Source organism: Bombus huntii, chromosome 8 (genome assembly GCF_024542735.1).
Source record: "Bombus huntii isolate Logan2020A chromosome 8, iyBomHunt1.1, whole genome shotgun sequence".
NCBI classification, from domain to species: Eukaryota; Metazoa; Arthropoda; class Insecta; order Hymenoptera; family Apidae; genus Bombus; species Bombus huntii.
Window position 1 is genome coordinate 11,343,030 of NC_066245.1, and position 144,179 is coordinate 11,487,208.

General features: G+C 44.0%; 1 protein-coding gene and 1 long non-coding RNA gene across 3 annotated transcripts; both read right to left on the minus strand.

Annotated features, from left to right (window-relative positions):
- Window positions 1–31,658: 31,658 nt before the first annotated feature.
- On the minus strand, window positions 31,659–80,793 carry LOC126868961 (uncharacterized). Of its 2 annotated transcripts, XR_007690780.1 has the most exons (4): window positions 80,223–80,793; window positions 35,412–35,559; window positions 33,986–34,406; window positions 31,659–32,815 (listed from the first exon to the last, which is right to left on the minus strand). It is a non-coding gene; the product is annotated as an uncharacterized LOC126868961 (long non-coding RNA). The 2 variants fall into 2 exon arrangements; XR_007690779.1 differs by having other exon boundaries at window positions 31,659–34,406.
- Window positions 54,129–55,880, minus strand: LOC126868960 (SAGA-associated factor 29). Its single transcript, XM_050624988.1, has 2 exons — window positions 55,716–55,880; window positions 54,129–55,237 (listed from the first exon to the last, which is right to left on the minus strand). The coding sequence occupies exon 2, from the start codon at window positions 55,148–55,150 to the stop codon at window positions 54,275–54,277; it is 876 nt and encodes a 291-aa protein (XP_050480945.1). The 5' UTR covers window positions 55,151–55,237; window positions 55,716–55,880; the 3' UTR covers window positions 54,129–54,274.
- Window positions 80,794–144,179: the final 63,386 nt, after the last annotated feature.

Consider the following 144,179-nt stretch of genomic DNA (forward strand, 5'->3'; position numbering starts at 1 on the left):
ACAATGTCGTCATTCAAATATATACAGTACATTAACTAAAAGACGCGGAAACATCAAACGAAGCGTAGATTCGTTTTCAAAACGAATGCGCAGCTGTCGCTGGTCGTTCGAATGACGCGAAGTCGCGGGAATTCGAATTCATTAAAATTAAAACGTCATTAGTGGCCGTGGGGTTAGGGGCAGCATTAATGCTCTGCCGATGATGTTTCCCATGGAGCCAGGGAGCCAGGAAACCGCGCGCGATCGTTAATTAAAAATAATGATACGCGCGGTTCGACGCTCTGGAACGTTAACAATGCAGCTTCAAGATGCCCACTGTCTGCGAAATAATTTCGCGAGAAGGAAGACGGGACTTTGCGCGAGCGAGTCGCATGGTTACGGTTAGACTACGCGTGAATCCACGTGGCAGGGCGAGATAGGCAGTATCCTTTCGCCACGTGAGGACAAACCGTTGGGCAAAGGGGTGACTGCAACAAGGGAGGGGATCGAGTTGAACGGAGGGCGCAATTCTACTCATTAAAACTCCGGTAATTAACGGGCGCAACCCCACGATCTGGCACCCCACATGCTCGCTCGTTTGTCTCTTTTAAAGCAAGAGGGTTGCCGATGGAAACGGTCAAGGGTTAAGGCAGCGAAACGAGAAAAAAGTCAGGGTTCGGGAATCGTAAAAAGGAAATCAGAAGACTTTTGATTTCGTTATGACGTAAGATCGAAGTTTCGAGAAATTTGTACCCACGGAGTAGTCGAGGAATTCTCGGATCAATGTCGAGGATCGGGGAATTGAGAGATAAAAATCTTGATCAACTTTAAGCGTCGAATTTGCATCGGGCGTACCCTTTAATTGACCGATATTTAATGAACGCGATTGGATTATTAGATTGATTTCGGTCTGATTATTTATTGAATGGATAATGGCCCTATTAAATTTCGATTGCGATAGTCACGATGCCGCGGCGTGTAACGCGCAGACGCGCGTGCGCGAAACACGTTTACCGGTAATCACGTCATTTGCCGATGAGTTACTTATTAAAAACCGTCATCGGCATATTCCAGCGTAATCGCATTAAACGGTGATTAACATGGCGCGCAGTCGGCTCCGTGGCTGGAATGATTATTCGAACAACAGAGTTCAATTGCTTTCGTTGTACCGACGAAATAGAATTAAAATTCAGATCTACGTCAATCATAAAGACACGAATAAAATACAATATGTATCCCGATATAAACGAATCTTCACGAAGTAATCCTCCTTTCAATAATCCTTATAAAGTGAATGGAACTGAAATTGTATCTGTGTAATCAATGGTATCTGAAATAGTAAACGACTTTACGACGCCTAATGTGCAATTGTCACGGTAGTGGCAACGTTTCTCCAAACATGTGCTAATTACCATCGATTACGAAGGCGTAACCAGCTGCCGCTATCCTAAAGCCGGTTAATACGGAGGTCTAATTAAAAGAGAGGGAGAGCCGATGATGAAGCAATAATTAACACGATGATGAAGCAATAAACCAGGACCAGGCGAGCCCTCCAATCTCAAAGTTGCTTTTCCGTGCCAGGTCCGTTCAACCCCCTTATAATTCGTCGGACCAGGAGGGGTTGTGACTTGTAAGAAGCGATTTGCCGTCAAGAACAGATTCTCTAAACCGTTGCCAAGTTATTAATCGAGTCAAGCTGCCCTTGTTCAAAAAGTAACATTCGACCCCTCCCCCCTCCAATATTCCGAATGATGCAAAACGAACAGGATTACGCAGAATATAAATGGCAGTGGTACCCTGTTCTTGGACTTGCTTTTCATGCAACGTATAGTGGCGCGATTCGTTCAGGAGCAACCCCTCATTATTGGACCGGTACTCAACCAATGACTGGAACCAACGAGAGAAGTCTCGGACATGGTATCTATTAATCGACGCTCGGACTTCCCTTTAATTAGCGATCGGCCCCTAGATAGATAGTGTAACGACGCTCGTTGACTCGCATATTTGCCGTCCTTGGTTTCATTGGCAGAAGAGATTTCAGAATCGTCGGCCCAGAACGAAATGGGAAGAAAGGGAGGGACGTTGGAGGAGGTATATAACGATCTATGTTATCCACTGGTCGAACGACGTAAAATTAAAACCGTTTCAACCGCGTCCGAAGCGAAACCATCAATTTCACCGCTTGCAATTAACGCGTAACTAGCGGGAAACGCGTTTGCGGTACGAATAAGTAAAGAGGCCAGCGCCGGAACGGCGTGGCTAGTTACCGGAGCAGCCATTCCGCGCTTCCCTCGTCCATGCTGCTACTTGATAGTACGTTTTTTAGCGTGATCCTGGGTCGGTTATTATCATGCTATTCGCCTTGGTCCCGTATGCGATGAATCTCGTATATTCCGATCAACACGTGGAAATATTTGCCAGTCTTTATCGAAACATCTATTTGTTAATTGCTGCAGATATATCTTAGATTTATTCAGGGTCGGTCTTGAATTACGATCAAAGACAGGATTTTTGTATCTCGCATATTTCTCTCTTATTATCACGCACTCGCTTAATTCAGATGACTGTTAGTATCAGATATGAACGTTTCTTCGACTGAAGCACAGCGCGAACGAGCGTTTTCTTAATATCTGGAAAATATAACGCGACAAATAGAGGAACACGATTAGTCAGCACGATCTGTTCCCTTGGTTCTCTTTCAATTATTTGTATTAGCTTAGCTAACCGACTGTTTCTTTTCTATTTTCAGGTAAGTAGTTCGGCCAGAGGTTGGCTCTCAACTCCGTCCCAAGGTGGTCGTCCTGATGCTGCGTGCTATCACGATACTCTCGAACCACAGCATCGTGCCCTCCCCATCGGCTGGTTCACCCTCGTCGTCCTTTTTCGAACGTCTATATTCCCCTCTCGACTTCTTCCTTCGCCCCTAATGCTCCTCTCACTTATCCGACCGCCCGTTTTCCCTGCAGCTCCCTCGAAAGTCTGGCCATAGTCGACTGGTAAGTTTACCTTTCAATTAATCGGCCGCCATACCGAGGCCAGGCTAACTGCCAACTATCCAGCCATTATCCACTAGAAGAGTAATTGGGATTGGAAGCCGGTAGGCCTTACGCCGCGTACACAGTCGCGAATAAGGACGGAAAGCGGCGAATACACGCGATATTTCTGAGCTCCCTTGATCCAAGATTTATTTTCTACTCTCCAAAGCTGCTGTTCCGCTTCCCACTTTCTTCATGGTTTTATTTTTATGGCAGCAAGATGAAAGGCGACGGTGACAATGGTGGCGGTGCGGTGTAACAAAGTTAACAAGGTTAATGAGGATAGCGTAACGTTACGCGATTAACGCAGCCAGTTTTTAGTTGAAGTTCATTAAGGAAGTGGTAACGTTATCAGGATCATAGACGCCGGTGTCACGAAAAATTTTTCTTCCTCCCGACGGGACCAACTTCCCGCCAAGAAATATTAATTATTCCGTCGTTTAATATATAATGATAACGATACCACCGTGGGCGCGTGCTGTAGCTAGTTTTCATCTCGAGGAATTTTGGGAAAAAATTAATGGCGCAGCGTGTATCGCACATTTCAAGCTGTCTCGCGTGCCAACATGTTGATTAGGATTTGTCGCGTAGTGAAATGTGGACGTTTTCAATCAGACATTTCGGTTCCTAGGAACACACGCGCTCTTGACATATTGCGAAAAGTCGCAAACACAAATCGCGATAGTTCGAAATTCACGTAACCTTTCGTATATTCGATTATTAAAACTAATTGTGCTACCGATGAAAATGTTAACTGAAAGATACTTATCTCTTATTTTTCGATCGTTTCTCTCTAACGAGATAAAATACAGGTCATGTGTGTTAATACACCATAAACATTAACACACTTAATTCAATGCATTTCGTAGCTTTATAATGTGAAATATAATATCAAAGAAAATAAAATTTACTGCAGACGAATCCTAATACTCATGATCAACAGTGTAGCCACATAAAACACTAATTTGTTTATGATAGAGTTCTGACAAATGGATTTTGCCGGTATCATCGAAAATGACAATTTTAATTAGTAATCAAGCTACATCGATATTGTTCAAATACAAATAATTATTAATTACACCAACTAACTCTCACACTATGACGCCATCTTTCTCCCTCTCTTTCGTTTATTTCCCTCTATCCATCACTGTTTTCATTTTAACATAGTTCATGAACCAATCGATTGATTAAAAGAGCCGAGGGGTTAGTTTATTAACTAACCTCGTTTAATTATACCTAATTATGTTTCTGGCAAATCAGTGAAACACGCCGCGAACGCAACTGTCACAGAGATATTATCAAATCGGTAAGTAGATATAGTTGATAAATAAACAGCGGGAATTAATAGACACGAATGTTCGATGCAGTTTAATACATCTATATTACTTCGGCGAATTTCAAATGTAGATTTCAAGGATACTAATCGCTTCGCGACTGTCGCCTGCAGCTACGCGAAATGTTATACACTGTCCACGCTCGGAAATTGTGAAAAGAATCTTTGATAGACGTTGTGAGCATAATTTAATGATACTCGATACCCTGATGAAATGTGATTAACACAGATCTTTTATTTTCGCGATAAAAGTTTTTCGATAGTCGCGCGTTAACTTACGTCCACTGGGGCACTTATCGGAAACTCTATTTCTCGGGGAAATTGAAATTTCGCGATGATTAGAACCAGGTCGATTACGGTCGGAATTACCAACCAATTAAACGTACTTCCTCAGCCGTTCGCTGCACCAGGAAGTATTCGCCGCGGTTAATAACTCGTAATAGATTGTAAGGAGACTCATAAATATGAGATGCGGATCTTACAACTGCGAGCCGCGGACGTGACGGATCTTTTCTCTTTCCCTAACACTCGTTGGTATCCGAATAAAAAGCGGAACGCAAAAAAAATGGTGGAAGAAAAGGTGCTTCCAGGACGAAAGGGTCTAGGGAAGAATGAATCATTTATCTTCCTTTGATTTCTTCGACGTTTCTCGGTAAAGCTCGCAAACCCTCTCCTCGTTCCACTTTATTCTTTTTCCTTGCACGAACTTTGGTTCGCCTTTAGCAGCTCGAACTCGTTCGATTGTAAAAAAAAAGAGAAGCATCGAGAAGGGTGGAAAGTGGTTGAAACAAAATCAAGCCCATGAATGGGGGAGGAGAGAAGAGGTAGGAGAAGCCTGGCGGCCTTCATTATTATCATAATCTTATTCAGCAACGAAAATCAGTCGCGTGTCCCGTGAACTTGCCTGAGAGTAGATACACAATGGGGGTCGTTCTTCCATTGTGAGCCTACCCCTTTCGTTCTTTCGCGTTCTTTTCAGGCATTGGCCTGTCCGCCCATTATTCGTGGCCAGGCAGCGTCAAATTATTTTATCAGCGCCTCTGCGGGTGCCGATAAACGCCGAAGGATCGATCCCTTCAGTTTCGGTCGGCCGAGCACGTGTATCGCATTGTCCTCGCCAAAGTATCGTCAACTATTTCCTCCGCGATATTTTCCACGCTCGAACGAAAAATTCGACCGCGTCGAACGTTTTTCACGCTGTTTCCTATCTACAAGCAACCGAGTATTCTTATTGTATTGCGTTTTCCACAAGGATCGTGATCGAACTCTGTCGGAAGCTCGTCTCGTTTCTCGAGCATTTCCTTTTAAACCAACGCGATTGTCCGGAATAATACGAAAGAGTTTCTGTAAAGATTATATTTATTACTGGACGGAGAACGTACTTTATCGTCAATTCGTCCAAGTGTACGGCAGACGAGGACGGAATACGTATCTATATGCTCGGCTCGAACAAATATCGAGAACATTGTTGGTCGATAAGACGCAACAACGTCGACGAGGCAACTGTTTAATGGGGTCAATAAGATCTCCCGAGAGCGTACCAGTGATGTAAACGGATCTAGCGGATCCCCGGGCGAATTTCACGAGTAAAATGTAAATATGATCGGAGAAGGCGATGCCAGCTGAGAAAGTCGGAGGAAAGGACTATCCCGCTCGGGGCTGCACGTCAGTTCCTCTCGCTTCCTCGTTTTTCTCTCCGACGCGCACATGCACACGTTCGCCCCGCTATCTCGTTTCGATCCTCCGTTGGCCCCCAGGAATTCCTTCGTCGGTTCTTTCGTCTCGTAGTTTCTGCCTTAGCGGCCTGCCCGGAGCATTTACCGCCACTTGATTTCAACCCGATTTGCCTTTCTACTCCCACAAACCCCGCCGGATATTTGCTTGGTTCGCTTGCTGAAAATTTCCTTTCCGATCGGCTGCAGAGGTTCGGTTTTTTTAAAGGACGATTTCAGATACGCTTTCTCCTGTTCTAGCGTTAACTCGCTTTTTGTGTCTCTCGTACCGAACCTCTCTGCTATTCAAATTACGCGAGTGTTTATGCAAATTCATATTTTTATAAACATACATAGAGGTGTGGAATTTGAGTATGGATATGCCCTCTAAATATTACAACAAGTATTTTACTTTGGCTATTTTGTATAATTTTCCATATCGCATACGTTCTGTACATTTTTACACATTTAAATTCCCCATACATGCATAAAAATCCGTAGTACATTAATCACTTTTTACCACCTATGACCTAGCACCTACGTACACTCTTGCTGTTTGTACAGAATTTCACCTACACTGCCAGTATTTTTCGCGTGGAAGTTTCTTGACAGTCCACGACTGGGCTACACTAATGTGCGCAATAGATTTGCACTTCGTGTTGCAAGATATATTTCAGGCCGCTTTATCACGGCCGGTAATACGACGGATCGGACATTGAAAGCCTCGTGAACGTTCCTCTTCATCCCCTAGGGCTATCGTCCGGCCTGATATATCGAAGAAACGTAACCGTAGGAAGTCCTTGGTAGAGAATCCATCCTCTAACTTCCTCGCTAGCAGCCAGCTATCGCAACGAGACGGACAGGTGGGTGGACGTCGGTATAACCAGGCGTGAAGGGAGATTCTTGAGGCTTAACGTATCCGCGTAATCCTTTCATCCCTTTTCCCATTGCCACCGTCGTCCTTGGACGGCTCCTACGTGAATTGTACTCAACCGCACGAGGACTGATTTCGAAGCTGTTGCTCGATTCAAACGCCCTATTTCCATCTCTGACCAGAATAATATACCTACTCGCATCGGTCAACTAAAATCAAGCTAATGAAGCGACGATTAAATACAGTGCACTTCGAAACAATGGTCGTTCCTCTTCATCATTTTTTCGCGTGAAAGCGCCCGTCGCGGCCAAACACCGTCCAACCAACTGGACCTTCGATCAGCTCGTTATTAACAGCATATCGCCACATTTATCTTTCACACGCGTTTAAAAACTGTTGACACTGCGCTCGAACGCACCGCACGTTAACATTTCACATGCGCATATTGCACTGAATAATGCAACGACCACGTCTAGAGCACCGACCACCAACGATTCATAACAGCCGGCCGGTTATTTTTCTCTGCTTTTCGCTGCTTTTGCGTGTGTTCAACCACTTTTTCCTGCTCCTCGATGTCTCTTCCCCTGTCCCGCTCGGGGAAGATACCGGTTTGATTCATCCACGTCGATTATTTATTATTTCGTGGTTTGCTGTTATTTGTCGTTTCCCTCTCTCTCTCTCTCTCTCTCTCTCTCTTTAATTTATTTATGGCCTTCTCGGTATAATAATTTGACTTCCACGTCGAGTTATAAATGCAAATAGCTAATCCAATATTTCTATCAAATTTGACAGTATACGAAGATCGAAACACAACCGGAACTGTTTTCAATTTACTTGATCCATCATCGACAGTCCTCTGACTATCTCTAGGTAATAGTCCGTCGAATGAAAGGTGTCGCTATTACGGCTTGCAGCAGAGATACTCATCTATTATTTCATTAACGATGACAGAGACCGGCGCCGCTACGGTTCAAAAACAGTCATCACCTAGTCAGTGCGTTAGCATAATATAATACACGCTATATTGGACACGAGGAATGGCACGCGATTCATGTAATGGCGCGGCCATTGTGGGCTCGATCAATGCGCCAATTGATTAATATCGTGTTGGGTTACGCGAACGTATGCATACGCGTGCACGCGTGGAACTGTTCACGTTCACGAATTTCAGCTACATTGTCTTGCCGTCAAATCGCTCCATGCATTAAAGGAACAGAGAAGAAAAATATAGAACAGCAGAAATGCAGGGCAGAAGATAAGGTTTGAAGGGATGGTAGAAAAGAGAAGAGGAGAAATTTTGAAGAGTGCAAATTTGTTCATCGAGAAGAATGAAATATTTATTCGATGGAGATCTGATAGATTCGATATCAGCGTAATCGAAAAAGTATGTAGCTGTATACGTTGTTAATAAAACGGGTATACACGTTACAGATGAACGTACATCCTGCATACTTTTAAACAAACGATAGTAATACGATCAACGTTTAATTGGTCATTCAACATTGATTGAAACTTAATACTTGTGTATCTAATTGCGCTTGACCTTCAACCGTACGATGCTGCTAGGTTTTTATGATTGGAAAAGCGTACCTGTGTTTACTATACTTACACAGAGTGGAATTTAATTTTTATATTTTTCCGATAACTTTTGACCAGTACTGTATTTAACATTATTCCAAGTAATATTACTCGTGACTCGGGAACCAAGAAAGAACCTTAATCAAATAAATTTCTGGTTCGAGATTGTGAAACAACGAGAAATAAATTTCATTCGTTCACGTGCCGGTCAAAGGATCACGGAATGCTAGATATATCAAAGCTGAACTAGTCAGGACGGCGTTAAGACGTTGAAATGTTACGATTAAAATTCCAGCAAGGTTTCTATAACAATCGACTTCTTTTGTCGAGCTTCATGTCGGCTGGCATCGGCTTATTTTCTAGTCACGAACGTTCTATAACGAACAGCCTTATTCCAGAGTTCATTAAAAGCAGAGAATTGCCTAGTTCATACATATCCCTGGAAACTATTAAAACTATGAAAGCTATTAAAATCGCTGGAAGCGGAACAATATTCTTCTCTTTCTATTTTCAATATCAAAGAAACGAGACCGGGAGAAAATTGCTTGCGTTATATCTACTGTTATTCTGCCAATCGTACCTGGTAAACGAGCTCATTCACCAGAAATAAGTGAGATTTTTTCGTGGGAATGGAGATATCGTTTACGACTTACGGAGGCAGAAAAAGAACGTATATTAAGCTCTAACGATACTCTCTTCCTTGTCCTGACTACAGAATGGTCAAGTGTAATGACTGCCGAATATTTATTTCGTTTACTGTGCCGAATAACTAACGACAGAATCGAAAGTGCAATTGACAGGCGGCCTACTGTTAAGGGAGGTGCTTGCGAGGCCACCGGCAGGGTAACGAAAGCGACCGAAAACTTGGCCCATTCGCAACGGGTGGCACGTCGCACGTGCTTAAAATTCGTACACACTTCGTCGTTCACTCGCGTTCAAATAACAATTCACTTCCCCTCGATAATAACACGACGCACGTTGTCGTCTCTTCAGGCAGTATGATTTGATTTCTGACGCAGGATCAGGTCTCTATGGTGGGAAACATCGGACAAAATGGGTAGGAGATTAATCGTGATGAAACGACTCGAGACTATCGTGATGTTCTCGACTCGCCATGTCGCCATTTTATCTCTGGTTCCTTGATTTCCTCTTGTCGAGATCGTCTACCGGAAACGCGTATCAGAACCGACGACTTGTTACATGAGAATTCGATCGACGTTTATCACGGTCGGAAGTATCTCGATCTCGAGGTGAAAATCTAACGTCGCTGGATTCGTGGCACGTTTATCGAGTCTGCGAAACCTTCGTGTTTCCCTCGGCGCAGACAATGCAAACATTCTATTCACGCAAGTCACTCGATTCCGGCTGAACCCGGGGAGCTCGTAAATGTCTTCATTAAGGCGTCACTTTGTAATCAAGTTGTCTGCTCTGTAATTAAGATAAGCGTTGATGCCCTAGATGTTTGCTGAACGTTATTAAGTTCGGTAGCGAGTCTATCAGCGAGATGCCACACTTCGCGCCTCATAAATTTATTCAGGGACGTGAACGCAGTCATTGCGACGGAGGTTTGCATAATGCGACAGCTTCCCCCGAAAATAAAACGAACGAACTCGATGCGACGAGGACCGACCGAACCCTTGGGGATAATTGAATTGTTCGGTGTTCGTGATCGTCCAAATTCGTTTGCGATAGCGGAAATTTCCTCTTTTAATCTTTTTTTGATCAAATGTGATATACGCTTATTGGAGAATAATATGACGTACAATAAATACGATGCGCGTGACAAAAAAATTTTCCGCTCTGAAGGTTTGAAAACACATATAAATTCCAGTTTTTTGGTGAGCTAGAAACAAAGACCATTTTTATTATACAACTGCTTAACAATGATGTATTGTAATCTATTTAATCGTCAGACTCGAAAGTCATACTTTGAAAATCCATTCTTCTTTTTCCACGCTTTGCGAACATTACAATTAATAATAATTCTCCATTTCTCTAAGTTTATACTACATATAAAAACATTTGATCCAAAAACTTGAAGTGGATATTATTATTAAACGTGTCGGTTGGTTTATTAATGAGACGAGTGATAAAATTGTAATAGTCGATTATATTAAAATCACAAATACAGAAATAGGGTATGTGGTCGTAATCGTCGCTCGCTCAATGCTACCGTTCAACTCTACGCTCGTTATTCGACTGTATGTCTCGCTGTACGACGACTGTCCTAGAGAGCACGTTCGTCTATTTGTATCGACCGGTGTTATTACAAAAAGATCAAATGTAACTCCGGTTGACGATTACAAATAGCGACGATAATGTTTTGTCCGGCGTTCGTTTACCTTTGAACCTAGCAAACCAAAACAATGTTCCAAGGCACAATAATATGAGTTTCTACCGAATCAAGTCTTCTATTGACTCATGTGCCGCTACAAACTTCTATATAATTTAGTGTTATTGACAAATTGTAATAATTAGTAATTAGTATAATTTACTGATAAATTGGAATAATTTAATTATCCAATTACAAACATATTTCTACGATACTTTCTCGCTTACATCTTACATCCTCCTACATTTGTATCTGCTAAGGAACCAGCGACTAGGCAAACATTCACGTACGCGGTAAGACACAGGATATAAGACAACACACGGGAGGACCTGTTCCGCAGGTTAACCGGCAACAGGAAGCCGGTATTAACGACGTGCCCCGTGGAGCCATCGAATTAATATCATTATTTATGCTCGGAACATAAATGTGCTTCGTGACATTATCACTGGCGTCGTTAGTTCGATTCGGTTATCATTACGCGATCATTATGCCGACCGTGCTGTTTATCACGCGACGAGAACTCGTTATTTTCATAGGGTTCAACGGCCTACGGATTCTTCTTCTCGGATTACTCTGGATCTTGTTTCTGATCGAGATCGAGCAGCTGACGCGGTCGTCGTTCGCTCTTAATAAGCTGGAAAACGTTGATTTCGGAGAAGAGCGGGCAGAACGCATTAAAATGATTCTTCGCTGGTGTCGCAGCGTGTCATCGTGAAAGATGCGTCTGACCATTTTGGGGCGCTACAGAGCTTGCTTCTTGTTGCCGACTAGAGATACGAGATCGTTTAACGAGCCTGTTGTAAGAGACTCGCCGACTCCTTTTTGGGAAAATGCCTTCTTCCTTTGTGCTTGCTTTATGGAAATCGCGTTTTGCGTTAAAAAGTAAACGTGATGGTGTTTCTTGGCTGCAGTGATGTAATTTTGATATATATAGTATGTTCTATGTGACTCATAAAATATCCAGTGTTCAAGGAATTAAGTTGGTATTTGTATCGAATTAACTTGAATAGATTTGGAACATACATATTTCGACAGAGATAAACGTAACTCGAGTGTAACTTCGAAGTTTCGAATTATAATTTTTTTCTCTTAATATTTTCGGAAATCATTTGGTAAATACTAGAAAGCATTTATATTTCTATTTTGTATCTTTAATCGAACATTTCGAGAAGTATGGTATCTATTTTCAATCGATATCGGAATCCGCCTGTTCGTGATTCTTGTCGAGAAGCGTGCATCTCAAGCGTGTTTTTATTTTCCCGCCACGCGTTGTAATTTATGCATTGAATTTCAAATTGGCTTGTACTTCTTCGATAGAATCCAGCCGATGCTTCGACAGCCCGTTAGATTTCATGACTAACAAATGTTTTATTGGTTGGCTGTGCTGCATCTATGGATGCCAACGAACTTCCACGTAACGATTCACTGCTCAATAGCGTCTGAACTGTTCCGGGGAAATAAATGGTGCTCTCTCTCCTTACCTTGTAGACTTAATATCTTTATGATATTAATCGAAACTTTAATCCAGTCATCAAACGATATTTTAATATTAATTTCATGAGAGGAATATCTATTTTTCTCACTTGAACGAATATTCAAGATATTTTTTATTTCAAAGATATAGGTAGAGAAAAGAATATAATAAATAATAATAGAGAAAAGAAGAAAATTTCTAGAGTTACTTAAACCGTCGAAGGAAAAAATCCTGCGTATTATACACCGACACTGCGTTCGCAGACAATTTTCAAGTCTATCCAGAAATCCGTTTTCATATCAGCGCAACGGATCCGAGTCGGATGTTTCTCTCATGAATGGAGATAAGATAAAACGTCCGGAAAAAAGAAGGTTCGATCGAGGTTGGAATTCCCAGGGGACGTGTAAGGAACCGTGAAGCTTTGAGGTGAATAAAAAATCGGTGGTTGGTGGCCGACGTCGAACGTCTCGCTCAAATATGCACCCCACGATTCTTCACGGGTCGTCACTAGCGTGGGACCTCTTATAATTTTCAAACGAAGGATTAATCGACTGGCAGAAACATTAACTCTCTCCGAAACCGTCGGGTCGCCCTCGCATAAATAATAAATGTCTCTTTTCGTTCCAGGTCGCTTTTAAAAAAGCTATGAGAAAAACGCTCCTCGCGACTACAGCCCCCTCTTGTCCACCGTATCTAATGCATGAAAGAGTTATTACGCGAGTCTAACAAGCACGCAACCGAACTGACGCATTGCTGCTATATTTAAAGCAACGATATGTAATTTATTCTGTCGTTAATCTTCCTATTTTCGAACTATAACTTATGAATGAAACGTATTGATTTTCATCTAGTACGCGTATTTCACTTATTTAACAACCCTGTTTATTCTCCTATAAAATCCAGTCGATCCCTATACACGCAGCATGGGCTTTCTAGAAATTTCATACGCGTAATCTTGTATGTAATTTAGGCAAATGAACCCGTGGAATGAAGCTTTCATCGTTACCGGAGGACACGTAATGCGGCCCATTTCGACGGGATTTAGCTCGTCGCTTAACGAGGTATATTCTATTCCACGCGAATGAAATTACTCGTACTCCGTCTAATAAAACACCGCGTAACCCACAGCGCCTGTTTTAATCGCCACGTCAGACGGCACCGAAATTACCGTCGGCGAGCTAAGGATTGCCCTTGAATTGGATCAGCGACACGACACGCGCGCACCACCGCGTGGCTGCACGCTGGAAACGTAGCCAGAAGCTTGGAACGTATCAGTTTCGCGTATCTGTATTCATTTAATTTGAAATCCCCGCCGGAGAAGGTCAAATGCAAGAGAAAAGGGTGGGGTGCGAGCATAAGGGGTTGAAATCTGAATTGCAGATGGCCGGTTGCTCCGTCCTTTCTTCGGTTCGACTCTGTTTCCTTTTCTCTCTTTCCCACATTCACCACGCTATGCATCTTCGTTCCGCCCGTTTGACAACCCTCTTTGCTCGTTCGTTTCCCCCGCGCGTCTCGCTCCGTTTAAATCAGTTCCACTTCAAGTTAGAACCATCATTTACTCGTCGAGCCGTGGACTGACAGCCGGATGAATCTCTAGCAATAATCGATTCAATTTACGCATTTATTACGGCTACAGGGAACGTTAATGGTATATTCATAAGGCAATATTTTGCCAATGCTAATGACAAATAGGTAATGAACTCGTTCGGTATAATGGTGTAATAATTCTTTGACCACAGTCCGCGGCAGGGCTGGTTACATTGTGCCGTGAACGCAAACTTTCGATGCACCTCCGGGCTATCAGTTGATAAAGTAGCTCCGATATATCATGCGATTTTGTTCGAACCGCGAATTGACCAACGCGCCATGCGTGACGCGCTCTGTCCCACTCGTCTCGCCTGGGATTGATCCCTTCTTGCTAATTTAATTACATTCTCCGCTTCGACATCCGTGCCCTGTGACTTTCCATGAACTAAGAATAACATCACCAATTCGTGAAATTGAAGCTTTGTCTTCCTCGTGCCTTGTCCCTTGTGTAATTGCTAAATGCAACACGGAACAGTAAGAAAATAAACTGATAATTATAATTCTAGAATAAACTAGTTACATGTGCAGGAGACTGTTTGGTTATCCTCGCTCAAACGTATAAAGTTTGCATAATGGAAGATTATCCCGTTTCTAAAAGCTCCACTACGTTCTACGCTATTACACTTCCTACAATGGGCGATATTTCAGTGTCCGTTCATTCATCAAAGCTATTTTACACGGTGTTCTTGCAAATCAAATTTTTAGTATCGCAGAATAAGAGGTAGAAAGTCCTCTCAGCTGTGTTGGTCTTTTATTCAATGGTTCTACATCTACAGAGAACAGACCTTGTCTGAGGACACATTCATCGTCGCGAAACGAAAACTATTCCCCGTGGCTCGCGAGCCACTTTCGATCTCCGGCGCGTACGAGCGCGGGAAAAGCTCAAGGGAACGGAGATGAAGTCGAGCGGACGATCGTGCGAATCGTAGCACGTGCATTGCTCGTTTCGAATTTCCATAGACTGCGCTGATAGAGAGGTCTCGCCGCGGGACCCAAGTCTCGTGTGTCGTGAAAACGATTTCGCAAAAATGTCCGGATTAAAGTGGCCGGTCACGTGCGAATGGCCACGTAACGAGGATGGAGATCTCGAGCGGATCGCCTCGAGCTTTCATGATATTCTCAGGTTCGATTATTGAAACTGACCACTGTGTTTTTCATGTTAAACGATTTTCTGATTGCTGAGGTTGCTTTCTAAGATCTTTTAGCGACGGCTTTCATGTTGCATAATTTAGTAACCCTTGAAATTTTGCATCGTTTCTTCCTGTGTTTGAAAGAATTTATTGAAAAACATTCGAATAAAAAACTAACTATAAATATCGTAATATAACTTGCTCTGTTTTTCAAACTGAACAACAAAGATACAACACTCGTTGTCAAACAAATGATATAAAATATATCATTTATACAATATACTTATATAAAAATAAATCACTTGTATAAAAATAAATCACTCGCATGTGCAAGTAGAAATTTATCTAACATCTCGTGTTTTAGACGATTTTTTAGTTTCAATGTATATTTAATATCCAAATTAATAATCAATATTTCAAAGAAAAAATTATCTCATAAAAGAGAATTAAAAGAGAAGAATTATTAGATTTATATTCTCTTTAAAATTATTTTTACCAAATTTTCTTCTCTTCCATAACACGGATCCTATTTCCACGAAAAAAAGAAGTGGAACCTTTTTCCTATTTTTTCTGGCATCTTCGTAGAATGTTATACAACGCAGAGACGATAATTCGCATCAGATAGGCAGCCCTAGTCAAGGCGATAGGATCGACCGGGAATAAAAAGGAAAAGTCGAAATGACAAGAGACATATGCACCCATACAGATGGGACGTGTCCACAGGCGCGTTCGAGTGGCGGAAAGGAGCGGGATAAGGTCTCCGGAACGTAATCCAACTTCAGGGATATTTCCCTTATCTGTCGGAAGCCACTGTAAGGGTGAAGGAACTCGCCCACGGCCAGCTGCGAGAACGAGGAAAGGGTGAGACGGTACTCTGGGTATCGAGTAAATTTAAATTTTAAATAGCGATGTTTACTGGCGAGAGGGAGTGGGGGCAACCAATTCAACATTTACCAGCTACGGGATTAGCCTTTCCTTGAGCTTGTTCCGTAACGTTTTCGTCCCCTTCTATTCGTGAGAGAACGGGAATCTTGATAAGAGGGTGTCTTGTGTTTATAAAGTGGTGTCGTTGGGAAATTAGGATGGATCGTAGCAAGCTTCCATAGAATATATTTTTATGAGAAAGATTTGTAATCAAGAATTCGATAATTAAATTTCACGTTATCTAAGTTGTAGTTTTGTTCTTAAGTGACGTGGAGTTTAAAAAATGTAAACGCGAGTAGAGAATCCGAGGTGTTAACTCTGCATAAACATCATTAAAACTTTGAGAACCACTTTTGCTTAGCGCCTACTTACAATTAGCGAAGCTGAGTAAGTACGAATACACTTTCGTGTTGTTATCTGTCCTACAAGCGAACGCGTGACACGAAAAAAGCGATGTACTTATTATTTTCTAACGAATATAAATTTTATTTTACTTTATCTTTATTAATGGTAATTATCATTGTTATCGTATTAACTCGTGATATCGGAAAATAAACTACCCGTAGCAAAGCAGTATTCAGTTCCTTACCGTAATCTGATTTACACCGCATCGCTCTGGTCGGTTATCAATTACCCGAGAATCCGCTTAACCTAGAACCGAGGTAGCAGCTTGTGACGTAAATCAGTCATCGGATTTCCCGGCGATCCTCCCCTAAATGTACGATGCTTCGAGGAGTCGTGAAACCAGCAGCGTGTTCGCGTCGACTTGGACGGGCTAGAAAAACATTGGGTTGGTGAAGCAAATGGCAGAGGTGAATAGGCAACAGAGAGGAGCATTAATCCCATTGCATCCCCCTGTCGTGATTCGAATCCGCAGGAAGGAACACGTAATCGGTATCGATAGGTGGAACGAACCTGACCACAGGTTAGAAAACTGGCAAAGCCAGATATCGCGTCGGTTTTTGGATGCCAAGATTCACCGCACGTATTTCCCCCTGACGAATCCTCTCCGTTGGTCCACGTGTTGTCGTTGTCGTTGTCGTAGTTGTTGTCATTATTGTTGCCTCTCTCGTATAAACGCGCCTCTCGTCCGACAAAAATACGTGTGTATGCATCTATACGTACGTATACGCATCTTTTAACGTGTTCGTCTATCCATGGCATCCTACACCACCGTCGAACTGAACGTGTGTATCTAAAGGGGTGGAAAGAAAGGGTAGTGAGCATAGAGGTGAACAGGAATGGTCCGCAACTAGCTACAAATAGAATCCAGCCTCTCTCGAATGGAAGGATACACCATGCACCGTGATGCAGCGAAGTTTGACCGTGAGAGGAATCGGAGAAAAGTCGGCAGGATGGATACGCGTATTAGCCAATCGTCGAGTCATTCGATATCACAATGCGGTTCGCGTAATTTTATTAATCATCGAGTTGTCGTATTCAGACGCAGACGACAAGAAGAGACATTCGATCCACGTACGATCTATTTTTTCGTAATGAGAAACCGGTGAATTGAGTCGCGATGACATTTTTTAAATAGCTTGTTCATTTTAAAGTACATATCTGTGTACTAGAGATGTAACAAAGATATCTGCGTCTGTTTGCAGATAAATGTAGAGATGACATAGTCGCAAGATTTTGGTTTGCTATTCCCCTTGTAAGAGTTGGTAATACGCGGTGCTGCAAATATTAGTACGTACTCGAGCTTATCACGAAAAGTGGAATAGGCGGAGAATCATCATCGACAATCGACACACATCACCGGAACGATTATGTGTCAAATTTTCCACTTGACCTAGCTTTCGGAAACCAAGTGAATAGTCCACCGGCAAACTTGTTCGGACCCTTCATTATGACGATAACGAGGGATCGATACGGGGATAGTCATCGAAATTTGGGTCAGCCTAGTCACGCAGTCATCGACTCTCGCCCTGTCGCTTTTAACACTGACGCACACTGCGAGACACACTGTATAAATCTGCATCTGTTTGAAGGGTCGTTCAGTCAATAATTATCGGGATCGCGTAATTCTTTGAAATTTTATAGCCTGCCTGACATGCGAGTTAATATCGTCGCGCCTCCGTTTCTGCAAATATTTTCAACGTTTGATCATAAAACGCAATGACGCGTTCCTCCTCGATGTAATTAATGATCATTTTTCTCCTCTTTTTTATTTACTTTGCTTCTTGTTTCTTTTCTAATGAATGTTTACTAGCTTCGACACGATATAAAAATATCCAATGGCTGAACATTGGTTTTGTCAAACAATGAAAAATAGAAACGAACATCAAAGCACAATGAAGCGCAGAATTTTTTACTCTACCTTTATTCGATGCGCGTTGCATTCACGACGGGATCAGTAACCATCACGGTATATGTAAAATCATATCAAATTCGTTGCGACGTCAAATTAACTGTCCCACGCTCGAAACTCTATACATACACCAAAAATCCGTATTCGTTAATTTTCTATCAATTTTTGTTTCGAGATTAAATATGACAAGACGCGAACAAAAAGAGAATATATATATCTGAATACGCGGAAAAAATAGTTTGACAGAGAGAGGAAGAAAAAAGCAGTATGGAATAACAAAAGCTGAAAGAGGAAAGAATCGAGGCGAGTCTAGCGAAAAGATCGATGGAAATTTATTACTTTCCTGTTTATTGGCGGCGGCCGCTTCGCAAATCCACGTGTTTAGTCCTCGCAATAATTTTCAAAGGGAAACAAAGCCCGCCAGAGTCACTTTATTGTTAACGTAGTTGGTGCTTTTATCTAGGACCGTTATTGCGCGAACAATGAAAAAATAAAGAATGCGGGTTAATATTTGAACGAATATTACTCACATACGGTGGCCATTGTTGTCCGCGCCAAACTCATTTATTGTCCGGCGCTCGGTATTTTCCCTCCGGTGCCGCGGCGGGGACGCCATTATTAATATTTTTAATTAAAGCCTCAACAAAGAGAAAACGTACGCACGCAACCCAGGTGAAGGGTCGCAAAGCGGAATGAGATCTACGCGTGTTCTCGCTTCATATCTTCCTAAATACCGAATTTCATGCGTGGCCGGATGCGAATTTCATGGCGGAAACTCGGATCCATGCGCTACAAAAAGAGCGACCAATTTCGTGCAAACGGAGTTTAATCAACGAATATTGACCAAAGGACGAAGAGCGTACAAAAATCAACGCGGGCAATATCACCGGACGTTCCTTTGCTTTGCACCGACCTTCCGTTTTCACCGTACGACTTAATAATCCATTTCCTCAGACGAACTCCATCGGACTGACCGATACAATTTATAAACAATTTTTAATAATACATCGCTTTTCCTTTGTACTCGAATATAAGATTAGACAGATAACAGATCTTAATTAAAAATATCAAAGTAAAATTTCAGAATTCCCCTTTACGTTATCAATATTCTACTCGTAACACGAAATAAAGAATACCACGAGATGGTCCGTTACTGTTGATAAATAAGAAGATCGTTCATTGTCGTGAGATACCAATGCAGTTAACATACAAGCTCTGTACATAACAGGACCGGTCTCTTCGAGCTTAGAAGCGCTATTACTGGACGTTAATGGAATGTAGTTCCATATTAACGGGTCCCGATTTCGGATCTTCCGTATAGGCTAGGAAACAGCCGTTCCGTCGTTGAAACGAGATCGCGCGAAGGACCTGGCATTAATGGGACAGAGACCAAGAGAGATCTGCGAATGATACTGTAACGCGGCTGGGATTATAACGTGGCCTGTAGGTTATAATGAGGTGCGTGGTAGTCTCATGGCTGGCCACGAGAGATAGCGGCCTGCTGCCCACTTAATTGGCCTCGACCTTCCTACCCGTTCTCGCGTTTCCACCCCCGCCACCGACCCCTACTTGAGCACCGCGATAAATCCTGCGAGAGCTCGGTGACGTTTACTGAATTCTGAATTCTCCGTCGCTTCTAGCTTTCCCCTTCCCTTCTCTTGGCCTATTTAGTCCGAGATCGTCCGATACTCGAATACGAAAAGCTTCGAAGGTTTAAAATGGAGGAATCGTTTTTTGATCTTTCCATCTCGATCGTGGAAAATTATACAGATGCGAAAAGAGATCGTAGTGAATTATCATTGCAATAAATGCGCGTTCGGACGAATGTGCGCTCTGGATGAGATATTTGAAAAACAAAATGCATTCATTCATAAGAATCCATATACATATTTGGTTGCTTTGATATGCATCCACTGTAATCACTGTCTTAGCTTCATCTCAATCTCACAAATATTTTTGACCGAAATGCTAGTTGCATCTACCAATTGAGTCGTCCGACGAATGAAGCAATCTTCCTTGCTTCTATGTTTCTCTGCTAGTCTTCTTTCCAGCTATGCATAGCACAAGTTCGTTTGCATGAAATAAAAATCGAGTGCTCCTTCCAGAATTTCTAAAGGACAGAGAAATTGCTTTTCGTTCGATACGTGGTAACTGGAATCCAGTAAATGAATCGTTTGGTCAAAAACCGACGAGAAATTCCATTGGAAAACACAGCTCGTATCCGAAATAGAAATATCGCGCTGCGTTTTCGACTGGTTCGAACTATCGGTAATACAGGATGGAGTTTGTTCATTCTCTCTGTAAGGGCGTGCAGAGTTTTTCGAGGGTGTTTTAGGGAAGACTTTACATCCAGAATGAATATTCGAAGAAGTAAGTTGATAAGAGGGGATGCGGGTAGGGAAAAGAAGGGACAAGCAAGCGAGTTCGTGCTCCTGTCGACGACAACATCGGAATGCATGCATCTCCCGCTTTCTTTGCGGCTCTTGCCTCAGGAAAGAGGAGAAAACGCGAACAAAGCAACGAGCAAAAGGCCGAAACTGCGGGGTAAAAATAAAAATGTTCGTCGCCGGACGAAACCGCATTCCGGATTGCCGGGTCGCCGGACAAAGCGGCTCGCTGCTCGTCGTTCGCTTGGCTCACGACTCGAATTCTCATCCTCCAACGAGAAGTCCAGCTTCTATTCGATGCGCTCCTCATCGCCCCTTTCGTTCGTTCGCCGGCGTCTTTCTTCTTCGTCTCATTCGATTTCCTCCCCCTTCTTTAGTTCCGCTATGCTTTTCGTCGAGAATCTCTCTCTGTTATCAATCGTTAACGATCCTATTCTGTCTCGCTGTAATCGAATCGTTATTTTTCTTTGAATATATGCGAGGCTAAGAATCTCTCTCGCACACACATACAGCATAAGTCAATGAAATACTAGTTTTTTATAAAATAGCGTTCTACGTTTATTATTGTAAAAAGTTACATTTTTCCGTGAAAACGTTTCGTGGTAGAAAGTACCGATGATACATTCAAAAGTTAGAATATGTGATTATATTGAACTTCTTGAAACCTTGACATACACCACTATGATTTTCTGCCCGCCACTTGTCAATTTCGAAAAGATATGAAATACAGGTGAGATGATTTAAAATAGGAATACAAAGTAAATAGGAACGTTTCAAGACGCTCCCTTCTGCTTAAATTATTTTCTACGTATTCTACATTCTTTACATTTATACTCAAGGTTTATCATTTTCGTTTTACCGTTCCATTATACTTGCCGCACCGTAAAGCTGTTTCGCGCCTTTCAAGCGTAATACCAGCCCCGTTTCAACATTCAACACCGCGCTTATTAACATTTCAGCTACATTAATGTGGCCAAAGGTTGTTACACCCTTTATAACATAGAGTATCGCTTACAGCGTACACGTACCGTGTATAACATGCAAGTTTTACATTTTCGCGTGAAAATCTTCTCGCCGTAACCCTCGAGCGACCCGTATCCTCTCGATCGTCAAATGTTCTCGTTTCTTTCATTTACTCGCTGTCTGAACTACTCCCATCTTCGCACCAGCTTTTCCTCTCTCCTCTCTTCTTTCCTCTATATAATAAATTATCTATTTCGTTCTCGACGTCGATCGATCGCGAAATCGCGAGACGTTGTTCGCTGCATTCGAGCGTGGTCGATCGATACTCACGTTCGAGTACCAATCAGCTCGTTTCCGCACGAATCGGAGAATTATTCGAGCGACGAGCAGAACGTTCTTCGTAGGGTAACGATCGAGGCTCCGAGCGAAGCTTTCCACCGTTCGAGACGCGGAAACGGTCGAATCCGTCGGTCGTCGAGAATCAAGCGGGGATGGAAGACGAAGGAGTGGGAAGGAAATGACGTAGAAGGAAAAAAAGCGTGAAGGAAGTAAGCGAAACGAAAGGACGAACAGGAGCATACGGGCTCGAAGATTTTCGCTTCGCCGCCTCGTTGAATCAGCGACCGAGTCTTGATATTTATTCGTCGATAGCATGTTCGATCGTAGAATTTCGAGGTGAAAAACTCTCGAGGTACGTAGGCTTATCGTCGTCGTTTTCTCACCCCTGTAGGCTAGGCTTCTCCGGAGGATTGGAATCTTCTCCGGAATTAAATCTGTTCCCCCGATAATACAAACCATCTTCGGGTAGTTCCAATTGCGAACAGTTTACTTCGAGAGTACGTACAAACGTGGCTTCCTATTGCATCCGCTGATCGGGGTAATCCGTTCACTCGCGCGACTGAACGGTTATCGTATTTCCTTACAGGATCGAGTATTGGCAAGGATCGCGTATAAAACGATTTATATAACGTAACGACTGCGTTGTTATGGAATACTTTTTGCATAACTGGTAGAGGTATTTCTTAATTATCAGTACTTGTACCTTTAAATCTAGTTCAATCTTTTTTTTTTTTTAATATTAGTATTTTAAATACAAATCATTTAACACATTTGAGATTTAGTGATTTGGTCTTTTAACGATAGTTCTTTATAAAGCGAAAATCTATTTTTTATGAAATGTACGATATATACGTTATGTACATTAAACTTTCTGCGTTCTTCGGGTCATTTTTAAAATGAGAGATGTTTTAAAAATATTATGTGTTTTTGTTTGCGGAAACATTAAAGAGATTGGAACATAAAAATTAATGAGTTAAGGAATTAATATTTAATATAAGACTACAAGATTCTTGATTATATTTTACAAAAGCTATGTCATTAAGAACAAAGATACCCTGCAACAAAGTCAACTATCGTTCCTCACCGAACGCCATCGATTCGACGAATCCGTCGACCCATAAAAGTGATTTTTCACCCTCGTGTCCAACGGAGTCGGCGCTCCTAAAAAACGCACTCCGTAACCGCATCTCAAAGTTGCACAAAGCAAGGCGATATTTACGACGTCGTCGACTACGAGCCGTGAACGAGAAGCCGTTCTCCTCGGTACGCTTTCGCAACCCCCTTGCTCGCAATCTCGAGGGTTGTACCCTCGAACGAGCACAGCTCGGGTCCCGTCTGGCCGCGACAGAGTAACAGCTCCAATTAATCCTTCGAACTGGAGTTACGAGCCAACGAAATGAGTCGTTATATAATACGGAGGTTTTAGCCGTGGCGCACTTCGTGGGTAGAAGCGGCTTTCGCGGCGTGTTTGCGCTCGGCGAAGCCACGCATTAGGCCTCACGGCCGGCATTGTTCGCGCTTCTGCGCTCCCGTCGATCGTAAAATCTCGACGAGGCCTCGCCAGAGCTTGGGATATCTCTCGGGGGTGATTTAATGGAATTTGCCGAAAACGATTGCCGGGACGTAAGAAGGCTGACGCGAGGGCGAGCCGGTTAAACGGTCTCCCTCGTAAAATTTACCACCGCGCTGGGCATAAAGTGTATCGCGAGCGGTCGCAATTATTTGTCCAATAATTTATTTTCAGACAAAAAGGGGGTCGAGCGGTGCGGAGGCGAGAGCGACGTTTACACTGCCAGCAAAGTAATGCACGGTCGATGTAACGGTGATTTAGTGGTAAACGAGCAGGGTATAAAGAGAAGAAGTCGTCGTCGAAAAGGGAGAAGAGAACGGGAGAGGGAGAGGACACACGACGAGAACGGAGTTTTGGCCGGTGCTCAAAGCGCGTATCACGTTCACTCGGGAAAGCAGCCTTTCTCTTGGAAAGGCTCCCCGGTCTGGCTGGCAAAAGTGCAACGAGCGTGTAATGCACCTCCTGCGGTTTCTACGGGATTAAGTATCCAGATGATTCGGTTTGCTTCGCTTTCGTCCGGCTGACGCGCCTCATCTTCGCCGCTCGTCCAGCAGAATTTAGGCGCACGAGCACGAAGTTGTTCGCAGTCACCGGCTACGTTCCACTGGCTTCGTTTGTTCCTCTGGCCATGCCACCGTTACCTGACGCTGTGTCCAAAAGTTGCTAATCGAATATAGCACGGTCCTCCGAGATATGATAATTAACGCTTCGATGCGAAATTAATTCAGCTTCAAATAAATGTTTTGGCTGCGAACTATCCAACCAAATCCCTTTTCAAAGGAAACCCCGTTTTCAGGAACCTCTGACTCCGTTTTATTTGAAAATTCGCGAATATTTTGATTCTAATTGCCCTCCGTATTCGGAACGCCAGCATGAATACGAAATGCAGAGAAAGGATCCCTTAAGCCAAGTACGATTCGGAACAAACGAAACACGTGGCTATATCGCGTTCAAAATCGCGTGTACTATCGAGGGAAGAAAACCGGTAACGGGTATCAGGATTCGCGGACCAGGAACCTTGTAGACAAGCTGGTATTTCGACTCTCCTGGGTATGGACCACTCTATTGCATACTTTGAATTCAAACGTCTCGCCCATACATTCATGGATGCCGTATGCAAAACACCGATTCGACCGGCTAGGTCGGCTGCAAGGCGATGGAGGCAGGAAGTTTAAAGTAGGTACAGAGAGAGTCTCTGGTGCGGGATTTCGGGGGTTGGAGCGCGGCAGGGGGATGCATTTAGCGCTTAATTCAGGCCACGATGGTTGGTTTCCCGATGTGATTCGGTGGAACTGCGCCGCCCCTAGCCGACGCCTAATGAAGACACATGCTTCGAGCGGAGCAAGCCAAATGATACCTGCCCGTGCATACGTTCCGCATGTCGTTGCGTTCGGTTCCGTTCCATTGTACACGCTAATGGCGTTCCGCGTACAGCTCGGTTGCCTGAAAATTCAAGGGGTTTCGACGAACGAGTCGCTTTGGTGTACTACTAAGTGCACCGTAAGAAATGACAAAAAAATTGCACGAATTTCTCATTCCGGGGTAGAATATAATATCGCGTACGTTCCTTTCGTATATTTACCTGCGAGCGTGAATATCTCTGAGAATAATTTACTATATCGTTAAATCTGTTTACAATACGAGGACGTAGCGGAGAACGCTAATTTCCGGAAAGGAATACCTGAGTTCGAAGCTTTTTATGAATCTGTCTTTTTACGAAGCTGCTTCTCTATTCCTAAGGTGGCATTAAGGATTAATCAGTAGCAATTGCGGCTTTAAAGCAACGAAAGGTCTGTTTGGCTCCATTATACTTCTTAAGAGCGAATCTTTCGGTCGTGGTTCCAAGCAACCCCCGTGGAAGGATACGAACGACACGCAGTCAGACACACAATCGGAGGGTGGTTTAATTTACAGCGCGAGGGATCTGAGATTCTACGGGGGATTACCACCAGGGAATTTCGCACTCTCAGAATATACGAATCGAGAGTATTGGGTATTAGATAAACGTTTCGGGACAGACCACATCGAGATTCCAAGGGGTTCATTTAGTTCGGACACGCTCGAGTCTACTAAACGGTAAATCCTGATTGCCAAATGAGAGACGAAGATACGAGAAACCTATAAATACCAGGGGTGATGTCTGACAAATTTTCTGTGTCTCTAAATCCCCAAAGCTTATCGGCAGTATTTACATCATTTGACCAGAGACCTTTTATTCGACTTTGTCAGACTTAATCTACTTTAACAGCTTTAATTTCACGGAAGTTCCAGTTAAATTGGCTCGTCAGGAACTTTCAAAATATTATTTTCTATCTATTGTAGGGAAAAATATCTCGAACTTGGTTCCTCCTTGGTTCCGAACAACCAACCAAGTACATATTCTCTAGTACATTTTTTCCTCAATTATCAATAAATAATGAAAGGATGTATCTTAAAAGAACCTCGATTCTGGAACTGTTAAATTCATAATGAACTCTTCGATTCAATAATTGCCGTTATATCGCAATACCATGATCCATATTTTGAAATGATTACTACGTTCATATATATATGTATGTCCTGCAGTCTGTCATTGACCTCGCGTCTCGAAAGGTCACGCGAGATCGTCAACGACAAGGAAGGAACGTAAACGTGACACGGGGGACTGTCCAGCGAACTGGACGAAGTCGCGACGCAAAGAGTTAATCGGATGCAACGGTCAGTTTCAATTTGGCGCAAGTGGCACCCGTGGGAGGTAGTCGCGGAACAGGTCTGCGACTTCATCGAGCGTCCCTTTCGCGATACAAACAACAACCAAGGTTCGACGATATATCGAGAGTGGTAGTTGGAACGATAGCACCCGCGAGACTTCAGGCTTCTCAGGAAATCACAATATTCAGCGGTCGGTGGGCGCATCGTCGAACGCGGCACCGGAGGCAGCATAGTCGGAGCCCGCATCCGGTAATATCTCACGATACGGAAGCGCGATAAGGTATCACGAGGAGCGTGCTACTCGATGCACGATTCTCTCTTCCCGCAACGTTACGTGGCCTCCTCCGTCCTTCCGGATTTCCCGTATTTCTTTGTCGCCTGCTTTATAAAAATTTATAGGCCCGGTCAGATTCGCCTGGATTAAGCGATCGATTCGAGATCCAGGTCACCGAGTGACGTAAAGTTCCAGTAAATTATAATACACCAGAAGAACCATGGCTTATCTTCGAAGTTGAGAATTCGTGCATAAGGAGATTTCGATGGGAATTTTTTACTTTGTTATCGAGGTCGATCATTCTTGTCGAGCCAGTAAGGAATTATCATCTTGCGGGAAAGGAAATTGAACTTACGATCTTCCCGTTTTCAAAAAGAGATTCATTCTTTTGTAAGAATTTCCTATTTAGGTAATCCAACGATGCATAGTCTATAAATTATTTCACACTGTTCAATTTCCTTGTATGCACGTCGGAAATTCAAGAGGATTTATACATGCGCATTTGACGAAGTATATCCAGAAAAATGCCGTGCTCCTAAAGCTTGTCGAACACCGGTAAGCCGCACGAAGGATAGCATCGATCGTATTCCATAATGCGACACCCCGCTGCGCGTTATTTCGTCCATGACGTGCTGCCTTTCGCGCACCTTGACCTCTCATCCATCAAAGCACGTCTCCGTGCATCTACTTTTAACTTCATACATCACAATTACGTTGGCTTCCTTTCGGGTCGGCCATTTGCATGTCGAGTCGCCGCCCGTTCCACGGAATCGGCCCAACCGAGAAATTATTGCCCTCCGTTGGAAACGCGGAAACGTAATTGAGAATAGGTCGAGATTCATCCTGCGCTCCTAATGCACACCGCTCCGCATGCCAGTTATACGACGAGCTCGGTCAGTTGGATTTATTTATTGCCAGGAATAATTAAAATAATCTCTGCTAGCCAGGCGCCATTGATAAGGAACATTAATCGCGGTAGTGCGTTCTCGCGTGGTATGCCGAGCGAAGGTTCGCAAACGGCTGATGCACGGATTGCCCAGGTAGCCCCGTCCATTCGAATAAATCATGCTTGTCCGAAATCTGCGCGGGAGAAAGTGGAGGAGTCCATCTTGAAATACAGCTCCCTTGGGCGGCTCTGTCGGACCTCGGAGAGCTCCTTCGTACTGCACGTACATTTTTATTCGAGCGTGGCTAACTGCGAAACGCGACGGTGCACACAGGAGAGAAACTGCGAAAAAGAAAAGACGACTCTCATCGTCGACTGGTAAATGAGAAAGAAACAAAGAGGAACGGGAAACGAGGTTACGTCCAGCGTAAAGAGAGAGGCAGTGGCTGCCACCGTTCTTTCTTCGTTTCTTTCTGAAGCATCTCGCGCGTGACGGAAGCTTCAAACGAAATTTACTTAACCCGTCTGCTTCGCGTCTGCTACAAAGAGCACGAGGACACGATTTAATCGAATCGGGACACGGTGCTCGAGCAGAGCCAGCAACGCCGGACAACTCGTCAGCTCGAGTGCTCCGGTGCTCCCTTTTGCCTATCACTTGGGAGAACGCGAGCGTACTTCTATTCGGGAAAAAGGGCCTCCACTCCGTTTCGCGAGGGCTCCCCTTCTCTCTTTCTCCCGCTACGATAACGACGTAATCAATCTTATTCTCGGAGAGATATATTCCGGCTGATACATTAAGCGCTCAAACTTCAAGTAGCAGAAGAAAAATTCACGACGTGCATTCAGATTCTTCTCCGTCCCGATCGTTAAGGTTGCCCGATTCAAACCGGTTTAATAGGATTTCTGGCGAACGCTGAAAAGAACATTTTAATACGGCTACTCTCTTCTTCTTTTTCGTTTATTTTCTTTTTCGCCTTCCACCGCGGAGGAGTACATCGCTCGGGAGTACGGCAAACATCTTCCTTTTAAAAAGGGAACCGTACGCGTGGCATCCATTGAGCTTTGTACGTTCGAGAATGGAAATCTTGGCGCGTAATGTCGCCTTGTCCGGATATATATTGATATTCGATACTGTGTTTCTTACGGAAACGTTAAAAAACGTTACAAGCCGTTTTTTCCGGGTATCGAAGGCCAAGGATGAATACGCTTAACGAGAACATGAAACGAACGTTTCGTATTCAGAAGCCACGATCATCGTGAAGCACAGAGTCAAGAGGATTTCGACGTGAAGTGACACGACGGAAGTGCGAATCGAAAGCTAGGGATGAATACATTTAAGGACGTTATCGTGACGGTTATACCTTCGAGGGAAATTCCTTCTAGCTTGCCGAGAAGCCAGATATATACGCATCCTATGTACATACCGTATACATATGAGGAATACGTCGAAAGACGATGTATTATCGCTTTTCAGAGTTGATATATCGTGCATCGCGTGTCGAACGAACGTAGAGCGCAACCTTTGGCATTGTACTATGATTACGAACAATTTTCTGTTAATTAAAAATTGCGAAAAGATATTCGACTCTTACTTGGATATACACGGAGAAAATAAACTGTAAAGGGCGAGGAGGAAAATAATTAACCGCAGGGAAAATAGGTATTGTCTTAATTGTTCTCGATTACGAATATCGGGTAGATCTACGTAAATTCTAGGTTCACTGACGCGTACCGATCAACGTCTATCGATCATAGCGTAGATGGAAATTATGACGGAATACGTGTCTGCTTGAAACAGGTCAAAGGGACCTTTAATTGCACCTTATCCGATTCTCGATTCCTACCCAACCCTATTATTACGTAATACAGCCTTATTAGATAAGCTTTAGATCCATTACCAGCTAATATGTACAAGGACCTGCAGAGATCCCCTCCATCCGTTAGATTGAGGAGCCAGGAATGTCGATAATTGCGGTATGAACTGCCGATTACCGGCACTCGATGATGCCGCATGTCATGAATTTCACTTTGAAGTCCATTTGATCCGCCCTGTCTGTCAGTCTTTCGAGACCGAACGTCCGTCGACGTCTCTTCCCGTGGTCAACACCTAGGAATCTAAACACTCGATCTCCCGATGAAAATTCGTCTCGCACAAAAGAAAAGACCCTGTCACCCCGTGCATTGAATTAAATCGCTTTTAAACAGATCTGTCCATCACAGCATGATTGGCCGTTCGTTCGTTCGTTCGTTCGTTCGTGCATTACTGGAGCCTGGCTCTAGCTAACTCTATTGAAACCCCTTTAAAAGGAACCAAAGATTTCCGACAATCTGCAGGCGCGCCTCTCTTTCTCTTTCTCTTTCTCTTTCTCTCCCCTTCGTTCCTTTCCTCGTTTTCTGCTTCCGTTCTCTCGTCTTCCGGAATTTTTTTCTTTCGTTCCTTTGCCTTGCCTCACTACGGTTTTGCATTTGTAATTCTCTCTTTTATACCTAGCTATTAGCTTTTTAATCGCCTCGCAGTCGAACTTTATTCGGCGTCTTCTTCCTCGTTCTCTCTTTCTCCCCCGCCCCTCTCCTCATTTTTCACTCGCATTCCGTCTGTTTTTTCATTACCGCCCATCCCTTACGTCACTTCTCGTCTTTTTTAAATTCTACCCTCTACGGGTTAAAATTCTCCACTGACTTTTCCTCATTCACGTCCTTCGTTCCCTCTTTTCTCCTTCGTTCTTCGCTAGAAAAAAAAAAGAATTCCTTTCTTCTTCACGCTCCCATTCTCCCTTCCATTTGCATTCTAGCTCTTTAATCGTTCCACTGTCCAACTGGCTTCCTTCTCGATCAATCGGTACACCCTTCGCTCGTTCTTCGCTACGAAATTCATTCCACTGGTCGCTTCGTTCCTTTTCAACTCCCGCTCCCCTATTGCACTCAATTTTTATGCCCTCCGCCTCTCTCCTCCTTCCTTTATTCGCTTAGCCAATATTTATCGCTGTTTATTCTATTTTGCCCTTACGTATTAGCCCTTCGATCCTCTCGTTACCCATTTTGTACTTCCACCGTTTCTCGCTTGCACTTTACTTTAAATTCTATCCACCTTCCTCCACTCCTCCTCTCTTCTGGTCACCGCTTCTTTTGAACTCAACCCCATCTCGTCGAGTTCCTCTCTTGTCCTTCCCTTTTTCACATTCTCCCCCCCCCCTCCTCCCTGCTGTATCTGCTTCTGCTGCTGTCTCTGCGCCTCTTTGTCCACCTCTCCCACGTTCGTACCTATTCGGCCGGCTTTACTTACTTAGTTACTTACTTGTTCGCTTCTATCGAGACTCGGTTTGCCGTACGTGCCGCCCGGTCGGTGACTGGCCTCCAAGAGTGGCGGCTTGTCTCCACCAAAGGAGCACAAAACCGACCGACGACGGTCCGCCGCGCGACTAGTCGGTCCGGCTAATTGGAATTGCATTAATTCCTTTCTTCGCCGGTTGCTTGCGCGTTAGCCTAATAAGATTGTGCCTCTCAGTATGCGCGACAGGTATCCTTCGTGAAAATCTCTGTCGCTTCCGCGTCCCTGGCATTCCGCGGGTCTTTCATTTTCCCTTCGATTGGTGAGAGTCGATCCAGTCTCCTCCAGTTACTTGAAGATCTCGCGATCTCAAATTAAAGGCCAGCGATCAATTTGCGTTTATCGAAGCTGGAGAAATAATCAGGTAGCTTTTGCCGGTGAGTAGAGCGCGGTAGAGAAGAAACAAGGGTGAAACGGGTTCACGGAAATTGACGTCGTTAATAAAGTTACGCAGAAAATTGGCTTCACGCGATCTCGTGCTTAACCGACTGCTGAGCATGCTAATATTTGTTGCTCCCTCGATTGATTAGCGCTATCGATAAAGCATCCTTTTTGGTCTAGATCGTATCTATCGTTTCTCCGTTACGATTTTAATTGATTATCCAACGCAACGAAGATTTATAGCAAAAGATCGATATGTTAGATTTATTGAAAAATTATTTCGACGTTGAGGCAAGGATCAGAAAGTTCATCACACTGGCTTCCAACGAACGAAACTTCCGACGACTCTCGACGCTTGTGTATACACCGCGTCCCGTTTCAAAGGGACCGTATTCTCGGCCGCTTTATCCCGCAGAAACGTATTACGATTCCGAATGCTTTCGAAGAGGCTTTTGTCATCTCTTCAGGAACTTGCTCTTTCATTAAGATTTCTCGGAGCGTGTTTGCGATTCTCTTTCTTCCGATGAATTCTCTTCTCTCCCTTGAATACGTGCCATTTAACCGCCGCCTAAGAACGACGTACAATGTACATGGTGCCGTTCGTCCTTGTGTTTTTCCCTGTTACATCGTTCCGTTTCTCGTATGACCTGGTTTTAATGTTTCAATAAATTCTCCGAAATCTAAAGATAAGAATTTTCTTGGAGAATGGGCGTTTGCTTGAAAAGACAAACGTCGACGTTTCAAGGAACATATGCGAAATCTTTTTGTTAATCGTCGTGACCTGATTGCACGTCGGTTACAGAGATGTTACCTACTTTCCTCGTTCTGGAAAAGCAATATCAGAGAAACGTGATGGGCTTTGGCATTTTATTTAAACGAGACTTTGCAGCAATGCGTCGTCTTTTGCACGAACAATATCTTAAAGCGAATGAATTTTTTTAATTCCGTTAAAATTCCAATAATCCGTGCAGATAATGAAAGTGCAATTTATGCTTTGCTAGGTCACATTTTTGTATTATTTCTATCTCGTATCAGGTAACATTTTCGGTTAATTTACAGAAAGTCGGAAAATAAGGTTTGAATAATCTATAAGTCTTTTGGTAATGCCGCCTATAAATTATTTGAAATTCATATTGGAATATACTTCATTGTCATACAAAATCGAGTGTCATTAAATAATTATCAAATATACAACGCAATGATATATTTGAATAAAACAGCTTGTAGTAAAAAAATTGTTCGTTGCATATACCGTTTCGTTCCATCGCTACCTGTCCCACACTCAGCCAATTCAAATGGGCTTTGAGGCTTCCCTGTGTCTCGCTGTTCTATTTTCCTCTCCATTTTCTCTAAACGAAGAAACATCGCAGCTAGACCACGCACTTTAAAAATACAAGACCTCGATCACGGCAATTTAGCTTCTCGCCTCCACGACTATCCGTACACCTTTAAAAAATTTACAGGACGCTCAATTCGCTGATCTATCTACAAAACCGAATCTTCAAAACTAATCGAAAACCATTTTTAACACCTTCGAGAGGCTTACAATTATACGTATGGTACTTTAATTTAGCACAGATATAGCCCAAAGTAATACTTAAGAAGATTTATTCCCCGGGTGCTACTATCGGGCCGGTTGATCGGAGATTGTCATCCAAGTGCACCAGTTGCACGTACTGTAACACGATTTCCTTGCTCCTCGCACGGCATCCTCCTCGAATCGGCTGAAAATCGGTACCATTATCGCGATAAGATCGACCGCCTCAACGGACGATTTATTCGTCCCGCAATTGATTCACGCTCCGTACACCGTGAGGCGTAACCAAGTCCATTTTCATTGCGATTTAATCACTCGGTCAAACATAATAAATCCGCTCGGCCGGGTTAATAAATTCCCCGTCTAAAATCTCGCGCCTATAACCAATTATGCCGGCGTTTAATTATTTATCGCGCTCTCCGGAGCCGGAGATTCCCCGTAGGCTTTGCAAATATCGGCCGCGCACCAGATGCCCTGAACGCGAGACAGCCTCGCGGTATTTAATGCCTGGATCCATATTTAATTACGCGATATATTTGTACGAATTATTGCTACGGAATTAAAATTCCCACATCATTAGTACGAGTACATTAATCGATGGCCGGACATTTGTTCGGGGCGTTTGCATTTCCTGCACGTGCTCGCTCGTGTCGACACTTTGATTCTATCATCGCTATTCGCGGAAGAAAAATGATTTGGAAAAAAAGTGGACTGTACCGTTCGTTTATCGCAATTTATTATAGAAGAATGCGGTAGATTCCACGCGATAATTCTTCAATGGTGACTTGTTATATGTCGCTTCACTGATGTGAGCTTCATTCAGTTTGACGGCGCGATACAAACCTTGAATTGCTCGACGATTATAGGAAAGATCATATTATTAGACAACTATACAGGTTGTGATGCAAGATATAAATGTGTGTGTAGGTTCATAAGCAACTGACGTGAATGTTGGATTAACCAACATACACGTAGATCATAACTACGCTATTAATGTTATGTTTTTAATATTACGTTTATGATTAATATTATTTTAAATGCTGCTGCATCTATTGGTTTTATACACAGACTCACAAAAGAATTCGAACACTTATCGTAGAAAATTTGTCGTCTATATCGTATGCACTTCGTATAAGAAACAATATATTCACATATATTCATAAACGGTATGTACAAGTGTTCGAATACTTTCGTAAGCCAGTGTATAATTTCTTCAACTACGAAGATCGAACATGCTTCTACCTAGCAAATGCTTTTTCACTATTTTGGTACGGAAAATGAACATTGGCTAGAAGATCTTTCCTTACTATTGTGTCATTAGGCACGCATTCGCATTAATTGTATAGATAATACGTACTAGCAACCAGGTTGAGAGACAGCTCAGCTAATGGACCGTCTCTCTCCTCTTCTCTCTCATCAACGACGGCTATTGTTGACTTCACGCGTCAGCCACCGTGACGGCACCTACGCGAATCGTACCATGCACGTCGCCAGCTTGTGTCCTCGCATTTCCCCTAGAATCGTCGCAAACTCTTGTTGGAAATTCCTTTTATTAATGTGGCCGCATTGGCGCCGACCTGGCCGAGTCGATATGCTCGTGTAACGCTCTTCTGCTTGACTAGGGCGAGGAGAGTATGTTGAATGGAATTGCGTAGATTACGAGGCTGTATTACGAGGAATCAACCGATTGGAGAATTACACGTAAAGTGGGTTACGTTCCTGTAGACATTTCTGGTGCACACGAACCTTCTTCACTGTCTCCATGTCTAGGATCGTTCCTGTAACAGTATATTATTTAACAACCTATATAACAGATTAGTATAACGTTTGATCATTAAAACGAAATTCAATATCTGTCATAAACGATAACACTGACATATGAGCTGTTCAGAAGCCACATTGATCAACGTTATTGATAGTTTCATACTTGACAACCGTACCAAACAACCAAGATTCGTCTAATTATCGTCCAACTATACATCCATTTGCTCGGCAATAGCAACAATATCCTACAACAGCGAATCACTACGATGTAGTAGCTATCTTCTTGGACAAAGTCGAGTTTCTTGGTGCTGCTCTTCCACGACTGCTTCACAGAGCCCGCTAACACTCTAGATACGTTTGCATGGACAACAATGGTATGTCAATTTACTCAAGCGAGAGGTCATTCACCTTGCAGCGGAAAGCCGTCTGTTTCCCCTAAAATCCGACTAAAATTACAAGCCATTGAATCGCGTTGGTTCCCCGACTCGCGTAGCATCCTCGCCTTGCAATATCTCACTCCTCCGGTGACCTTTCCTCTTTTTCTCTCTACGTTTTGCTCTTCGCCTCTTCTTTCCGCCACGCCGGCAAACAGCAACGACGTTACGTGACGTGGCTACGTTTTAGAAAGGGAAAAAGATCGGTGTTGCAGCGTCGCGGCTGGAGATGCGTGAATATAATGATAGAGCGAGGGAGAGAGGGCTAGAGCCGTACGGATGGCGCTCGAGGGTCGTGGAGGAAGGACGAGGGTGGAGAACACGGTAGACGAGGGGAAAAGAGTCGGACAGGCGGAGAGGCGGACGCGAGCGAGGGTAATGTACTGTTCTCACCTCCGACAGGCCCTGCGGGCTTCCTCGGCTATCCTTCGCTGGCATACCGAACCGAGCTAGCGTGCACGCCCGTGTACTCTGCACCACCCTGTGTATGCATGCACTTGCACACATGCCCTAATCGACGACGTACGTGGATGCACGGACGCATGCAACGCGTAGAATCGCGGTACGTGCGATTGAAACGCTCACCTTGGTATCTGTTCATCGGTGTTCCTATCATATCCAGGCGATAGAGCGAGAGAGCCACTTGCCGCCGCTTCTACGAAACACCCTTTCTCCTTCTCGTTCGCGCAACTGGATTTTCTAATAGCTAGAAAACCCGTGGTTCGAGTCTGATCTAAAAAAAGAGACAGTGAAAATTCGTGGTTATTTCGCCTGTTTGACAGATGTTTAATTTTCCCTCTTTCGAGTCATATAGGTTTTAGAATTACAGCAGTTTTGTAATTATCGATGTATATTGATTTGATCGATCGATCGATCTGTATGACTATGTATATGTTCACTTATATCAAAGAATACAAGAAGTTAGATCGAAAAACGATTTTAGTAGCCCGGTTAACGTTCAGAGACACAGATACCGTGTCGTTAGTATGTTATATATATGGTTCGCAAATTGGAAGGTTATTTTCGACCCAGATTGCTGGCGTTTTTATTCCACGTACTGCTCTGTTTCCAAAATATCCGAAGGAACGGTAGCTGCAGTCAATTGGATCATACATGCAATCTAGAACGAGTCAGGCGAGACACTCTCCTGCTTGCTAACTATTCGAAAACGTTGAGATATCGGGGAAAATTCTCTCGATTCCTCGTCAAGATACGGGTTATGTGTGGAGAGTTCGCTCTTGAAGAATACATTAGTGCACTTCGGCGAATACAATTTGATGGCACGAGAGTTTCGAGTCGTTCCACTTAGACTTTATCTACGCCGAAGTAGAACAAGTCAGGTAATAACTACACACGGGCAAATTCATGGTCTCTTTCACTTTTATTAGATTATAAAAATACTAATGTCGGGTACTAAAACGTCATATTAAAATAATATTAAAATTGGTAGGTAACTACGTAACTTTCTAGATCCAATTTATTAACCCGCTGAAAGCGTAATCACCAGATTTAGTGGAGAGAAAAATTATGGATTATAAAATCAATCGGCATATTTTCAGGTTGCAAAATTCGCAGCATGATTCTTATACAAGACGTATAACACCGTATTACAATATTGTACGTAATACTATGTACGATAGATATACGATAACAATACATATAATTTAATTAATAAATTTAAATCCTTTAACAAATGTCTGCTTCGTATATGTTATATTGTGTGGCAATTTTGCGCGAATACAAAATTCTGATTGATTACTCGTTTCTTTGGTATTATTAAATTAATCGTCACGTTGATGTCCTAATGCTTATGAATGAGACGTATACATATATATGGATGTTCGTGAATTATAGCAATCAAAACGATACATTCACCAGACAAAGTTGATGCGAAGGCGGAAGACGGAAAGAAAGAGACGAGCAGATGCCAGTCGATCCAGAGCGGCAAACAAGGGGGATGAAGAAGAGAGAAAAGGGCTGCTGACAGACAGTGACGGGTACCACTTTATCCGCGACACGATTCTGCGCTTACCACAGCCCACCCATTCACCATCGGCGTCACCGATGCCACCCACGACCGATCTGATCTGATCTGAACCTACTCGATCCGATCCTTTACTCGCGCGCTCCGTATATCTGCCGCCTTCTTCTTCGATCTTCGTCCTCTCTTCTTTTCCCTCGTTACACAACACGAGTCTCTGTTTACGCAGCGCTCGTGTTGCTTATTTTTACCGAGAAGACAGACACGTTCACGTTCCAGCGAAAGAGAGGCACAACTACGATTTGGGAATAAAACACCGATCAGACCTCACTGTAGACCGATCGTACTTAAAAGATACACAACACCTATGGAAGTTTCCTGTAAATTCGGAGTTAATAGGAATCGATGGTACATCTATCGATGGGAGAAGTGTTTTACCACGAACGAGATAAACCGATATAACACGCGATGTACTTTTGCGTTACTTCGATTTATAGAAGAGTAAGATAGCTTGGAACTAATCGAATTAAAGTTAATGCAAATGTGACGGAAGAACGTCGCAATAGTTCCTTTGTATCTGAACAGTTAAATTATCGAAATAAATCATTTTTATCATTACCATTCGGACAGAAATAACAAGGCAAATAATACAAAAGCAGAAATTCAGAAACCTGTGAATTTTAATTAAGAATTCACATTTTACTGTATATATAATACAATAGAATAATTCGCATATTGTCTAAATTTTGCTTAAAACCAACGTCTCTAAACATTCAATAATGTATGATCCTCGACGAGAATGTCGAAAAATTGAAATATTTATTTCGTACCATATTTACGATCGATTCTCCACTCGATAGATTTAGATCTCTCATTTATGAATTTTACGATATACATTTTTGATCAATTATTTTCAGCAATATTTCGAAAAAGTTTTATCATTGTTATTTATTGTCATCGTTATTTATTATTATTATTTCCTTATTATCATTTCTAGCAGAAATAAGCACTGCAAATTCACGAGGGGTTCAATTTCGATTTTGCATATTTGTGTACGTTTCTCGCCGGTGGAAATGCGTTGCATGAATTTTTGCCAGCAACTTTCGAGTCAATTTCCGCGCAAGAAGTAATCCGATGCATGGTAACATGTATCACGCGTGCCGCTCTATATCCTTCCACGAGGATTATGGATTTCTGAATCTCTCGCAGCGAACACACGTGCAATGTGTACACTATATGGTCCCTTGCATCCGTAAATGGTATGTGCATCACTGCTCCTTCTTGACGCATCGACGTGAATGGATAATAAGTGAGATACGAGGGAATCTATTCTCCGTGAATTTTAACGAAAGAAACCCATATAATGTGGTCGATATCTGTAACTCTAAATATTTCCACCTTATGATTTTTAATGCTTCTTTGATCGAAGATTTACACAGATTATTGGATAATATACAAATTTGTATTCTTGTCAGAGATCGAGTCAAGATTCATAAATGCCGCGTTTCTCTTGTATTCTGAATAAGCTCGAGCTTCTAGATTCGATGGATACTTCAGCCAAGATTGATGGTACCAATCTGATTCATGCTCTTGATGAGTTGAAAAACTTTTTCTCGGCGTTCTTTCGCAATTGCGATTAACGTTGAGGCACTATCAGCAAAATGAAACGTCAAAGCTAATTCGAATCATGACGAGGTATTCGAGTGAAATCTACCGAGAGAAAAATGGTTTCGAGCTTACAGTCCAATATCTTGGCCCAGCCCGTCCGCCTGATTAAACTTCCTTGATTTTTACCTCTACAGCTTTTCATGTAGGCCGCCTCTTTCCATTTTATGATCCAACTTGAGAATTTGATTCACTGCATAATGTCCAGAACAGAGTATATTTTACTCATGTAAATGCGAACTATTCCATGAATCTTTGTCACCGATGGCAATTCACGGTGGAACTTTATAAATGTAACGATACTTTATAAAGAATCGTTTTACAATTTTTACTTAAAAATAGAGATAAATAGAAATAAAGCAACGTACCGCGATTTTACAGGAAAATACCGAAATGTTCGCGGGTCACAGATTGATACCTCGTTCAAATAAAACCAATATAACATAGGCAACACAGCGTTCGCGATAATGAACGCCGTAGCTATTCATATCTTGCATTTATTCAGGAACTTCGTACCGAATACCAAGCTCCGCACGAAGCATCTGGTGAACCGCGATCTTATCTCTCATAAAATATTATCGAGGCACCATCTGCCAGTTACGCAAAATCTGTTGGGGAAACGTTGCATTTATCCATTTCGCGATGTTGCAGCCACGCGGAAGTAACGCATTCGTAGATTAAAGAAAGTAATCGCTTAGGAGTATGTATCTTCGAGCCGTTCCACCGTGACTCCACCCATTCCTCCCCTTTCAACAGCGGAAAATGACGGAGTTTCCTTTTTCTGGGGCACAGTGAAAAATTTACGGATTAATATTCGTCTGATGCAAACGGTTCCACAGCCGAGAAAAGGAATAGCGTGCGAATGACTGAGACGCCGAGATCGCGAGAACGATGAACTTGGTAACTTTTGAAATCCTAGGACAATGCGAAAAGAAAAAGAAACAAAGATACGGTCGTCGTTATCCAATTTGGAAGTGATTTTACTGTGCTCGAGATATCAAATTTCCGAAACACGTGCCTCCTAGGACTCCTGTTTAGAAAACACCAACGATGAAAGAAGAAGGGAAAGAAAAAAACGTGAGAAAAAAGAATAATTGATTAACGAGTCTAAAAGGAGTATCGCCATTCGTACAAGTGTTAAGGGGGAAAAAAATTAAGAAGCTCAGGGAAGGATAAAAATTTCCACTTGGCAAGTGACGAGTCCCTAAATACTAGCCTCGTAATAAATAAGAAACAATTTCGTAGCCATTAATTCTAGGTATTTAATAAGCCATCTCCTGAAGAAGAAAATCGATTCCAGATAGTGGAACACACCCCAGTGACTCGGTTCGGCGAACGAGTCCGAGTCCTTTCTGGCCAGTCATTTTGGCTCGCGGCCACTCTTTTCCCCAGCGTCTTGCTTACTGCTGCTCGATGAACCTCCTAACGACCGGTCTCTGTCGACTAATTTCAGGGCTTTCTAATTAATACAAATAACCTTGGCGACCGGCAGCTCGTAGTCCACGCGGATCCACGCTTTCTCCTCGCGAATTAACCCGTCGTCCCACTCTGCTCCGTAGGCTCGTTCTCGAGGCTCGAACCGGCGATGTACACTGCGAAAAGGACGGGGCCACCTCGAAGACCTCCAAATTACCGGCATTTATATCCCGCGCCGCTAATGTCGACTTCGGAATAAACGCTTCGGAGAAGTCGCGACTCTTAATTACCGGCGGCCCACCGTGAAACTTTGTCTTGCTAAAATAGTTATGAATATTTATAGTTTAATTGTGAAAGAGAAGCCGTGAGCGTGCTCGCGGCCCGCTGCAACCCCGGCCGTGCCTTTGCAACCCTTTAGCCGGTTTTGTTTCCTTTCGTTTGTGTTCCACTCTCCGTTCCTCCTCCTCCATTACGATCTCCCTCGTCCTCCGCCTCTCTTTCGTTGTATACTCTTCCACGAACGCGTAACTCGACCCGCAATTCGTGAAAATATATTTTGAGGGAGAGAAACCTTCCGACTGTTTCGCTAGTCTTTCCTTCAAATTTCGTCTACACGTGCATATGTATATTACTTTCTCGCGTATCTATGTGGCAACAGACCTTTCGACGATCAAACCACCCGTCTACCCACGCTTTCATCCTTCGCATCCACATTATTAGTTTCGGGAACCTTCCGCGGGAAGGAGATCCGACAAAGAAGTTAATTAACTTCCACGTTTCTTCGTCGCTCAAATAACGAACCGAGAAACGCACGAAGCGTAAACGGTGTGGACGATTTATAATTCATTCCGGCTCAAAGTAACGGGGGAATGATGCGGTGGTAGCGTTTCGAAGCAAGGAATGAGAAGAGAAGGAAGCAAGGGGATGATGATGCGGCTGTCGAAAAACGTTCGACGTCCGCGACCCTTTTCACGTCGTTTGAAACCCAAAGCGGAAAGCGGCATCGGGAAAAGCGTTTGCTCGTGCCTCTTCCTCTTCCTCTATACTCGGCTCCTTTCGTGTAAACAATAATCCTGCCATGTAAACAGTTTGATAACGAGAAGGGTGCAAGCTAGATCCCTTTCTCGCGTTCGCTACCCCCACGAGAGTGAGGTTTGAGAGTTCGTCCGGTGGAAAGGATTCGGCGTGCACGCGCTCAGACGTACGCACGCGCGTTTCCACGCAGCGTTTATTTAAAGACATTGTTTATATAAAGCGATGCAAATGCCACGCTCTCGTATTTGACGTGCAAATAACCGCCGTGCAGCATCTCCGCTGCGGCTAATGACGCTCGTCTGCCGCCCTTTTCGGAGCCTACCACTTCGACAACGATCCGCGAGCATGCATGCAATGTCCCCGCGTGTTCTACACGGCCGGAAAAACCGCTGGGAACCGCGTTTCGATGTTGGAAACTCGGATAGCGCCGCCTGTAACCACACTTATCGGATTCACCACACTTCATCTCGATGGGATATTGGAATTTACGTCTCGCAGCGATACGAAAGAGATGGAATTCATTGCACTTTCCACATGTGGTAACGTAAAAAGAGAGAGAGAGAAAAAATATAGCAATTTCACGATACAAGAAAAAATTCGTAGAGAGGCAACCATGATAGTAGCGAAAAAGATATGGCATTATATTAGAAGATCATAGAAGAAAAACGTGATACGTCATATCTTGTTTTTCGTACGAGTACAATTTGAGAAGACACTTTTATATTTTCCTTTTTTCCAATGAATTTTTTCCACTGTAATTTTCATTTATTAGAATAGAAATATGTTAGGTTTAACTTGAGCCTATAAATGCGATTATGGTAATGAAAGCGCATTTGAATAATAGGTATAAATCTATAGTGAGACCGTTGTTACAGATAAATACTACGTAATTAATGATTTTAGAGATCTTTCGAACGTAATTTCTTTAAAGGCAAGATAGAAGTTAATATAATCGCAACGGGTGGATTCTGCGTTGCTCTCGATGAATCCAATTATCAAAATTCAATATTATTCCTTTTGATCCTGCGCTGAGCGTTTTAATAAAGTTATTACGGCATCTTGAGATTGTTATGGAAACGATAATTAATTAAAATTCAATTTAGATGAAGTTAAAACACGCAGAAAATCAGTATTTAAATTCACAAGTATCAGAACTGTTCGCGTGACTCAGAAATGCTCGCCGATGTTAACGTAATTGGAATGATTTAGGAAAGCCGACGTAAAATAATATAAACTGTATGGAATAGATCACAATTTCAAGAACAAACATCGACGACGAGGATAATTAATCGAACGTCAACAAAGAAATAGATATGAATCGTCTAATGCCAGAATTAATTTCTGGTTAACATCGTAGATACAGTACAGTCTTCAAAATTGGTTGGCTCATTTAATTAGGTAATCCTCTAATCACTCGGAGCAGTATATTTCAATGATACAATCTGTACACGACGTTCCCTGCATTTATTTCCTCATCGTCCCCTGATTTCATCGCAGTGCGCCCCTCTCAACAGCCAAGTTACAGGATGTTGAAATCCACCACCATGACGATGCTCCCCTATTCGTTACACCTACCCTCGCGTAGCTTCCACCCTCGCAAAGGTGTTGAAATTATCGATCCTCGGTGACTTTCATTTAAATGACAATTACCAGTGAGCGAATAGTTGCGCCATTTCGTTCAATAAATCTAAAAGAAATCGCCACTTTTGGCACAATAGAATAGGAAATAAAAGTTACTTCGTAGTTACAAAGTAGGAATTAACTCGTCGAAACAGCGAGAGAGTCTGATTCGCGGTACAAAGCAGATGAACGGCTGCAGAAAATCATCGCATTGAAACACTTTGAAAATCCGGAATGCGGAAAGAAAAATAGCGACGAGTGAAAGAAGAGAGCAACAGGAAGCTGGTGTAACAAAGAATAAACAAGCGGGTCAAGCTTTTAATCTGAAAATTCGAAGCGCGAGTTATTTCAATTTGTAGCTTCAACGAGTCGGACGAGCACGGGAAAATACTTTCTTAAATAACATCACGGCGCGTTTCCTCGGTATCGTGCACATTCGCGATTCTAACGTAGAAAAAGACGAGGAAACACTGGCTTATGCAGCATTAAGCTTAGATCTCTCGGTTTTCATTCGAAAGATTCCATGGATTCCAAGATTTCCATGGCTCAGATGCACTTAATCTTATTCGCGTGTCGCCTCGTTGGCTGGACATCAAGAATCGCCAAGGGTTGCATTTAGCAAATAAACATTTCAAGCTTAATTGCACCTTAAATTCACTATTAAAAGAGACACAAACCTTTTATTTCCATTTCCTATGATCTTATTGTACTTTATACTTTATATAATTTATTCTTGCAAACACAATATTTATTGCGGTGTTCTGTTTAAATTTAATTTATTTATTTTAATTTATTTTTAATTTATATTTAATTTATATTTAATTTATTAATTTCCATTTGCAAGTTAATAAACTGCTCATAGAGGAATGTAAATTCTTCTTGTTAACATAGTGTTCCTGTATGCAAATTAGGATTTGAAATTAATAAAAATGATCCACTCTATTAAAACATAATCTGATAGCTAATCTGGCTAATGTTAGATGTTTTCTTAACGTGATCATTTTTCACGAAAGTTCTATTTAATTTCTATATCTTCCCTTCCTACAAATATCGAACAAGAAATGTGTGAAACATACGCTATAACTACCCTTTGGTCGATTATCTGTCGCAGACGACGCGACGTTCATACTGTGATCAGTTTCTCTAAAATCGCTTCTACAGACCATCTGACTATTGTGCAAGTTTCTAGGGAGTTTCTTCCAGTTCTAACAATTTACTTTTATGGACAGCGTCCAAGCCGGAACAGAAAAGACAATAGGAAAATAGGAACGAGCTTTCCTTTGACAATGTCCTCCTAAGACTACTGTGACGAATGTAACATTGCAAAAAATTTCCACATTCGCGGAGTGCTTCTGCCGTAAGGTGGAATTCATAAAGAGAATCCTAGCAACGTGACGATCCTACATTTCAAGCGTAGAGAGATTTCAGTGGCAAAAAATAATAGAGCGAAGACACCAAGGAAATGTTTCCGCAATAGAAGACACTGCAAGGACACCATAAAGAATATCAAAAACAGAAGTAAACGAAATCATCACAGAATGAAATGCGCTGCTGAATATACAAGATAATTCCAACACAGAACAAGAAGTGAAATTTTAGGTAAATAAGAGATTTTTTGTTGAGGTTATTTGATGTATAAACAGAGAAACTCGTGGATAAATTGTAAGGTAGAAAATATATTTTAATACAGAAGTGTAATTATAAGTAAGAATACAATTTGAGCTGGTCCAGATCCGCACGCTAGCTGTGTTACCCTATAACTGAAAACCCCGAAGCAAACATCGCCTGTCTACTGTTTATGGTCTGCCTTCGACCCAGTCTATTGTCTATACGCTGTCGATGGCTTCAGTGCTTGAGAAAACTAAAAAGACCAGATGTAGAGTTTTCTTAGAAGTGGTGACCACTTCAACATTTTTCAACTGTAAAGTCATTTGAAAAATATACTACTTCGGAAATTCGAGGAACACCTTTAACTTTATCATTTTATTCATACCCTCGATAAACCTAAGGAACCACCATAAACATAATCTTTTTAATATAATGTTTATAACTTACTCTTATTAACTTGGAGGAATCTCCAATCCTGTAAGTGTTTTCGGTTTATGTATGGCCCTTAGAACAGTCCTTAGGTTTATTGTACGCTCTTACAAATTGTGGAGAAAACGGGTATGTACCTAACAGGAAAAGCGGGTTTTCCCATGAATAATGTCACCCACGAGCCACGTTGGCAGGAGCCTTCGCGAATCATTACCCTCACTTTCCTAACGAAAATTGTGAACAACGAATCCGTCGTCTTCGTTCAAAAAACACACCCATACCGAGCTTTCCTCCGTAATAACACGAGAACGGACTTTACTTGTTCTACAACGACAGATTCATCGACGTCTCTGGATTGGATCTGCGACATTAGGACAGTCAACATCTCGGACCGATTCAAGGACTACAGGAACAGTCGCCACATCTCTAAACTGATTCTCCAACTTTGGAACAGTCAACATATCTTTACCGGGTTCACCCGTCAATCATTCATCTACTTCATTCATCTCCAGCGTAACTAGCTTTTATATAAAGTTGTTGGAAATATGTAATATCTTTGAACTGTTAATCAAGCGCTACTCATTAGAACCACCTCTATTACCCTAATCGAAATAGGGGATCGATCTGCTCGTGGCGTCGATTATTCTAATCGTAACGGGAATTTACGACTCCCGTTGACGCGCTTCCTCGCGATCGCGTCTCCCCGCGACTGGTCGATGAAATAATAAGAAATTGCCGATGTGGAAATCTAGCACGATATACTTATACCATATATATTCCTTCTGAACAACGTCATTCAAGAAATCCGTCTTATTTTCGTTTACGTTTACAACCGATGAACGTCGTATTCCAAGACAATAGAGAATCTACCGCATCGAATTTAAGATTATCTCGATCGTCGTTGCGACACGAGCAGTCTCGGTATACGGTAGAGCGTCCGGAATTTCCTGGATAATTTGGCCAGGGCGAACCGCCAGCCTGTGATTTGCGAGCTCCCGATGGATAAAGACGATCCGCCATGGATAAGACGTCCAACCCAGACAGTTGCAAAGAGCGAGGCGATGGCGAGGCAGTACGAGAGACAAAAGGGGGTTGGTAAGAGAGAAACGGATATCAAGAAAGGGGTAGGAAGAGGGCAGAGGTAAGGAAGAGGGTAGGCAAGACTCGACAATTTGCCATCGAGTTTGCGAGCGACTTCCTGGCAGCCTGAAGCTTCGTCTCCTAGACGAAGCGGAACAGAAACTACCTGGGTTAATCTATGTGAGAACCTAAGCAGCTGCCTTTGGTAGAAGGAAGCCTGTCCTTCCCTTATTTCCTTCAAGTTGACGGCGTGGAGAAACAACGGGCTTACGAAGCCAGGTTTCTTAGCCCTGCCGCCGGCCTCTCGATTACAGTTTACGCGGAATGTCAGGTGTTTGTGTATTATTACTGCAAGCAATTTACCTGGAAATCGATACCTCTGTCTCGCGGATCCCGCGAAGACAAGCGTACCACAGGTAAGAGGCACGTGGAGTTTGCTTATTTACGCACCTCTGGCTAATGCATGCGACGGCAGCAACCAGTAATAGCTTCGTATTAATTTAATAATCAACGTTAATTATGCCGTTGTTGATTGTCAAACAGGACAACCGAACGATGTATCAGGAAATATTTTTCTTTCCTACAACGATAAAGAGAAATGAGTTGGCACGATATTAAGACTTATTTCCGAAGTAACAAAATTGGAAAATTGGCGTACATATCTTATTTCGAAGAAAGAATCAACGCGTTCAAGGGACATGGTCGTTCTCCCCTACATTTTTTTCATGATCAAGCCAGTACTTTTCAAAAATTCATAAGCTCCCAATGCAGCGAAGTCAGACTTTTCTACAGAGTAATAGAACTTCCTAGCAAGGTGTATATATTATGCACAGACGCTCGCAACAAATTATGGCTCAGAAAATGAATTCTTCGCGTACTCCTGCAAACGAACCTCACAGAACGATGGCTGCGGTGGTTATTATCTTCGTTAAATATGTCTGACATGTCTGATACGACGTCCAACTTACACGAACGTATCAAGACACACTCTAAACCAACATAGTCTAACAAAGAGTACTTTTTTTTCAAACAAACATTCTCGTATCTATAAAATATTATAACAAGTACTATATCTGAAATGTCTCATACGCTTATGCATTTTATTCTCATTCTGTGTACTTCTGTGCCTTTAAGTTAAGTTAAATTCTTAAACACCCGTAGTTTATAATAGTAAGCAACCTCATAATTAACACGTCGTAGGTCTTATTATAAATAATAAAAATATACCAGTCCAATAAAATTAACCAAACTCTTTTTCTTTCTGTTCCAGGTAAGTGTCCTCGCGGCTCCCTTTCGTCGATAAAATTTCGGGTGTCCAGCGGTGCGAACGCTGCGTGACAGGCCGGCCAGACGCCGATGAAGAACGCGGTAGTCGAAAGAGAATGGCATGACTCGCGGCCAAATTGGACGCCGGAATGACGAATCGTCGCGGTGCTCGTATGCGAAATTCAATTAGGCCGGGTTCAACGGTTAGCCCCGCGGCCTGCCTTCGAACGAGACCCGCGAGACTACGAGACGAGGAATGGCCAGTCAATTTCAACCGGCCGCGATCTCGAACACGATCGATGTCGCGGCTGATCGAGACCCGGCCCTCTCGGTCAACTCGTTTTTCCTCCGTTTCTCGATACTCCGCGCGGCCCTTGAAATATTGACAATCACGCTCCTACGGCGTGTAAAGGATTAAGCGGATGATGCACGACGAGCTGGATCGTTCTGAGGGCGTTTCACGGGCTCCGTGGAAAAAATTGCGCTCGCAAGCTGGAACGTCGCCGCTTTTTCAGGCCCGCGTTATCGACGAACGCCGTCAGAAAACGCTCCAGTAAAATTAAGCGTCAGGATTTCTCGAGAGATTCATGCTAATTCTTTGTTTGCTTTTTGCCCGGTGATTGATCGCCGACACTCTCGACTGTGTTGAAAAATAGAGGTGGGGAGTAAAGGTGGAACGGATGAAATACTGGTTTCTAGCTGTATAGTGCATGCATGCATTATCTGAGTGTAATCGTGAAGTCCCGAATTCGTTTCGACCAAGTCCATTGTACTTGAGCTTTGTACTTGAGCTTTGTACCTCGATTAGTAATGGGTGAAAGAATTTTAGTGGATTTATGAGAAGGCATGGCCAGGTTGCATTATCGTGTACTGCTCTGATATCGATGAAGATGTACTTCATGACAAGAAGGATATATCGTTTCTGTTCGTCGTTGTAAGAAAGAGGAGGTACGTAACTAGTTGCATTGTGATTTCACGAAGTTACACGTAGCTTGACAAATTAAAATGAGTCGACCGTTCAAAGTAAATATGTGGAGAAGTTCGAACATGGGGTTAGATGATACCTGGAACTTGGTCGCTTTGGGAAATTTGCCGAAGAAGTTTAGGTATTTGGGGACCTGTTCGTACAGTCGAAATTAGTTTGCCAGGCAATTTACAGAACATGGTCAAATGAAGAAATATTATTTTAGAAAACCATATAATTTTGAATACACTTCTGGGAATAATGGAGTACAGAAATCAATAACAGGGAACAATTTAGAAATCACACTCTAAACGTAACTTCTCATATTATATTTCTGGAAGCTCGTTTCGCGTGATTTATCTGTTAAAAATTATTTTCCAATTGATTTGGAAGATAGCAAAAACTATGATTAACTGCTTTCCCAACTTTTACGATATATCTATATACTTGCAAATTCGCGTAAACGTTGGTTGCAGCTAACAGTTCCTCGAGAGCAAATAGGATTATAGTATAGCGATGGACGACACGGCTGGGACGTCGTCGCGTCCTACAGGCAGCTGGTTCGCGCGGCACCGAGCTAATTATTATAATTCCCACGACAACGCTGGCGCATTAAAAACTAATATCCCTGATGGGAGGTCAGAATTAATCATCGCCGGAACTGGACGCATCCAGTGACCCACTGAGACCGTGGACACGGTCCAGAAATAAGTAACTTCTCGAAAGGCCATCGGTCTCAACTCGACCTACGTGTCCGGTGAAAATGGCCAACTTGCGAATCGAAACGAACCGAGTTCGTTGACCTGTAAAAGGAATGCGCTGGTCGGTGATTAATGGCGAACCCCCACGATATTATCATTAAAGGATTGTTATTTATTTCCGGTGCAGCCGACGCATTTTTAAACCGAGACACTCCTTCCTTAGCGGTTCCTCAGATAATCGCCTGTTCGTGATACTTTCAATGGCACGATCGGTGAAATTGGTCGTCTTGGGACGTTTGTCGCGAGGTAAAACGAACGCAAAATGAATTTCCATGGAATTTATACTTCGAGCGTTCACATCTTCGAAATTGCTTTTATTATGTCGTAGAAGTTTCGGTTAAAATCGTTGTACCAAACTTTCAATTTTGGAAATTTCACATTTCGTTCGTTTGTTCAAAGGATCTCGAGGGCTTTAAAATTGGCTCTGGCAACAAAAATCTTTTTTTAATATTTCGTACCTTGTACTGTGGCACGGTTCCGATCAGCGTCGATAGTTAAACCAGCAGTTCTTGTTTAAGCGACAACGGAAACGTGTCACAGAGGCGACAGCTCCGACGAAATTAAAATTCTTTCGGCGGGAAAGTCGTAAAAGTGTACGCTAATTTCCGGGACGATCGCGCCGTAACGCGAGATAACGACCGCGATAACCGATTATAGGTCTGAATTATGATGGAAGTTTAAAACTGCCCCGCCTTCAATGGTAAACGCAATTAATTAACGAGAAACCGCCCGCTTATGAATTATTCGCCCGCCCTCTTTGCCTCCTTTCACCATCGCGTGGCTCGTGTTCGTAACATCAACGTTGAACAAGAGGCTGACGATTCCGTACGAGAACCCGCGTGCCATGAAAAGACAAATGTCCTCTGGAAATACGTCAAGAAAGAGAAAATCGTTTCGCCTAATGCGGCTCGTCTCTTCCTTCGATGCACGCTTCCGCTTATGAGAAAACATAATAAATTGTCACGTCGAAAGCAATCCCTGACAAAAGAATGGCTTTTCCAATTGACATTTGACGAGCTCGTATTACTGACAGATCGTTATGACATTGCATTCGATTACCCTAGATTCAGGCAGAACGCCCCTTTCGATTAGACGAAGCAATCGAATTATCAACTTCGAATTGGATCTACTAGCTTCCTATTAAAACTAGTTCGTTCCCTTAACTACGAAATTTAAAAGAAAAATTGCCCGAGTTATCGATCGATCACGAGTAACGTCGTTAGTGTTTATAACTGTTATAGAACTGTTTATAACATGCTATATTCCTGCTTCCTGGTATTCGATAGAAAACTGTCCAGTTACATGCGAGCCAATCATCGTACTAGGGCAGAGAGCAATTAGATCGATACTTTCAGATGCTTCGTGACCCTTATTTATTCAAGGAAGCTTGCTTGGACTTGACCAGCGTTTCGTGGAGGTCAAACACCTGATTCTCGTGGCGATACCGTGTTCGAGGCTTAAGCGTGCGACGAAGTGGGACTCGTTGGGACGTTTTAAAAATGACTGCGCCACTCGAACCGCCTACGTTCACTGACTCGCTATCGTTTCGTCTAAAGTGTCGTTGCTATCAAGGAGGAAAAGAGTAGTGGTACACGAACTGCTAGCATTGTGCTCTCAAGACCGGGAATTGCAACCGCGCGAGACTAGATAGCTTTAGATCCGATCAAAGCCTAAGGTAGAAATTTATTCTACGCTTAAAATCCGGAGTAAAGGTGTCCACGAGAAGCGAAAGGCAGGTAACGAGGTGCTTTTTTACTCGGTAGTCGATCAACAGTCGTCGACAATCGCGCACAATGGCAATATTTCACGCGGTCGTTTGCGCGTTCGAAGGCTAAAAGTTAACACCGGCATTTTCCCTGATCGGAACTCGTATTATTCTACAAGCGTATATTAATTTTAAAAAATAGAAATCCGCGGACTGCCCGCCGTACTGATCGAGTATGTAATCTCTTTTGCGCGCTCTTCTTTCCTGGATAGGAAAATGCACGATCGAGCTCATTGGTTTCCGATTTCCTCATCGATAAAATCGGCTCGTTCTTAAAAATAAAATTTCCTCCAGTGCAAAGCGCGCGCAGCATGGAAATTAACGTTGGACCAACGTTTCGTGTTATTCCATTTGAGCTGCCCCATAAAATACAACGTTAACGAGTTTTCGCTTAAACGAACATTTAATAGAAAAACAAGTTTGCTCGATGTCGAAAACTTTCGAACCTTTCATTTCCAGAAATAATCGAATTAAAACACGAACTCCACTTATTTCCTTGACCGAGAAAATATCTGAGGCAACGAAGTTGACACCTCCTCGCCGTTCGCATATTTATCGAAAGGGAGACTAATGATCGCCGGGGGAAGAAGCGAATGGCAATAGCTCGGGCGAGCTTCGGTGACAGATACCAGCGTCGGTGGATCGATCGACTCGGGACGAAATAAAATATGCTCGCGGGAGCACGGTCGTAATTACGAGCGGCGAAGAAAAATACCGCGTGTCATTACCGGAGGGTTAAGCGAAACTGGTCCGATTGGTTTGTGCCACGAGAACAGCAGGTTGGAACGAAGCAGCATGGAGAGAGGGTGGAGAGAAGAAGAAGTTGGAGGAAAGACACGAAGAGGTAAGAGGGACGAAAGAAAGAAGGGCGAAACGATCGAGAAGAGGAATTACTCGGATAACTGAGAACGTGGAACGAATGAACGTAGGGAACGAAGCGAAACGAGCAAAGCTGTTTGGGAAGGGGCAAAGATGGAGGCTGCACTGAAAGCTAGGGTGAAAGGGACGGCTTGCGTGCCCGAACACGAGTTCGGTTTAGCTTCCGGTGGCTTGCATGCTACGAATCCACTTGTATTAGCCTGGTCGTACGAACTCCAGGCTCGTGGAGCTTCGATTACGTCGACTTTACGCCGCGATAGCAACAGAAACGTGTGTCTATAAGGGTATGCCTAGTACACGTGGTCGCGATAGAAGCCGTTTCAACCAGAGTTCACCCACGTCGCGAAAGCTAATCGCGTCGGTTGAATTAATTCCGCGGCTGAAAATGGCTCCTACCGACACGTCGGTGCTCGCTATTTCGAGGAGGATGGCTATCGCTTCGAAACGGCTAGTCGCCTTTTCCTCGATATACATTTGGGATAGGTAGTACGTGGTCGCTCAGATTTCGATTATTGCCCCCCAGAGCAATAGTGCGAATCGTTGATGAGCAATTCGGTTTATCGAGCGTTATCGGGAGTATGCTTGGCGAACAAGTTGATTTTGATTGTATAGGGAAGTGCTTCATTAGCAAACACAAGATTAGCTAAACCCGTTTCTGGAATGTTCTATTTGTAAAATTTCTTAGAGCTAGATCTATTTAAAACATTAGTATTAAGACTAGAGCAAAGTAAACTACTTGCACTCTATAGGATTAATATTATTACTGAATTTTTTAAATCAGAAATTACAAGTTACTTTTTGTGTGACAACGACAGGTCGGTGACAAAGAAAAAGTCTACAAGTGAATTTTATTAAAAAGTAGATTACAAGTCAGCTAACTGTTCCATTCAAGATGAAATTATAAACTCGTAAAAGTAAGCTACTTAAGACAACTTGTCTCTCGTCAATTCACTAACGTTATTGATTATTAAACTGGCTTAGAAGACCTGTCTATTCCTCGTGATAGATCAAATGATTGTTTAGGATTGAGTGGCGTTTACACGTAGTGTACCGACTGATAAAAACAAACTACCGCTTATTACTGTGGGAAATAACTATTGGGACGATTGCTAAGAACTAGAGATGACGAGAACTATTAGACTAGAGATGACAAGTAACTATTAGTTATGACAAGTGACGACTACGTATGACGAGTACCGACTTGTTGATGAGTAACGACTGACGATGGCAACTAGCAACTAGCAACTACGGAACATGATTAACTACGGCTTATTTCTAAAAGGCGATCAATTCGCAATCATCTCTTCCAATGCGTCCGTAGCGCGATATTACCCTTGAACACAGGTAAAGAAGTTGGTTCCTGATGGATAGCGACTTGGCAACAGGGTGAATCCCGCCAGTTCAAGACTTGTCATTACAAAATACCGAGAACCGTTAAGCCCGGTGTTTTAACACTTTACCGACCGATAACCGATTAATCGGTTTTTGTCGCCAACGCTTGCCGACCGATAGCCTATTAATCAGCTTTTTGTCGCCGATAATCTTTTTCATTATTTGAGCAGTAATTTGTTATTTAGTACTACTAAGGTACCTTGTTTAGTTGCGTCAATTGCGTCAGTTGCGTTGCTCTGTAAGCTCCCACAATTTTATACAAATTTGAAAAACTTACCATTCGCGATGAACGAAAAGAATTGGAGTCTAAACCGAAACAAAGCCAGCGCTAGGAAAAATCTGCACCTGACGGTCGGACGTGCGTATGCTGTTGAACCGCTAGCGGTCGATAAAGTGTTAATTCCAGAAAATCCTTTGAAAAATCCTTTATGATAGCTCGCTAGGAAACGAACAATGACATCTAACAAACGAATTTTCGCTAAGTGCGACATATGGGCTGCAGGCCGGCCTGTTAAGAAAATTTGTTGAATAGCGAACGAACAATATCTATTGTGTAGTCTGGTAGGATATTTTTATTCTTATAATTTGCTCGAAACTCATACGCTTACCGATCGTACTATCCACTCGACCCTCATCTTTAACGAGCAAAACGCTGTTCATTGAAAAGGATCGCCGAAGCAATTCGGACAATTTCGAGGAAGAAACACGGACGAAGTACGTGTCGACGCGACGAAAACGGGCCCGCTTTTTTATGATACTTCGAGCAGGGCTAGTTAAGTTAAATAATAAATGAAGATTGGCCCGAACAGTCTGTGCCGAGGGTTGGAACCGAGCCACTTTGATGTCTGGCGGCAGCCACCGATTATGGAATCAATTATTGCACGCCACTCTCTTTCGTTCTACGTCCCTTTTTCGCTGGAGTACCGACGCGGCTCGCCTTTCAGCCCGCCTCGCGTCGAATTCAGCCCCTTCCCCTTCCCCAGTCCAAAAGGCCAACAAGTCCTATCTCTGTCTTCTACATGTCAGCGTGAAAGAAGAAGATTTATTCCGTACAGGAAGAAATTGCCCGGTCGAACGGAGTCACGGAGATTCGATTCCACGAAAGGTCAGACCAGTGCAGGTTAAGGTCCACCCGCGTGTACGAGGATGCCGCTATTATCGTCGTATAATCTACGCCAATTACCTTCAGCGTACGAGAGTATCGCGGAAACAGGACCCTAACTGTCAGTACGTGGTTATTTCTTTTGGTCGTGAACCGATCGATCGAGTTCCAGCTTAACGACAAACCATATGATTTCGATAAAAACACCGATACAAGCAACGAAGAAGTAATTATACCGAAAACAAAGTCTAAAGTGCTCGAATAATTTGCTGTTCAAACGTCGAGTAATAGAAGAGAATGAGGAGATGAATACGATTATTTTTCGCATGAACGCAATGATAGGGTATTTATCCAAAAGCGTATACTTTATTACAGCTGATAAGCGTCTATAATACAAAAGCGCATGGTTATACTCTATCAATAATGTACAAACGCGAGAACAATATCGGAAGTAATATTGACGCTATTTTATAATAAATCGTCCGTCAACACTGACTTTTATTCTTCTTACTCTCTTTGATGGAGATCACGTAACGTTGAGCGACTTTTAAAGGCGGCGAATACCCATTTGCGTAATTCGCGTCCTCAAATAAGACTTCGTATTCCTCGGTGGCTGTAGTGGGTGGTTGGTTCACGACTGCCTTATAGAAACAAGTCGTTTGAGGGTACAATGCCATCACGATGGATCCTTTGGGGAAAAGAGCATGAGGATCTGTTTCAGGATTAGCTCTCATCAATGGAAGAGGCACCACTCTTCGTCTCGACAAGGTGTGCCTGTCCTTTTGCTCCTCGTCGATATCGTCCACCTCGTATTTGTTCGTCGTAGGATTGAATTGAACCACTTCTGCCAAGATCCAATCCTCTTCTTCGGACCCCTTTACAAGGGCAGCCACCATGTCTCCCATTTTCGCGATATACGTAGGCTCTGCTGGGATTGCTCCACAAAGAGGGGGTGGTTTCGCCCCTGGTGTCTTACCTACGTACAAAGGGAGCGTTTGCGCCGTGCTCAACACCATCTTCATCAGAGCACCTCGACGGATAGTTTCTTTGTTTCCTGCATTCCGAGCCTGTATCCGTCGTTCGTTTCTAATTGCTCGAATTTCGTTGATTTTTCCCAATGCTTTACGCAGAATCTCCTCTTCCTGCTGAGAGTCGCCGATCGCTGCATTGAGATTCTTCAGCTTCTGTTGATAATACGGGGATACCTTGTCCTCCGGTGTTACTTTCTCGTAAGTTTTTATAATATTGTTCAGATTATGCTCTGAACGAATCCTTTGTGTTTCGATCTCGTGCACCAAGTGATACAGGTTCTTCAGTCGTTCCTGTATTTGGGTAGCTGCTGCATCAGCTGTGAATGGCATTTTGGATCGTTGAGATGAACGTAAAAGGAACTCGTGCAAGCGGATGTTTATCTTTCCATCTTCTGCCTGTGCATCTGAATACGCGCTCTGCGGATAGAAATAATAATTCTCCTTTGTTGACGAAAACATTCCAGTATAACTTAAGAGTTTATAATTATACATTACATCATACGCATCTAAATATTACGAAATACGTAAGATACTAGAAAGCTAATTAAATTAATTGAAAAAAAAGAAGTACCAGGAAATCTCCCATCGCGGAAGATTTGAACATGCGACCTCTACAACTAAAACTTTACACGCTGTACGCCACGCCACAACATTTCAGTTTTTGTCAATTAAATTTCAACGGTATTTAAAGTATATAATGAAATATCTTATTAATATATATTAATTTCAGTAAATATCACTACGCAGTTGTAATTCATCGATAAAATCTCATAAAAAGAAATTAATTTCTTCTGAGGTAATTTATAGGAAACCGGTTAGACAGCCAAGTTGATGAATCAACACAAACATAAAATGGCAGACGGTCGTAATAAAATATATGAAGATATAAACGTACCTCATTCTGCAGAAGAAAAATCTGTGTCCAATTCTTTGTAGTAAACTGTTGAATATTCACCTTTCTAACACGAAGTTACAGACAGCACTAAACCGTTTCAACGTCCTACAATCGACTGTCGGTTCGCTTCTGCGCCATACTGCTTCTCCCACCATTCTCAATTCTCTCTAGCACACGAAGCTTGGCTAAGGTAGTGCTGCCAGCTCGAGGCAAATGCTTCAACCAACCAAGCCGCGATAATTTTGTCCGTTTCAATATATATATATATACCTTTACAGTTGAATTTCTCGTTAATGATTTATATGAAATGTATTGTAAAGTCCGCACACGCAAGATGCCAGTTATAAAATGAAATGTAACGTAAATAACGTGGGATTAACAATACGATTTCACGAATCGACAACAGAAATAACGGTTATTTCAATGCACGAAACGAGGCGCTCGAAACAAATGTGACGTTATTGCAGCTTTCGATGCAACAGACGGAACCAAGAGATTGCAACATTTCCCGAATATTTCAATGTATGCACACTTTGACAGGAATCTGCACAAAGCGCGCGGGGCGTCGACTATTCCAATTTCGTCTTTCTTGTCAATGTTATATTGGTTCCTTCCTCAAGAAAATGAAACAATCTCGCAGTATTTTCAAACAAGAGGATTTCTTGATAGTACAGCGAATAGGAATTCCTGTAGAAAACACAACTGCCACAAGAATGAGGCGATGTTTATACGTATATATTTTATATTTCTTTATATGTCTAATAATCTATATTAATTTCACAGTGAAACTGCACTCTATAATGCATTTTATAAACGTAATCGCGAATTACACAAAATCAATGACGGAGTACTCGTGATAATCGAGTAAAGACTTCGATAAACGACCTGAAGAATAATCAATTCGTTGGTAAATTACACGGCCAGAGATGGTCGCGACAACTCGCATAAATCACCTAGCGCGGAAAAGCTCTCTATCGTTCTTGTTAGGTGGCGGATGATGTAGCGCCTCGACTCCGGTCTGATCGTGCATCAGAGGCGGTGTGCATCATCGCTAACGGCCGATAGCGATGCGAAACGCTTATAGTGGCTTCTCCGCGAAGAATCCCATGAACATCGCTGGGAGAAACTGCGTTCCAGCGTGAGCGCACCATAAACGTACATAAGTGCAAGGCGGCCAGGTTCTTACGAACTTCGTGACCTATTCGCAATGAGATGCGTGTCACGCGTGCCACTGGCGCGTACGTGGCCCTTACGCACACATAAGTCTAAAATCACAGCCGATTCAACCTGTTCCCAAGCGGTGTGAACAATGAGCCCGCAGAACGCGTGGGTTGAAATGTTATTTTGTTATTTTGGGAAATTTCCATTGATATGCCTGCGTGGGTTGGTTAGCAGCTAGGTAAGAGGAATATAATTTGTTTGAACACAGAAATGCAATTTCTTTGTTAGTCTCTTTCGTCTTTGATACAGGCGAACATAATTGATCGATACTTTAAGCATATGATTTCGCGATATAACTACCTTTTCTAGGTAGTTGCAATAATCATTAAGTGACATGGCACTATAACCGGACAAAAGGGCTATACATAAAAGCAATAAATTATTTGTACTTGAGCTATTTCTATAGAACAGAAGGCATTGTTCGCTCCGATTCTAAAATAGCCAACAACTTTACATACGCGTCATTAAAACTATTTTCAACGGATGATAAAAGCGAGTATGAAAAAAGAACTCTAATCGTGTGGTAAAAAAAAAGTCATTTGTGACGATGACTTTGACGCATGGAGTACTTTAACTCTCCAAACATCGTAGTCACACGTGCTTCAGTCTTGAGAAACTCTCTCTCACTCTCTCTTTCTCTCTCTTTCCCTTACCACTTTGTAATTATTACTCCTTTTGATTTATCCCTCTACCACGTCCATTTGTAACGAAGCCCCGGGAACAAATTATTTGCTCGTAAACGAAGAAAACAATAAATGATCCGACTTTATTATTACTGGATATTAAACTCTAATAGATTATCCCGGATTCGGTTGATCGATAGCGTCTGTCTTTTAACTCTCGCGTAGTATTAATTCCATTTTATTGCTGGTACCACTTTCCCACATACCAGCATGACGATCACGTTTCACCGAGCTTACGTGTACAGATAATATCCGCGTGCAGAGACCACGAGTCTGTCTCACACGCAACGATCCTAATGATCGAAGGACGTCGAAATTCAGCGGGACTCGTCAAACGCGCATTTGCACGGTCGTCGTGGTTCTCGTAGCCTGTAGCATTAACGTTACAATGTTTATTGCAACACCGTACGCGCGCGTGTTATGCAAGACAGATACAACGCTTGAAATCAGCAGGATATTGCGGGAGGGATCGTCTAATCTTATGGAGAGTTCGTCGTATATATCTCCGTTGCTGCTCGTGCAATTAGTGTACATTCGTACATACACGATGTATTATCAACGACCATCGTCCCTGTCATTTTGTTTCTAAGCATTGATTTATTGCCGGCGCGGTTGGCAGGGTAATTATTGACTACCATACTGGCGTGCTCTGCGTACTTTTCCTTGGCAAAATCGCGAACTGATAAGCGTTCGAGCGCTCGCTCGCGTCCCGCGTCTTTTGCATATAATGCTGAGAAATTCATTTGTCTTTAAATATGATTCATGGGTTCCTCTGTGCCTCGATGCCATTGAATCGTTCTGTACATGATAATTAGACATCAATGGGCCGGCGTTGTACGCCGATTAACAATTCAAATCAGCAGACGTTCTTACGACTTACTTTGCATCAATTAGGCATAAAATATTGTTCTAATGGCCGGGCCAGTACTTGCTACGTTTCAACGAGTACGATTTCTTCGTTGGAACAATTTCCTTCGGAATCCCCGTCGTTTTCTTAATTACCTAGACTCCTATCCACTTTTCACAGAATTCTGCTCGTGTAAATATTTTACAGGCTTCATTGAGCTACTCTAGTGTACGGCAAATGCCTAGAAAGGTAGGAAGGTTAAAATGTAATATTCCTATTCTTAGAAATTCGTCGCATTAATAACTACGCATCTACCGGAAAACGATATTCGGTGTTAGTTACTCATTCGTGGACTTCATCGTCGAAATTCACTCGCTTCTTCGTTGAGTGTTCGCAGGACTCGGACGTGAAAATCAATTCCTTTTTGCTCGACAGCCACTGGGCGAGGCCCAGAATGGGCCATTAAAACCAGTATTATGAAAGGCGACGAGCTTACCACTCACAATCCGCGATATTACACCGTATACTCGTACGTGCGTTTTCGAAGCGCGAAACAAGGCGTCTAACGAGGCGTAAGGAGATGTCGGGCCCCGGGGTACAGTCGCGCACAATGCTATTCACTTTGCCACCCTGTCTGCTAGCTGATACTCATTCGAGCACACGGTTCGTCCAACGAATGTGGATTTCTGGATCGTCGCGTGTTTTTCAACATTCAATCTTTTCGATGACGTTCTAGAATCAAAATATCCACGATCAGCTTGATTTTCTACAAGTTTCTTAATTTTATTACTAGTCCCTGTGATTAGCGTGTAATTTCCAAAAATCAAACAATTGACCTCCATGTAGTTGATAAATTGAGTTTCCGTGTAATTCAACTGTTCAAGTATCGTATCGAAAGATATCGCGCTTCGTTTATCTATAAAATTCTATCTGTTACCATTTTTCCGAGAGATATAAACAAACAATAGTATTGTTCGATACATTTATAGACAGCAGCATCAAAGAGCAAGAATGACGCGGGAAGGCGCACACGCGAAATTTATCATTGCACCCGTGACATTTATGCGCGGAGCACACGAACGAGAACAGTCAGAAAACACGAAGGAAAACAAAGAATCGCGTGGCAAAGGACGGAGGGATGCCGCATAAATCGAGGACGTTGGTCGAACAAGTCGATCGGTTCGATCGAACGATGCACGGATCGCGTATAGATCGACTTTCGATTTTCATCTAATATCGACGCTTTACAACGGCTGACTTAACGACCTGTTGCAGCCGTTAATCCGGCTACGATGCCGGATAGCAACCGGCATAAACGATATTTCAAACAAATCCTCGGCGCGGCTCGGAATGGAAATGTCAAACGCAGTGAACGTTGTTGCCGGTCGTTTCGACGTCGAGTGCGAGGCCTACGAGAGCAGGAAGAACGAAATCACGAGGAATTCAGCTCGTAAATCGAATCTCTGTTCGATGGCAGAAGGGAAATCGGTTCTTCGTGACTGGCATCTGTTTTCTCTCTTTTGTTTTGCGATCGGCTCGTTTGTCAAACGATGTAGCCGAGGAAACGAATTCGCGATCGAGCGGCTTTTCACGCGGCTAACTACTATACGTTCGAAAGGCGAAGAAAATTAGCATTCGAAGCCTCACGATTTCCTCTTATCCTTCAATCGCTGTGAAACTATTTTCTGGCGCTTGTTTATACATAGGATAGAACGTCCTTTCTCAGGATTAATAAAGTTCGTTACAGAGCATCAAAGGCGAATACATTTGTTTCGGAAAGATAAGAACAGACAACCGTATTAAGAAGTCACAAGGAAATTAAATTCGCGTACAGAAATTGTCTTAAAGAAGAATCCTCGTCATCTGTTTTCCTAGCGCTGTACTATCGTCCTTCTAATCGGTTAATCGCCAGAAAACAACATGTACCACTGCCTAACGTTGGCGCAACTCGCATCCGAAATCCAGCAAATTACCATTCTCTATATCGAGCCACATTATCGACCATCTGGAATATCTTATTCGCGATTCCGTGGCGTAATAACCGCGCGAGGTGTGATGAAAATGAATTGACTGCGCCGTCGAATGGATTTACATTTCGTGAGATTGTAAAACACGAGGAGAACTCGTGGAGATCATTTAAACAGAAACGGCCTGAGTCGTTTGAAAACACCACTGTCTGGTTTACCCTTCGCTATCTTGTTCGTCCTATCAAGTCCTTCTAAACGGGAAAAGAAAGAAAAACAAATATGAAAATGAATAAAATTAAAATGATTTTTTACTCGATACATATGAAACAAGTAGATTAGCATAAACGTGGCTTTAATTTGCACCCTTTATCTGGATTATCTCGTTTCCGGCCTGCAACGAGCGCGAAGAACACGTTCCAAATGAAACGTTTCCCTTTACATAATCCTGTGCACGTGCCCTGATAAGATAAACGGTAACGTTTATCATATCTCGTGGAGATTTCATGTTATAGTACAACGTTGATAGGGAAAAGAGCAGAAGATCGAATCGCTGATTCTATAAACGAGTTCCGCAGGATCTTGGTGACGTTTGATTTACGACAACGTCCGGTCAAAGGTGCCAGAATTCTAGATACGTTTCTTTTATTCCTGTGGAGACAGGATACGTCCCTCGGACTCTGTATAATTCAAGAACACGGGCATTAACGCGATTGAATCGATGCTGTCTCCACGTCGATCCCTTCGTCGTCCTTCGTCAGTTGAAATCGATTTCCCCGCGTTATACGCGTTTTCCAGCGCGAGCAATTGGTCGCACAGGATTGGTTTAGTCCAGTATTTATACACGAGAATTTCTACGAAAGGTATTATTACATTTCTAAGATATCTCGTCAATATTCGTACGTACAGCAGATGTGATAAATTACCTACACGAATCCCTTCGAAACTTATAAATATTGAGTCGACGTATCTCGGATCAGAAAGCAGGCTGTGTATAAACAAGGATGTTATCCTTCGATTAGCGTGGGTATATTATTCTCTTTATTCACCGTGATACGTGCAATTTAATGTACAGAAGTTTTTACTGATCTTGTTTTAATTTAATTTTGATTAGATCGTTCATTTTCAAACTTTAAACGAAAATGCGATCGCGTATATGTCACAAGGTGAACGAACGGGAAAAACTGCGAGGGTCGTATTATTTTAAGCGATGCGGTGCGATAGCTGCACTTGAATAATTAAAACGGCCTTTCCCACCTTTCTCGATGTTACTTTTTTTTGGTGGATTGACACCGGCAAAGGCGAAAGAAGGGAAAGAGTAAGCGTACGTGTCCGTCCGAAAAGTTCGGAGGCAGCGACAAGAGAAGAGGGTCTGAAAGAGGGGTTGAAACTGCGCCTGACTGACACGTTCGCCCCAGTGACAGGTCGACGAGCGTATTAATAATAAATGCAAACGGCTAACATCAATTTCTCTCTGACTTCCTCCAACCTAGCCTCACCCTCGGCGACTACCTCAAACCACTCTTTCTAAAATTTGCCTCCTCGAACCGAAGAGAGCTCATCCACCCCTTTATCTAGTCGCTCGTTTTGCTTGCTTACACGCCAACTTCGACCAGACGCTTGTCAACCGGTCGACCCTGCCGAGACCCGGAGAAAGAGCTCGAGACACCGGACAAACTGCAAATTGGTACGAGCCTTGTCTTTCTTCTCTGTCTGTCTGTCTCTCTCCCTCTCTCTTTCTATCTCTCTCTCTCTCTCTCTGTTCCCGTTTCTATCTGTCTGTATCTCTCTCTATCTCTCCTTTTACGCTATCGTGTAAGCTTTTCCATGGTTTTGGAGCGGTATTAAACTTTGGTTAGGTTGACAATCAGCCCCGACCCGCGATACTTTCCCCTTCGAGTTTGCTGATAATTCAGACTAGCTTGTTAAAAGCCCTGCCGCTTATAACAGAGCGTACTCGTGAAGTTGACGTTTTAAACGATTTTCAAAATTTAATACGCAAGTTCAGAAGCTGATAAATACGCAGTTTGAAATTTCGTTTGGTTTATGGTGTTTTTTAAAGGAAGGTCGGCGTAAAAGCGTCTGTTCGAGTATGTCACAGCCATTTTCAAGGGAATTTTGTGGCCGACAATAAGATTTGTCGTAGAAGCCACGGAGCATTCTCCATCCGAGTTGCAAAACGAGGAACAGTCTTCTAGGTTTGCGCGATCGAGAAAAGGGGAACGACATACGAGAAGAAAGCGACTGCAGATGGTACGTCAAAGGAAACACGGTAGAGATTTCCCTCGTTAAATGGCTCTTTCGAATGCGATGAAAGGGGCGGGGTACACTGGAAAAGAGGAGCGTAGTTGCGACATGGCAAGCCACCTTTATCGATGGCCAGATGCACTTCCTTCGTGGACAACCTCCTTTCCTTTCTTCCGCTGTTTTCCCTTTTTTCTTTTTTTTTTTCTTTTTCCTCTTTTTTTTTTTTTTTGCTAGTCAGACCTTAACAGCGTTCGATGTAGCGAATCTTCGTTTCGCATACTCCTGGATAAGAGCCAGGATTGTCGGTTGAGACCGATTCTTTATCTCTCCTTGGTGTAAATGGCGGTACGGATAGGGGAAGGGATCGAGCTGTACCGCGTGTTTCATCGATTAAACAAGACGAAGGGGTCCGAAACTGTTGGAAAAAAGTTTTCGAATACACGGAGACCCGGTCGATAACCGGGGCTTCTCATCTCCCTAACTAAAATCACGGTTCTCCACTTAGCGGGGGATTTATACGAGCCAAGTTGAAATCGAATCCTGTACAGATGGAATTTTAAATTCGCCGCGTCGGTTATAAATGGTCTCTCTGCTGCTTACCGCGTCGAAACTTACGTGCACTTGCCGTACGGAGTAAGAGAAGAACTGGAGCGTACGATCGATGAAAGTAGTTACCGCAGAGATACTGTTCGACGAAACAAAGCCACGCCGAGGACGGGAAACCGAATCGGAACGGCTCGGTCGAGAACGAGTTAACGATGTTCATCAAAGTTGCGGAAACAGGGCCGAGCACGAACGAAAAGACGAGACGAAGCCGCGGGATACGGGGGAACGAATTAACAGCGAACGAGATTTATGATAATTCCCGATCGGATCGCAACCACGACGAAGTTAGGCCGCGGTCTTAAGCCGACCAGTTTCACCGCGAAGTATTCAATTACATCATTTCAATAAACCCGACAAAGTTGTAGTTAATCGTTCTGCGAGTCTACATCGTGTAAACGCCAATGGAAAACTGGTCTGCTTTATGCGTTTCCGGCTCATAGATAATTTATAAGAGAATTTTTTTGCCACGACTAGACACGACTGGCAGCGTGAATAGGTGAGAAAAGGAAGAAATAATAAGATCGTGGTAATTTCGTTGTCAATACTACGCGCGCAATTACCATTCTCGTAGCGGATGAGTCGCGTCGACGGTAATCTATGGGAGCAATAGGAGAACTAGAGGATCGTTTCGCAAGCAAGGAGGACGGGATACAACCAGCGCGGGACGAGAAACTATACGTATAACTAAAAACATGAAAGCGTAGCGTGGACGCAGAGTTCCCGGTGAACACCGAGATAAATAGCATTGTAAACCGGCCAGGGATACGAGTACGTTGCTCGTTTACAGGAATTCCTCAAGTCATATATACCTTAACGCTGCCCTCTAAGCGACGTGCCGATCGTCGATCGAGAGTATCGATAAGTCGATCGATGCCGAATACCATCCCGGAGAAAAGCAGGAACGCGAAGTAGAACTAGAATGAGGGAGGAGGAAGCGAGAGAAGGTCTGAAAGAGAAGAAAAAATGCGTAGAAGGGGACAAAGATATGGAGGAGATACGGAAGGTGGAGAAAGAAGCGACGATGAGAAAGAGGAGTAGAATTAGAAGGAAAAAGTGTGGAGGAAACGTACGCTGGAAGAAGAAGAAAGAAAGGAAGCACTGGCTGGTATTGAGATGCCTGTATGCAAAGCGGAGGCACTCGTTCTTCTGTAACGAGCCACGACACGGTAATAAGAAAGCGAAAGGATCCCGTATGCGCTGCGAGCGCATGTTAATTACCGACAATTACAAACCCAATAAATACCGTATTTATGACTCCCCACGTATAAGCCAGCCGGCCGTGGGACGCACACCTACCAATATATCGTACGCACGGGTCGCACGCACCTACGACGCGTTGCTCCGGCTCTTATGGTTACAGGGCCGCATCGTCTTCCAATAAAATTTTCACTAAAATATCTTTTCAACAGTTGTACAGATAATATACGATATTTTGATACTATAAGTATGTTGATTTTGCGCGTCGCTATAATTGCAGTTAATTAATCCCCGAAGGAACGAGATATATACGCAGTTTGGAGTATGTGAAAGTTGAGCGGGTTATTCAGAAGTTATAGGAATCTCTCGTATGTGTGTGCAACGTTTTGCAACTATTTTGTTTGGTAGACAAGAATATTTATTGAAATAAATTGCTCTGCAATACAATCTGCTTATTGTTTGTTTCGAATAAAACTGATGGAAAATGAAAGTTAATGGATATATCGATGGAAGCGGTATAATGTGATATTTCAACTCCGTTGTGGTTTAAGATTCTACATAACCTTTAAAGTCTATAAAGAGTATAATTCCATCAAATTACTTGTATCCAGTGATGCGACCTTCCTTCGAAGTGTAATAAGTTAACGCTTAAAGATCCGTGAGATAGCTCCAATTATTCGTTAAACGAAAGTACGCAGGTTCATTAGGCAAAGTACAATGAAGACTGCAAGATATTTTTCAGCTTAGAAAGTCAAATATAACGACGCGTCACTAATTTCGAACGAATTAAATGTCGAACGATCCGTGATACGTCCCTGGTCGACTCGCGTGTATTACTCACAATCAGAAGCTGATGCTTTTGCGCCCGCTTTATGTTATGTAAATGCAGAGTGTCGTTGGATGTAGCCAGCGCGGCGCGCCGGAGCTATCGGCCAATAACGTTCGCGCTTTTCTTCGGGCAACCGAGTGCCTGATTTTCCTGTGACTTACAAGCGCGACTCTTTCTCTGTGCGCCGGTACCGATCGTACCACCCCGATATCTCCGCGACTCTCGCATTAAACCAGGACCAGCGTGTTTCTTTTTGCGCGGCGGACGTACCCGCAGGCGAGTCCACCGTGAAAACGAACAACAACGATCGGAGGCGCTAACGATCACCGAGATACGGTATGATTTGCGCTCGATCGATTCGCTGCGCTCGCAAAAACCGCCTTCCCGTAAGTGCCGTAAGTCGATTATTACTGCCACACCCCGTCGTTACGTATACAGTGTGTGTCCTGTGGCTGGATTTTCAGCAGCACGTGTGTCGTGCACGCCTAACAGGGTCGAAAGAATGCGGTAGAAGAAGGTTGTGGCATACGCGGAAGTATTCGTCGGTAGTGTCTATCGTTAGCACGAATTGCATACGCGCCGGTTCGTGATGAGGCCACGATGAGATCGTAATCAACGAATAACGCGCGGATGCGCGGCAAGCGTAGTATTGGAAATTAATTTCCGGTCCGAATATCTCGTACCTCTTCTCTCTCTTAGAGATCCAAGAGCAGACGTCTTCCTTTTAAGATCGTTTCTACGTACGCTGCACGAGCCTCCGTGGCTGCTGTTACGTAATGGCCTCTGCAACTACGATTGGCTTTGAACAAATATATGGCTGGTATTATACGTACGAAAAGGTTTGTCTGCGAAAATTTATTGAAAGGTGAAAACACCTCTTGGTATTCGTATCGTGGTTTGTAGCGTACAAAGAGAGGGTCATTTGTTGACGCTGTTCGCGTTCCGATTAATAATTAGCGCGTCACTGACACGAGGCGAAATTCGTTACGCTGTCGATGGACTGTACGACCGTACCGTATTGTATTCAACTGAATTATACACCAATAAACTCGTTGCCTGAAACAATGAATAGAATAATAGGCGGATCGAGGATCCTATCGTTAACATCGACGAAACATGATCGGGAGGAATGATTGTATAAATTTCGTGTTTGTTGAAAAATGCAAATTTCCAAGAGAAACAAAAGATTGAAAAAATACAAAGACATACATTGTTCGTGGCTTATCGATCAAAACGTCTAAAACGTTCCTCCGCATGAAAAGATCGGAGTCGAATGTCCTAGTTTCGGGTCTGGATCCATATAACGATGGATCGACGACGATGCGGGACAGAGATCGGTCGTGTCGATGGAACAAAATGCTGGAACGCACACAGAGTGTACATATTTCGACGGGAGAATCGAGCTGGCGACACAACTGGTTATGTATATGAAAGACATCGTGCGTGGTATGGGCAACACATGTCACATATTAACAGGTTGTCCCATTAAACGATTTGGCACCTCATCGCCCGACCCCCTTCTTCGTCACCGAGGACAGCCGCGATTCGCTTTATCTTGCGAATTTGAATATACCCGAAAAATAAAGGAGTCAAGGTGCATTCAATTATAATTGAGAGGTTGTCGACGCTACGATAATGTCGACTACTCGTTTTCTGCGCGTCGACACGTGTGAATCCCGTTCGACATGCGTACCTGTGGTATCGCGCACCGATTCATTGATTAAAAAGAAAGGGAAAGAGACGAATAAAATACGGGCGCGCTGGCCGAGAAAGGAAAGCGAAAACGCGACCGTTTTATTGTTAATACGCACTCTGACAGTACGCACACTTCGCGAGACATTGACGAAAAAGGGCAACGGCAGGTTCGTCGGTGCACCAAAAGGAAACGTGTCGCGTCAAGAAAGTGCAATTAATCGTTGCATCGTGTTGTTGGACGTCGATGTGTACCTGGGAAGATGCGTGTTTATTTCGCAAGAGTAATCATCTTCTGCGTCTGTGCATCGTTAGGCGACTCGTAGAGATCGAAGATAAATATATTAAACGGTGAGAAGATATGGCGAACGGGGTACGCCTAAATGCGTTCTTCTTGCGGTCGCTGTTTCGTTGGCGCGGTTATAGTTCGGTGATTATTAAATGGATAAATTCGATGGGAACGGAAAAAGGACGGGAAGACGCCAATCGGTTACGTATTGAATTTCATTTCGCTTAAGCTTGATCGTCGGTTGTCGAGCCACCCTGTAGATGGTAATATCGTGAGCGCAATATAAGAGTCCGAACAACACGCGTGGCTATCTCGAGGTATCTTAAGACTCGAGTACCAAAACGTGTTCCTACCCAAATAAAGGCCACGGAGCCAACGGGACGAGATATGATAAAAATAACGAATGTTATTGCTAACTGCTAACGAGTCAAAGTACCGAGCGTGGGTATCGTCCTCGATAAAAAACCTCCTGGCCCACGGAATTCATTTATTGTTTCTCCTTTTTCTCAGGGCGTTCCTCATTCCTCCGCATCGAGTCGCGTCGCGGTCCGACCATTATCGCAAATTTCCGTTTCGCTGACGCCACTTGTCAATTAAGGCGTCCCCGCTACCTCCACGCTGTGCACCTGCGACGTTTATTCGGTCGAAGGCGATCCGATTTATCGGCTAGCTTCTCTGAAATTCCTTCGTCGCGCTTCGATTACCGTCGAGCAACCGCTCGATAAACATCGGCTAGAACATACATAGCGAACAGGACCCCGGGTAACTACTATCACGATACAGCGTGTTGCTCGTGCTGTGGTATTATAGGATTCAGCCGCGTTATTAAATTTATCGTAATCAAGTTATCTATCAGGGTAGTCGATTTATGACAAGTATCAATTAATCCTCGAGCTGCACACAATTATCGAACTTGTCGTGCTGGAAATCAGCACATCGTTTACGGTAACCGAGATATACTTCGGAAACATTTCCTGCCCATTACAGGATAATTAATATGCAACACGGCCGCTTTGTAGGATATCGACTGCGTAGAGCATTAAATTACTTCGACGCTTTCCCAGCTTCACAGGATACATGTCTAAATTGCCAGGGAACACACAGACATTCCTTCCGAATTAAATCGGGGTAACTCCGACGCGAGGCTCTACACCATCCAACTATAACTCTCTTCACCGAACCGTATACCGTTTCCATCTCGTAACGAACACACGCCGCTACGACTCGAATCGAAACCCTTCTCTGCCCGGCGTCAATTATCGCCTCGTTAATACGTAGTATTAACTATGTTGCACACGTGTCAAGTCGTGCGCGGCACGTGTTTCCACGTCGCGATACAGGTGTTCGTCACGGTACGCTCTCAGGGGGTCGGAGTCGCTTCATGAATTTGGGAATAATAACCGGCTAGGACGCGGGTTTACGGTTGAACCGCAGAACAAACAGTCGCGGAATACTCTGCATAGCGGCTCTGTTTGCACACCGTCAGCGCCCTCGTTCTCTCGCTCATGCCACCCTCGCGTTAATGTAACACACGAATCTCGTAGCGAGTTGTATATACGAAGGTTCCCTCTGTCTCAACGTCGCAAACCGCTGGCTTCGAGCGTCGAGTGTAAATTAAACACACATTTCCTATCGAATCCTGGCTATCGCAGAGTCGATACGAAACCTTATACCAAACTTATCGATGAAGTATTTCATTAGCTAAAGTCAAAGTAACTTCGATGATTGACTTTTCGATAACTTTTCTTCAAGTTTCAGGGACAATGTGGAACTATAAGAAATAGTTGATGCGAAATATTAACTTTCGTGAAATACTCGAGGCTGCACGAAGCAGAATGTAAAAGCTGTTCCTGTTTTGAAACCCAGTTCCAAGCGAACTGAAAGCATAGTTCTACGCTCGCTGTTATTGCGATTGTCTCGGGCACAGTAGCATCCGTCGATGTCTTTGTTTTGCATTTGCATGCAGTTCGATTGCAAGCCGGCGGGTGCATTCGCGCGGAAAGGTTATTGGTTTTCTCGTGGCTCGCGCGGCGAACGAGCCTCTGAAAATGATTACCAATCTCAGACGGTGGCGGGTAGACATTAGTAACCGATAGATCGGATGAAGAAGGTACCGGGGTTAAATTAACTCCCTGGCGAAGGTAGCGGCGACACACAGGGGCGAACGAGACCTGGAAACCGAAACGACCGAGGGGCGTGCAGAGGTAGCAAGTAGGTATTAGCGGAGATTAATCGAACAGCATGCCCGTACTCTACATCTACAGGTGCACGTAAGCCGATGGGTTGGGTATCTTCGGACCTGGAACGAGGCTCCGCAGTTTCAGATAGAGGAAGAAGGAAAGAAGGAAGGGAGGAGGGAGAAAAGCGACTGGAACTTAAGTGGTGAGAAATAGAGAAGGATAGAACACAGGGTGCTCGTGATTAGTTACATACCTAGTTACTCTGTAGGGGTACCAAAGTGGAAGATTTCGTCCTTTCCGGTAGGAAATCTTGGGAAGGAGACATCGCCGAGGGACCACTATCTTCGGTCTATCTAGACGCATCGGTCTCTTTTCCCTTCTTCCTCTTCTGACTCGCAGGAAACGCAGTCGTCGTTCGTTTCTCGAACCGTTACTCGAAATTAGATGTTTCTCAGCGAACGATACGTTATCTGAAAACGAGTTTACGATCGCTCTCGCGAGGTTGAGTTTATGAACTGTAAAATGGAGTAGGTATAGGTATCGAATGCGTCGATAATGGAAATCGTCGAGGTTTTATTCGATTTTATTAACGCGTCGATGGAATAACCGGCGTAAGTGGGTATATAATAGGAGGATGAAGACGAGGATACTCATTGCGTAAAATATAGCGTTTATAATCTCGTACACGCCGGGAAATTTACGAGCGGCGAATCAACGTATCCCTTGTTCTCGCGTTCCTCGCACACGGAACGACCATTGTTGCGGCCATCGAGCTAATCTGCTATCCCCCTATTTTATACGCCTTTCGCGAAACCATAGGATTACCGATCGCGAACGTCTCTGCGCGTGGCAAGAAGAGACATCGTTAAACCTGCTGACTCGGCGACTTTATATTCTTCGAGCGTTTTTGCGCGTCCATACGCCGCGCTGTCGAAATTACCTCGCGAAGAAGTTCATCCGACCAGAACAAAGTCCGCTCGTGCGTTTATAGTTCACCCACGTCAGTTACTGATGAGATACGTACCGTTTTTCATTCGGCAGACACGCATACCCGACGAAGGGAAACCCGAGGAACCGACGAGTCTGACAAACGTATGCTCCTATACGAGGAAACGTACGAGCCGAAACGGCATGGCGCGACGGTCCCGTGCGCCAACCAATAGCCCAGACGTAATATTTCAAGGTTTGCGCGTAACCGTAACGACGCAGTCTGTATCGACGAGTCTTAATTGTCACGATTGGTCTCGGGGCTCCTTTGCAATTTTCGAAACGAGCCGCGGGGCGAATTTATGTTCCGCGTTCCAATTCGGCTGGAAATGAGATCGTTGCACAGGCATCCGAAATCACTTTCGTGACTCGATCACTTGAAATCAAGCGGACGTCGTCGATTAAATTAGACAAGTTCGAATTATTCTGTGCCGGTTTCCAAAATATTATTTTCATATTGATTTGATAGCTACACTGTACGTATTAATTAAACTTTTGCATCGCTACAGGGTCGCGTCCGAAAATAATATTGGACAGTGTGTGTAATACCGTAAAGATCATAAAATATAATGAATATTTATACCAGTTATAATATTATAGCAATCATCCCTTTCACGATGATGAATTTCACGATCTGAGTCGGGAAAATGAATTATCCCAATAGAATCTTTTAGTTCTTTAATAAATAAAAATGAAGGAAGGTCGTCTCATAATTTTCCCGTGGTCCTCGTAAATAAATAAAACGATTCTGTTGTACCTGTAACGTCCGTATAACATCCTAATGAAAAAAGTTAGCGGGAGAAGACAAGATGTGGAAATTCTAAGATCGTCCGTTGTTATGGGGTTCTTTAAGTTATTGTATGTTGTCCATTCTACTTGTAGCTGATATCTCCACGTTCTTCCGTTCGGATGCCAGTGTTCTTCCAGCTTCCCGTACACCCGGATAATCTGCTTTTTATGCGACGCGTAAACGAGTCGATGGAGGCGAAGGTAACCAGTCGTTTTCTTGTCCCGTGAAAAATGTCCCACTCGTAAAACGTTCGCCATTTACTCAATGTTTACACGTTGCCCGGTGAATTTCGGGCTTCTTAACCCATAATGTCAGAATGGTATTTTATTAAGATCCAGGATAAATGTAACGAGGCTCGTTTAGATTCTCTACAATCGCCTGGGCGTTCTTATCGTGCGCGAAAGGTCCTCAAGGAAATTACCGGTATCCGCGACGATTATTTGTAAGATATTGCTCAGCCAGATCGAAGTAGGTAATTTCGACTGAGGAAGATACCGGTTGAAATATCTCACGAGTTTTCCTCGAAGCCTGAAGGTATCTAAAGCGCCTAATCAAAGAAATATCAGGTCTCCGTCGTAATTCTCGGCTGTGAGGAGAGGCCAGATTAAAATATGTAACATTCTTTGGTGCGATAGTTCGGCGAAGATGTATATTGCCGCGTGTACGTTCGGAAGGTTCGCGTTAAAATCAATTTTTCATCGGGCCATCGTGAAATCGTAATTTTATTAGCCGCGCGTAAATTCGTACCTGCTTAAAACTCTCCCTTATGGCCGAGTTACGGACGGCCAAGTACCGAGCGTACCTACTACGCTCGACGGGGTGAAAGAGATAGGAGGGAAACGATTCATAGCTTTTTAATGTCGTGCCGCGCGTCGAGATAACGTTGGTTGGAGAAAGACACCGAACATCGAGCTCGATGGAAAGAGAACGGCCCATAAAAGAGGTGGAGAGACATTCACGAAGGGTGTGTGGCCCAGAATACTTTCGGGGAGGGACAACCGTGAATTCCATGCATTTAAAATGTTTCATTAGAAACCGTCTAATAAATATTGACCCCCTCTTTAACTGGGTTTAAAAGATCATTCGGCAAGTAGATGCTCCTGAACGCGGTGTTCCCGAAGGTGAACAGAGGAAGGAGAGCCCCGGGACCACGTTGTGGTGCAACTCGTTGACGGTACCTGTGCTTGTAACAAGATCTGATTTATATAGACACCGTCGAAAATTGGTTTCATCCCCGGACCATCTCCTGGGTGGCATTCTGGGAGCCTCAGCGACGACATGCTCGTTTGGTATACCATAAATACTCTTCTCCCTCGTGACTCGTCTCGGGACTTACGTTTCAACCACGAAGGTACGAAGTTCCGCGGAAATTGATTGCCGTAACTCTTGCATGCGTATAAAGCACAGCCCGACAATAACGAAAATCCTAACGTTGCCGGTTAGCTTTGTAGCCATGGAACGAACTTGTCTTGCACGTCGGACAAGTTCATACGGATGAGCACCGAGGGCCGTTTATGCAGTTCGCGAAAACTGTTTCTCCGATCGTTGCGAGACGTCTTAAAGTTTCCACGTCGTCTTTTTGCGAAAGGTTAAACCATTCTCCGTGATAAATTCCATAAATTTAGATAACAAGATATTGGAATTTCTCGTTGAACTAGAAAATATTTAATATGAATTATTTTGCAAAGAAGATATAATCAACGATTATAACGTGTTCGAAATTGATTTCCTCTTTGTACATGCAACATCATCCCTTACGATAGTGATGTCGATAGCCCCCGAGGCAACTATTTCCCAAGCAACTCGGCAAGACGCGTACTCGTACAGAAGCTGTCTGTCTTGCCCGGAAATTCGAATGAGCTATATCGACCTGGTGATCCGCCGATCCGAGGGAATTACCCCGTTACCTCTCCCGGATGTCACAGAAGGGATATTAAGTGCCATATTCGTAGTTAACCTAAAAGATACATAGCATGGGTGGAACAACACGAAAATGTTGCTCCTCGAACCAGACCTCTCGTGTTTTGCGCTTATAAACTGATGTGACTGTTCTCGTGGAAGTAGTTTTAGGTACGTAGAGGAGTTTTAATTAGCGTGTCACCGTTACGTCGTGTGCCACTCTTACGTGGTTACGACTTCATTATTACGTTCTGGTTCGTTGCTGAATGAAGTGTTGTTTGCCGTGTACGAACCACGCCGTAGAATTACGAGCATGTTAGGCAGTAAATATTGAAATTTGAAGCACATGTAGCTATCATGCGTGCTTGTAATTACTTGTACCCGTAAATGACAGACGCCGTTCTTTCTACGTTCGCCATGTATTCAGACAATTTTATCGAATAAGAATTATAGAATTTTGGACTTCGATTTCGACGTTCGAAATGTGCCGAAGCCTGATCTCCGCCAAGTTCCTAATGGATCCGTGATAATACGTGGTACGAACGTCCAATATGCTGCAACTGACTTTCGAATTATCCAAAAGGAGAATTGGATATATCGACAATAGGAAACGCATCCCAAAGAAGTTTTATGGCAATGAAATTGTAAGCCTTTCGCGATCCTATATCCCAGGCGCCTGTTCCTCGATCGAGAAGAACGAATTAACGGGAACATTCGTCATGGATCCCTTATATACACGATCGAACGATGCGGTCGGAGCGTTTCACGAACACCCCATACGTGGCAGAGCCAATAATTTTCAACGAAGGAATATGATCGAAGGAGATGCGTCTGCAGGCGGTTATACGCACATATTCCCGGATTGGTGGACCCTTCGTTGTTACGTGTGGGTGAATACGTGTACGGGTCGCTTACTCGTAAACGCGAGGGTATTACAGAGCCCCGAAGATGGTAGATGACTGCGGTGCGGACGAGAAGAAAGGAGAAAGAAGGGAAAGAGAGAGTATGCAGCCCGAAGGGTTTTAAAGCGGCGGCCGGTTTGCGTGGGTCGTACAGCACCTCCGTTCGCCATACCAACTCCACTTGGCCCTCTCTGAACACCCTTCTCCACACCACCTTCTTCCGTCTTTCTCCTTCTTCTTCCATCTTTCTTCATCGAAATTCTTCCCTCCTTGTTTCTCTTCGAACAACTACATAGACACGTTCGCGTACTTCGTCCTTCCTTTTCGAGTTCCTCGCGCCTTCCTCTTCATTCCTCGGCTCCGTTCCTCTCATTCATCACGTTCCCTTCGAAATCTCTTGCTCTCTTTCCGCGTGTACCATTTCTCTCTGGCCATCCTTGTTATTGCGGCCCGGTCTTTCTCTCGCCACGTATACGCTACTTACCGTCATAAACTCATGCTCGGTCAATATTTCAAGTTGGCCGCGGTGATTTCGTGGACGCGTACTCCGTACGTGTACGTGCGTGTAAGTACACGAGCTCGCTCACTCGCGAGTCTCAACGGGAAACATTGCGTTGTTCGCCTTCTTTCCTCGAGAAAGGTGCGTTCCAATTTTATTACCCACCGTGGTACGATCTCGATAATGAAATACTTCGGGGAACATTTCGGCCCCCGAGTGAACTCCATTCGACTATAATCGAGATAAGAGTGGTGCACGTACCCCCGAAACGGATACGCGTTCGCGTAAGCATGCACGATCGAGGAACGTTGGCAAACCCCCGGGTTACAAGAAGAGACTCCTCTTTGCTTTTTTCCTTCCATTCTCGTTGTCTACGTTTCCTTTCTTTTCTTTTGTACGAGGAAACGAGGTAGTACTCGACGGTTTCCAGTAGTTTATAATTCATCCGTTGTAGACGAAAATTTCAATAAACTTGGCCGAATGACGTACGAAGTTGCGAACGATAGCAGACGGAAGCCAGTCAGGAATTCTCTTCTAGCAGTTCCGCTTTTGTATCTTACGGACAATGTATGAATATTTAATGCTCTGCGTCGGGTAGAACTCTCCTCCGAAATTAGAGGAACATCTAGACCATGAAACGAGAGGGACGGTATAAATCGCGAAACGTCGAGGAACGTCTGCGCCAACCGGAAGAAACAATGAACGGGCGTTTACGGGCCTGTGGACTCGATGCGTGTTGCATTTCGGAGCGTAGTCGTTAAAAGCTCGTCGAAACTCGTTTAATTATTTTCACGCTGCTTCGGCCAGCGCCTTGTTAGATCCACGGCTAGGATAACGGATGATGCCCAGGGAAAAATTCATTATAGGTTTGCAGTTCTGAAAAGTGCCGACCTGTTAGCGATTAAAAAACGTCGGTAGTCGACGAACGAGCATCTGAGTGCATTGGGACAGATAATAAACCACCGGCAGCTTTGCGCGTTGTTGGAAGTTCGTTAATGTCTCGTTATTACCCGGCGAGTTTATTTTTAACAGGCGTATCGATTGTACGGAGCTGACACGGCTGTTTTGCATACTTTGAACTCTATCTCGTGAAGTCGATACGCAACGTCTGCGACTCGGTACGCGACACCCGTCTCCGGAGACCAACCAATCAAACTTTGTAATTACATTTCCATAATAGGTGCCGCGAGTCAACAATGGCCACCGCCGTACTTTTTATTTTCTAAGCAATATGTGTGTGCGCTTGCTATGTTTCGTTTTACGCGATTCGTGTGTACTTTGCCTATGTGTGTACGCTAGGTATCTGGAGAAATCAGGGTACCGTGAAATCGAGACAAATTAGTTTTATTTGTTCTCCGCTACATTGCTTACTTAACCTTTGTCCTGAGATATTTTCAAAAATATTAGAGCACGTATCAGAAATTTAACAAATCGATACATATTCTCTCTTTAGGATTTTCCATAAAATCACAAGGTTTTCAATTTTACTTACGTTTCATCCTCTTACATACAAATCGCGTTGCCTGTCCTACAAGCAAAAATGTTACACGTGTATCAACGTATAACCATGATAATTTTGTTGCAACTTGTGCGAAATTGCACAATGAGGGCCACGTCACGAGTTACGAAGGTTCTTTGAGCACAATAAAGACTGGCTGTCACAAGATATAGGCGATTTATTCGCTGTCGAGGCGAGCGCCGTGTTAACTAGCCCTTTAAAAACACCTTGGCCGCGTGATCACGTCGGTTACGGGTGTTCATTGAAAATAACCAGGTCACAAATTGGCGGAAGGTGCGTCTTCCTCCCTGCCTGGACGTTCCCTTCTCGTTTTCAGCCCCCGCGTGAAACGAGTCGACTCGAAGCAAAGGCAGCCGGCTAAATTATTGATCGACAACGAACGAGTTAATTCCTCGAAACGGAACAAATCGAGCGGACAAAACATTCCAGTCGAAACGAGGTATCGCTGGTTTCTTATTGACGATTCAAGATCGTTGCTCCAGTTGTCCACAGTTAGAGCCTCGTCGGACAATAATTCCACGGGCATCATGCCTGACCGTATTCCGGTCTCCGAGCGTCCCTCGTTACACGGTGTAAAGATCTCCCCATATTTGATGTCATAATTATAATATTTACGAGCTGACACTCGCTACGTTTAAATCGTTTACGCGTGATGAACGACGCGAGTGAGCCCACCGGCTCCGAGTTTCTACGCTCTATATGTTGCGCGCCAGCATTTCTAACAACAGCGAAGACAGGGTGATTACGTTCCAGATATCGACTATTTCCTATAAATATTCAAGGAAGATATTCAGGAGCACAGAAAAGCGTCGAAGCGACTACGAAATGTCATTACAGTGAAATCACCATACAGACAATAGTAGGAGGCTTGAATTTGTCGGCAAAGGCGAAAAATACCGTTTACGAAGTTGCATAAGCTCCCCTTGCCACTTTCACCGTCGCTTTCGCTCCCCTTTCTCTAACATTAAAATAATTCCTTTCGACAGGGATAATATAACTTATGAACACGTTCGACGCGACTGTAGGGGGATAAATGGTTCGGTTGTTCCCCCGAGAGAAATTATAGTAGCAGTGTCAGTGGAAGCCGAGCTTGAGAAAGTTTCATGTTCGTCGCTTCAACCTGTTTAGACCATCAACGTCGATGAACGTCCAATTGTCCGTCACCTATTTCCATTAGATTTTTGCGAAGCTGTGTACAATCGCGAGGTCGTGAGATTCGACAGGTTCCGACATTCCGTTATAAGCAAACGCACACGGCGAGGGTGAACACGGTTTAGTACGAAATGATAGGATGCCCGTCGAAAGTGCGGCCGGCCACGAGAGAGCTTCTCTTTACCGGCTATCTCGAATAACTATGGAAATCACTACGAGCCTCGGTTCTCACACCGACTCGTCGCGTTCCTTCCTCCGCTGGCCATTTCGTTTCCTCTCTCACCTTCAATGCGAACACCACAACGATGAAGTGTCGGTGCCCCTTTCCTCCATCCTACTCCTTACTTCCCCTTTCGTATTCGTATATACGTACGAAGTACGCGGCGCAAACGCGTTCACGTGAGAAAGCACACACGAAACGATCCTACGGTTTCGTTTCATCGCGCTGTTGCTCTGACCACTCCGCTCCAATCGATCTTTTCCTTTGCCCACTTTTCTCGCCGTGAAATTATCACTTCCTCGTTTACGTTTTGTACGCGTGAACATCGTCTGTAAACATGCTCGTTCGCAATTCCAGGTTCCAGCTTCGAGTTCGAAGGATATCGATGATCGAGAGCCAATGCAGGCTCGCCGTTCGCTTCAGACAAGATTCATATCACTGTAGAGGATTGTGTTGGATTAAGACAGCGGCGGCGTAGTTCCAGATGATTACGAGGCTTTTTTTTCTTCTTACGATCAACCTCATTTCTTGCTTTGACTCACGACTGCCGGTGAAGCTGATTCAGGAAGTCGAATTCACCGATCGATTTAAAGAATCGTATGGAATATCGAAGAGGAGCGTCGAAGACTGAAAGTAGCTGTTGGCTAAATTACGCGCTTCGAGGATGATTTCTACGATGTAGTTTCTTCGAGTTCGACGTAATGAAAGTTTCCAAGTTGGAAAGAAAGCTACTACTGTTAGAATGATGAACATCGATCATCGATGTTCGAAGTGGACGAAGGTGGAAACCTTAACCATAATACAGCCGAGCCTGCAAAGTAGGACTACGGTTATAAAATTATCTCTGCAGATTTATAAGGTAGTCGAATGGCCATAAGCCGATACGCTTTATAACAATTTGTCACGATACGGTAATCGCGTCATATACCTCCGACTGTCGAGCCAACAATTGCAATAACCGTGTATTGGTTCTAAATGGAATGGAAACGCGTAAACGTTTAGAGTTTCTCCGATCGGTGGCTAATGATTGATGATGCAGTTTCGCGAAAGCGATAAGTCCTTCAATAGCCATATGGCCGTTGTATATTCCGTAACAAAGATACTGTTTTATTACACGACGATATCAGAGATACGGCATACGGAGATCGATAAACGAATCGGCATCTTGTCCAACATGTATTATTCTCCGTGTTTCGTACGCAATGTACATATATATATATATATACATATACCGATACGTGTCCACGAAAACATGATATTGTTGTTACGTTCCGCATCGATTCATTCGACATGTTGCTGCTGCTGCATCGGTTAAATACAACCGTGGCGGAAACAATTTGCGATCGTCAGCGTGATTTGTCACCGTGACTCTCGCGAATGAAGTTCTAACCAAAGAGTGTCTTAACGATTCACTTGAAATCTAGTATTCGAAGTATCCGCGTCCCACGAGACACGATGATTTAACGTTACAATGACGATTACATCGGCGACCGCCTGTTCGCGACGGGCATCGGTACACTTCGGATCGCCGATGAAAAGATTTTCTTAATAGACCGCTCGAAACGGTTCTGCTGATGTATGTTCTACTTATGTCCGGAGAAAACCGCGGCGTACGAGATTAATCGTCGACGTGTAGCCACGGCAATCGTTCGATCGCATTTAATCCCGCATTAGAGGAGTTTTTCAATCGAAAGGTAAGATGCAGGCCTTATCTGATACATTTCTTGCAGCTTCTATTTTCTTCTCTCGCGAGGTTTGCTCGCATCCCGCGACGATCACAGAAGGGAGAGAAACTGCGCAAGAAATATCGCGCTGGAAAAGGTTACCGTTTATTTCGTAACGCTCCTTTTTGCGGCGTTCCCGCGCGAAATTCCGACCGATAGATACCGATTTATACGGATCGATCTCTCGTTTGTTCTTATCGTTGCCCGAACACGTTTCATCGGCTCGTTCAATCCTCTACGCTACTCCTACCGTGGGATTTACTTTCCAAACGAAATTCGTTACGTACACTGTACGGGACGACGGACGCAGTGCAGTTGATTGCGCTCGAACCACTTTAAAACCAGGGAAATTTTATAATTTACGCCGCGGCGCGCAACTTTGTTTGTCCTGCGAAATTAACGAGCACGACTGCATAATTAAAACGTGACCGCGCTTTCGGTAATTACTCCGACTTCGAGGCGTTCGATCGATAAATTGTTAAACCGTGTAATTGAAAAAAGTTACAAATGGTTTAGTGGTACGATCGTAACTGTTTTCGTTCGTGCATCTATAGCAGACTATTAAAACGATATACACAGACTGCCGCTTAAAAGTATTTCAAGTGTGTCTGTATCGTCTAAATCGGTCTCACAGAAACACAAAGTATCATTAGTCATAAAACGCAACGGCTTATTCAGAGAAATCAGATACGCTTACGCTTAAGGGTGATTTCAATTATAGCTTGCATAGATCGTATAGGTATATACTCGTAAGACTAGCCATAAAGTGGCAGGATTTACGGGCGTTACTTTCTATGTCGATAAAAATATCTCAAATATCGAGTACCTAACTAGTTTCATAAGATAGAAACCCTCACGAAGCGTTAAGTAAGTAGATAGTACGTACAGCGTATGGAGAAATCTAACGAAAAACCACGATATTTACCGAAGCAACCGCCGGTTTAATATTTATGAATTTCTTTTTAGTATATTAATTACACAAACGTCACTGCTGTTGCTACATAAAATAATAATTCAAATAAGTGAACGGCAAGAAACAAGAATTAATCAGGAAACTTACTCCTTTCGAAACTACATAGATGACCAACGTAACACACGCTTCTTCGACGAGAACTCACAACACTCTAAAGCACATACGCCAAAGTGAATTTCTCATCAAGGAACAGAGTACAACTACGAGACTGGAGATTATAAATTATTTCCACGCTCCATTCTAGGTTACTGCGAACAGGCGGCGTTCCAAGTCAATCGACAACCCTTGTTGCAAAGTTGACACAGAACTGTCCCCGCCATCTGTGTCCGTCAGCGCAACGTATTTATTGCTGTCCTCGCGGCGACTCGCGGCGACGGCGCCGCGCGAGTAAACGAGTAATGCGCTAGCAACCTGGTCTCGAACAGCGGTGGGACTTAATGAGATCACGTGTGTACGGACACGGTGGTCTACGCGTGGTTGTGTGTCGTGGCAAGCCTTTACGAGGCTCGCGGACCGTTCGATCGGTACGAGATATCATTCACGGCAGAGCAAAGCGCTCACGGAAGCTTCGAACTCGATTCGATCCTGGCAAATTAATGCCGCTCGAGATATCTCATTCAGACGTACTTACACTGTGCGTTCTTACCGGGACACGCTGTCAGCGTGCATGCCCCGAGTACGCGCAGTAACTGGCCGCGAGCCGACTTCGAACTGGTATCGTGAGTCATCTATCAAGCCGCGTCCGTATATGCCAATTTATGACGGGAATTTCTATTATGACGATATTACCATCGAAGACTTTCAACGATCGCGAACGCGGATAGAATTTCCAGCTTCTCTTTCCTCGCCGATATTCGCCACGATGTCTTCCAGGGGCCACGTTAATGGAAATTATGTTCCTCCGTTCGCTCGATTCGATTCGACGTCCGGCTTTGGAATTTTATGCACGGCCGTAAAATTCCGATTCCATCCGCTCGACTCGGTATTTCTCATCCGCGCCGAGGCCTGCGAATACCGCACGGCGAAAGAGAATCCAGGCTCGATGGATCGACGTCTCGGCGGGGCTAACGATCTTTCTAGAGTTTCGCGGGGCGCAAACACGAGCCGCAACCCCGGCGAGAAACTCGGAGAGCCGATATCAAACGGGTAATTATCGCTTCGAGAGCGGCAATCAGCCGGTGTTTCGTGCAAACGGAAGGCGCGACACAGACGCCTCCACGACGACATATAGACACCGGGAGCGATGCGCGTATGCTCGGTTACCTGCACACGGGTATACGTGACCCGGCCCTCTCAGGTAGAGAGTCTCGCACTCAAACGTTTCGACGTGTAAACGCGAAGCTCCTCCGATTCGGGAGAAGTGAAAACGGTCACGAGGACAGCGACCGTCACGAGCTGCACTCTGTGTACACTAATTTCCGGCCTGTTTGATAGATCTTGGGTGATTGTTAATTATGTTTAGAGAACCGAATGGAGAATCTCGAGGACGGTTGCTCGTGACGCGGTGACTCGATACGATACGCTTCAAAGCGGTATTAAATCTACGGTCACCAATTTGCTATCTCTCTTCCTCCCTCTCTCCCTCTCTCTCTCTCTCTCTCTTCTCTTTCTCTTCGCCCTTCCTAGTCCGTTTCGAGCTGCCTTTACGTTGGAGTAAATTAGACAAATACCATTTAGACGCAAACGATGGGACGGTAAATGTTAAACCGTCCTTGCCTGTTTGCCGAGCCACCTCTCGGATTCGGCACACGTACATCGAGAATGCCGGAGGTAACTTTGATACATGGGTCCCGAGCGCGCAACTACGGATTCGTTTCTGGGCTACGGAGCACGCCGTTGCTACGATTAACTGGATACGTTTGTTGGTTCAGTAACGCGATTCTCTTGGCCTGGTTTAAGGAAAATTCGAACTCGGTCGCGATTTACTTCGACGACGCGTTTTACCGTCGTAGCATTCCCGTTTGTTGCCGGAACGATTCGTTAAGGTAAATTGCAGCAACAGATTTTGCTAACCTCCGCTTGTACGCAGAGATTTTGCCGTTGTTTGATATCGTTACTAACGGACGAATCTCACTAATTCTGAAATTATTACGAATTACAAATTGTACGACGAAGGAGATTAATCTGCAGAAAACAGCAAGTATCGAAGCGCATTCTCGATAACCAAAGAAAGACTATTAGGATTAAATTTTCGCGCAATACGTAGCATAAATGAATAAATAGAATAAATCTTTAACGATAATTTAATCGGTCTAACATGATCTTTTCGTGTATACGGGTACTTTTACAGAGCTGCTGTTTTAAAGCATTATCTACGAAACGAAAGTCTATGATATCGAATTATTGTTGGAGCAACCAGTATATTATCGAGAAAAGATTAGACTGCTGCCATGAATCTACTTCTTAATAGCTGGAGACCGATACGTTAACGTCCGGTTACCTCTCGCATTATTTTACTTTCTAACTTCGCACCGTTTATTATTCGCTGATATGCCTTGTGAAAATGCAATGATAGAGCCTCCGCGAGAACCAGTCGCCGTATCAACTGACGCGGTATAAACGGTTCGTGAAACTTTGATCTCGCTACTTCAATCTCGCAAACAGTGTTATTACCACGTGGGCAGACGAAAAGAGCTGGAAGAATGCGGCGAGAGGCGAATGCGGTATTACATTTAAACGTGGGTGCTACTTCGCTGTAATTTTCCCGACAGTTAAACCGCTGATGGCAGGCCACAAGTGGCTAAATAATTATGAAACAAAGATATCGTCACGGGTTTCGTAAACTTCACGCGGCAAGTCAACCGTCCTACAATTGCGATATTCTTTGTCGAAAGAATAATTCAACGAATAGCTAATTCGAAACGAATGGAAATCGTTCAAATGGAAGAGTAAATCCCATCAGGCAACGGTAACGAGTGGTTCTCGAACGTAGAAGAAAATCAATTTATCCTAACACTCGTGATTTACGATTCTCTCGATGTCTAATTACGCGTGAAATTAAAAACCTAGAAACGTAAGAGATTGAGTCAACCAGCGATGATACACTGTTGGGACGATGAACCAGCGATAGAGAAAAGTTCGATGACTCGATCCACCTGATTATACCTCTTGATCTCGTAAAATTTCACAGAGAAGATGGTGGCCGAGTCGGTTCGCGAGGGAATTACTATCGCCGGGTGGGTAGGCGAAAAGTACCTGAAAAAAAGGAACGCGAAGATGCGACGAGGCCGTGTTACTGCTCGAACGTAGGTGCTATTCCGACGATGGTTTACATTCCCCATGCTGGAGCCGGTTTTATGATCAGCGAACTTGTACGGGATAGAGGATATTTTTTAGCGATCTGTTCGCAAGAAACGGCGAGATCGAGGAAAAACGAACGCGAATAGATATCTCGAAGTTGAGGGAAGAACGTCGCGATTGCTGCGTGGAATTTTGCGTTTGGAACGACAGCTCGAAATATTCGCGAAGGTATCCACGATGAGAGAAGCACTCTGCGATTCATTGAATTTCGCGGGGGCGTTATCGTGGGTGAAAAAAAAGAGAACGCCACGGAGATGAGAAGCCGGAATAAAATATTTTGACGCAGCGCTATTCATTCCGTAGTCGTTGGAATATTTTACTAGCGAGGAAACGCGGAGATCGCGGGTCCGCGAACGGGAGTTGATCTGAATATTTCATCATCGTAATATTACCCACTACTGCAATCTTCTTACTGCGTTTAAGAACATTCTGTTTTAACGAGATGCTTCTTTCCCTATTGTATCGCTCAGCTTCTTCGAACGCGTGCGTCCTAACTTTTCCTCTCCACTTCGTTTCCATAATTCAGCTTGCACTATCACAATGCTATTTTCACTCCGAGTTTCCTCTCGTATCAAAAGTAGGAAGAATAGCTAGAGGAATACGAAGCTATGCTCGTCATCGTAGTAACCGAGTTTTGAGTCGAGTTTCACATTGCCCCAAATATTCGAAGGCCTCGACTACGAAATTACAGAGAGACGAAAAGTTCGTTGTTCCAGTAGATCCGCCGTATCGCGGCGATTCTGAGAGTATCGCAGGCAGAGGCGGATAGAGAAAACGAGAAATAGGGAAAGGAGAAGCGAGTATTATAGTAGCTTAGAGGCAAATAGGGAGATTAGGAGTTGCCTGCTAATTTCGCCCAATAAATCGCACGTTCGCTCTGTGCCGATGCAGCACGCATGCGAAATTAACCGGGGGATGCGGAAATTACGGGGGCGGAGAACTTTATCGGGTAACCAACGTCGACTGGCTTTAATTTATCTCCTGTCCTGGCCTCTCGTTCTCTCTCCGTAAAGCGGCACGCATAATCTCGGTTTCGCGGAGCCTGGACGTTATCGGTTGCACCTGAAGATCGGGTTGTCTTTCTACGATATTCGAGATTTATCGTCTCAATTTCAATGGGCATGCTCGGTCGAACCTATTAAGTTATCGCTTGTTCTCCGGTACGCATAACCCTTTCGTGCTCCGACCTCTTTCTTTCCAGAATTCATTTACATCGAATCTCGTGTTAAGCTGTAATATCTGATTATCTACGATCACGACGCCTTGTAACACGCTTGTAACGCAACCGCGCGTACGACGGCAAAAATTTCCTTGGAAATAGCGAGAGGAAAAGGTGGTACGCGTCAACAGTAGCGATCCAGGTGGATTCCAGCATGTTCTCTGGCTCATTCTCTCGGGGAATCATAATTGGGCTACTCGAACGGGGGTATACCTACGGCTGGATCACGATCCGACCCGGTGAGAATGGCAGCCATTGTCTATGAAACGTGTACGGGATGTTTATCGGTCCACGAGATCGCTTTATTGATTTTGGCCGTTGCCATCAAGATAGGTACCCATTGCTCGTACAGTTAACAATGGCCACTGTTAATGATCGACTGCAGCCAGAAGTTACGGGTTTCCGTGATTCATGATTGGCCAACGTTAGCATCTCTCGATCCTCCTCGAAAGTGATGCAGCTAGTTCAAAATCTGCACAGTACTCAAACATCTTGCCGCTTGTGTTTAATGACCAACGTTCTGTAGCCGAGCCAACTTCGTGAAGTTTTAATTACCGATTCGGATGAAACTTCATAGACGCCGGTGGCATCGTGATTTACAATACAGTAGTTTATGGCGCCAACAAATTTATCCTGATGTACTAGTTGCAACGCTTTCTTTTGTTTATTCGTGTTCTACATGTTTACTGCTTTGTATTTGACTATACAAATGTATATTTGTATTTATACCATGAAATACATGTTTACAGACACCTGGCCTAAACTAAACTAAAACTTATCTGCTTATCTATGAATGAACAATAATGATAAAATGCGTAATTACGCCATTAATATTTAATATTGTTAATAATGATAACCATTAATATCTAACGAATTAATAATTCAACGATGAAACAAAAATAGAATATCCGAGATACTCTTAAATGCTGAATCTTAAGCAGAGATTTCCCTTCAAATTTCACAAATACTTCAAAAACTAGTTGCTGTTATTAATCTCTTGTCTAAATTTCTGCAACAGTATTTCTGAATCCGAATGTTCCACGCGATCGATCAGCGATCGCTTTCGCTTGTCCGTTCTTTCCTCGTCTCACGGCGAAGTAATCTCGCGATGCATCTGTTTGCGCACCGGTACCACTCGCGTGCACATGGTGTTTTACACTACCATGTGTAATCCCTCCGAATTCCGTGATCCAAGGCCGAGAATAACACCGCGGCTACTCGTAATCGGCGTAACTCATTATTACAGCGCCGACGACTTGCGGTCAGCGCTATCCTGACCTTTGCGTTCGAGTCTCTCTTGCTTCCTTATTGCGCTTCTCTCACCCTTCGGATACATTCCACGCCACGACGTATAATGACGAAACTAACTCGAACCGAAATTGAACTGTACAGTGAGGAAACGATCATCTATCGATCGCGGACGAAGTTCAAGCTTCGACGCAACTTTTGTTTCTTCATGGGAAACTGACGTGGAAATATACGACGTTTATCGCAGTTTACAGTAGCATTTATTGTGGCTCGCTGTCCTAACAAAGCGTCGATATTTTGGCTTTGCAGGGAAAAGTTTACGTCTACCAGAGTTACTGCAGCTTCGCGGAAACTTTTATCCGCCAGCAGCTTTTTCCGAAGCCGAAAGCGTCACATAGAATCGTCGAAGGGCCGTGTTGCGGCTGCAGTTAGCCTCGAAGCGCTTAACCGAAGTTGAAGTGTCGTTTTCTCGTGTCACTGCTTTTTGTTGAATTCTACGATAGCTCCGCAGAAAAGAAAAAAGCAAGGACTTCTCCTTTAAGAAAAGAAACGGTGATTAAAGTTCGCCATAAATTGACTAGTTTGCTCACGTATCGCTTTACGTTGAACCGTACAGGTTTAAAGCGCTGTAAGAATGCTACCAGAAATGTAAAATAAGATAATAAAGACTATATCGAGTAACAAAGGAATGATGGAAAATACAGCAATAATCTGACTCTAAACTGACTCTCCATTATCGTGATTCTATTTTATCCAATTCTATCTCGCGTGTGTATCTCAACTCTTCGCTAATATATGCAGGTTCCTCTCGTTTCTCAATTAAAACTCTCACACGAACGATACACAGTCTTGCTACATATAGTCAAATCTCCATATAACAACATGCCAGATTTCATTTAGATTTATATTCAATAGCGTACTCTGGTATAAATCGCTCGCCATCTACACGAATCTATTACTCCCACACATCCGGAAATTTGATCTCAATTAACAAACATCCAGCTCCGAGGAGTCGTAACAGATCAGAACGATCATGCTAAATGACGAAAAATAACGTACCTAATTCCGCGGATAAACGGTGTACGCGCGTAACGGAGGATATAAACGAAATTTATAACGGCGAAGTTTATAATTTCTCTTTAAGTCCGTTGAAGCGCGCTTCAAGCTCTCTGACCGGTAGTTCAATGGGATGCCATTGTCACCTTCTAGAATGACCATAAATATTCCACACCTCATCTCTCTCCAGGCCGCAAGCACGACCACGAGCAAGAGCCTGGAGCCTGCGTTACGATGTAAAGAGCCGCAAAAGATATTCCCCATCGCGCTCGCGTTAACTCGCCGCGTACGGACAGAAGCGGATCGGCGCAGCAGGTGCAAACCCGATATCTTTTCATCATAATCGTCGCTGATAATGGGCTTTAGAAGTTTTAAATTACCGAAAGAACGGGCTGGAATCTTTCAAAGTCAGCTGCATTCGCACCGGCCGCCGGATATGCGGCTCCTGATATGTCCGGCGCAGTAGAAAAAATCGTTTTGCGCCGCGAAAAGAGTAACCGGCCGATTAGTCGTTGTCAAAACGGTGAATGTGTATCTGGCGGCGGTGATCTCGCTATAGTTCTACGGACCGGTGACCAAGGGTGGTCGATTTCGTGGTCGGATTGTTTCGATCAGCTGCAGCGTTAGAACGCTGGTCGAACTTAATGACGTACCAGGTAAAGTTTGTTACGAAGGGGCGATCAAGAAATTTCTCGTTCATTATCAGCCGCAGGTGAAAGTATATCGAGCTTGTTTAAACGCGAAAACAACGTACAGTGTCTTAAAACGGGAGATCGTGAAAAACGATTTCTCTCGTAAAGCCCACCGAAAATCAACAAATTACCGGACTCCCCTTGGGGGACGGATACAATGCTGTAGAACGGGCACGATAATCATAAAATATTCGCCGGTTTCGAGCGAAAGAGAAAGAGTAAGCGAAAAGAAGGCAGGGTTCATGCCGTTGCTCTCCGAGTCATTATTTCGTTTAAGACGAAAACGATGTTTCGTGCGGCCGCGGAGACCGTGAAAATTGCCTGGAGCTGGATCCTCTTATCAAATAAAAAGACGGCCGCGTTTGTTGGCACGATGGTGCGAGGCAGAGCGACGGGCCGTGCTCAGAGTGAAGAGAAGAAAAGAGGTGGTGCTCGGGCTTACGGACGTGCGAACTGACAGGAGTCCATCCCAGATATCCAGCAAGAAGGTTCTCGTTTTGCGGCCGGTGCCCACCTTTTTTCCTCTCTTTGCGCCATCACCGGGGCTATACTTACGCCGGCCGTACTCATTATTTCCCATCCGTTCCTCTCTGTGAGACCTTCTTTCATATTTAACCCGTCCGTCGCTTCGAAGCTTTCGGCATGTTTAATTTAATCGGTATCGACGCCCTCGACCGACTGAACCGTGCGAGAGGGCTGAGAAGAAAAGGGAGAGGGTCCAGTTCCTGAATATAACCACCAAGTACTCGGCTTGCAAAACGCCTCTTCCATTCGTACGTGGATTTCACGTGGCGTGCCGTCGCATGTTCCTCAGTCTGTTTACACGTGCAAGAAGGTGCACGATCGTGTCGCCAGGTCACACGAAACGATTGGATTTCCACCGTCGTTCATAGCAGACACGTTGATAAAACATAACTTTTATCCTACTTTCGTACCATTGAAATTACTTAGAAGCTTGACCGATAAGGTTTTTCCACGAGTTGTTTCACGGATAAGTATCGTAACGGAACGATTCTATCGAACACATTACAAATGGATCATTTACGAATTTTCTCAGATAGCGTAATCACACGCAGGAAAAGCTATAGCGTCGTTTTTGCACCAAAGGATTAATCAGCGGAAAGCTGGCACGTTGTTAATTAGTGATTCTGATTTCCGCATTGTAGTATTTTGAAATTTCATTTCATTAAAATTATCATCTATACGCGACGTATATCGCATCGAAATTTAATTATCGTAACATGATATCGCCAGCCTTATTGATTTCAGCTTGTTGCCAGGGGCTTCCCCTGTATACGCAGCAGTTTTTCACGCAACACCGCCGACGGATAGAAGGGAAAAGCCTGCGCGTTCTTCTGTACGTGTGTATGTTTTCCGATTTTAATACCCCGGAGACTGCCTGTCCTCCGTGGAAATGGAAGAGATGAAATCTTTTATCTCAACTTCTGCATAAAGCGGCGACTTTATGACTGTCACTTTAAGGCCGAAGCTTTACGGCCCTGGCTGCTTGCATATTTTACTCTGATCCAACGTAGCGGCGCGAGATCAGGCGAAATTGAAGAGTCGTATATTATAACGAGAGCCACTTTTGACGTTCTCTTTGTCCGCTTCCGGAAATTGCACCGTCGCTCTTTTAACTATCTAGTAGTCCTTTTATTCGGCTGAAAATCAAAGGATGCATCCGTGATCGATACCTTCTGTGTCGTTTAATTAAACTAGTTCATTAAGGACGCTTCATAGTCTCTTCGCTATCCGTGTCAGTGAAACAGACGCTTCGAAACAACACCGATTACCCCAGAAATGGAAAATCTTGCGACAGACCCGGCGGAAACGTTTTCCTTCGTTCGCCGCTCGGGGATCGTATTTTCCGATAAAACGTGGATACCCGAAGGTACAAACGGAGAGAATAAAAAATTGCGTGATACACGGATGAACCTGTAACTTGAGAAATAAACTTTGCTTTTAAACGGTACTTCCACTATGGTTGTGCTGGAACAGCATAGAGGTTCGTCGGTTTACAGCAAAATCTCCCACGAAAATTCGCTGCGGTACTATGGTTTTCTAGCGAGTTGCAGATGTTGATAAGAGGGTAAAAGGAGTTCTGCCGACTTCTTACAGACCGTTCGGTCCATAAAGATGTCCCATCGAATAGAATGGAAGTAAAAGAGGGACCTTTCTCGCCCGTAATATTATTATCTCGATTCTCTTCGTAATATTCACGAGCTATCCGGCGAGTTACCGTGGCTGCCGCGAAATGGAACGGAGCGAATTCACCGGGTAGTCGGTGGATTTGAAAAACGTTCCGACAGTTATTACCGGAAGAGAATTCCGCCGGAGTACGTTACGTCTGTCCCGGTCTAGGGGTCATTGCGATTAATGAGCTTGGACGGCTGCCATCTCAGGAATCATATAAGAAACACGTCGCTTAAACGGCAATTCCGCGCTGCGCCGTTTGTTATCGGACGTGGAAGGAGGGCAAATGAAAGAACGAATAGGAGAGAGAGCAAGCAAAGTCACATAAGCGGCTTCTGTCTCTTCTTTCTGTAGACTGTGCAGCTGTACACTGTACACGCTCGTTGGTACACGTCCCGCCGAGTACCGAAAGAAACACAGCAAGTTGTCGCGTGTTCTTTTCCTCTTGGAACGATAAGGGTTTGAGTGACTTAGTTGTATCCGATATCTCGCGTTGCGAGGAAGAAACGCGATCTTAAGAAACGTCGAAATTTGTGCTCTTCTCTTTGCAGTCGTAATACGACGCGCAATTTTGGCCAGAAAAATATCGGGACACGCGATATGTACTCTCACGTACATAAAATATATAGCGAACATAAAATTCTAGAAATTCGTATACTGTAAGATATTCTTCTCCGTGATGTATTTATATATGATCTATGTGAAAAATAATATTGGAAAGGGTTACGTTTAAATCTTCGTATAAACATGAAGTAAATAAGAATACGCGAGGAAATTCTAATATAACAAAACGTTATTGTGTATTATATACGTGATAAAGTCTCTTTAACTTTATTTTCGACGCGCGTGTTTTGAAAGACGCGTCTGGGGAAGATGTAAGAGAACGTTTTCAGGTTTTTAATGGAAACTGAGAATTCTTTTTCGACGCTGGCACCTCGCCAAAGTACACGCGAACGAGTAGCGCAGGACGTTTCGTAGGCAACGTTGCGTGTAACGCATCGTGACAAACTCAAATATACCGATCGTACTCGAAGCAAGCGCCGAGAACGTACGGCTAAACCGTTTCTGGAACTGTTCGGTCTCCGTTTCCGGAACCGCTGCAACTACTATCGCGCGACTATGGCGTAGTTTCATGAAGGTCCATAGACGCTCCCAACACGGTTTTGAACGTAGTTGCCAACCAAGTTCGCCCGTCTTATCCAGGAGATATAACTTTCGGTTCGATGTAAATTATCCAGCGGAATTGAAACTCGAATTTGCGTAATACCGCGTGCTACGACCTCCGCCTTGTCGTTCTGGTTCAATTGAAAATGGATCAGGTGTGGAATCGGGCGAACTTCCATAGAAACAAAAGGAGACCCGAATAATCTTTGAATAGTCGTAGAAAGTAACAACCATACAATTTGAAGCCAATATAGATCGATAGTTTTGCGGGTGTCCGAACTTTTTTTCCGCGAAAATGCAACTGTGATCTGATAACTTGTGAAACGAGACTATTCCTCCTCGTGAGTCTTTTGCAATTTCTGGGGCTACTTTATGTTTGTTAAGAAAACAATTAACATTTTCCTTGAAACTTGAAGTCTCAATCGGTGACATGAAAGGAAGTTTGTGTGGAGAAAATCTGTGACTCGTTCTTTTTAAGGTAGATACGTAAATAATTATTATAAAGATCCAAGTTGCAAGTTACGAATTTGTTTAATCATGATTTCTGTTGATACATTCCGTAGATCGGTCAAGACAAACGTATTAGAATTGTACTGGATGATATATTTATGATATTAAACTGCAAACCATATTTGTAATTGGGACTTTAATACACAACAAGAATTACGAGACGCACCGAACCGACCATTTATGTCTACATTTTCCTCGGTTGACATTTGGTTCACTGTTTTATTAGATTAAACCCGGTGACATTGTGCGCCTATGTAATCACGGTGGCACTAATTGCCCGAAGGCGTCACGCGTAATTAGAATTCATTTTGCCACCGCCTCCCGTGTCTCAGAGAAAATTACCTCCCCTTCCTTCGATTTATACGTCCATCCGTGAAGCCGTAACAAAGCGTTTCTCAGGAGATCCGTCCTTTGTACCGACGTCATGTGACCCGTAATGAACTTTCCGAATAATCGATCTGGAACGGATAACGCGATCGACTGTCGGTCGATCGTAAATTACGTGGCTTTAATCAAATATCATTGCACAAGCGGACAGTTATGAATAAATTGAACGAATTCCTGACGTAACGAACTAGATACCATGACCACGTTTCGCAATGCTGCTACTCGACTGGAGCACTGTATTTTTCATCCATCATACGACGACAGCATGTTATTTTCTAGCGAATAGAAAATTAGGAGGGTATCTAGGTCCGTTGTCTATGAAATAATATCAATAATACGTTTTGAAATGTAATTATGACGTATGAAATATGTACTGTCGGCGTTGCAACACGATGATAAGCCTCGTTAATAGCCCATCAATGATTTGCTATATCGTTAAACATTGCCAAATTTCTACGAGTCGATTTAAACGATGAAAGTATTACACGGCGATTATACGAAATTCGTAACTATTCGCCATTCGAAGAAATCCAGTCATTCGTATTTCTCGTTAATTCGACCGATTGTCAGCCAGGTATAAAGCGAACACAGATAGTAGAATGGCCTTTTCGAAAGTTGTTCTCCGCTTTGGATATCCGTGTCTTTTGTGATATCAGCATGGTTGGACAATCTTAGTCGCAACTGCCGCTACAGCGGTCAGTGGCCATACATGCCGGCCCTGCTCACGTTCGGAAGATGTTTTGGTCGAAGCCAATATCTCCGCCATGCATCATTGCCGTCGTCGTGTTTCGTACGGGGCTCGTATAACAAATGGTGGCTAAGGTGTGGAGAGAGGAAGGGGAACCCCTTGTCTCATGGTGTCTTGTTCCATTTTCGCGCGCACTAATCATCTGCATTGACAGGGCCTCGTTCGAGGCAAAAACTTGCTTAAATTCTGCTGCCACTGGCTCGTCCGCTTTCTTCTCTCTCTACGGTACCGCGGCAGGCACGTTGTCCCATCCCTTTGCATGGGATCGAAGGATGCAAACGACAGGCGACTGATTTACTCGTGCGTGATTTTTACCTCGCTCTCGATACCATCGTCGTCGAAGCCTGCGCGCGGTATGAAGACCGGTGCCATCTTCGATAGCGACCGCGCCGCGTTTCAGACTCTCAGGATGCAGAAAACATTTTCGGCGAAAGACTTCGGCTGAACGAGCTGCCGCCTCGACCCATGGAATTCGCCTTTCGAACGTTTTACATGCGACTTGTATCGTGTTTCGAAACATTCGGCCGTTCTTGTTACAGAAACGAGCGTTTCCCGATACCTTGTTTTGATCGACTCGCGCTCCTCGTCCTCCAGTTTGGTTCCATAGCGCGCGGACCAATCTCGGAATATAAAAGTAAGGAATTTTAACGTTATATACTACTCGTAATACGGATATATCTACGATAGCGTGGAGAGCTGGTAAGGTTGCTCGAACAATTTTCGAGGAATCTCGTGTATTCGTCATCCTTCCTGGCACGATTCTCGCGTGTACCATATCATCCTCCCTTTAAAAGAATCGCGATCCGAGTTGGATCTGGATGGGTTCCACGGTGCCGGACATGGTTCATGCACACGCGTGCACACGCGTGATCGTGAATCATACGTGTTAGAGCCGTGAGTCTCGCCTCGTAGCTCGTTAGATTTATCACCTTTCGGGTTCGCGAGGGATCTAGTTTTCCCCGCGCTTTCGACGATAAGACGATACTCGACCGGTCGGCTCGTACACGCTCGACGGTATATACACGCCGGTATTTACCACCGGCCGTTCTTCTCCTTCTGCCACCAATGTTCCTTGTGTACAGACGGTCTAACCTTTTGTTACGCCCGTTGTGTCTCGATCTGCTTCGTAGGATCTTTGCAACCAGGTAGCGGGCAGCCGAACAGAAGAAGAAGAGGAAGGAGGAGGTGTACCGACGCGGTGTGCCTCCTATCGAAAGTATCTCGAAGGGCACAAAGTATACACCAACGAACCCGCCAGCGAGCAAACACCGTGACTCTCGTTCCACGGCTTCCATCGACGCTTCTCTCCTCGGTGAGACCGTTCTACGCCTTCGTTCGGCCTCCCTTGACCGCTCCGTCTTGTAACGCTCGAGCAATACTTCTATCCAGCTTCTTGTCCAAGGTGTAAACGCGTCCCGGGCATTGCTGGCCTTTCATCGGCGATCTGACTGATTACCGATAGTTGTGCAAAGTTCTGTGAACGGTGGAATGCTCGTACAAAAACACACAACGCCGCGGAGGAACAAGCGGGAAGAGGGAAGAGACGGTGGGTGAGCAATCGAGATGCCGGTGCGAAGAAGAGTAACCTACGTTGCACATATCGCGCACGGAGGGTGGAAAAGGCAAGTTGAATTAATAATCGGCAGATCGGTCCGGATAGCGGCCTCTCTTCCCACCCTCGACGAACACGTCATCGAAGAGAAGGGGAAGAGGGATAAGAAGGCAAAGGAAGGCAGGCAATGTGGACTTAGGGGAGGGCGAAGCTCTCTAAGAGTCGAGCATTGAGTTGATTTATGCCAGATGGTAGATAGCGCGGTGGCCGTGGCTGCTTTGCCTCGGTACGGTCTCTCTCGTTGAAACACCAAGCGAGTAACCACCTTCGGGCTCGGGATATATCTGAGGTCTCGGATGCGCATCGGCTCCCTCCGTAATACCAGGGACAGAGAGGATACGGCTGTTGCGGGGAGGAGATGAAGCAGCGTAGAAGAAGAAGAAACGGCCGTGAACGATAGAGCGAAGTGGAAAGGGGGAAAAGGATGGCGGCCCCGAGGACTGTACTTGGCTCGAACAACTACCGATGCTAGGTGAATCCGTAGAGGTCACTCGGCCCGTGACTTCCTACCTCGATACATTTTCATTAGCGCCAACCCCTTTCCTCTTGTTCGTCTTCCTTCCTCCCTTCTACGTGTACTTGTTGCCACTCCACGCTTAGTAGTCATGGAGGTGCACCTTCGAGCGAGTATCAAAGGAAATCCAGCCCGTTTCTTCGTCTCTGTCTTAGCATCGTGTGTCTGGTCTTTCGCCGAGCCACGACCTCCGTCTCCTCTTTCCTTCACCTTCCCCTCGTTGCCTGTTTTTCTTCGCTCCGAGCTTTTCTCGACGCGGATTTCTTCGGCTTCCTGTCGGCGGGGGACCCTTCCATCATCGTTGCCCTCGCGCGAGAAACCGCTTCGATATGCATTTAACGTGCAACTCCTTCGTCCGCAGCTCCCCTCAGCCCTGCGTCGTAACTCGATGAAAAAGAAAAACGCTCGACGAATTCAGGCAACTTCGAACGATGTTGCATTGTTGTCGACCGTTCCTACTGGTGTAACGACGGTCCCCGGGGACAGATATACGACGCTACCTTCTGCGAACAACTTTTGTTACCCCAGTTACAGCGCGCCTAACTGATAGACAAGGATCTCTGTTTACGATTTCTCGGTTCTTTAGCTACGGCCGAGTTAAAAACCTGATATTCATCTACTCACCGGATAGATCTATTTCTACCACCAGGGAGAGAACGTACATTTTCAGCGAATAAATAGAATGTAAATTGATCTAAAGTCGCTGGAATAAACGGATACGTACGATAACCGTGGCATATCTCCGTGAAAGTAGCGAATCGTAGCAGACGTCCTGTCTTGGTTTCACGCTTTTCTGGAACGTCAGAATAGTTCGCTGTCGTTAGCCTTTTGGAACACGGATCGGAGCGGCACGTACACGGTGACGGCAGCAGAAGGTGGTGAACCGACAGGAGTCCGAGAAGCCGGCTAAGAAGAAGTAGAAACACAGCGCAAGCCGAAGAGACGATGGCACACGGGAAAGAAGGTCGAATAGCTGTCAACCGGCATTGAAAAATGTGCTAAGTCGAGAAAAAGCGGCCCCCGTGCCTCGGAGCGTTCTGCTCTCGCTCTCTTTACCTCCTACCATCTTTCTTCCTGCCAGGTCTCGTCTCGTTCTATTCCGCCGAGCTCGGGCTAACTGGCCCTCTCTCCATTACTCCGCGATCCTTGCTTTCTTACCTGCCTGTTAACCAGCGGATACAGCAAAACGGTACAGGATCGGGGAATGTGGAAGACCGGCCAAGGCTACCATCGTCATTAACATTTACACGCGTCCGTGCCGGCTCTTAACGCGATCTCGACGTATCCATATGTATGTAAATAGAGGCGACGCCGGTCGGTATTCGTTCGTGCGGATGCAAACGAGCGACCTTGCTCTCATAGGATTCTGTGGGCGAACTTTTCGTACGGTCTTGGTGTTCGTATCCGTTCCTCTGTGTAGCATCGAGGCAAAAGATGCTCGAGACACGATTACACGTGTCCCGATGACGGGCGAACACTATTCTTAAATTACCATTAGGTGGCTCGTTTGCATCTTCCTTTGACAAATCGAAGCCGTTTCGGTGGTCAAGATTGAGTCGATTCGCCATTCGTTACGGGATTGAACGTCTGACAAATGAGACACTGTCGTGGAACGACGTGTTCGTTTTTTGTCTACGATGTCTTCGGAGCGTCGAACTCTGGCCTTCGTTGTTTTGAAAGGAACGGAATATGCATGAAATATTCTAACTCTCTATCTCGTTCGCGCCCTCCGGCGGGGATAATGAATGCACACGAGTCTTTTCACTTCTCTGTTTTCTTTTCTTCATTGAGGCAGGAGAAAGTTTTTCTTTGAATCAAGTAGTTTTACGGTGAAATTAATTTCACTTTACAATCATTCGTCAGAGGGAGACTGAACAACGTTTTTACCGGGAGACACAGAGAAATGACGAGGCAGAATGTGTCCCGAAGTAGAGGCTAGTTCAATTTGGAAAAAAGCATTGCTCGGCGGTTATTAACAGAAATCCACTGTCGATGAGGGTTATAATATCAGAGATGAATTGCAAGTTTTATTAATATAATTTCGCTGAACGACGGATAATAACATATTCTAGCTGCCACTATGGTTCCCTGCTACGGGTCAAAGGATTTTCCGGACAACGATCCGCGCGATGATTATCGAGAACCCGTCTGTACTTCGCTCATGAAGTCAATAACTGCCTGTTCGATGTACTTGAACCATCTAACATCTCACCATCTCGTTCAGGTGCATACGCAACCTCTCATGCACCTTTCTAATTTCCCAAGAATTTCAAAGAAACAACGTACCAGAACCTTCTGATAAGTCAATTAATCTCGCCGTCTCTTTTAAATCGCGATAATTCATTCTTCCATTTCATCCGTGATTTAAAAGCCCACAAACGACGACCAAAAGAACATCCGAACGTATAAGTCACCCCTAATCGACCCAAGGGATCGTGTACCACTGGAGAGACCCTAATTCATCTACAGGCCCGAGCCGTGGAACGGGCCGCAGGCACCGTATCGACCCTTGAATTCGCGAAACGCGTGCGAAAGAAGAATCACGAGGGGCAAGATTATGAAAGGAGCAACGAGCGCGTTCGATCGGGCCGAAAAGGCGATTAACACGAACGAAGTTAACGCGTTAGGGTAATTATGGCTGTTCGTTCGGTCGAGGTGCCATAACCGTTCGGTCACGGCGGGGCGCCACGAAGAATATCGTCGGCGAATCCGAAGGCGCTAACTAACCGACTGGTTAGCGGTCGAAGGCGCCTCTTACTCTCTTTTATCGCCACCTTCGCTTTACCCGGCTCCTCGGGGCTCGGCCGCACACGCATGCACACGAGACCGTTCGATAATTGAGTCACACGTTTAGCGGGCAACACGACAATTGATGTATCGGCCAGCCGATTCGTTCCCATCGGATATCGGTCGGCCGAAGTACGCGCCGCTCTCATACGCGCGCGCATATATTTTCGGGCGGCTGAATTTCAGAAGGAGGCGCGCGTTAAATCATTGCCGTTGCTCCGATATCCGGCCGCGAACCGTGGAACAGCGCGCCGATGTCGGTCAAAGATAGCGGCATAAATTTGCTATGCTTTGCGGTTTTGCAAACAAGCTGGAATGTCGCGGCATAAAGAAGTCAGGGTAAGTAGAACGGTCCGTTTGTCGTCTGACTATTGTAAAATTATTCGCTTATGTCCTCCGTTATGCTCGCTGTGTACAGATTTTTCGCAAAGAAGGGCGAGTAGGCTATAGTCAGCTATTAAGAACGAAGAACTCGTTTTGCTTATTTTGAAGCTTTTTCTATAACTGTTCTTCACCCTATTCTTCGCCACTTATAGATCGACGTAAATTAACGAATTAAGCAGTGTAAAGCGACGTTTAGTGTAATAAGGAGACAAGCAGTTATTATATATTAAAATATTATAAATGTCGCTTTTTTCTTGCAGACAAATTTATAGAGAGCTATTCTAAGCAGAAACAGACGATCATGTTCCATTTAAAATGTAGAAACCGTGCCTGTAGAAATCGATAGTAGTATGGCATTATTTCGTGTTATTTCCCCGCGGTTTTAAACTATTTTGCGAGTATCTACACAAGCAAAGTGCGTTTAAACGTTCCGTCAAAACCAGTAGTGGAAACATCGTTATAGTACCAAATACGAAAAGCGATAAGTAATAAGCCGGAGTCAGACCGTTTAACATTCGAAACAGGAATCATAACACGTATTTTAATTTTCGCGATCGCAACCAGTCAAAGTAAGCGTGAATTCATATACTATTCGAGCTACGCAATGTGTCGTGTGCGGATTTATAATTTGTCGTTCCCCTCGTGTAACTTTCCTTTCCTTTGCGCCTATAGAAAGGTGAGAAAATGTACACGCGAGTGGTCGTGGCATAATTGAGTCACGAGTTTAACGTTGGACAACAAATGATGTATAGGCAGAACGATTTGTTTCTAGCAGACATTGGACGAGGTAAACGGCGCGCACGAGCGCTTGATCCCCCGTGTAAAAATATCACGTCCGCGTAAATTTCGCGGTGACAAGAAATTACTGTAATAAATAAGTATTTGATGCGATTTCGCGTAGCTATTGGAAAACGCTAAAACTGTCACGATTGTTTTTGTTTCATTCAATAAGAGAAATTTATGCGCCTCGTTTGGTCGCGGTATTCGTAACAATCGCGTCGATAGAATTTTTCGCTAACGATTATTGTTACATATAGCTGGGTATCCTTAAAATCTGCAGTAAATATTTCCATCGCGAAACATAAATCAGAACGTTCTACGTCGTTGTGACATCGACACAATAGGCATAGGAAATACATAATTGAATACATTCTTGGTAAGCTTCTACACAGAAGTGAATGAAACTTCGCGAGATAGAAGTCATTTCTCATAGTTGTAAACTTCCTCGGCAACGGATTCTTCTACGTGTTCTGACACGTCATTACCATCGGTAGACGACCACGCACTTACATATGTCGGTCGTATAATTGAGTCGCAAGCTCCGTGTGCATCTCGACAAATGGTGTGTCGGTCGGCCGATTCATTTTCACCGGATATGTGTCAAAGCAAGCATGCCGCCCTGTACTTCACCTCATGCCGGTGCCATGCCATTGCCTGAGTTTATTAATGGCTCGCAAACCAGATTATTATCTTCGCTATCCACGGGAAAGTCGATAATTACGTTAAAACGCAGGTGCTACGATGACACACAAGGGCGTCGAGATCATCAGAGAATCACCTGGAATTATAAAGCGTTGATCCATATAATATCGCGAATACATGAACGTGGTAGAAATCAACGAGCAGCCAGAAATAGGATTTCAAGAAAAAATCAACGAAATGTTGCAGAACGAGTTCCCTGCGGGCGAAATTTCATCTTCGCGGGAACCGACCTTGTTGTTCGACGTACAAGCTATACGGGCGATAAGGCTACTTTGCTTATAATTTGCTTTATAAATACCTTTTAAAAGCACTTGTAATTAACGGAGAATGTATAATTAAACGAAACCGTGTAAACGTTAAACGTGTGGCACCGACGGATCTTCTCTGAGAGATTAACCAAACACATAAGCCGGGCGCTGCGGCAAACGCGTAATTTGTCATCTCGTTAAGAGATTTTCCTCGGTCGCTGCTGGCGATCAGGCACGGACAGTATGCAAATACAGTATGCAAATGCAATAACGCAGGCGTACACACGCGACCGTTTGATAATTGAGCCACAGATTTAGCACCTAATGTGACAACGCGTGGACGGGTTAAACAACAGACGTCGCTATCCTTTTTCGCCACCTAGCTACCTAACCAGACTTCTCTCGTTTCGCTCGCGTAACTTTTTCCAACAACCGCGAACTCTCGCCTAGAACGGGGTTACCGTAATGTATTATGCATTAGCAAAGAGATTATTACGATCCTCGTCATTTTTCTGCGACTGGATAATGTTAGCCATTACAGCGAAACGTGGATTTCACTTTGCTGGATAGTTCTGCGATAAATGTGTCGGAGCGTGAATTCCCTGTTTAAACAGCCGTGAGTAACGGCGGAGGGCGGTTAACGAGTGAGTAGCTGCGTACGATGACTCGAAATGCCCGTCATTATGCGTTTCGCGATAACATTCATCATCCAGGCAATCGTTTAAAATAATACACGCTACCGTTTGGAATTTCGACGTCGCTACTCCAGGTCTACTTCCATAAGGAAACTTTTTGCGTTGGCTAGACCACGATATCCACGCTGTACTTTTGTCCAGCATAATTTGTAGCGTAAAACGTAGAGATTTCTGCATAGCTTAATGCAAGGTAATATTTATGAGGAAGTTTGACTAGAATCTAGTCGAGCTATTACGTATAAATACACTAAAATATTCATTTACAGTCTAATTCATATTATTTTACATTTATCGTAACTTCGAATAACCTGCAGTTAGATCTCTTAACCGCTAAGTACAGACACCAGGGTTCTCGTGTTACTTGTTCCTTTATCAAATCATAACGTTCTAATAAATAATTTCAACAATTCGGTGTTTTAAAATTAAATAATCTAATCCAAACGTAACTCGATCTACTACGACTTATGACTTAACGAAAATTAATTCGAAAAACGAGTTCAATTTTACGTTGACAACTTTCCAGGACAAAATATAAAATCCACATACGCATGCAGATGAATAAAACAAAATCAGTACATTAAAAGGAAGACAGCCGCCAGTTTGACTGATCATTTCGCACGGTATTAGTCATGGAAAGCGATAGAAGAGGTCGGGACGAACGAACCGTTTTCGTAAGCGGAATGCTCGATCGTTTACCCGCGGCGGCGGCCACACGCGACTGGCCGTACACGGTCGTGAGCACGCACACGCGTGTAACCGATAATTGAGCCGCAAGTTTAGCGCTTGCCGCGGCAAATGATGCATCGGCCGGTCGATTCGTTTCCCCCAGATAGCGGATCTATTCGACGCGCGCGCTGTTTCGCGGCCACGTGTGCGCGTGCACGCAGCGAGCTTTCGCGCCGCGTTCAAAGAGAGAGCGAGAGAAGGAGAAAGAGAGAGAGAGAGAGAGAGAACGGACGCTATTAAATCGAGCGGTTGTCAACCGGCGAAAACTAACTGCTCGCACCTCGCATCTGCATACTATCGAGATACGAGCACCGTACACGGCAGCGCCCCTCTCCCTTTTCTACTTTCCCCTCTTTCTCGCGCGAGTGTCGACCGTACGTCGAAGCGGAGGACGCCGAAGAGATGTTCATCTACCCCGAGCTCTAACGTATGCGGCCGTTTGTTTCCATAAGTACGCGCGATTCGAGCAGTAAGTCTCGCAACGGTTCGGTGGAAAGCGCACCGGGAGTACAAGTTAATTGCGCGGAACTGCGAATAAGGTATTCCCGAGCTGGCGGTGCGCGGCCTCTGAATTATCGCCACGACGGCGAATCGTTGTTTCAATTAGGCGCCAACAGTCTTAGAATTTATCGAGGAACGGCGTGATCGTAGGTTTTGTCGACTTTGTCGACTGTTCTTTCAACCAATTGGATAGGAATTTTTTCTTCGCGTACGGAGACTCAAGCAAACCGCAGGAGTTGGTTATTTTGGAAAAATCGTAGACGTAGGTGCTTAATTATTTAGCTGATGTGAGCTTGAGGAGCGGAAATCTTCGTTTCGTTTCGTTTGATTCTGAACAAGGAATCTAATACTTTTAAAGGAAGAAGCACAAAATTTCATTTAATATATCTAACACTTTCATTTAATATATTTAACACGTGAAGTTTACCTTCATCTTGGTTCAATCTCTATTAAACGTCGTAGAGTACCGAATGCGGTGCTAAGTACATCTTTATTAATCGTTATTAATAGGTACACGCTACAAAATTACTACACGAAGTGGTATTAGCCAAGAATTAATGACTCTCGTAAACACGTCTTTGTCAGGTGTGCAAAACGGGTGTCGTGTTAATAATTCCGCTGGGGTTATTATTCAATACCAGTCGATCGTAAAAGCTAATTTATAGAAACCTATCGGCTCAGTTCAATTGATGCACAAGTCATTGGTGCGTCGTGTCGAACCGGACAGACCAGCGCGACTCGTACATTTCGAGCCATTAAGATAGGCTATCGATCGACCATTGAACGACCTTATCGAACGTTGTTGCGCTTCGTATAGCTTGTTTTCTAGCCCTGTGGATGCATTTTACCGCTTGGGACGTAAGTTTCAAACTTTTGCTGATCGTTCGTCGCAGCTACGCTGGGGGCAGAAGATATTTAGGAAAGCATGACGACCTCGATCGCGCAACGATCGATCGCGTAATCTCAGTCATTATCCTGTCGCGTTATGGAAAACGCCATTTCATCGGTAATTTTACTGCAGATAGAAATATTCAACGAATACCCGCGGCAAAATCGGCTGATCGTGATCCTACGTTCCCATATTATTACCACCGCTTGTCGAGACAATTATTTTCGCGCGTCTTTTCGATCGACAGGCTTGCGAGCTTCGCGTCTAGCAGCTTACGTGTACAATACAACGTAACCGGGATCCCCGAGTATATGTATTCGTAATCGCGTGTATGTATATACGTATGGGAAATGGCGGCGCAGTGTATCATCGAGTTGATATCGAACGCTTTCTGAAGTTCTTTCTCAGCCGGATACACGACAAACACATCTATGTTTTTCTCAATCGAAGGTGTCGAAGCGCGACCGCTTCCCCCGGCGATGCAATTCCGTTGCATTTGTTACCTTGTCGCATGGAGAACGCTGTGGTTTATCCACTTTAGATGCATCGCGCGGAGCAGGTGCGCGTTTCATGAACTGCGAAAACTTTCGAGAAGTGCGAACGCACGTCCGATCGGTTTATTGAAGTTTATTTGATGCCATTGCACGGGCCATCGATACGTGTTAGAACGGAGCTTGCTTTAACCTTCCGGAAATCGCAGTTGATCTGAGAGATACATCTGTGAAATCTTGGAAATATTTTCAAACAGGTATATCGTGAAGCTTGCTGCGAAGACTATTCGTTATATGATACAATAAATCTGTACGTATGCATATCTTTCGGCTGAATATAAATGTGTATCGTTCGTATTTTGTAGATTTCTGTGAATATGAAGATATTCTGCACTTTCATCAATGAAGAATCCCGATTATTTTACTTAACTGATTGTTGTTTATTTAGTACTTCTTATATTTTCATAGATTAAATTTTTACAATGGCATTTTTAAAACTACCTACCTTGAAAGACTAAAACGACGAATATGCGATAATTTCTCTATATTTATACGACATAAACTCTAGATTTATGCCGATATATTTGTTTTCAATGGAATCATTTATACGTGATGGAAATTCTACGTTTCCACGAACATTGATTAATTTTCATTATTCTGCAAATCAATATAAACCTCATAATCTCCACCATATTCGGCATATTATTGGCACGTTTCTCGTTAATATACGCAAATTATCCTAAACTACGGTTAATTATCGGAATCAGAGGATGTCGAATTACAACGCCACAGTTGATAAAATTATCATCGACTCGCACGTCGGACACCGTGTTGCGGAGAGCAAAAGGCCCGTGCCTTGGAGAAGACGAGGCCGACTTCGGCGGTTTTTGCCACGAATCCCGAGGTAAACGGCTACCCGTGCACGCCATTAAGTAATGCAGTCTGTTTCTTCGACTTGTCGCCGCAAACAGGACGCTCTACCTCCCTTTCCTTCGTTCATAGGAGACAGTATGCGATGGTACGAACTTGTTCGCGCACATTTTCGACTCCATCCACTTTCGTTTCGTCCCGCTTCTTTCCTCCGATCGTCTAACCCGAGCGGTACTTTTTACCCGCGAATTTCTGGCGAGCGCGCGCCGCGCCACGAATGCGACCGGTGTTTCAGAGGGTTGCTAATGGCGTCAACGCAAGAATATCCAGGGACCAGATAGAACTATCTGTTCGCTTTAGGAATGTGCAGCAACGTTTAAGGTTAAGATGACATTCGTTTAGTCTGCAGGATCGTGCTTGTGGATCGTGACGTTCGAATGTTCATTTAGATTTCGCAATATCGGGAAAGGAAATAATTGTGCGCTAGTCATGAAATCTGGGATCATACGGTGCGCAGATTTAGGTTTCGATCCGCGACTCATCGCTTGGACTGTCTCAGCGTTCCCGTAGACGTAGGCTGTCCCCGTACACACAATATGTTCACCCATAACCTTATCGCTTTTCTTCAAAGTTTCCCGAGAATGCATTCCACAGTCCGTGAAAGGTTTTGGCCGAGAGTCGCTGCTTCACTCCTGTAATGTTATCCGTCGTCGAAATGTCAGTTATCATAGACTCTGGTCTGTGGTTTACGTTAACAAGCGCGTCATATTTCTAAAGCCACTGGGAAACCGTTTTGCGTGGACGGGCGGCGATCGATTCAAGCGCCGAGATCGTGGAAGAAATCGCGAGCCAGCCACTCGAGTAAGTCAGAGGAGATTTAATTAAGCGAGAAAGAGGAAGAGAGGGCATCCATTCCGTCACGTGGCGCGCGTCACGTAACGCGAAATTTTACGCGGTTAAGCATCCATTTATAGCCGTTTCGATGCACCGGCACAATCGCCGGCAGATCGTTCCTACAGGCACGATCGACCTTTGGGCAACTAGACGGGACGAACGGCATCCTCAATTGCGAGAGGTGTGTCATTACATGCAATGCTAACTGCGCGTGCCTAATAGCGCCGCAACCAGGATTGTGTTCGTGCTGCAATGCTCACCCGGACCTCGTTGCCAGATAATCGATGTCAGGGTCGGCTGTGCTCGAACGATGTTGCTAAACACGCGAAAGATCTAGCCGTGAGAGTCGATCAGACGAAATTGGTCCCTTTCAGCGGACTTCGTGAGATACATCGATTGTATGGTGTACTCTGTCGATGATTGCTTGCTGTGCATGAAGGTGAATCCGTTGATAGTACGTACCAGAAGGTGTTTCAGTTATGTACTTTGATAATTACAATCGAATCTTAGAGGCTTCGTATAAGCGAACATAGTCGATAAGATGGTGTGAAATGTTAAAAGGTTGCTCGTGCTAGGTCTTGGAGTTCAAGTTTTTGGATAAATATCTCAGTATCGAGGACTGGTTAATTTAGAGGAGATTCGGCTACATCGGAGGTTACAGTTCGAAATATTTCACGAGATAGATTGTAATTCAGTGAGCGAGTTAAATGATATAGCGTTTCTAGCCGACTGGACTTTCGACGAACGTGACAGGTCGGATTAAAAGGGCAGCAGGTACCGGTAAATCTCGGACGGACGGGGAAATAGCGTCATGGGAGTAAGTTCAAATATCCCTGGTTGAAGAATCGCGGAAAATTCGACTAACTTGGCACTCGGATGCGGAAAGGGCGGAGTCAACCGAGCGACGGAGTTCGTCTAATTTATATCCGGTATGCCGACTCCGTACCCCAGCGGACTCTGCGAATGGTGTCCTAGATTAAATTCCCTAAAGTTTCGTTCCGTACACGTACCTGTAAATAATATTCGATAAAATATCGCCGATAAAGCCAAGCCGAATGCCGTCTGATATATGCGACTTCTACCGAAATTGTATTCCACAGGCGTGCGCCCCGTATTTCAGTCGCCACGATGGAGACCGTAATTAATTTAACGCTGGAACTTCAGCCAGCGTCGACCAGGCCATCGTTGCTTCTTAACCGAAACGACAAATTCGTAACAGTAAAAGTTGCCGGTGAAACTTCCTTCTGTTTTTTACATATATTCGTTTTTGTCCGATTCTTTTTCTATCGTAAATTCGGCTTGATACTCCCTTCCACTTGTTGTCCGATTTCTCGGTGTACGACCAACGACAGAAATGCAATCTTCAGGGCATAAATACCAGACGCGGAAGGTACCGAAAGTAAACTTAGAGAATAAAATTTCTGACTTTATGCTCATCTTAACCTCTCGAGGCATAAATACGAGCGACGTCGGATAATTCCCGCGGTCGAAAAGATAAACGAACACCTCCCCGTCTGTTAGATTTACGTTATGATTCCAATAATTCTGTCGCGATACGTAAAAGCGTTCCGCTATATGGCTAAAGACGAGAGACATGCCGAAGTGGATAACGTGTTTCTGGACCGAGCCGTGATAAAAGAGCGGCCTTTCGAGATTGAGATCACTTGGAGTTCGCCACAGAGAGGAGGGCCTTGTCGGCTCGCAGAAAGTAACCATTTTATCGGCGTATTGGCGGTGATTCAGGCAGGGGAGAAACGTCTTGAAACCCGTGGCGATCGGTAGGACGAAAGGCGGCGAACAATAAGAATAACCACTTTAAAATGCACTTTAATCATCGTAAGTAAAAGGATTCTTTATCCGTGACTTATGTCGTTTTGCTTGTTTGCTCCTTACATCTTTCAAAGCTTGTTCCACATTTACAATTTAATACTTTCAATTAGTTTCCAAAAGAAATTACTTCTATTTGATTTATTAGTTGGACAATTGATATCCTTGAAAGCATTCGATCCACTCAGCCAGTGTTTCAGAGGTATTCTCGGCGTTAATGATTCGCGTTACACGCGTTTCAACCGAGTTCGTATCTCCAATACCGGTCTCCACCTAAAAGACGATATTAGGATGCATTAACCTCAGCCAATACCTCCGACAATAATCGACTTGTACGTGCATTAATTGCAATCACGTTTCTATTCATCCTCTTAGCTGTTACGTGACCAGACCTCCATTAAGAAACTATGCCTTGAGTGTACCTTCTCCTTGACGTCAACCAATAGATTCGCCTTTGCCGATAACAATTTCATGCATCACATATGTTCTTGTTTTATCGAAATGATATATAGAAGTATTTATCGTTCTTAAAAGAGCCTTCTTCGTCGTTCATTTTTATAGAGCGAGAAAGATCTTCAAATTGTGTAATTTCAAATTCTTGAAACAATATAACAAAAATAATGTTGAAAATGAGTACTAGAACGGTAGGAAATTTAAGATACTGCTCGTTGGAAGATAAAATAAAGAGAAAACTTTGTTTCGTTTGTGCTGCTACGAAATAGATGAAATTAAGAAACGAGCATCCTCGAGTTAGATTACTAGTGGGTCGAAAGGTGGAACATCGGTGGTCTTGGACTGCTTAAGGACCGACGATAAGTGGCCAAAGGCGTTAAGGAACCACTCCCCTCGGTCAAAAGGCTCTTAAAGAAATTGTCTCACCGCATCCTTGGTGGTGAACTCTCAAACGCGCCGTTTATTCCCGCTTGTCCCCAATGCTTTGGTCCACCTGGACGTTAATAAATGATATCGAGGTGCACGTTTGTCCCTTTGTTTCATCACAAACTTGAATAAATCCACTTGAACTACCGAAAGGACAACGAGTAGAGCACACTTGCCACAACAGAGAAGCGGATCCTTTGCGCAGTGGATCGTGCAAAGTTTCTCCTTCTAGAAACTCTGCTCATCTCCTACCACTACTATTTAAGTACATTTCATAAGAGGGACATAAATTGAAATCAAGAACCAGGCATGTGCAATTAAGAACGTAATACATCCGATGACAATGAAGATGTTATAACGAACAGCTGCAAAAGGAGACCTGTAGGGCTGTATTTCATGTTTATTAACTCGCCGCGCCGTGGGGTTAATTTTCTATATGCCACGATAATTCCCCGATAATTAAGGTTTGTCCCTGAAAAATCATAATATATACGCTTGCAGCGGCGCGCCTCTCGCACATTTTAAATTACCCGAAGTGACTTTCCGAATATTAAAAGGCTATAATTCAACTGGCCGCCTCGCAGCACTCCCGTTCCTCGTTATTTTAACGCACCCGTGCCGCACGGCGCCAGCCATTACCCGCCTGTTCGTCGCGTACAACGCAAACCTCGTGCGCGCGTACGGATTCTCCTCGTCGTTCCCTCTTTTTTCGCCCTGTTTAGTGTCTTTGGTTCCTTTGGTCTTGCGCGCGACTTGATAAATTCGCTCGATGATCGAGAGGCGTGACTAACTGGTAGGCGCTTGACGAACAGGCGTACGGTGATTTTGGAACTCGCATCGTTTTGCCCTCTAATTAGAAGTTTTCGTTGGACGGACGCGCTCGCGCTACGAAACGGCAACGAAGACCTTTTTCGCTCAAGCTATCTGTATATCCTTAACGACGTGCTTCTGCGGCGATTTTAATTGGCGAAACCAGTCACGAGACGTATTAAATATTCTGGAGAAACGTCGATGCCAACGGAATCCCGTTAATTGCTCGGCGCGTCGACAATGTGTGCACGTCCACTTAAGGCTTCGTACACGAAACGTTATCGAGCTTTCCTTCGTACCGGATCGTCGAATATTACTGCCGCATTCAGGCCGCCATCGTGTCGCTTTCCTGTGCTATTCCCTCTTGTAGACCGAACAAATGCCAGCCGCTTAACGAAAGATATATTTTTGGCCGGTAAGGAAACACTCGTTTTGCGTCTGGCGTAATTAGCGCCGTTGCTCGCCGCGGAGACAATCGATGCGGATGCATTATGGCTCTATTGTGAGGATCGCTGGAATCAAAGGTCGATGGAAATAGGTTCTGAAACGGGGAAGAGTAATGGCTTTTGGAGTGGCGGTATTGTTGTAGATGCTGACGCTCGTCACGTGCTTCGAGCTTCTGATTTTCACGTTTCTATACAGAATAGAAGTAGATATACTGAAATCTACTAGTGTTTCCGCGACGATTCCTAGCATAATAGGTCCAAAGGAACAGACGAATTGATTAATTGAAGTTAAACGCTACATCGTGCAGCCTTCCAACGATGTAACCTCAGACAAAGCATCCTAAACATCGCGTTCCGCAATGAGACACAATATAAATAACATCATCCTCCCAATCTTCCTCCACGTAGTCTTAAAACAAATCCAGCCTACCCCACGACTAATCGAACCACGATATCTTGCCTGCATCCTCGGTCGCAACTATTCGTCTCGCCGCACAAAAACGTTGGCGTTGGTTCGTGTCCGCCCATAGGACGTCCATAGGACACCCCTCGAATCTTCTCGAGTATCGCGCGCTCGATTCCCAGGGCGTTACGCAATTAATTAGACTGCGGCGTATCTTCGATTTTCCGTCTAGGACGTTGAAATTCTGGACGGGGAAAGGAATCGTCAGTCTGGTCGACCGAGAAATGCCGAGACAGGTCGTTCTCGTTCGCCTTTGATGCACCGGTAGATTTGCGGCTCTATTTTGCATTCCACGTGGCCGTCTACCACGCGATCGCCTGCCTCTCGCGTTTCCCTCTCGTCGCATGTGTCCGTGTATTCGTCTCTGCGGTTCCCTGCGTCAGCAATGCTCTTTATCCGCGTTTAGAAAATTAAAACGAGCTTTTGCGATGGCGACAGTGACGACGACGCAGCGGCGGCGGCGGCGGCGGCGATGGTGGTACGCGGGTGCATTGTCAAGCGTTGTTGTCGGGCAATTAGCTCCGGTCTTTGTTCGCTTTCTTTCTTCCACGCTATACTCGCTTCTTCCCGCGCACGAATACTCGAGCAACGTCGTTTATCCGGGTTCCTTCGTCTCTTTCTGATCGAAAGCGACGAAAAGCGAGCCGCACAGCAACGCCGGGGAAACCAACGCGTAGGATTTGCCAGTCCATCGCAGTCGATCTCTCTCTCTCTCTCTCTCTCTCTCTCTCTCTCTCTCTCTGCCAACGATTCCGTTTTCCTTCATCTCTTCTGTCCCGACTTTCGTAATGCTCGTAGCTTGCAAAAGTCGAGCCAAGAAATCCGCGTGCTCCTAGGTAACGGCTCGACGAACCTGGCAGGAAATAGATCCGTGGACCGCGTGGTGTCTACGGCGCTCGACGAAATTAGAGTCCACGCGGATCCGCGCCGGTTATTTTCGCGTTGGCGCGCGCACCGCCTCTCGGTCAGCTCGTCGCTCGTCGGAAACACGCACGGCCGCTTGTTCGTGAGGATTTCAAACGCGACAAGTAGACACGCCACTATTTGGAACGACGAGCCACCGCCCGAGCATCCATGGTTGAGTTTAATTTAAATTTTAACACGCCGCGAAATTCAGATGACTCCGCACGAGTCGGATATTAGGATGTCGGATGTTTCGTTATCGGTGAAGGTAACGGGGGTTTCCCCTCTTGCTCCTACTGCATTCCACTGGTGTTGAGTATATAATTAGAATCCATGTGACCAGAAGTATTATCAGTACGGTCATTCGGGGGACAAATGGATTTGCTTCTGTGTACATAAAATGGAGGGAGGACGCCTGGATGCTGTAATAAAGCGTACGTCGACCTCTATTGTATTAGAGAGCTACGAGTTAATCTGTTGATCGTCGCGTTTGTAATCAGAACCAATTCTCGATTTTACGATTCATTTGACCATAATGCATGCCAGAAATTTCGCCCCGTTTAACAGTTGCCGTTTCATGAAACGTAGAACATTCCTCAGCGTATCCCAGAATAGATTTAATCTAATTAGGAACTGTAGGAGTCTGACGTCGTGTCTTGGCAACTCTGTTGGTCAACTTTCCAACGATCAAAAGCGCATTTTACTTTCCTTTCGAGTATATTTAAAAGCATGACATCAAACTTTGTAAAAATAACAGGAGAACGTTCTGTGAAAGCGGTACGCTTTTAGGATATTAAAAAACAAAAAGCTCCGTCTTTAATAATATTATTAATTCAATAGACATAATATGTCTTTTTATTACCTACCCATATACTTAAAAAGTTAAAAAACCTCTCAAGTAGCATTCACGGTAGCTGTACGTACAGTTAAAGCAAAGGGTCTTTTATAATTTAACTCAAATTCGCAGATTCTCTGTCCTCTAACTTCCAAGATGTAATTTTCATATAAGTTAAACACGTTTAGAGAAAATTCTTATTACTTTTAATGTTTCTACTATCATACTATAAAATTGCAATGAAAAGATCCATTTAATCCATACCTAATTCAATATTAATAAAAGTCAATGATCACTTCTTTTCTACTTTAAACCACTGCACGTCGCTCGTCTGCTAGTCGACGAAACGCGAATACAACTAAATAATTGCTAACTCAGCCCAGTATATCTGACAAGGCATCTACGAGCTAATTAAAAGGGATGTTCGATAAAACGGCGGAGATTCACATTATCGCGGTACGGAGGCGACCCGCTGGTACGTTACGGTTTCGTTTCTCGCGCGATAAAACAAAGCGGTGGACAGTTTTCCAATAACGAGATAGAACATATCACGGTACATTTGTAATCGTGCCGGCAATCGATTGCCACGGGACTCGGATTGCGCTGCGAAAAATGCTGCTTCGCTGGAATAAAATACCCGCAACCTCGGCCCCGTTATTAAGTATAAATTACGTTGTCGCGAGCAGAGAAACAGAAAGAGAGAGAGAGAGAGAGAGAGAGAGAGAGAGAGAGATAGGGAGAAAAACGAAAAAAAGATTGGGGAAAAAAGGAAGAAACGAACGCGTACGGGACGAAAAGAGGCTCGCGCGCGTTCGACTGGAAATACGATTCTACGCTTAGCGATGTTCCACGAAATTTACGACCGTGGTAATAGATATTGGAGCCATGGATTCCTTATTACGTGCTGCCGTTAGATTGTAGATAATGATGATTCCTAGCCGCGAACTTTGGCACCGGCTTTCGCGTCTTATACGAACGCGTCTAGCGGGACTATCGTCTCACGCACGATAGATCGAACCTCGCTGATTATTGTATTTCAATATCGCGTGTCCATAGATTGGTGTACGCTACGTGTAGATAATTGCGACAGTGGAACTTGTCTCAGAATAAATTACGACTTCTGTGTGGGAACGAGACTCGATTCCATTCTCTCGCGTAAGTTTCATTATCGTTTGTTGCTCTTTATTCCGCAACTTTGTCCTACTTTATCCTCAAATTGCTACGAGTAAGGAGAACTGATAGTTTTAGTTAGTTATGATAAAGTTACAGAGAACCACCATGAAATCGCTAATAAAACTACGCGATGGGAAATCTCGCGAGTAATTAGAATTATTTAACTGTTCGATTATTTGGATCGGTACGTTGCAAAAGGAGAACACCAAAACTCGTACAACTTTCGTACGATTTCCAAATTGTTTCTAACCACGTGATTCTCTGTGTCGTTCCATGGAATGTCAGTCAATCTTGTTACCAACCCGACTAATCTATTCCAACTAATCAACGCGCTTACGCGTTTAAAAGGCGAAAGAACGAATAGAATGACGTAATGGCGCCAACTTGCGTTCCTCTTTGCATCCTTATGAACGTACCTCGTATCTGTCTAGACCTAAGTTGTTCTAACGAGAATACCAAAGGACGACTCGAAGAGTATACGTGGCAATCGTATTCGTTCGACGACGTGTCAAACAGTTTCCAACGCGTCTTGACTACGATATCGCTTTTTCCTATAGAATCTCTTTGTGTTTTATTGAGAACGATATCGAGTATTCGCGAAGCGGTGCAGTTGACATGTTTATCGCCATGATGCGTAAGAATATCTGAGTGGTCTGCAACCAGCTTTCTAATTATACTTCCAACCTACCAGCTAGACCTCTGTTTCTCACATTTGGTCCATAAATCGTATCACGAGTCTCGAGAGGTTAAATTATGAAGAGTTTATTCTAAGTCGATTAACTCGATCAGTAATCTTGTATTCAATGAGGCTAAGTGAAATATATAACCGTTTATCGGTACAGCGGATCTCCATTCATCTAAACTTCATTTAGTGAAACAAAATTTTAATTATCGTTTGACTTAACTACCGGTTAAATTGACTTTTCCAAATGTGAACGAAAAACGATAGTCGGTAGAATCGGCGAATTTTATCGCTACGATACCTTACGTTATCGTATCCACATACTGAGAACTACGACTAATTGCGATATAATTACATCACTCCCCTTACCTCGCGACTTTCCCTCGCATAATAATTTCATCGTAACGAGAATAAGACCTAGCCACGATGTGCAACAAATGAGAAATAAAGTAATAGCTCGTTTCACCGGAGAGAAACAATGTCGCTGACCCGGTTGCGCGGCATGTTACCGGTCAAGAGCAACCGTGCCGCACAAAAGCGACTAGAGAGCGGTAGAGGAGCAGCGGGTCTAGGATTCAGTGAGTTTAGTGCGTGTAGAAACGTCCGCGAAAAGAACGGCGTCGGCGGGCGCGTGCACTCGTATGCGCGCCATTGCACGCTCGCGTGCACGTACGTACGGTTGACATTTAAATACATTATCATAACAATGCACACGGGTGCATGTTAAGTTAATATCATCATACCTCCTCGTTCCGCGAGCAGCGACCGCGCAAAACGGTAGTCCCTTCCGGAGAGAAAAGCAGAAAGAGAAAGACAGAAAAGTTTTGCTCGCAGCCATCCGCCTCTTCTTCTCCGCTCTACACACTGCGAACTCGCAGCTCTACGTGAAAGCAGGATTTCTTCTTCGTCTTGCTCTCGTCTCTTCGTCCTTTTCTCCTTTCTCTGCATATGTATATCGCTGGTGGTCCGCGAATGTGTCCCGGATTTTTTCGTTTGCGTGCACGCACCGGCCTCGCATCTGCGACGCCTCGAGGATACGCGGGATAATATATCTCGTGGCATGCCGACAATTTGTTACCATCGAACAAAGTAATCGAACACGATCGCGCTGCCATTCCGTGAGCCTCATTGTCGATCTTTAAGAACCAATGTCCTCGACCGAAGAGATCCTTCGCACTGTTTTCTGGTTTGCCTTCGAAGATCAGTGGTACCCTTTTTTCCCTTTCGAAACGATCGTTTAATCGTTGCATCGAGCGTCCTTTAGTCGCGTATACTTACAGAGCAGCCGTAAGGGTGAATGGTGCGGCGAATTAGTTTCGATATATATCAGAAATGCAATATCGTTGAAAGTGCGCATCGGTTACGGATCAGTTACGATTCAAGAGATTGATATTTACGATTTTCTAGATCAACGCGAGATATACGTAGTGGAAGCGAATATTCGCAACATTATAGTTAACCTAACCGATTATTATTTAAAAATTTCGATATAAGATAGCAAATACCCGGTGGTATCCTCCGTGGCTGGTTTATTATGCTGTCCAAGGCGTTTCCTTCAAATTCATAGCTGATGAATATTTGATCCGACTAAGTAAAATATCCGCAACGAAAATTGCGCACTTCGAAGTGAATATATAAAAACATTTCGTTGCTGCTGCATCTATTTCCTTCTCATGTTGGCTTAAGCGCCATTAGAAATACAATGCTACCAAATTTGGCAGCATCACCGCTACAAAATCGCATCGTATCGCGCTAGACACGAAACGATTAGCCACCCGCGTCAGGTGCGATCCCAGAGATATTGGCCGCATAAACGACCACGTGTAATTTCTTTCAGCAACCTGACTGCTTGGCTCTTGACGGTCATTTCCCTATCTTCTATCCGTCGGTGTGTATAAAATACGAGTGCATTCAGCCTCGGTTCCGAACTTATATCGCCGCGCACGCTCTAATAAACTAGTCGGGAACGTCTCCATTCACCGCGGTCGGGTCCTCGTCCCTTTTCTCACGACATTCCACCGATTGGTATCAACTAGACTCTCTCTCAGAGTAGACCAACTAGACGGAGTGCGTGGGTCTTTTCCAGCCAAAGAATTCCTCTCTACTATAATACCGCGAAACTGTCTCCGTCTCTGTCAGGGTAAAACGGGGCTGGTAAACGGAAGACGGAAAGGGATGCAACGAAGATGGGAGGTGGAGGAGGCAGGGAGGATAGAGCAAAGAGAAACGTACGCTCGCGAGTACAAGCATCTTATAACCCGACAAGCTCGGACGTCTGCCGCGCGGTGTGTCACAAAGAGACCGCAAACGGCCGTAGCGAGAAAGGATTTTTAGTGCTTGAAAGCGAGAGGATGAGCGAGGAGAAGAGAGAAGGAGAGAGAGAGAGAGAGAGAGAGAGAGAGAGCGGCGGTAGGGGTATAGGAAATATATTGATATTTATTTACGACTGGTAATAATAATTGATCTCTGGGCTGCAACTCTATGGAGGTAAAGGCTTGGCAAGGGGACGAAAAAGGAGAAGAAGGCGAAAGAAGGAGCAAGGCGGTGAATGGAGGAAGAGAAAAGGGGGCAGAGTGAAGCAGGCTCAGGGTCTGGACTGGCCCAGGGCCTTACGACTTCTTTATTTCGTCCGGCCGTATATCAGCTCCAAACGAAAGGGTTAAAGGTGTACGCTCCACTAAATAAATTCGCGACCATCTCCCGTCTTCCAACCCCGTCTTCGTCCCTGTCCCCCGTTTTCTCTCTCTCTCTCTTTCACTCTCTCCGTCTCTGTCTCTCTGTCTGTCTGTCTGTCTTGCACGCGCGCCAGGATACTTTCGACGCCACAGCGAATCGAAAATTCCACGAGCAGAAGGAATTCGCGATGCCGCGCCGAGGTTTTATAAAGATTGCATCGCGTTGTTCGCGATGAAATATGAATTAATGTAAATGGGCAGCGCGCGTCGTACGGGGTTCGGGAATGACGACCGTACAAAAGGCCATGATTATCAAATGCATGTCGATGGAAAACGTAAATCTGCTGGATGATACGTGGAAACGGGTATTATACGGATTCTGCTGTCTAATTATAATATTTCTCTAAATAAAACAAAGAGTCATCGTCGAATATATCCGATTATAGTTGTATAGTTGAATACTTGTAATATCTCATTATTTCAAAGTACGAATTAAGAAGAACAATGTACCAAGTTGTACGAAAAGTTTCTTTCGTTTCATAAGGCGATGATAATTACCTTAGGTTCATAGATGATCGACAATTTCTGTTTTATATTGTTTTATTGAATTAGGTATGATCCATTTCGTTCTATTTCTATTATTATGTTCGTGCATAATTGAATAAACTAATATAAAACAAAAAACATTGTGCGTCTATTATTTCCTTATAAAACGAAAGAAACTTTTCGGACAACCTAATAGCTTTCTTCCAAATACCGAAGAATATTATGTCAGACTGATTTTAACCACCGAACAATTTATATTCATGCACTGTTTTCTCTTTATTTCATCTTCTGAACTTACCACTCTCGGTATCGATAGGCAATTAAGAACCATCTGGGATAAATTATCGCTTCGAAAACTCCGTCCGCAGAGCTCACTCGAAATAGTGCGCCTCGTTAGTTGGACGGCGAACGTTAGCCGACCTAAACAGCGCCGTTTAATAAATACGTCGATCGTAAACTATTTCGCCGGGGATCATTAAATATCAACATATTACAAAAGGGCCCGTTCTAGCCTCCCTGTTTCGAGGTCCGTCTCGCGTACGGCTGCCCTTTCTTCTCTTTGCCATTTCGTTCTCAGCGCCCGGCACTCGCAATAAATCTGCGCCTCCTGTGCACGTGTACACACGTGCACGTATGTACGCGAGAAGAGAGATCCTCTGCACCGTGTGTTTCGTATCTACTATTATTTCGAGAGGGCCGAGTCACGGAACTGCGATGTACAGCGGCACGCTGACCGTGTTGAGGTGAAAAATTCCCTGGCGCGCCTCGCAACTACGCCAGAATTCTCGCGCACTTAAAATTTGTTCGCTCTATCAACGTTGCTGAAATCTTCGTCGAAATGTTCTCAAATCGATCTTCCACTCGGTTGTGGAAATTCTCATATTCAATTTATCTATGAAGAATAAATCACGCAGCAATATCCAGTGATTCCCGACGAATGGGGCAGAATGTTAGAAATTTATTGGATATTCGATCTGAACAGACAGATTTGAAATAGAAATTTTTAATTCGAAATCGGATAGGAAATTAAATTAAACGTACCGATTTCGAACGTACCCAATTTTCTCTGCTTATCTACGAATCAAACTGTGCAATCTTCCTCGATTCACCAATACCATCGTTTAACCAAAAATTTGTCGAATCTCCTCTCGCGAATCATCGTAATTCGAATTGATTGCACCGATCAGGATATTAACGCGGCCTCGCATGACGGAAAAAGAAGAGAAAGGAGATCGATATAACATCGACATAGTCGAGCGCGTTCCCTCGGTGCGGTTCTCTCTGAAAACGGAATGTGAGGCAAAGATTCCGGGGGAGATACGTATCTTCCATCAAGGTGGTCGCCAACGAGAGGTTCGTCGAGGGATCGTGAAAAACGAAAATTCTGGACTGGGTCCATTTGGTCCAGCGTAGCCTCCTATACATCATTCGAAGCACTCTCACGGGCTTACAATACTGCTACAACTGAACATATGCATACTCGGCATCGTAACTTGGGTACGTGAAACGTGGCGTTTCGCGAAACGCATGTTGCGTCCATGCAGTCACGCGTAAAAAGTTGAAAAGTAGCCCTTCGCGTTAGAGAGTTATGCGCGAAACAGCGCGCTTGCCTTTTGGACGCTGATAAAACGACGCGAGATGGAGATCGCGATGGTTCAACGCCGAGAAAAAGATTTAGCTGGACGGCGCGACGAAATGGCCCGGCCGTAAAAGCCGGAGTAAATACTTGGCCGTTTGGAATATTTCCTCTGGTTGGCGTGCGAATTTCGTCTCCGTTTCGTTCTGAATGCCAGAAAAACGACCACCTCGGAAGCTTCGATATTGGCGTGGCTACAGAGCGAGAGCTCGCAATTGTCCCAGTCGTCCGAGAGGAGAGCCGTGAAAAATGATATGTGTATAATAGCGGTGCAAATCATACTCTGGAAGTCTCCGACCGCCATTTTCTTGATTTATTCGCTCCGATATGTGTCGCAGTAATTCTCGCGGATGGAACGTAAAGAATGATCAAAGGAGAGTATTGAGGGGAGCACTGTGTTTCAGTAAAACGGGACATTGTGAACCAGACAACCTCGTTATTGTGATAAAAACGTCGATAAAGCGTGCGTTAACTCTTTGCCTTGTGATTTCTTTAGAATTTAGTCCCTTTATCGAGTAATTAGCGAATATCTTTATTCAATAATATCCGAAGGATTGAAACTTTATTACGAACGAAACTTGATTTTATTAAATCGAAGTTACGATTGCTATCGCAAGATCTATAGTACAGTTCTATATATATCATAAGATAAGAAAAATGCATCTCAGAATCTTCATCGAAACTCCAATGGCACATTTACGCCCCTTCTTCCGTTCTTTTTCGCCCACCTACGTAAGAATTGCGTGCACACTGTGACGAAAGATACGATGATCGCCATCGAGATAGCATCGAGCGATCGCTGAATGGAAATAATGAAAGAATTTTAACGTACCTCGGTAACACCAGGGCGTACAAATCAAAAAGTAATGGCTAGTTAGTCGCGGCCAGTGCGTAAACGCACGCCCCGAATCTGCAGGGCCGAGTGTTTAACCCCGTGGCCAGGACGATTAACCGACAAATTGAACGCCTCCGACCCTCTACTCTTCGCTATACTCGCTATCGACGAAAATCGGCCTGGCCAAGGTGCAAAGAGGTTAATGATGGCAGCGTCCTCGGTGTTTGAAGCTTGGGGGGCACGAGAAGTACTCTGGACCATCGAAATCCCTTTTATTGGGAAGTTCTGCCTTGTTTCGCGTATAAAAGGGCGTATAAACTTATCGTTTATTGAATAGTTACTGCCGAATATTATGGATATTGAAAAACACGAGGTGAAATTGAATTAGAAGAATCGTAGGGGTGATAAGAGGGGTTTAATATAGGATGTTATAAAGAAAATATATTATAAGAATTCGTGAGCTTATAGCACTTGATGGGAGGAATAAAACACGTCTAGTGCAATATAGCTTTTAAAATCTATCGCATCGAGAAAAAAACACGTTTGTGAAAGACGCCCGATGTTTCGTTCCTTTCGATGTTAATGCAAGATCGATATTTGCAAATCTTGGATCAACCACTTCAGAAGTATTCCTTGGCGAGTGCTATAAATTCAATAGTAATAATTCAAAGTATTGTACTTGTATCGTAGCTATTATATTGTCAGAAGCAAAGCGGTATGTTGCAGTTAATACGTTGAAAAATTTCTGCATCGCGTGATGCGTTCGATTGTGAAACAATTCAGTAATTGAATACTATGCGTATGGATTATATTTTGAGAATATTTAAACTACAAAATCGCCTCGACATTATATTCGTTTAAATCTTAAAATCGTTTGCCGATTCTGCGCGCGATTTTTAACGGAGCATGTGACGAATCCTGTGTGCAATCATAGATTCTAAGTTCGGTGGATGTAACGCCGGCTGTTAGCATAATTTTCCCATACGAGGCAACGGGCCAGGCAGAGTATCAGGATGCGCGCGAACTTTAACACCTCGCGTTTGCATGCATCGGCCGAGTTAATGACGTTTTCTTTCCTTTTACTGTTTCAGGTAAGTACATGACGGTGCACAGGTGAAAACCGGGAAGACGCGATCGAAAGCGTGGGTTCGGAGAAAGGTTACGTACACGTAAGTACGGTGCAAAGGTGATCGAAGAGTCGGAATCCAGTCGGATACCAATTGGCCCTTGGCAATTGCGTCGAACGACGAGTAAATATAGCATGTGTATCGATAATGACAGATTATATCCGTGCAAAATTGCGGCAACTTTTCGCTGTCGGTGAAACGTTCGTAGCATCGAGGATCTATTAGATCAGACCTCTGCATTACGGTAAAACGAGAAAGGTCTGCTACCCGACGAGTTATCGGGCGAATATATTCAAGGAAAATTGAAAATTCCGCTACGTAACTGCGTTATCGTAGTTTATAAAAGTTTGACGAAGGTGAAGCGGTGCTACGGTATTCGGTGAAAATACTTTACAGATTTAAATAATCGTTTTATTCTTTGTTGCGTTTGAACGGCAATTCGGTAGAAAGAACCAGCAGAAAAAGCATTCCGATTCTCAAATGACTAATGATTTCTTTAGCACGAACTCGCGTGAGTACATTTGTACGATATTTTAATCTGAAAGGATTACCATAATTACTATAGAAATTTTATCGTGCTCCTTACCTGCTCTCTCTCTCCCTATAACTATATGTTCCTTCAACTGATTAACTCGTTCACACTGATTCTAATTTTCTTCCATTTTTCCTGGCACGTCGTTAGCCACGCATCGCTGCGAATGCACACACTGCCGATCCTTCGGTAGCTCCGCGAGCTAACTATTAAGAAGGAGGGATGTATCTAACTCAATCGCCGGGAACGCAGCGAAGAAGTTGCCAACGAGAAAGAAGAAAAAGGATGTAGCCGTTGCGGCGCGGCGAAGGATACCGGCCGCGACGCCTTTACGCTTGTTAACCGTCCCCTCGCCGTGAGCCAGAAGGGTACATTATCCCCCAAAGGCGACGCGCTAATTATTTATCGGGTCCGTCTCGACCGCAATGAACGATCCTCGTGTCACGAACTGGACGCTGATGGTGGCGGTGTCGTTCGCGAAATTAAACGTGCACGCGAGGTCAGACCGTGTGATTCTATCGCGATAACGATAGATCGATAAGATATTAAATATGTACCGCGGCCCTGGTGATTACGAACGGAAGTTACGAGCTTCCGGCGGTGATTACTACCTTCGCGAATCGCTCTTTCTTTCTCGATAGCGGAGGCTAATTTTAGAAAATCACATTGTAGCTTTTATGTTCATTCTGGTTTTCGTTGGTTTATTTAATTTGTTGAATTATAGTCTCGTTTCATGCCCGCGATACCGGTTATACTACGGATATGGAAAATGGAATTCAACAATTGAATTTTCGGTATTGATGATTTTATGTAAATTTTATTGATTCCTTTATATTGATATTTCTAATTACTTGACTGTAGATATTTATGTAAACTCGTACTTTTACGAATGTCAATAAAAAGGTACCTAAGCAGAATTTTATTTTACTTCTCAAATATTGTAAGGAATATTTTTCCTAAGATGTACTGTATTTTTTTTTTTTTTTTTTTTAATTACATGCATTGTATAAAGCAGATAAATTTGCTACAAACGCGTAAACATTCCACAGTCTGTTAGTTACAATCTATGAAATTAGCGAACAATAATAAGCTTACTCCGGCCAAGTATTTGTTAACCGTATCTATTTATTCTACTTATTTGGTAACGCGATGTCTTACTGTAAGGTACCCTTCTACCGATCTCGTATAAAACCGACGAACGAGCAGATCAAGTGTAATATGTATCAAAATATTAACGAATCATGGTCGATATTCAAACGGTCAAAGGCCGGAACGCTCAATTGCCACGCTCAGCACCGTAAATCATGAACGAGATACAGATCTGTGGTCAGATGGCGACCCTTTAAAGCACCTTCAAGGTTATGTCGGGCCGAAGCAGAAGCTCTCGATAGATGCTGGAACAGTAAACAGGAAATGTATTCGATCGATAGGGCGAAGGGGCAGCAACGGGTAGATATATATCGGTGATCGTGGGAGTTCGCCGACCGATTTATAGTTCGACGATCCAAGACACGAAGGATCATATCGTACAAGGTCCTCTTCTGGTGAACGAGGTTTCTGCATCCCTTTGTAACGTATGTATGCACGACCTATCATGAAAGAAACTGTTTTCTCAATTTCATACGAATACACGTAAAAACTGTGTGCTCTGTCACTTCTGTTCGTTACATATATCGGAAAACAATTATTCCTGATTTGTTGATTTCATGTTTGTATTATTCTTTTAACGATCGTAAATAAAAAAAAGTTGAAACGTTTTGTTCCAGTCTAGTATACTCGTGTTTGCCACGCATTTCGATAATCTCCGTTACGGAAATTGAATTCCGGATATCGAAGGAAATTTACGCGACCCTTCGATAATGAAACTAAACTGGCACTCAGAGAAGTATTATGAATAAAAAGTTCCCGGTGTCCGCGTATAGATACAATAACGCTTATTCCCCAAATACGCCATTACTTCGACCTCGTAAATACACCCGTTATGGCCCATAAAATCGAATAATCGTCGACCGATATTTAGCGAATACAGCGGTGCGATAACGGTTTTGTCCATGGTCAGCAGATTGCTGAATCAATGATTTCATCCATGGAAAAATCGTTCACGTACTAGGGGTTAGGTAACAAAATCGGCCAGTTACGACTGGATCAAGTATCGTCGTGATATTTTTATATTGCTTACTTCGTACCAATAATACAGACATAAAAATCTCGAACGACTTGAAATTCTTATTTATAATTTACTCTTTATACAGGTAATTATTCTTCAACCTATGTATAATTATGACTCTCTAATTACTTGAAATCATTGCATAAATTTCTATGTCAAAATTATTATCTATCGCATACATTGTAAAAATATCAAAAGAAAAAAATAGGAAGGATAACAGATTCGGAGCGAAACTAAAAAATGAATAAATTATTGAAAGAAATATAGAAATGAATTTCTGAGTTGCTCATACTTGAGGCTAATTCAGTCAGACTTCTAATCTTCCATACTTATCCATCTAACAACATTCTCCGGTAATACTTTATCACTAGATGTTTCCTCTCGTATATCGTAAAACTTCTTGTTCTTCTTGACTTTCTGATTAAGCGAGGCACGACAAGGGCGAATGCCTGGCACGGTTCGCGATTAATCGGCCAGGTGTCCGTCGATTTCTCCATTGTCAGTCGGCTGACCGGGCCCGGCGGCGCGTCATTCTAACGCTTCACGCTTTACAAACTATATTTCACTCGGGCCAAGGTAATTTTATGTGCGAGCTGTCCCACCTATCTCCGCGGTGCAAGCACAGCCGCGGGAACACCGGCACCGGCCAGGCTAGATACCCGAAGTTTATTGCCGTTCGGTGATAACCCGTAAATTGCTGTCCATAGGAAACGGGTATAAGCGATAGCACAAAGCCGTAATCTGCGCCGAATCGCCCGCAGAGTCGGCGAACGGTGAACGGCGAACTTCTAGTGCCGATGCGCCTGGCTAACGCGCGGATGCGCGCGTTTTTCACCGCTTCAACGCGGCTATAATTTCCCCACGTTCAGGCGTGCGCTCCACGTTTCCGACAATAATTATTGCCCCTGCCGTTGATCCACGCCTATTCGTCGAATTGTTCTCTCCTTTTTTTCTTTTCGATTTTTTGTGCTGATGTACACTGCCTCCAAAGAGGTGCAAAGATTTCCAAAATGTATATAATATGTTCAACAGTAACGTCATACCACATCTACGAAACTGCCATTTTTGAATCATAAAAACTAGAATAGCAGGAGATCGTTCGATTTGCGTGTATTGTAAAAAGAATTTTTTTAAGATCGAAGTGCACCAAAGTATTGAAAAAGAAAAAGTTTATGTACAATATTGAAATAACTTTGACAATAAGTATTGTTTTTATTATCATAAACGCCTATTCTCTTCGTAACTGATTTACTTTAGTGTAACAAAATATGTATTTTCTCAATCAAACATTTATTCATCTTCTTCTCTCATTTTTCTGACTTTTACGCTTCACTGTACAAGACATTTATATCGACCACTCGACGAAGAACTCGGAGCTAGTGATTTCATCCGCAGAATCGCGTCCCCACATATTTCTATACTTAAAGAGCGGCTCGGTAACGCAGCCATTCGTGTATGAAAATTTATGCGCCATGTGCATTCAGTGACTCACCGGCTGCCAACGGTGTCTCACCTGTGCTGGCAAAAGGTATGCGCGTACATACGCTCGTGCAACACGCACGTGATCACGTCGCTGTCCTCGAGTTCTCGGGGGTTGGTTCAACCCCGTATCCGCGCGTTGAATTCAGGCCGAGTCATTAGTCGGCGATGCTGTGAAATCGGGTCAAGTATCTCGTGCACCGCTTCATTACATGTTCACCAGTGAGGATTAAGAACGCGTTTAGGGAGCGACGTGTGACAATGGTCGAACGCCTGGCTGCTTAGGAACTCGTACAATCTGATTTCCTTCACCGAGGTGCATGTGAATCCCGCATCAAGGCAGAGGTAGAATGCAGGATTTCGAGTGGAAATATTGGCGGCAGTACGCGAAGGAATTTAATATAGGAATTCTTTAATAATCATAATTATAATGCTATTACAATTTAATAGGAATTTGTTATGATTGTTATACATATTATGTACTTCTATAAATTTCAATTTTTCTTAGTCTAAATATTTCTATTGAATTTTGTCCTTTTTCTTTTTTTTTTTTTTTTGAGATAATTTCAATCTACTTGAATTTTTTATAAGTTAATCTTACATAACTTTAAATTAGTTTCTAGCTACTTTTATCCACAATAAATTATACATACAGTCTAGATAGATAAGATCTATCATGGACACGTAGTCTAGGCGGATAAATAGGTAGAACCGATGATGCGAAAATAGCGAAAATGAGCGTCACGAAATAGCAGGATGCTTGGTATCGATACAAGTCACATATGGTCAGTTGTTTACAGAGAAATTCTCACCCCCGTTCTCGCTCGTTGTTCTATTCCAGGCATAGGTCGAACGTCAAAGCATCGGATTGATAACCTGACAATAAGTGGGAGCGCGTGCTCTAACTGCGATGGAAGCTTTCAATAATTTCCGTGGTCTCTGCCATATGTTCACTCGCACCTCCACATCGATCGTAATTACGCTAATTAGTTACAATGACTTTCATGCGGCGAGCTATCTTATCGAATTGAATCAGGACGTGCGCGCAACCGACCGCAACAAAACACCGGAGTTTCCCGAGCTACACACGTAAGAATAACGCCTATTCAAGCGAAACGCGTGTACGTTCATGATTCACGAACAAGCGGAGAAAGTTCATAAATCGTCGCTGTGAACGACGTCTTTTACCAGCTTCAGAAACGTGAACTTTATTCAAACGTCTGTCTGCACCCACCTGCGCTCGCTATCGCTGTCGTTTTGCTAGCCTCCCTCGAAAAACATGGCGTTTCTCTAGCGAAAAAAATCACGGAGCGCGGGTATTGAAACGGAGGCTAGAGACTGAATTGAATGCATGCTTTTCTGCCGTTTCACCGAGCAACCGGATGGTTTTTAACACGTTACGCCATTCTCGATGTTGGATTTCTAGCTCGTAGCTTTTCGACCATGCAACCAGAAAGCTTCTGGTTTCGCGTTGTAAGCTTGTTGCGGTTCGACGGCACCCTTTTTCGCAGAGTTGAAACGGGGAAATTTCATTGGTAACGATCGTGACGTAGCGTGAGACTACTTTGTCTTCCGAAGATTTCAGACGATGACCTAAATTCTGGTCTGACTGGTTTAAAGGTTGGCAAAGACGTACCGTGCTTTCGAATGGAGCTTCGAGCTTTCACGCGGTTCTACGCCGTGTTGATGCGGGGTTGCTCGTCAGCAGCACAGATGGGGCTAGTGGTTTCACCGCGGCGAATCAATTCAGAGGAAAAAATTTCTTTTTTTCTTTTTCGTGGATCTTTTTACAGAACGCAAAAGTTTGTATTTAGAGCAGGTGGAGCAATTTCCCAGTGGGTGGGAAATAAGTTCGGTGTAACTCGGACCAGGTTAGAATGATCAAATCTGTTTGATTCAAAAGGCTAGGCTAGAACGACAATTTCAGTTTTATTGTTACCTTCTATTCTGTATTTTTTTCTCTCGCGTCACTTTGTGCTTTTTCATTTCTGGGTAAAAATTGAACGATCAATGCTACCTACGATGGTACGTCAGAATCTTTGACGCGTATTTCTCTGCCGTTTACTATCCAACAACCCCTTACCGAGCGTTTCAATTACTGTAATTGGAACACGATAACCAGAGCGAGTGATTAGTTCCACATGAATCAAGCGAAACCGCAACTTCTTCATCCGCTAGAGTACTTAAACGTGCTTCTACTCCAATTCCATTCACGTCAATTTACCCATGGCACAATTCATGAAAAACTTAGTGACCGAAATGTTCCTACGCAACTTGATCTTCGAATCGATCTACCGACTTTGTTTTTTCATTAACTCTGCGATATTCGACTCCAGCTTTACTTTCGCTTTATCCTCCCGCAGTCAAATTTCCCATAACTATAATCATGAGAACTAAGCCATGCGATGACCGACATTTTCCTTCCCACTTCACGACACCTTCGCAGTCGCCCATTCACCTCTTACAAAAAGCAGCAAGAGGAATGAAAATGAAGGAAAAAATAAATCTACCTTAAATTCTCGGCACCCTCTCGGCCGGTATCAATTACTCCGCCCGTGCCAGGACAATCGCGTCCACGAAGAAAAGGGACGCTTATGCCGTTGGGACGCGTGACGAGCTGCGTAATTACAGAGACGACGGTCCCTATCATTTTCATTTTCATCAGCGTTATCGCGCTGCCACGATGACGCCTACGCGAAAAAGGAGCGGGAGAAAAGAAGCGCGAAAGGGGAGACGCTCTAATAGATTGCACGTTCGCTATTCGTACGCCCCCTTTTGCACGTACGCGTTGGCACGCGCTCTCGTGCGTCGGTGGAAGCGCGAAATCGCGACGACTCTGCAAGAGGGGCCCGTCGACGACGTTCTTTTTTTTTCTCTGTTCTTTGCACGCCTGGAAGAGAAGGAAACCCAACGGCCAGCGACCCTTTTTTTCGCCTTTTGTCCCCGAATGCAGCGAGAATCTGCGGTCGCGCTTGTCTTTCCCTCTATCTTGTTACAACTAGGCATAATTACGCGAGCAAGAGCCGCGTATCGAGCCGCGTAAGTGTCGCCTGTTACCAGGGACGAGCTAAAATCCTTCTCGAACAAGGATCCCTTCAGTAGCAAACGGGGCTCGTTAATGATGGAAGCGCGAGAAAGGAGAGTCATTGTACGCCACCCGCTTACTTTTATTCGCGCCAACGCCGCGCATCACTCGCGATGACGTTCCCCTCTCACGTATGGAAATAATGCCGTAATTAAATTTCTACTGCCCGAGCCACGGCTTTATGCTAACATCACTTTGTCTATCGACGCCCCTTTATCGCGATCCCCCGCCCTCTTTTGGCCCCGTCGTACCTAAGGACGTATTAACTTTGATGATTCATGGCGAAGGTGTAAAGTACACTTAAATATATACGGTAAAGGCTGTATAACGCCTTCTTCCTCCATGTGAATTCGTATAATAGGAGAAAGTAAAAAGCTAAAATTTCTCCGTTTAATCGTAAAGTGATTAAAATTAAAACGATAAATAGAATCAGCAATGCGTTTATCATGCTTTTCTATTGCGATTTTCGTGTTATAAAGATTATCAACGACAGGTAATGAAAGATGCCAGACGTTGACAGGAAAAACGAATACGGATGAAAATATATTATATTCTTCGTCAGTGATTTGATCCGCACTGCAGTGATTTGAAGATTAAATACGTTTCAATAGTTCGTATTAATTTGGAATAGTACATTTGTGGAAGAATACAGAGGAAATCGTGGTTAATTATCCGTCTTCCATTAGAGATTATCTATCCTTTATCCTTAATGGATGTCTGGAATATTCAGAATCACGGATATACCAGAACGCGAATATTCTTTCAAGCTTCTGCACCTAATCCGAGAAACGAGCTACACTTTTCCTACTTCTCTAGAGGCAGCCTCTCCCGCTTCTCTTGGCCTCTTTACAGCCCGCTACAATTTCCGCCAAGCTCGCTCGAATATTTCTAATCCGGCTTCACTCGAGGAACGGCTGGGAACACTTGTTCCCGGTTTCCCTCGTCCGCCGAGGCATCATTTCCTCGCGTACGCAGACACATGGACGCTCGTAACGCTCTACAAAGCTGTCGAAAGCACGTATCGCGTTTACTCTCTACTTCTCCCTTTCTCTATCTTGCTTGTTTGATACGTACACGCATTTTTATGACGCGTTGCTCTCCTCGCGATATATTCCTATGCGGCGGGCCCACCGCGATATAAAAAAAAGGGGTTGCTCGCAATAAAGTGCATCGCGAAGCGGGTAAAAGGAGAGGATTTCGCTGGCGCGCGCTCACCAACATTGGTAAGGGGTACTGAGTCAGAGAGAGGGTTGAAAAAGGGAAAAAGGAAACGCACGAGACGAGCATTCGGCTGCATACGATGCAGATTATTATAATAAAAGTCTCTCCGCTTTGTTCGGTCGTCCCGGTACGCGCTATGCCTTTGTCCAGCCGGCACTCGCGTTGCTTTTCTATTTATATTTGTCGTGCATCATGCGCCGAACGCCGGACGCGCCACGTCAATAGCCAAATGGTGATGTCGAATCGCTCCTCTCTTCCCTTTGCGCGGATAGGCGTCCTTGGCTAGGCGGGAAAAGCGCAAAACCATTTCGTTTGGATCGAATGCTTGCGAACGATAAGAGGTGATCTTGAAATTAGTTAAAGCGGAATCGAATTTCCATAGAAAATATGAAGGGAATAAAGTCAAGGTATGCCGCGATTAACGCGTAAGAATACATTTAGAAACTTGTCCGGTGCTTGAAGTAAACTATCGTGGTTGTGTTAACGAGTTGTCACCTGTCTAGAATCGTTTGACAAATAAACCATTCCGCTTATCTACCTCTTCCTATCTCCCTTCTTTTGAAATAGTCGCAAAAGCGGGAAGATTTATCGCAGTTTTTACGTCCAGAAGTAATCTCCCTCGGCCAAGTAATTTCCAACAAAGTAGAACGATCTACGTGTACGAAACGCTCTTTCAAAATGTTAGTAGAATAAAGATATATACGTGCAGAGTATTAAAGTAGTATTTAAGACTTTAAGTACTTATATCGAGAGGAGCGAGAAATGTAATCGATATGAGTCCTAAAAGCAATAAAAATTGTCGATAAGTGATCTAGGTGTCTTCGACGTCATATACGATATATATATATCAGTATGACCCGTGAAAACGCGAAAGAAAACACGAGGCGAATGTATTCCGCGATAACCGATCACCGGCGCTCACTCAAGAAAACGGAGGAGGACGTAGTGGCGTCGGGCTTCACAGAGCCGTGAATTTCCGAGTGGCCTGGCATCACGGCGTCGTGTAAGGCGCGCACGCAATATACGCGCCACGATTCCACATAGAGGCTCATTGTTTTACCCTGAATCAATTACATGGCTGAGCTGCCGTCCGATGCTATCTGTCCGCGAGCACCGCGTGTGTCCCTCCGTTCTGCCTCGCGAGTGTGCCCTCCTCTCGTGTGCGTGCGTACACGTACGCTAAGCCTGGCTAGGGTACAAACAAAACCGGCAGATTCAAGATCCGAACTCGGTAATTGGAACGTTCGGATAAAGCTCGACTCTGCTAGCCGTCCGTCGCGGCTTTCGTTTATCGATCTTACGTTCGTTCCTCCTCTTCCACGACTTCTTTCTCTTCTTCTCGTCCTTTTCCATCCGCCTCTCGGCGATAAGCGTTTCCGGGGGCCAATCGAGCTCGCCGCGTTTGTTCCTCCCTAGCACGCCCGTTTAATTAAATCGATGCTTTCGTGCAATTAAAGTTTCCTGCCGCGGATGAGTAAATTCGCTTATTTGCCTGCAACATTAATATCAGTTCCTATGTTTACGTAACCTGTTCGCTCGGTCTTTATATCCTTGTGTCATAGCTGTTCCCAGTTATTAAACATGGAAAGAATCATTTAGATTCAAGTGTCTTCGTGTCGAATTCGAATAACGCCAAGCGGAGATCATTTAAAGATCAGTTTATGTCTATAAACTTTCCTTTTTGTTATTTCTATCCGCGAATAGAATACAGCAAGCAATTTTCACGTTATCACTGACACTGCTGCGGTCCCAATTGTGTACAAGTGATTAAAAGTGTGTTATCTATGCATGAACTTTTTTTCAGCTTTGTTTTATGCATTACAGTTACACGAAAAGAGAGCAGATGTCCAAAACGTTATCAATAGATTTCAACATTCCCTACCGTCGTAAATGTTTTTTAATAAAAAGAAGCACCGACTAGTGAATGAACTACCTTTATTCATATTCAACGCAAGACTTCCTTAAAAAAGACTTTCTTCTATGTTTCCACAAGAATACGAACGATCCTAACGAATACATTTATGCGTTAATTGCAACGACGAAAGACACAGATTTTAAACGTCCAATCAGCGAATCAGCACATTTGCTAAAATCTTAACGATCGTAAAATAAAACGCTCCTGTATAACGTGCAAGACAACCGACAAGGGAGTCTCTCTACTTGCACGAGGCGCGGTGCGGGTACTGCGAAAGCGCAACTCGCCGCAGTACGCAGCAACAAGCAAAGCAGATCGAACGAGGGAGGACGAAGCTGGGAGGCGAGACGCGGATACAGGCCGGTTGCCTTCTTTGAGATTACAGAAATGGAAGGTACGCTCGGTTTCGCGTTGAAACGTATCTAGACGCTCGCATGTACGTGTACATATACTCGCGCGAGCACCCGTCGTCAATCTGTAAAAGCAGAGTCGACGAGTAACCGCGACGAGCTACCATCTCGCCTGTCCGTTCACGCGAACCCCGTGTACTCGATGTCAGCTGCTATGTCGGACAAGCGGAACCGGTGCTTGACGATTTATCAATCGATACGCGTCGCCCGGAAAGGCGACCACTATCGCCATTATTAACCCTTTCCGCACGAAGCTTTTTTAGGTACAGTTGCCATGTATGTAGCGAAAATTGTAGCGTACGAAGGGAAGGATGTAAGTAAGAGGATTACGTAAGGAGATTGTATGGAATAAGTGTGGATAGATCTGTTACGGAAGATATTGACTCAGAAGGAATACAAAGTTTTCTGATCGTTATTGAATCGCATTTTTGAAAGGATTATAATTCCAATTATAATTAGGGCAAATATAAGCGTAACAATGTTCAGATGGTATAATATTTCTGTAGATATTATGTCATCTAGCATGGTATTATATTAGGTTGTCGGAAAAGTTTCTTTCGTTTTATGAGGATATAATAGACGCACAACCTTTTTTGTTTTATATTATTTTGTCCAATTAAGAACGATCCATTTTGTTCTGTCGAGATAAACACCGCGACATTTCACAGACTTGGTTTCACGTTTGCACGAAGGTGCACTGTTGTAAAAAACACGTTTGCGAAAGAAAGACACTTTTTAGACAGTCTAATAATTAATAACGAACAGTTGATGCTGGTAGAGAAATTGTAAGGTAAGATACAAGTTGGTCCTTTACGTCAACAATTTTTCATTTTCAGGCCTATATTAAATTGTTTCCATGTTTTACATAAAATTTCGAGAAATAATCAATACGATAATAAAACTGTTAGACGCATATGGTACATGAATCTTGGTGTGCGATAATCGCTTCGTGTAATCTATGTACATGTATTCATAGTCGTAAAAACGTTTGATGCTGAGAGAAAAATTTGATTGTGCGAGCCATTCGCAGTTAAAATATGTCTTCGCGTACTAAATTCAATAACACATATCACGAAATGCAATAATTAAGTAAAATACACCGCCATGAACTGTCGCAAGTAATTATGACAAAGTGCGTGGTACATTTCTCGTATTATTTTTATCTTTACATTTGCCTCGGAAAAAAGCTTGAAAAATACCCAGGAGTAGAAAATTTGCAATTTCTTTAAAATGTATTATGTTACATACTTTCACACTGCTCTTGACGAACCGTAAAATTCTGTTACATCGATGTTATACGCTTACCCTAGAGAAAATCTTCCTAATAAAATTCGTGAAGCTCCTTCGATACTGTACGAGAAAATCTGTAGTGAATAAAAGTAGCAGAAATTAAAGCGCAGCGAAAATCTTTAGCATGTCATCTTAATTATAATTTTCTTACGTTTCTCATTTTAAAATTAACTATCTGGCTTAAAAAGAATTGAAATACCGAGTGAAAAGGAACATAAGCGATAGGTAAGATCTTTACTTAAAGAAGAGTAAGAGTAAAGTTGAGTTCTAATAAAGAAATTGTTATGCTTCTAAACATTAGATGTATTACTATATCTATTCATAAATTTTTGAAACTTCAGACTAAAATGTTTTAGGCAAATTGGAATGTTACACGTAATTTCTTGTACGTTTTCGGGGGAAAATGCGCTTATTCTACTTTTCTTTGACAACTATCTAGCGTTCATTTTCATTGTCTCTTCTCAAATATCTTTTACGCTATCACGCCAAGAACAAATTATCGAGACTCATCGCTCATGGCTACGATATATGTATCGTCATCCTCATTTGCATAACGCGTCTAGCAAATGTGGGAACAGAATTGGCGGCGAGAAACGCTGGCGTAAAGGCACGGTGAAGGAATGCTCGCCGCGGAACGTCAAAAGACGCGGCGCCGGATGCCGATTCCGATCCGACAACTTGTACGAGCAAATTAATGAAAATCCACCAAGCTCGGAACACACGAGGAGGGAGAAAAAAAGGAGAACGCGAGCCGAGCGGAAGAAAGGGACGATTCGTCTTCGTTGCTTCAACTCATTGTCCGGTGACAACGATTTACGGCAAGTCGATCCGCGTTTTCTGCATTTTTTCCGTTCGCGCCAGACCCCTCCAGCCGTAATTTGGTAGCAAAACGAGACACCACAAAAAACTTAATTGTCCGTACACCTCGAAACGTATCCCCAATGCGACGTTCGAATTTTTACCTACTGTTCCGACTCGTTTACGCGATCGGTATCGCGCTACCTGTGTTTGTACAGGGATCTTATTTGCATGATTGTGGGTTGTAGCTTCGATAAGATTGCGTTGAATTAATAACGTATGATAGATACGATAAGAAACCTTCATAACTGACAGAAAGATAATTGTATCATATCGTGTGTAGGATCTACGATGTTTAACATAATAAATACTATTTGATATACTATCATACTTTTTTAATTTTAGTGATTCGTAGTCGTGAATAGCGAATAGCGAATAACAGTGAATAACGAACAATGATAAAATAATTGATTAGATCAATTTTCTTCGCTTAGTTTTTGCACGTAGATACTAAAAACTAGAAAATTAGAAAACTTAGTATAAAATTCATAAATTTATGCCTCGATTTAGAATAAAAAACTTACATTCGTCTGCCCAAAAGATCTAGGTTCAAGATTGGACGATTAAAATTTCCAACTTCGAAATTTCCACTGCGGGTTAAACACGAGTTAGGAAAAATGTACCTAAGTACCGAAGTTTAACGCTTAATTACACATTCTGAGAAAAACGAAATTAATTCCAGGCGGACGAATAAGTGTAACTCCAGGTTGATAGGGATCGTGTTAAATGCGTTTCGTTAATGCGGCCATTGTCTCTCGGCCACGATTAATCCGAAGTTCGAGCAGGCAAAAAAAGAAAAAAAAAAAAAACGAGTAGCAGGCAGATCGAACGATTTTCCAGCCAGTAGTCCGTGAGCGTTGAAAGACACGGAGATACGCGGCCGCGTTCACCGGAGGAGGATAGACCGACGGATAAAACGGCGGAACGAAAGCGGACGTAGATTGGGTGTACCGATTTAATTTCGTTGCGAATCAGGCTCGGTAAATACCGGTCGCCACCGGATTCTGAGAGAACCAATCGCGGTTCAACGAAGAAACCGACCAGTTCGAGAGGGCAGGGGGAGCGTGCTTTAATTAAACGAGCGGAAATGATGCCCGGGTAAATATTAAATGCGACCGACCAGCCGCGCGGCCGTCTCGTTAACACGGCAGCCGCGTGAATATGATTAAACTTGAATGACAGGGCAGGGGCTTTCGCCCAGGAAAAATCTCCGCTTTCGTCTACCGATATTCGACTTCACGCTCGTCCGATTTGGGTAATTTTATTTGCCTTCATCCTCTCTCCACCGTGTTGCATCGTACTCGAAAAAAGGGATCATCGTGCTACGCGTGTAATATCGTTGTCGATGGTTCTTTGATCACAACTTCCGACGTGACGGTTCTTTAGTTCCTTTTGCAACGATATCGTTCATGATCGTAAAGTAAAAGAGACAAAATTCGCGCTGGTTAGTTGGACGATTAACGACACCGACCCGAAGCAAGACAATCGTGCGAAGAAAGACAGCCATTACACCGGCTCTCGAAGAACCATCCACTGTACACCCTGTCCCTGTGTCCCTGTGTGTACACGCGTCGAGCAAAAGGCAGATCGTCCTGACAAGACAGTCTTTATCGTTTTCCACGAGAAACGCTGTCATCGCCTGTCTTGCAATTAGTCTCGACTGACGCGTTTTTGTCCGCCGTCTGGTTACTCCGCTTCGCGATCCTGCGTCGCGTGTTGCCACGCTGGTTTTCCCTCTTTTCTTTCCCTCCTTTCTTTCCGTGTCTCGCCATCGTGAACTCGAACGTCTCACTAGGAAACGAGTCGTGAACGAGGGCGAAACAGTATGCGAAAATCGCCTACGAGTGTGACACTGGCTGCGAGGCGAGACTGCAAATTCGGCTTGGTATTTTTAACCGAGTGAGAATAGTTGCTTGTTACGCCACGTTAACCCAGCCACGCCGATACTATCGAGGCATTAATTTACGTAAACGAGTGGAGTCGGCGTGGTTAGGACAACGAGGCGAATCTTAACGAGTTTGGCAGCCGGCTGGATCAGAACTCTGTTTGTTTCTAGAGAAACCGAAAGGGGAAGAGGTCGCGCTAAATCTATCTCTCCCTTCCCCGTCGGCTTTAGAACATTTTAATCATTCCCCGTGCCTTCGTGCAACGATTGCACCGATGAAAATGTTACTGACGCTCGGTGGATTCGAAACATCATGTAGATAGAAGGTTTGATTGTTTTTGGCGCAACTCGCTTCACCGCGTGCAAGTTAATTTAGTTCGCGATTCAATTGGGAGTGCTACGAACTAAAGCAGAATCCTACAAAATTAGGTAGGGTTGTAATGCAACTGCATTCTAAACATTTACCTCCACTGATAGAATCGAGAACCTGGAGACCATCGTGAAGTGTGTACGGTAAGTCGTTTTTTGGAAGTAAGTTCAATTTATTTGATCAACCTGATTTATTTTATTAAACGTATCATTGAAACAACCACCTTGTAACTTGCATATGCATGTTCGGATTGATTTCATATTCTCTACTAAAATAATTATGACAGTCGTTTTTCATTACGGTGCGAATGAAACTCCGAAAGATATCACGCAACACATATGGACATAAATGTGTATACTATGGCAACTGTTCAAAAACTTTCGCGATCCGATGTACAATATCTTCCAGTTCGTACTTGATACTTCTCCTCGATTGTAGAACGGTTGTACCGCACGCGTTGTGAATCAAGGCAAACCGTATTTACGATAGGACCCGAGAGATTAAATTCGTGGCGCATTATTATGTGCGACGCGGCCGTGCGTAGCAAATACGTCTGGATTTCGGGGTGCGAGTCGTGTGGATCGTAGACGCATTTGTATTCCAGCGGCAAGACAGCGAAGGCTCTCTCAGCAGGCCCACCTCTTCGAGCGGTGTTTCTCGATGCAAAACGATGGAAAACGATCAGCCCCGATTCCCATGACACGACGTAACTCGACTATACCGCACAGACAAACAGCCTGGGCAAAATGCGTTGCGTGAAGTTCCGCGAATCCATCGCGGGCCAAATGGAATTTCGCCTCCCCGAATTTCGAAACGCGAGTTCCGCTTGACGTACGATTATGGCCGGGGACCACTCGAAAACGTTTCATTCGCCAGGTCGAGTTAACGTATCGGACGTGTCCGCGTGAATTAGCACGTTCCGTGACGCGGCTTTATCCGGTCAATTTGAAAACTGCCGCCGCCGTGCACCGGCCGATTAACGCCCAAATTATTTCTTTATCCCTAGCACCCCAGTTACCGATAAGAGTAACAGTTTATGCTTCTCTGTGTGATAAAATAAAGTAAATTCGGAGAACGTTGGGAAAAGGTTTCTTTTGATTTTGTTTCGTTCGGTCGAGGCTGAGAAAGTGTTGTTAATCGCGTTTAGGAATAAACTTCGAAGCTTTATTGGCAACGAAGCACTTGTATTACTCTTCTACCGAATCATTTCATAATCTTTGATCTTCAATTCAGCGAAAGACAGAATTCAAATTAATTTTGCCCTTATCGATCCTGTTGCGAAATTACTCTGTGGTTATAAAACATATATATTCGCACACCACCGTATATATTATGGCGTTGATACATTAATTAATTAGCTCCATGTATATTGAATTTCATATCATTTAATAGTACTTCGTTTTGTTAAATAAATTGGATGCCATGAAAACTGTAATTTCTAAAAAAAAAAAAAATGCTTCATTGCAAGATGAAGAAACGTACAAATATACTTTATAGCCACAACAGTTCCCATCAGAAATCGCTCTAAGACGAGATAGTAACTGATTTGTCAACTTTTTGCCATATAGCAAGCCTCCTATCAGATATCCAACATCTTTTGGGCCTTTTTCTACCAAATATCTGAACCTTCCGTTTCACGAATTTCTTTTTCCCAAACCATATACAAAAAAAACAAAAAAAAAAACAAAAAAACGCAATAAAAGAAAAAATAGCGGCTGACTCGAGATTCCGGATCTACGAGTATCGCGATAAATCGCGAGTGGATCATAAAGTAGAAAGAATTTCAGGTTGTATCCAGCGTTTCGCGTCAGAGAAGCGGCTTGAAGTTCGGTCTGCGCGGCGATTCGATTCGCGAACGTCGAGCCACGAACCAAGGGGGGACAATTAACGGCTCGTCTCCAACGAATATATGGACCGTTCGCCAGCCACGACCCACGTCATACGTCATGTCTTTCCACGGGCGTATTTCGGCGTAACGAGTCGAGTCGCACGCGTTTATTCGTGCGCGACGTGAGTAACGATCGGCTCCGCGCGCCGCAGCGACGCGCCTCGATGCAACACGATGCAGCAGCCACGATACAAGCCGAGTTTCGGATTTCCACGGCCGTTTCGAGGACTTACCACTGTCACGGAAGGTACGAGGTCCAGCCACGGGTTGAAGGTCGAGTGGAAGGGCCGCGACCGGCAGCCATTCCGTAGGCCGTAGAGTAGCGCTGCGGGAATTGGGAATTTACGGGACGACCATCGACGCCACGTTAAAAGTGTCCACTGACACGTCGTAATATACCTCATTACTCGCGCACCACGAGAACTCCTGAGACTTCCATTCTGCACGAGTAAATCTGCGTCTTGGGAACTTCTTATCTTCGAATGCATTTGTCTCTTGTCCAATTTGCTTCGTCATCGATGTTCTTGAAGATTTTTCCTTCTGGAATTGGCCCTTCGTGTGACGATATACCTACGATAGTGCGTCTCCGTTTGTTTCAAAAAAATTTTAACAGAATTCCTGTTGAAAGCATTTAGCTGAAGTGAACTATTATTATACGAACGGAAAAGGGTGGCGAGTGAATAAAATCGACAAATTTATTATTGTATCTAGGATCGAGCAGGGAAGATACGATAAATCCACCTTTGTTGAGTTTTCGTCACTGGATTGCTAAAAGGAAAAATTTTCGTACGAAGTAGTTGAAGAAAGAAATAATCTGTAGCTTCGAGGATGTAAGCTTTTTATGTATAGATGATATGACTTTCAATAGCTTTGTACAGATATTACCGGAATTCTACTGTAATCGATCGATGCTGAAGTAAATTTCTTAAATGAACTCCGTATGAAGTCTGCACAATGTTTTTAAAATTGTTTTAAAAACAATTGCAATCTCACATTCGCCTCATTCAATGTAACAAAGGAATTCAAGTTTCTGACCAACTTGAAAAAGCAACCGTTTCCATACACCACTTCAGACACCTTACACGTATCTCCGGTTGAGAGAGCACGCGTATCAAATTAGCGAATGAAAAAACACGCGTGCTTTCGCGCGGCGTGTTTGTAATTCCTTTGTTTGAACATTACGGCGAAGTCGGTAATTGCGTAGGTTCACCGGTCGGATAAAAAGAGGCGGTCGGTTCGCTGGCAGAAATCTTCTCGGTACAGACGAAACTTCTTGGGTCGGGACGAGGGTTGTTTTGACAGGGGCAAGGCCTATTCAAATTATTGCGCGTGCGGCAACCCTCTCGAAGCAAAAGGGGTAAGCAAAAACCTTTATGCCGCGTTTCAGGTAGTTGGTGAATAAGTCGAGCAGGATTTTCGAGAATCCGCTCAGGCTTTCCCTGCGAATTATCCGAAACGGGTTACCAGCACCTGTCCACCGACCGAGGGAACCTGCGCTCGTTCTTCCCGCCAGCGATTTTTTTCAAACGCGGTGCGCTTCGATGATTTAAATGGCCACGTACTACTTGAGACGCATATCTACGCTAACCAGAAGAAGGGCAAATAAACAGGCAAAAGAACGAGTATAAGACAAAGAAAGAGCAAAGGCACCTTCGTTTCGAGACAAAAATGGGAAAGAGCACTTTGTACAATCCAAAAGAGAAAGAGTGCCTCTCTAAATTTCGCGAAGAAGCTCGGAGGCCGACCTTCTGTTTTCTTCGAATCAAACAAACTCGGCCTTGTATTGTGCCAGTCATCCATGTAACGTCGATGACTAATTAACAAATCATTAGGAAATACTTTTCTCTTAAATCTCCTCTTTTTAAAGCACAAACTATTCGTTTTCTTCTACCTTCCATTTATTTTCATTTTGACGCCAGAAAGTGGAAAATTGATTATCTTCCACCGCCCTAAAGGTACTCTACGCTCTTCCTTCGGTAAATCCACTTGCCCATAAAAATCGTGAAATAGCGAGCAAAAATTCTCGCCATCGCATAGATCGAAAATTTTACAACGATGGAGTATCCGACAAAAAGTATCTATCGAACGTGAGTCTCAGAGGGAACAGATACCAGAGCACCTTTGTACCGTACTCAGTTCCACGATAGATCGGAACACGTCTTTGATGGTAGTGGTACGCGCCACGGCATGCAAAATATGCAGAGGCATGTACCCGCGATTCTGACTCACCGCTCCTTTGCAACTGGTCGAACGCTAATGACCTTAATGAGGCTGTTTTGACGCTTGTACGTCCAGCTGTTCGTCTTTCGATCCTGGGGCCTCTGGCACTTCTCGCTGGGTACAACGGTGTAACCGTATTGCCCGAAGTAATTGCCGCCCAGCCACTCGACTCTCATCTAATTGCGCCAGATTCCTTGTCAAGCACGAACCTTCGATATCGAGGCTGTGGCTGCAGGATGCTTTTTGATCGGGCGTCTGGCGCGTGTTGTTTTCGGTACCAGACCGCTAATGACTGATTATTCGATTTAAATTTCAGTTTTCATTCGTTTTTTAAATTTCTTTTTATACCTCTGAAATGAAGTTAATTATAACGATGCAGTATGAATAGATAGGACTAAGGTGATAATTAATAATTACCATGACGCGATGTACACGAACTTTCTTGTCACACTTTTCAAAGAACCGTCATAAAATATAGGTTAGACTTCCTCATCGTAGCCATCATTACGGGTGGCAAGTTTCTGGCGGTCATTTATTAATTTCGCACGATACGAGAGCGAGAAAAGCATTAGGGCCGGGTCGGTCTTTTGATTCATTGTTCCCATAATCTTTTAGTGGCTGTAATTATGTGTTCCCCTGGTAATCGCACGTTCATTATCCGCGCGCGGTTCACGGCAACGCGCGATCCCGCGAGCGCGCAGCCGTACGCGCGGCAATATTTCGCCGTGGGTAATTGCGCTGTTAATTAAGTAAATTTCGCACGATTACTCTTTTCGGTTTTTCCTAGAATCGTAACTGACAGTTTTTAATTATATTTAATGACGCCGGTGGCAGTTGCAACGAACCCACTCGGTAACAGATAGCCCATGTGGGCTGTGGACTCTTTTGTGGCGCGCGCTCGGGCGCCGCCACGGACGAATTACCGCATCGGTTAATAGGCATGTAGCGTGCGCTTAAAGTGCCAAGATTATACTGCACCTACTCTTTTTTGCGACCCCGGGACAAATGGGTCAAAATGCATTATCAGAGGGTCGGTAGTGCATTACCGTGATAAAAGGGGGTAAAACCAAGAGCTTCGTAATAACATATTTTTTATAACGTTTAACGCGCTCCGTGCCGCGAAATTCACGTACTAGAGGGAAAAGGGGAGAAATAAAATCCACTAGGTAGACGGTGGCAGTAGAAAATGAAGCAAAGGAACGGTTGCTTTTAATCGTTCACCGGTCTTTAATTACCTGGCGAGAGAAAAGTTTGCAGTCCGCCCACGAGCTATTAGTAATATCGCGGTTGAAAATCGGGCATAGGAACTCGGTCGATGTCGTCGGGAACACGCGACCCTGGATTTCATTGAAACGCGTGTGCTGGTCCAATCCTTTTTTGCGAATGTTGAACGACACAATACGAAGAAAAGAAAAGGCGAAGGCAGGTGCTTTAGAACATGAGAATCGAACGTGTTCGTTGGTCGAAATCGTTCTTCGTGGCACGATTCAACGCGACGCCAATAAATTCGCGATACAATGAGCCACGAGCGTGCATACTGGCGCGTGGATCTAAACGTTAAACTCGCCTAGAGATCGCGTACAAGTGCATCGACGTTGAAATCTAGAAGTTGATTCGGTTCGTGGTACATCGATCGAAGAGGTCGATATAATCGGTATGGCCAATTAATCGTGCAATTAGCGGGCCCTTTCATGCATCGAAAACTCGCCCCGTGTTTCCACAAGGTTGCCGACTCGCTTCGAGCTTTATGGAAGTACGATGAATTTGCAGGTAGCCTAAACGCGTAGGTAGTCTCCTCTTTGATATTGGAAGGGGACAATAACAGGCGTGGCACAGACGAACCGGCTAGCTGGGCGTCACCCACGTACGTATGCTAAATTTATGTTCTCTCGCATCGACTGGTATAAGGATCTAAGAGAAATCCTCTCTCTCTCTCTCTCTCTCTCTCTTCGATCCCTCTACGACCTGTGCTCGACCATATTGCGATGCGGTCGTCGATAATACGCTTAAGAAGCTCGTCGATCTACTTTTGTGTCGTGTAACGCGTTTGAAATCTCCGAGGAATTGATGGTGGCTTGTTCGGTGGAATTTTGTTGGTTGTGATAAGCTTATTTTATTCGTTATTAGTAGGCGGATGTTCGTCATATATTTGTCATATTTGTACAAAAAGTTTGTAAATGTTACAACGAGCACTTTGCTTTGGATATTTTGTATGCCTTTCAAATTATATCCATTTTATACCTAACCCCAAATTCTCCATCATCATTCGCATGATTTTCGCCTTGTTTCACTAAACCATCATTCATTCAAGGAAGGAAAACAGTTTAAAGGATGATCGCGTGCCTGAACAATTCACCACGAATTTACTACGATACTATGCAATATGCTAATAGCGCAATAATAAACACTTTACCTGCACGACAGCAGCGGTAAATAGGGGTTTTGTCTGCTCAAACACGATACTCCGCAATGGTTTCGTCCTGTACTGCGTATCTGCTGATTAGGAGATCGCTGATAACGGGTATTGATCGCTTCGTTAGGCGACGTAGCAAACCAGCTAAGACCGCCTTAAACCTCGCATACACGAAACATACGAGAATATTAATGATTATCCCGTACGAGTGATAATTATTTTACGGACTGTCTTATCCATCTTCATGTACGTCATTGTCAGATACTTTATAAATATTTAAACACGACATCTGTCTTAACAGTGGCAAACGCCAATCTGTTAGAGCGATGTTTCCAAGGTACACACGGTGTTCGATTTAACACGTCCGCAATTTGTTTGCCAGGCGAACAGAAACGCAAACATGAGGTGAAAAAGGGGATGAGCCTACTTTGTTGCCAACTAGAATATCGGCGACCATTCCTGTCGCTTATCCAGCCGCGATACGTGGCCGATAAAATCGAAACTCGCGGTGAATAACGCGGACCTGAGCTGCCCGATCGCTCGACTATCTTCATCCACGACCACCGTTTAAAGTCTGCCACGCGAATTTACATGCTCGCGATGTTTGCGTCTGTTTCCTGCCTCTCTACTCCAGCTATTCAAAACAACACGTGCGCGTGCTCCACCCGACAAAATTCTGAAAACGAACGTTGTTGCGAACTAGGAGACCAAAGAAAGAATCGTCGCAGAAGCGACGATAAAAATGTCGACGAGCTTATTTAAAAGACAGCGACGCCCGTTGGTTACCTTCGTTCCAAGAAAATTAAAAGGTTGGATCGTCGGTCTGAGATACCTGCACGCGTAGAAAAGTAAAAAAATGTAAAGCATGCACGCGAGCTAAAGATTTAGTTGAACCGGTTAGTCCGCGGCGAAAGGAAAACATATCGAAAGAAGGCAAGAATCGAGCAATAAAAAGGAACTAATTGTCCCACGTAAATACCGGCTCGAGGTAGGATTGATATGCGGCAGCAAGACGGCGCGGCGTCACGGCGCATTCCCTTTTTCATCGCGTCGTTGAATAGCATTACGAAAATGAGATCTCGCGAGGAAGAGGAAGATTTGCTCTTTCTGTTTTCGAGGGAAGAAAACGAGTAGACAGGACGAAAGGGGCGGCGCCTAAAGTGGAATGGCCACGGAAAGGAATGGCTCACGGTGTCGTCGTACGCGAAGAGTAGCGACGATATTGCCGGCAATAACGATAATAACGATGATAATCATAATAGTAGGAAGCAATGCGGCATGAACAATGTGTTATTCTTCATTACCAAAGGTCTGAGTCCGGCTATGAGTCCGGGTTCGAATGTTCTCTCGTTGCAAAGTACGCGGTGCGGCTTGAAAGGGGAGCAGAAAAAGGGGCGCAGGGTCGCTGATCATTTAAACTGCGACGAGAAATCGCGGGAATGAGATTGAAATGCATTCAGCTCGTTCGCGGCCACTCAGGCGTTCGCCTGTTCTTCGTTTATTCGTCAAGCTCCTTCGGTTAGGACGGGTAAGAAAGAAACGTCGAGACGTCGACGAGGTCGTAGATAGAAGGAAAAGCTGCAACCAGCAACTGCAGACTGCCAGCTTCCGCATAAATATATGCCGTATTGTGCTTGCTGTATTTACCAAAGACCTCCGTTGGCTCTGCCGTTATTGTTCTCCGGCGTTGATTTCCTCTGGAGAGCTTCTTCGAAGGCGAAACGGGAAACGGGCGACGAGCAGAGCAGCTAGTTTGATTTTCTTTTCACGCGATTCTTCTCGTCGTTCCGTCGTCGTTCTCTGTTATGCAACGGCGGACGCGGACCGAAGCGGAAGTGGCGTCGAGAGTACCCGGTAAATGAAACGATCCGGCTAAAACGCTTTCACCGGATCCCAGTGTTTGTAATTACATTCGTTCCTGCGCGACTGTAATAAGCATTTATTGTTTTTTTATACCCTGTACAAGATGGTCGAGATCGCAGCTGCCAGTGGATACGTATTCCGACAACCGTCAGACTTCCTTCGTACAGAATACTTTCTTCTCTTTCAGTCTGTTAAATGAAACATTGAACTGCTTAAAAGATTTTTCTTGCGTTTAGAACAAGTGATCGTAAGTTCTGATCAATATTACTACTCCAAAGCGTTCAATTTGTATCTTTATAAGGTCCATTATTCGCATGTGCACACACATGAATCACCTTACAATACGTTTCACTTTCGCGCGGCGCAACTGTATTGTCAAGAATAATAAATTAACATTAACCTTTAACCGCCGCCTTCAACACCCAACCAATCTAGCAGCCAAACAGTAATACAAGCCGTCTCATATCCAAGCTTGTACAACGATATGTACAAATTGATCCTATTGAACCACTCAAACGTTAATTCACTTCCGTCATTGCCGAAATAACAGCCTGACGTCGAATGTCAGTGAACTCTGGAAGATAGTCGGCAGTCGGGTCCCTTCGTGCTCGTGTACATTCCCGCGGCGAATTAGCCGCGATTTCTGAGAGAGATAGAAACACATCGTTGGAAGCTGACCGGACGAAAGCTCGAAGGTGCGCGTGCAGAGAAACAGTCGCGGCGGAATTACACAGCAGAAGAATGCGGTGAGAGCATGCATTACGGTGTGGTTAAGAGGGCATGTAACTAATTTGCTAAACTGGGCTAACGTCGTAATAAATACACTCCTGTAACCGTTCCCACCGGTCGCTTCGTCTCGCTCGTGCACACCCTCGCCGTGGACTGCCTCGCCGCGAAAGAAGAACCGTGAGGAATGCAGCCCGACGCTGCGCCTCCGCCACGTGACACCGCCATGTCGACGCCGGTACTTCTATAATGCGATGCAGTTCTTAACATTCGCC

Coding starts and splice junctions, on each gene's coding strand:
- LOC126868960 (XM_050624988.1), bottom strand. CDS start 55,150: ATGCCATTCACAGCTGATGCAGCAGCTACCCAAATACAGGAACGACTG.